The sequence below is a fragment of the Gopherus evgoodei genome, chromosome 7 (assembly GCF_007399415.2).
Source record: "Gopherus evgoodei ecotype Sinaloan lineage chromosome 7, rGopEvg1_v1.p, whole genome shotgun sequence".
NCBI lineage: Eukaryota > Metazoa > Chordata > Testudines > Testudinidae > Gopherus > Gopherus evgoodei.
The window spans coordinates 40642124-40764019 of record NC_044328.1 but is presented as its reverse complement, the minus strand read 5'-3'; the positions used below and the strand labels follow the sequence as shown (position 1 = coordinate 40764019).

Sequence of the window (121896 nt, the reverse complement as noted above, 5' to 3'; positions counted from 1 at the left end):
ATGAACCAACGTGTTATTTGAGTCTCATGCTGTCCAGACTCCTGGCTCATGCTAACAGAGCACTTGGGTAGGGAGGCTGCACAAGAGCCCACGGAGGCCTCAGGTCCCCCATCAGGGGTGCAGCGCCCTCTGTCTAAAATCCTGGTGTTTGCAGGCGCGGGGCACGGGAGCCCGCTTCAGTTTCCATGCGCAGGCGGGAAGCAGCAGGATCCCGTTACCTCGCGGGGTTGACCTGCGCAACTCGCGAGCCTTCCTCCGCGACCCAGCAGCACGGCCCCTTTAAGAGCAAGGCCCGCCGCTGCTCTCGTGTGAGCTCCTGTACGCACGCGCAATTGCGTCTGAGCAGCTTTCGTGCCCTCTAGGCGTTCGGGAGGCTGGTGGCGAGGAGCAATGGGGCTCGGATCGAACTCCTCCGTGCGGGGTAGGCGAGCGGCCGGGCGGGCGCCTGCGGGCAGGGGAGCCGCGGGATGGTGCGCTTCGTTGGGGGTTGTTTCATGTTTGCTCGCCGCCTTCACAGCTCACTTCCAGTTGCTCTGCTCACCCCCCTCCACCTTGGGGCCCTTCCTGCTGGGGCAAGGAGTGTGTCTGAACAGGGAAGGCTACTGTTCCACCAATCCACCCCTGTTTTTAGGAGGATCCTATCTCGAATCCCTTATCCCTCTATCTTGCAGGTCATTGTAATAGCCGTGCAATAGCTGGGTGGCTGTGTCGTGGTGCAGTATCACGATGCAGAGGAAGCGCTGACTGATCCATAGGAAAGGCACCCATTTGCAAAAGGGTCTTGATGCTTTGCAGAGGATGGGGCTCCCCTGGGAAATGCAGTGACCTTCACAGGCTCTCTTGTGCGACTGACGCCGTCGTACAAGAGTTTATGCCCCAAGCTTCTGATAACTACTAGTAAATCATTAATCCAGCAAAATGGTTACGTCCACTAAGGACTGGTATTGTGTGTTTTTAATAGTATCTAGAAGCCCCAGGATTGGTCATTCATGGTCGTAGGTGCTGTGCAAGCGTAGCAAACGCCTTCTCTCTTGCACACCTGCTTTTGCTTCCGAGCAGCCCTTTTGGTGGGAGTTCTCTTACTAAAGAATCCTTTTAAGGACTTTTTTTTTTTTCTTCTTCTGACCATGTTCCTTGTAGTGGATGCTTGGCTTCTCTGCTGAAGACTAAGAAACTAGTGGCTGGCTGATCTTCTCTTGAAAATCCCAGACTGCCTAGTTTTAAATTTTAATTTTTAAACTAAAAATGTTGGTGGCATTTCTCTAGCTTGTAGGATTTAAGAGCAGCATTTCTATTAGTGGCTATTAACCTCACAATGTTATTACCTACCTAGTGTCATATTCTAGAGCAGGGATTCTCAAACTGGGGGTCAGGACCACTCAGGGAGTTGTGAGATTATTACATGGGGGGTGGTGGTCACGAGCTGTCAACCTCCACCCCAAACCCTGCTTTGCATCCAGCATTTATAATGGTGGTAAATATATTAAAAAGTGTTTTTAATTTATAAGAGGGTTGCACTCAAGAAGCTTGCCATGTGAAAGAGGTCACCAGTACAAAAGTTTGAGAGCCACTGTTCTAGAATAACTCAACAGAAAGGTGAGGGAACTTTCTTAGAGCTACAGACTTAGTCAGTAACCAGTGCTTACTATTGTTGGTTGTTGACTCATACTGCAAAATAACAAGAACCTTCCCAAAAGTAAATAACTCAGTAGTAAAGCTATAGTAAAATTATAATTCTTGTACAACCTTGGCCATAGGGGATCATGTGACTGGGTAGTGTTGATGAGCGGCCAAGTGAAGGTACTTCATGGAGAGATATAAACCAGTTACGTAATAGGTCTAAAATTTGGGATTAACATGAAAAGCTTTTGGAAATCCTTAAACTACTGCATAGTCTAGTCTGTGATTTAGAACAGTTTTAAAAGCAGCGAAGGGTCCTGTGTCACCTTATAGACTAACAGACGTTTTGGAGCATGAGCTTTCCTGGGTGAATACCCACTTTGTCAGATGCAGTCGATGAAGTGGGTATTCACCCACGAAAGCTCATGCTCCAGTACGTCTGTTAGTCTATAAGGTGCCACAGGACTCTTTGCTGCTTTTACAGGTCCAGACTAACATGGCTACCCCTCTGATACTTAACAGTTTTAAAATCATTTTAAATAATAACATAGGTGTCTACAGGCATTTAAAATTAAATGTGATGAAGTGTTCTTGTGTTCCTCTGGTCTTTGTAATCCTGCTTGAGTCTTCCATGTAATACAGTTAAACTTTAAAAACTTTTCTTTCAATAGTCTGACTTGTTTCTTAAAGTACCTTTCACAAGTAAGCTTTGTTCTTGTTCAACCTTCAGACATCTAGCATAGGATCTGTTAAGTAGGTTGGTGCAAACTCTTAAAATGAGTAAATCTGGCTACTCACTTTGATTCTTCCGCTCTGCAAATACCCATGAAAACAAACTAGTAGGTATTAGTGGTGATGAGAACTGGTATAATGATTCTAAGAATAAAGTGGTGAAATTCATGGGAGTTTAAGCATTTTGGTTAGCATTTAAAACTAACTATTTTTGACATGGAGGGAGGTATGGAGAATGGCTTTGGGTAGGTGAGGGGAGTATATGAGACTAAATTCCTTTCATTTGGAAAGGTGAACAGTGCTAAATGTGACTAAGGCATCTAATCTTTGTGTTTTTCCTGGTCTTTAAGGGGCTTTAATTAGTTATAACTTGTTGGATACAGCTCTTTTTCATAGGATCAAAGAGTCCTGTGGCACCTTATAGACTAACAGACGTTTTGGAGCATGAGCTTTCCTGGGTGAATACCCACTTTGTCAGATGCAGTCGATGAAGTGGGTATTCACCCACAAAAGCTCATGCTCCAGTACGTCTGTTAGTCTATAAGGTGCCACAGGACTCTTTTTGCTGCTTTTACAGATCCAGACTAAACACGGCTACCCCTCTGATACTGTTCCTAGGATGTAGCTGAAAAATTAATCTGTGATGAAGATAACAATGACAAGCTGCAGAATCTGTTCTTGATTTTCTTTGTAATGAGTATAATAAGCAATTACACTTATTTGTGCACAGTCAAACCAATCTATGACCATTGTGTGGGATGCCATGTGAGTGTGGAAAAAGTACATTTAATGATATTAACATGAGGTCATAAACTAATTCAGGAATGTCCAGTGTGGCTCTTGAGGGCAAATATGGGTTTGATTACACTAGCACTTTTTTCAGTAAAACTTTTGTTGGTCAGGAGTGTGTGGTGGGGTGTGTGTGTGTTTTTGTTTTTTTTTTAAAAGCAAAAGCACCAGTGTGGACAGCCATGTGCTGGTGGGAGATGCTCTCCTGCCAACATAGCTGTGGCTGCTCATTAGGGATGACTTAATTATGCCTGCAGGAGAGCTCTTTTTAAAGAAGAAAAGTTGTCCTTGTAAAAGCTTTCTCCTCCTCCCCTCCCCCTGCCGGGGAAGTGCAGAGCTGTTTACGAGCCGTTGCTCCTTTAAATCTGGACCAGATACTGCAGAAGCAAAGGACTAGGTCCATGTAGCCTTCTCAGGAGTGGGTAGGAAAAGGGAGAGAGCAGGCTGTCCAAAGCAAATGGTGCAAGAGGAACTGGGCTCATGGCAAGAGCACTGGGAAGAGGGTAAGTAAAAGTCTCATAATAGAGGTAGGGATGTCAGGAATATGTTAAGTGTTAGCATGTTTTATTCTCTAGGATTAGAATGAGGGTATCATGTGATTGACGTCTCTTCTAAACCATAAACAATGCAGGCTGACTAAGGCTGAAATTCTTAGTCTGAGATGGCTTTGGTGGTTATAGAATAGTCACATGAGTGTCTTTTTAAATCTGTGGAGAGAACCTTGTAGATCTCAGATGCCCATCTGATTTATGGATGAACAGTTGAGTCAGACTGTGTTTACATATGCAGTAGGAGAACATCTGAGTGGGACCAAGCCCTCAAATTGTCCTCTTGCCATTTCTAGAGCTGGGTGTTATGGCAACCAGGCAGGAGAATTCTGTGACAGTTGGGCAGAAATTCAGGGCACTTTCAAGTGGAAGACACAAAACAAAAACCTGAAAACAGGACTTTTATTTTTTTTTTAAGTGGATTAATTGCAGAGAAGGAAAATGATATCAAGTGAGACAAAGAGTGCAAAGATGTAGAGATGAGCATAAGATAACAGAAAAGTGAGAAATGGGGAGAAAACAACATCTATAAACAGTGTATTTGAGAAACTCAAGACTTTAGTACAGATAAGACAGGTAGAACTTGTTTTTTTTTTTGTTTTTTTTACACCCTGTGAGAAAATGCAGGTTCAGACTAGTAATGTTTATATGAGGATTTAATCTTTTAGCTTTTTTCAGTTCCCTTAAAAAAGGTAAATTAAAAGTATCGCAATTTTATATTTATAGTGTAAAATCAGTTCCTCTTGTGCCCAGTGCCTAGCATTCACTATCTTTAATGAAATATATTTAAGGGAATACTGTAAACCAGTTATGAACAAAATTTGGCTGATTTTGTTTGTAGAGCTGTGTTGTCGTCATCAGTGATAAAGATGCGTGAGCAAAAAATAAATGCAAAGCCATATTAGTTCAATTGTCCTAGAGACTTCTCTTTTTAATAGAAAGGGACAAATTAATTGGGTGGGTGTGGGAAGAAAGGAATTTTATTTTCAAAACACTCTATCAAAGTAGTAGAACTGTCCTTGAAGCACAAATAAGACTCTGGGAGCTAAATTGGCAAAAACTTAAATGGAATATTTCATTCAATCTTTCTCTTTTATCTCTTGCTCTAGTTGAATGGGTTGCTGCAATCTCGTTAGCTGCAGGAGCAGCTGCTGTTGGATATTTAGCATACACAAGATTCCTCTCTAAAGACAAATGCTGCAAGGCAATGGTAAATCTCCATATACAGAAAGATAACCCAAAGGTAGTCCATGCATTTGATATGGAAGATCTGGGAGACAAAGCTGTGTATTGTCGTTGCTGGAGATCTAAGAAGGTGAGAGGGGGGAAAAAATTAACAAATATTTACAATGTGCAAGAATCCTCTTAAGCTCTTCTCAGTTGTATTATTTGATACTTGCTTGTTTTCTTCAACAGATCTATTATTTTGAAGAATCTACTGTAGGAGTGAAATGTAGCAATTATGTAATCTACAAACTAAAATGTAAAATGCATGCAGTTGTAAAGCTTCAGGTTTTCTTGAATGCTGCATAAATGGTTTTAATAAAGGAGGGTGTTCAGGCCCTTGATTCTGCAAAATGACCATGTAATTCTAGAGATCCTCATAGCTGGCAAGATCTAGTAATCACTCTACTAGCATAGGAACCCAACACTTACTAGTTGACAATACCACTGTCCGTGAATCAGTGAGATCTGTCTGTAGGCCTAAATTATTGTCAGCATCTCCTGTAGATGACATTGGAATAAGTGGGAACTCCAGGTTTTTGTTGTTGAGGTCAAGCTATTCATATAGCTCTCTAATTTCATGTTATGCTCAAAGAGTTCATTCACCCCCATTTCAACATAAGGATGGGGAGTGGGAGGAATTATATATGTGTAGAGACAATTTCATTATTAATGTAGCATTCTGGGGAATATAAAGACTAAGGAAGTTTCTGATTTGGCTCACTGTGCTACTGGTTCTCCTACAGTTCTAAAATCCATAATGAGTGGCATAACAAGGAACCAGGGTAAAACCACCAAAATCAAGTTGTAGACCATCAAACCATTATTGAATAATCACTTTGTTAATACCAGTCTGGGAAGGAAGCATGAGGGGTATTCTACAGCTAGTGCCCCAATTTTCTGTCAAATAGCTATCTCTCTCTCGGTCTGTATAGACTTCATGAACTTCAGTGTATCCATGCATTGAATCAAATCTTCTGAGTTGTAAAATGAGCTCATTCTTACTCTGCTTTAATATTGAACAGTTCTAATGTGCATTCCTCACAAGTCTTAAATTTTACCTGAGATGTGACACATCTTTTTAATGTAATGTTGATGTTCTTAGAGTAAAACCAACCTAACATTGTTTAGACAGGAATTCAGTTTTACCTAGCTCTTTTTTCCTCTTAACATTTAAGAGAATGTACAGCAAAAAAAAAGTGCCAGGTTGTCACCAGCACCACTGACGTCCAAAGTCGTGTGTGTGAATCAATCAAGAAGAAACAGCAGGATTCCATGGCTGCCCCACCACTGTGATTTAAAAAAAAAAAAAATAGTGTTGGATTAAAAACAGCTTGTACCTAAATTCCTAGGAACCCTGTCTGGTGTTTAAACAGAACACAAATACAGCGCACATGTGAAGACACTTTTTGCTACTCCTGGGGGAATTCTGCACTACTGCATGTGTGTAATTAATAAGCCATGTATATTTTTAATTTTTTGCGCAGAAAAAGCTTCTGCTGAAATGTTGCTGCAGTTCCCCCTTTTGCCCACGACAGGGCGCTGTGGTGCAAGAACAGTAGCAGCTCCTAGCAGAAAATAGCTTCTGCAGTTCCACCTTTTCCCCACCAGAGGGCGCGGTGGCGACAGAACACAGCAGCTCCCAGCCAGTTAGGGAAGATAAAGAGCCTGCCTTTTTCACAGCGATGGCCAGGTCAAGAGACAGGGGCTATGGGGAGACAGACAGTGTGAGGTGCTGGGGCATTCAGACAGGAGCTCATATGGGCTAGTGGGGGAGGACAGACTGGGACAGGGGCTGAATGGGATTGGAGCCACAGTGGGAGGGAGGTGCAGAGCCACATGGGGATGGGCAGATGTGCTGGACTGAGTGGGAGAGGCTAGGGGTCAGCCTGGGTCTGCATGAGGGAAGCTCCTGAACAATCCCTCCCTGTTCTTCTCCCCCCCCCAAAAAAAAAAAACCAAAAAAACCCCAAAGCTAAAAACCCAGTTCCATACTTTTCCCACCCGTACCCAGCAAGTTCACACCCAGGCTCCTTCCCAGATATTTACTTCCGTCTCCTTCAGCTCCTCCCTTACCCCTGACTCTCCCCTAGCCTTTGCACTGCTTCTCGGGGATGTGGAAAATACAGTTCTCTATTGTTTGTTTTTTGACAAATAGATTCCTTAGTAGATATATTAATACTGAACTCTGAGTAATTCATTTAAACATGTCCTGAATTTTTTTGTTGTCTGTCTTGTTACAGACATACTTGCTGACAAGTATTTTGAAACAAATGACCAAAAATAATTGAAACTGGTGTGATTATATTGTGGTGTTCTGACAAGTAAAATATGCAGAATTTTAAAATATTGTGTGCAGGATCTTATATTTTTTGGTTGTAGAATTAATTTTTTTGGTGCGGAATTCCCTGAGGACTGTGTTTTTTGCATGTATTTTGGCTTGGACTAATTTGCTACTTCAGTTTGTCATGAGCAAGTGAAAATGAAGCTGTAGTATCCTGATGCTTGCAAACACTATAGGACAAGGTTATGTTCATGAACATTTCTGTGGACTTGAGGTTTTGTAAGGATAGCCTTTTGCAAATCTTAACTTGTGCCAAACTTGGACAAAGCAAGGAGGACAGTCTGTTCTATAGACTCAACTTCTACTGTCACTGGATAGTTGTCTCTCTACCTGCTCAATTATCTCTTTCTGCTGAGGGCAGTTAGCTAAGATGACATGTGATGGTGGATTTTGCGATGTGGAGACTCCTCTGCTGGGCATGGTATTAAGATGACAAAACCAAGGTCACTGAACAACCATTAATTGTCAACAACTTCCAATCACAGCCCATTTGAACCAGATTAAAAGCAATGACCTAGAAGTAAAAGGCCTGTTGTTCCTTTAGCAGTCTTCTGAAATCATCTGGTCTCCATCTACCAGTTCTGTTTTAGGAGATAGTCAAGATAAACAGTTTTGGGGATAGGAGATTTAAGTTGCACTGTTCCTGCCTGGCAATTTTGTCGTCCTGCTCCCAGCACAAGATAACACAAAGGAAAAGTCATAAAACACAGGCGGGGGGATAGATCCCACTCCATCTGTCTATTTCTAGTTCTGTTACTGACACCTCAGAAGTCTTGACCCAGTTTTAAAAAAGCCATTTTTTACATCGCCACCTACAAATCTGTCAGCAAAGCTTATCTTTGCATCATGGTACTAGAGTCTGAAGCCCATTACAGTTAGTCAACTCAATAATTCTTTGCAATCTAAAGTGTCAGTTATTTTGCTAGAGGATGTGAAGTCTGTGTCCTGGTTAGCTTACTCATTCTTCAATGTTCTTTCACTTCCATTCTAGCAAAATGATGATCTGTGGTACAGTCAAGCTGCATATTAAAGTTTGTGGGGAGGAAAAAAATTCAAAGCAGCTCTATATAACGCAGGGAATTCTTGGGTTTCTGGTGCAGCTTGAAAACTTCATACTATTTTTCCTCATATGGATAGACACATACCTCATTCAGGCTAATTTTACAATGTCAAATTACACTGAGTATCTAAGAAGATATATCCGGTTGAAATGGAGTTTGTTTTAAAAAATGAATTGGGAGAAGTTCCTGGAACTGGTCCTACCCTCTTGTTACAGTCCCATCATTCTGGGACTGTAACTTTCCACAGCGAAGCATGCAGGAAGGGGGCAAGTTACAGAATAGTATCCCTCAGCTACGCAGAGGGAGACTTGGAGGGAATAAGATGAGTGGAAATAGTTTCTAGGAGAAGGGGAAACCTGAACTCTCAAGCGACTTAACACAGGGAGAACTTGTGCCCCTGGGAGAATCTGGTGGGTGGGGGGAATCCCCAACTAGGATTACAAGGGAAGTTCTTGGTGGCCTTAAAGGACTCCAAAGACATTTTTCTTAAATCAACTTCAGCCTTCCACAGTTTTCCCCTTAGCATATTTAAGAGACCAAATATTTTTATTAGAAGATTTAATTCAAAAATTATCCTGTTATAAATGAATCTATAACAAAATACTCAATCTTCTCAACTAGTAATTGGCGGTAGATTGATTTATATTGCTCTTGTGGATGATAAATTAGATAACCGGTGAAGTATATTGGAATATATTTATCCTCCGTAATTGATTTTCTTGACCCCAAAATATTTTGGGGTCTCATCTCTTTACATACACCTCTACCCCAATATAACGCTGTCTTCTGGAGTCAAAAAATCTTACTGTGTTGTAGGTGAAACTGCATTATATCGAACTTGCTTTGATTCGCCAGAGTCTGCTGCCCTGCCCCACCCGGGCACTGCTTTACCATGTTATATCTGAAAATTCATGTTATATCAGGTCGCATTATATCTGGGTAGAGGTGTACTTCATATTAACTTTCTACACTTGAGATAGATCACATGCAAGGTTCCCATTAGCTCTTTAATTTGAGGCTATTAGTACCTTTCCATGACCGAAACTTGCAAAGTAACAGCAAGTATCCACTTGTGCAAGGATTTCTCATCTAATGTTAGCCTGCCACCCAAGCCAAACCCTGTGAGCTCACAATATGTAGTTAGGGGTTTGGCACTGGCTTCATTTGAGCTCATCTGAAAATACAACTTTCATTCAGTAAATAAATGTAGTAGAACTTATAGCATAGCACATACACTTCCAGTAATTTAATATTTTCTACTTTTTTGTTCAAGTATTTAATTTTTTTTTAAACTAAACTTCAAAAGGACTAAACAAACATTTGGTATTCACTCTAGAATTTAGTGTTATATCATTACAGCTTGAAATTTTTTTGTCCTTCCTCCTTTGTTTTCACCTTTCCTCTTTACCAGCCTGCCCCCACAAACATCAGACACTTTGTTTGCATTCCTCTCCTGATGTGGATGATGCTTCTGACTTCAGATTAGTTAACGGGTGGAAGTTCCTTAGCTGTTGTGCACACGCCCCATTCAAGATTTCTTCTCCCTCCCACCCCCCTTCTGCTGTTGTACTTGTAGTGCATGTGGATAACTCTCCACCAGAGGTTGGCCCTGGCAGAAGCTACCAGGGTTGGAGACCTCCTGGACTACGACTAGGGAGGCTGGCTGGATCCCCTGACGCTCGCTCAACGCACGGGGCTCTCCAGACCTTGTACTCCCCGGCACGTACTACAGGAGGTGGAGGCAGCTTTGCTGCCCGCTTCTCGGGCCTCCCTCAACCGGGTCCTGCGGGAGGGCATGCTCCGCACACCCCAGGCCCTCCGGACCTTTTCATCGGGCCCCTACCCCGTAGATCCGACCGACCCCCCCCCCCCCCCGCCTGTTCTCCGCAAGCTGGCTGCATGATCTGCAGCCGGTCGGTTTTCAAACCGCGCCAAGGAAACCACTCTACACACTCGTGCTCCACACCCTTCACTTCCTCACTCTCGTGTCCCGCCCCGATACAAAGTGGCAGGACCTCCTGCCACCTCTGGAGGGTGAGGAGCCCCAGTGGGCCAGCCTATACTCATCCCCGGCTGGCCTCGGGACCAGGGTAATCAGTTGGCAGCTCCTTCATGGGGCCGTAAGCACGAGTGTGTACTTGGTGCGGTTTACCTCTGTCCCGGACACCTGCCCTTTCTGCAGCGTGAGGGAGACCCTCGTGCACGTTTACTTAGAGTGCGCCAGGTTGCAGCCCCTACACCAGCTCCTCATTAACATCCTATTACGTTTCTGGCTGCACTTTTCCCCTTACCTCCTTCTCTACGCACTGCCTATCCGTGGCCCCACAAAGTCCCGGGACCTCCTGGTCAACCTCCTCCTCACCCTGGCTAAAAAGGCCATCTACACGACCAGGGAGAGGAGGTTGGCTGATGGAGACTCCGGTGACTGTGGGGCTTGTTTCCGCTCCATGGTCCGTTCACGAATCCGGGCGGAGTTCCTTTGGGCGGCGTCCGCTAGCTCCCTTGACGCCTTCGAGGAGCAGTGGGCGCTGTCCAGGGTTCTCTGCTCGGTGTCCCTGTCAGGTTCCCTTCTTATGACCCTTTGACTGCACTCCTGTCCCTATTCTTTTATTAGTTGTCCCCCGTAATCAGTGGGTTCTGTGGTCCTGTGGGTCCTCCCCTTAGGCTGGGGGAGGATTCTTTAGCAGTGAGCGGGCTTCGCCCGCCCACTTCCCGGAAACCCAATAGATACAATGCCCTAAATTAAATCAGCCATCCCAAGCTTCATAGTTAATGCAGCAATTTCAGTGGGAAGGAGCATCTCAGCACTGGACAATACTTCACACACCCCCAATCCATCCATTGGAGCCTAAAAACTCTAATATGGTCTGCTTAATTCACAAGGCATAGAACAAGTGCTGTGTGGTGTAGGGGTTTACTGTCTACAGTATTTCATAATATCAGTGGTGATAGAGGATAAAGGAGGGGATTTTTTAGGGTGTGTTTTTTTGTTCTCTCTCTCTTGGGTCTTTTAGTGCAGTTGCTCTTCACTACCAAAGAACTGTGAGGGAAAACTTAAGGGATGTTAAACAAACTGGATATACTGTAATCGAGCTTTATGGTTGAAAGTATTCCTAAGCTGTACATGTCGGTGACAGATATATTTAAGTTAGTATGTCGCTGTGATATTTATAGTGTTTAAGTGCTTAAATATCCTTGTGGTTTACTAAGGGGATGTTTACATTAGCCTCTCTTCTCTTCCCCCCCCCCCTTTAAAATACCCTGTCACTGGTGCAGTTTGATCAGTGGTATAACTTTCTGAGCACTGGTGCTGGCTGGCTGCTGGTGTCTTCACCACCATCTTAGCTAATGGATATGTTAGCTAAAATGTCAATGGCTGCCAGTACCTTGTTCAAACTGGGGCTCCTACTGATAGCAGCCACAGTGGGGAAACTCTCTCCCCCTCCCCCGCCCTCAAGTCAGAGCCTTTACACTGATAACACTTAAAACTAAAAGCAGCTCTTTCATGCATCCAGAAATAAGTTAATCAGGATGCCCTCAAACACCAGTGCTGCTTATAACGTAATCTTGTTGAAACAACTTTAAAGTGTGCAACAGGGAAGTCCAGTCTAAATCAGTGTTGGTAACATTTGTCTAAGGGGAACCTTACTGAATGTCTGGATTAAAGGGATAGCCGTATTGTCAAGGCTGGTTATTCTTACAATATCAATTGCAAAGCAAGCTTATTTTCCTGATTCTGAAAAATGCCAGCCCTCTCAAATAATGACCACAACACAGGTTGTGAGTGTGTGGGAGCATCTAACTTCTAAGAACATTATTCTGCCAAAAGTGTCTTGTGTAACTTGCAGATACTTCCTTGGTTATAATTTCAAAAAGAGGAATGATAAAATACAGATTTGGAGTCGTCTCTCTTCTCTTCCATCCCCCCTCCCCCATGCTGTGTTGTCAAATCTAGGTTTTTAATCCTTCTGGTTGAATAAGGGGTGAGGCAGGAATTATTCTTACATAAGACATACCATAGTGTTAGATGAAATTTGTTTTTTCATTTCACCAGTAGCTTTGGGTGAATTAATCAGCATTTAATCAAACACTCTCGTTGCCTTGAAGTTTTTTGCTGAGTATTCAAGTCAGTCAAAGTGACTGATCTGGTGGTAAAGAATTTACGTGGAAACTACCATTTGCCACTTGCAGCATTGGTTATTGTGATTCTGTAACTATCTCCTTATCAACTGTTTAACAGTGTCTACAAACCATCGCAGAGCAGTTAAAGAAGGTCTGGCCTAACTTCCCTTGACTTTGATGGATATTTGCTCGGGCACAAAAGACAGCTGTTGGGAGGTGGTTAAACAGCCAAGTTGCTACACCTAGCTAACTGAGTTCTGCTGTGGGTTTTGCTTTAGGTGGAGTGTGCCTTATTTCCCTGAAATAGCAAGAAAGAATTTAAAGATGGCTACTTACAGAAGTGGGGATCTAAAGGTTTTTACCAGATCTACACTAGAAACTGTTGCCAGTATAGCAATGTCCAGATGTCCTGATTTTATAGGGACAGTCTCAATATTTGGGACTCTTATGTAGATGCCAATTACCCCTCCATGATTTTTCACACTTGCTATCTGGGCACCCTAGCAATGTCAGTGATCTCTTAAACAACGAAACACTTTATGGTGGCAAAACCCTAGTGTAGATACAGTTATACCAACAGAAGGACTTTTTTGGGGTGGGGGGAGGGGAACGGTATGGCTTAGATCATTTGGGGAACTGACTAGCTATACGGGCAAAAGACTTCTGTCAGTATAAGCTGTCTCCCCACTAGGAGGGTTTGCTGGTAGTGATGCTGACAAACTTGTTCTAGTGTAGGCAAGGACCTACTTTCCTTCCTTAAAAGAGAGGATCCAGAAACAGAGACTCTTGTGCAAACCTTTGGTAATCTTCACTGCACTCCAGAGCCCCCCCTATGGAATAGGGAGTGATGTGGCGGAGCTGAAAAGGAATTTTTGAGGCTGGCCTAGACTGCTTGTTTCTGACTAGGGTCTGAGATTGGAGCTCCAAAGTGCATTGTGAGTTGGGGTTCTTCCCTAGTTACAGTGCTCCTGTACATTACACTCACAGGTAATTATGAACACTTACACATGTCTAAAATATTAAGTTATTGCAATAACACATTTGAGGTATCACTTGCATTGTAAATGTATCTTTACCATGTGAAGCCATCTTCATAATTTAGGGATTATATTTCCTTCTCACTTAGTTTTTAAATGCGCCCATTCTTTAATACTGTACTTCTCTTCTTTTTCAGTTTCCAATGTGCGACGGTTCTCACACAAAGCACAATGATGAAACTGGGGACAATGTTGGGCCTCTGATCATCAAGAGAAAGGAAGCATAAACTGGATGGTTTGAGGCTATGATTTGTCACGTTATCCGCTTATTTGTAATTGGAGTAAAGATAAGTTCTTAGTCATGTCACTGAAGATTTTTGGGTGTGGTACAAAGCAGGCTCCAGCATGTATATTTCATGGTACTTGCCTTGTTTTAAACACTACATATGTATGTTAAATACTCATGTCTTAAGGCTATTTCTGTCTCAATGAAAATGTACACACAGTTCATAAGTATGAAATTAAAGTGACAATTGTGCTCAGAACTGTATGAAGATAATATATTAAATTATTTTCAAATACTTTTGTTCTATTGGAAGATTATCTTTAAGTAGAATAACTTCCTTAGTGAATAATCTTTTTAATCTGAAACTACAGAAAAGGTGACTGACATTCAGATGCAAATGAGATTCTGTTAAAGGCATTAATGGCAGAAAAGAAATCATGGTGCCAAGTGCATGAAATGTAACTTACCATATCCACAAAGTGTAGTGCATACAGTGATTAAGAATAACATGCTGTTTAAGACAGTTGTACGTTATGTCAATAAAAATCCATTATAAGAACAAAAAGGCTTACTGTAAGAATGTACCAAAAAGTAAGTAGGTAGGGTCGTATTTACAGCAAACAGGCCATTACTCTACTAAAATCAATGGAGTTACACCAGAGTTAAATTTAAAACCTTTTGTGTGTGGTATTTAGAGTTGTAGAACTGTCTTTTTGGGGGTGGGATAGGGATTAGGAAGGGGTGTGTGTACATGAGACTGGGTTCTTTTTTAAAGCACAACTTTATATGCCAGAGAGTGCTTTATTAAATCTTCCCTATTAGAGCATGTTCATATAAGTCTTTCAAAATTCAGCTGCTGGTCGTGGTTTGGCACACCTTCTGTCATGAAAATTTGCTTCCCATTACACACATGGGACAGATGAACCATAAATTCAGTTAACTGCATGTTCGTCCCCACTTACAGATAAACACAAAGCATTGTCGAAAAGAAAAGCCCATGATTTGGATTAGAGGAGGGAGTCGGGGGCAACTTCATATCAGACCCAGCTCTCATAACTCAGTGAAGAGTGGTGTGTACCCAGTAGCTTTACATGTTTTGCAAACCTGACTTATAGTGTCCAGAAAGGGGGTGACTATCAGAGCTAAGGAAATCTGCCTAGCATTGTTCAATAGGACAGAATTTTAACCAAGGTCCTGTACGTGCCCTCTATCTTGTCACTGAAGTGGATCTTTGAGGGTGGGGGTGATGATTGCTTATCTTCTGAGACACAAAGTAGCAACTTTGGGGACAAGGTGTCAGAGAAAAACAGCAATAGCCAGTGGGCCAAATCCTGCACTCAGAGATTGAAAGGAAAGAACTTGACCCAGAGTGAGAGGTGTTAAGACTTCAGCAGAGGTGGAGTTGAAGCTGTCATGGTATAATTCCCCACTCTGAACCTTAGTGTCCAAAAGATGGGGTACCAGCATGAATTCCTCTAAGCTTAATTACCAGCTTAGAATCTGTAGCGCTGCCACCAACCAGGAATTCCAGTGCCTGGTACACTCTGGTCCTCCCAAAACCTTGCCCGGGGACCCCCAAGACCCAGTCCCTCCGGATCTTAACACAAGGAAAGTAAACCCTTTCCCTCACCATTGCCTCTCCCAGGTTTCCCCTCTCTGGGTTACCCTGGAAGATCACTGTGATTCAAACTCCTTGAATCTTAAAACAGAGAGGAAAATCCACCTTTTTCCCCCCCTCCTTCTCTCTCCCCCTCCCAGACTGTCCTTGAGAGAGAGAGTAATCCTAACACAGAGAAATTAACCCCTCTCCCCCCCTTCCCTCCTTTCTCCCCACCAATTCCCTGGTGAATCCAGACCCCGTCCCCTGGGGGCTCACACCAGAATAAAAAAACAATCAGGTTCTTAAACAAGAAATTTAATTAAAAGATAGAAAAAACAGTAAAAATTATCTTTGTAGATTTAAAAAATGGAATAGATACAGGGTCTTTCAGCTATAGACACTGGGAATACCTTCCCAGCCTAAATATATAAGTACAAATTAAAATCTTTTCAGCAAAATACCAATTTGAACTCCTTTCAACCAAATACACATTTGCAAATAAAGAAAACAACCATCAGCCTAACTCGCTTTATCTACCTAGTACTCACTATTCTGAACTTATAAGAGCCTGTATCGGAGAGATTGGAGAGAAACCTGGTCGCACGTCTGATCCTTCTGAGCCCCCAGAGTGAACAACAACCAAAAAACAGCACACACAAAACTTCCCTTCCCTCAAGATTTGAAAGTATCCTGTCCGCTGGTCAGGTGACAGCCAGGCTCACTGTTCTTGTTAACCCTTTCCAGGCAAAACAGATATGAAGCACTTTTGTTCTATTAACTTATCTGTTTATGACACACACCCCCCAAATCACTGCCAGTGTGGTTCCACACTGTCAGCGATTTCTCTCTAGAATAAACAGATTAATAAAACACATGCACCCTTACATATGCTACTAATTATGTACAACTATAAAATTCTTCACATTGTAAGGACAATTTTTAACCAGTTGATTCTGGGAAACTTTCACATGAGAGTGCATCAACTCCTTGATCTGTTGCCGCTGCAGACGTTCCAGGGTTGTGGAGAGGGTCACCTCTTCCACGCCACTGGTCACTTTTCCCTTCATTGTACACACCGACAGGCCACTCAGCATCATCTCCTCCCTGGGCTGTAAACTGACAAACTTGTAAGTCTTTGGAATAAAAGGGCTGAGAGAATTAACGTGGTACACTCCGGGCTTTAGGGAGGAATTGAGAAATGCTATGAGGTGGTTAACACCTCCCATGCGCTCTTGGACCGTGAATGGCCCTTCCCATGATGCTTCCATTTTATGGGCCTGTTGCGCCTTCAAGACCATAACCTGGTCTCCTACCTTGAAGGAACGCTCCCTGGTATGTCTATCATACCAGGCCTTTTGCTCTTTTTGAGCATCCTTTAGGTTTTCTTTAGCAAGGGCTAAAGAGTGTTGGAGGGTGTTTTGTAGATTGCTTACAAAATCCAGAATGTTAGTTCCTGCAGAGGGTGTAAACCCCTCCCATTGCTGCTTCACCAACTGTAATGCCCTTTAAGCTCGTGGCCATACACAAGCTCAAATGGTGAAAACCCTAAACTGGGATGTGGTACAGCCCTGTAGGAAAAGAGCAACTGCTGCAACACTAGGTCCCAGTCATTGGAGTGTTCATTTATGAATGTATGTGTCATGGCCCCCAAAGTTCCATTAAACCTTTCCACCAGGCCATTGGTTTGACGGTGGTACAGGGTGGCAACTAAGTGATTCACCCCATGAGTCTCCCACAGTTCTTTCATGGTCCCGGCCAGGAAATTAGTCTCTGAATCCGTAAGGATGTCGGAGGACCAACCTACCCTGGCAAAAGTGTCCGTTAGGGCCTGGCACACAGTTTTAGCCCTGGTGTTGCCTAGAGCTACTGCTTCTGGCCATCGGGTAGCAAAGTCCACAAAAGTCAGTATGTACTGCTTTCCTATGGGTGTCTGTTTTGGGAAAGGACCCAGAATATCCACAGCTACTCGCTGAAATGGGACCTCAGTTATGGCGAATGGCTGGAGAGGGGCCTTGACCCGGTCTTGGGGCTTTCCCAGTCTTTGGCACACCTCACAAGACCGGACATACTTAGCAACATCCTTGCCCATCCCCTCCCAGTGGAAGGACTTCCCCAACCTGTCTTTGGTTCTGTTCACCCCAGCATGGCCACTGGGATGATCATGGGCTAAGCTTAAGAGCTTCCGCCGGTACGTAGTTGGAATCACCAACTGTTTTTGTGGATGCCAGTCTTCCCAGTGTCCACCAGAAAGAGTCTCCTTATATAAAAGCCTTTGTTCTATAACAAACTGGGATCGGTTAGAAAAGCTGAGAGGCGGTGGGGTACTCCATGCCACCGCCCAAGCTTTCTGAAGGCTGTCATCTGCTTCCTGCTCAGTCTGGAACTGTTTCCTGGAGGCTGGAGACACCAGTTCTCCCTTAGACTGTGGACTTGGGCTTGGTCCCTTGGGAAATGATGTGGGTGCTGGGGTTGTTTTCGTGGCTGGTGAACTGCTCTCCGCTGGTGCACCAGGTGGTATTTCAGGCTTTGGCTGAGCCTCTTGGGTATGGTTGTCTGCTGCTTCTGCCAGTTCTGGCTCGCTGGCGCCCTCTGGCGTTGGGGTTGAAGATGCATTTGCAAGTGCTGGCATCAGTGCTGGCAATGGTTCTGGTGTTGGTTGCGTGTCCAGGTCCAGGTCTGGGACTGGAGGTACTGTGGCTGTTTCAGTCGTTGGCAGGGGATCCGGGTCCACTACCTCTGTCTGGGTCTCTGGTAACACAGACAGGGCCCCTGTGGATGGCTCAGGAACAGGGATGGGTCTGGAAGCTTGGCTGTGTGTAACCATTCCCACCCTCTTGGCCCACTTTACCTGGATGGCCAAGTCTTCCTCCAGAAGCATGGGGATAGAATAATTGTCATAGACTGCAAAAGTCCACATTCCTGACCAGCCTTTGTACTGGACAGGCAGTTCAGCTACAGGTAAGTCTACAGCTTGTGACATGAAGGGGTAAATTGTTACTTGGACCTTTGGGTTGATGAATTTGGGGTCCACTAAGGATTGGTGGATAGCTGACACTTGTGCCCCCATGTCTCTCCACGCAGTAAACTTCTTTCCACCCACTCTCAAAATTTCCCTTCGCTCCGAAGTATTTGAGAGGCATCTGGGCCTGGGGATCTTTGGTGTGATGGTGGTGTAACAAACTGCACTTGGTTGGGGTTCTTGGGGCAGTTGGCCTTTATATGTCCAAGTTCGTTACACTTAAAGCATCGCCCAGCTGACTGGTCACTGGGCCGAGGTGGGTTACTGGAGATTGGTGAGGTGAGAGAATAGGGAGTCTGGGGCTTTCCTTGGGTTGTAGGTGGGGTCCTGGGTTGCCCTTGGGTATAGGGTTTATTGTCAGTGTGACCCCTGTGATATTCACTCCCCTTGATAATAGCTTTTTTCTTTTCTGCCACTTCCACCCGTCTGGCTCCAATCTCCCCCCCCCCCTCAGTTACAGTTTTGGGCTTCCCATTTAGGATGTACCTTTCTATTTCTTCAGGAACACCCTCTAAGAACTGCTCCAATTGTATTAGGAGGTGCATGTCGTCCAGAGATTTAACATTGGCTCCTGATATCCAGGCATTATAATTCTTTCCAATGTGGTAGGCGTGTCGGGTGAATGATACATCTGGTTTCCACCTTAGGGCTCTGTACCTCCGACGGGCACGCTCAGGTGTTAGCCCCATTCGGATTCTGGCCTTGGTTTGAAAAAGTTTATAATCATTCATGTTCTCCTTAGGCATTTCAGCCGCCACCTCTGCTAAGGGTCCACTGAGCAGTGGCCTCAGCTCTATCATGTACTGGTCTTCAGAGATGCTGTACCCATGGCAGGTCCTTTCAAAATTTTCTAGGAAGGCTTCAGTGTCATCACCTGCCTTGTAGGTGGGAAATTTCCTGGGATGTGGAACAATAACTGGAGAAGGGTTGTTACGGTTGGCTGGAGCATGCTGCCTAGCCTGCGGTAATTCCAGTTCATGCTTTCTCTCTCTTCCCTCTCTCTTTCTTTTATCTCCAGCTCTCTCCTGTGGGCAGCCTCTTTGTCTTCTTGTTCTCTTTTGTGGGCCACCTCTCTTTCTCTCAGCTCCATCTCTTTTTATTTTATTTCTGATTCTTGTAGGTTCTTTTCCATGTCTTGCTTGTGGTCTGCATTTTTGATTTGTTCCTCTGCCTCCAGTTTTGCCCGTTCCTGTTTCAGGGTGTCCTTGGTAGTCATGGTTTCTGCTTTCTTGTGTTGGGGCACCCTCTGCTGTTTACTGCCTGAAATGCGGCTTCTCTGTTGCCTCCTTAGGGTTGCTTAGCAACAGTGTCTTTTTTTAACTCCTTCTACCTAGCTATTCCCAACAGAGTTAGAAAGAAAAAAAAACTCACTCATTTGCAAATGTGTTTTGCTGGTGTATGGTGACTCACAACTGGAGTCCCTTTGTTTAACAAAGATCCTTGTTAAACCCTAATGCCTTTGCCTTCAGAGTACTCAGAAGGGAGAGACCAAAAAACTTGCAGACCTTTGCTTTTAAAGACAATCTCCTCTAGCCTGCTTTACCACAGCTAGCAGGGAAAGAGAAAGAAAAAATCCTACTGGCTTTTGCTCCTAAACCCAAACCTTTCTGCAGGTTTTTATTTCTCTCCCTGCAGCTAGCTAGCAGGGAGAGAAATAAAAACCTCACTGGCTTTTGGATTCTATCTTATCTATCTATCCCACAGCTGCCACCATGTCATGGTATAATTCCCCACTCTGAACCTTAGCGTCCAAAAGATGGAGTACTAGCATGAATTCCTCTAAGCTTAATTACCAGCTTAGAACCTGTAGCGCTGCCACCAACCAGGAATTCCAGTGCCTGGTACACTCTGGTCCCTCCAAAACCTTGCCCGGGGACCCCCAAGACCCAGTCCCTCTTGATCTTAACACAAGGAAAGTAAACCCTTTCCCTCACCGTTGCCTCTCCCAGGCTTCCCCTCTCTGGGTTACCCTGGAAGATCACTGTGATTCAAACTCCTTGAATCTTAAAACAGAGAGGAAAATCCACCTTCCCCCCTCCTTCTCTCTCCCCCTCCCAGACTGTCCCTGAGAGAGAAAGTAATCCTAACACAGAGAGAAATTAGCCTCTCTCTCCCCCTTCCCTCCTTTCTCCCCACCAATTCCCTGGTGAATCCAGACCCCGTCCCCTGGGGTCTCACACCAGAATAAAAAAAACAATCAGGTTCTTAAACAAGAAACTTTTAATTAAAGAAAAAAAACAGTAAAAATTATCTTTGTAAATTTAAAAAATGGAATAGGTACAGGGTCTTTAAGCTATAGGCACTGGGAATACCCTCCCAGCCTAAGTATACAAGTACAAATTAAAATCTTTTCAGCAAAACACCAATTTGAACTCCTTCCAACCAAATACACATTTGCAAATAAAGAAAACAACCATCAGCCTAACTCGCTTTATCTACCTAGTACTCATTATTCTGAACTTATCAGAGCCTGTATCAGAGAGATTGGAGAGAAACCTGGTCGCACGTCTGATCCCTCTGAGCCCCCAGAGTGAACAACAACCAAAAAAACTAACAGCACACACAAAACTTCCCTCCCTCAAGATTTGAAAGTATCCTGTCCTCTGATTGGTCCTCTGGTCAGGTGACAGCCAGGCTCACTGTTCTTGTTAACCCTTTCCAGGCAAAAGAGATATGAAGCACTTTTGTTCTATTAACTCTTACTTACCTGTTTATGACAGAAGCAAATTAACTAATTTCTATCTGAGACTACTAGGTGAAGCTGTGATCAATAATGTTGTTTCCACCTTTTCCTGTTTTGCCAAGTAAAAGTGTCAGATACATGCATAGTAAAAGTACCAGCATCAGATAGATGAGTAAAAAAAATTCCACAAATCAGCGATTTTCACCCAAAACAGGAGTTGTTAGCTTTATTGAAAGTACGTCACTGCAGAATTAAATTTCTTTATTTCTCAAATACACAGTAGGACTGACATAGTGATTATCAGCCTGGTAGAAAATACAGGTGTTGCACTGAGTACTTTTTTCTAAAGGAAAGTTACGTATAGGTACACTGTACCCAAAAGATTACTATAGCTAAAAACTTGTGTTCATCTCAGGTAGTGTGGAAAGAAATAACAGAATTAAAACTTATATTTGACTGCTACTGAATGAACAAAACTCCATTGTATGTTTTATAGACAGTTTCAATAATTGAATTTCAGATATTGCAAGATGAGTCCCCTAGTTGTAAAATTACTTCCTGGAGTTTATCAGTAAAATATTTCCTTTATTTTAGGATAAGGGGAGTTAATTTAGTAAAAAGCTTTTTGGGAAGATTGGCTAAGCCAAATTCTATACTGCCTTACATCCTGTGCATTTGTATGAAAATAGAGCAGTCCGAAGAAATGCCATGTTTATTAACTTTGCCATAAAATGATTAGATTAATAATTCTGTAGTTTGATGGAAATACAGCTAACTTCTTAATGTGCTTGCCACCAGATGTTACCTCTGTGGTTCTTTTGAACTTGGTAATGAAAAGAAATTCTAAGTGAACTTATTTGCTGGCTATCCTGACAAACAGAAGTGAACAACACTATATGGTAACTTTCTTTTTAATCAGGAAACTGTCTGAATGTTTCCCTCCTTTGTACTGTATTTGCTTTTGAGTCTGTTTTTGACATTCTGCTTACATAACTGAGGATGAAAAGTGAACTGTGGCTCTAAAAACTGTTTAGTGGCCATAAAGAATGTAAACGGTGCTACTGTAAAGTTTTTAGAAATTATATTGTAAAAGTAGTTTTCATACCCAGTCAAAAGTCAGGTCTGTCATGTATAACTTTCAGACTTGTGACATGGAGAACACGTCTTTTGAGGTTAAATTTGGTTTAATTTCCATATTTGATAACTTTCTACATCTTTCCCTTTTTGGAAAGAAATCACCACAATTCAAGTACCAATCCTGTAACAATTTATATGCATGAGGACCCATTCACCAAAATAATTGTCACATATTTAAGTGCTTACAGGATCAAGATCTTAGGGAAATGTGACTTCACTACAGTCCTCTTGCTAACACTGTCTCTAGTACTCATCAATTGAAATAAATATCTTAGTTTTCTAAATTAAGATACCTGATGATACTGTAGTTCAGAATCTCAACTACAGTCGTTTTAAAAGAGGACAATGAAACTTATTTTTTTCAAGGGTTTACAACTGCATTATTTAAAAGTTCATTGATTTAAAAAAACTTAGCTATACTTCTTGTGGTTATCAAACCTAAAGTCAGTTTTAGACAGGAAATGTGGAGGGGGATCCTGGATCTCAATATTTCCCTTGAGATATTGTGCTTATCACAATCTGCCCTTGCAAACTTCTTGAGTATGTAAATAGTCAGTCACTGCTGTTTTGACCTCTATTGCTCAAAATATGCAGTTAATGTATGATAAAGCTTGGAACAAAGATACAGAACATGTCAGTTTGTGTAAATGGAAATTAAATGAAGAATACTCCTGTACCAGAGTGAAATAAGAGGAAACCAGAAAAAGGAGTGACCGAGTAAAAATTATACAGCACGATCTACAAAAGGTTGTCAGCTGTGTCTGAGGTCCATACTTGGGCAAATTCTAAAGGAATTCTGTCAAAAGGACAGAATAAGAATTTGATCCTTCGTTACTTTTTGTTTAATTTCAGGCAGCTGGTAGAGGAGTTTAGAGCTCCATAGAAGCCTGCCATCGCTACAATGTTTATATAAAACTATACACATCAATTTTGGGTGAATGAGATGACATATTCAAAGTCATGAATACATTTTCAGGTGATGGAATCCTTCCAGACAGTTTTTTTTTAGTTTTACAACCTATATAGGGTTCAAAATGTTAGCTTCCTCTAAGAACTGCATGTATATGGTAGAGGAAAGTGATAAGTCACTTTTTAGAGCAGTGAATTCTCATTGTTCTAGTGTTCCATACTAGCCCTGGATGTAAGGTTTTCAGTATATGATTTAAGCATTAGTGCAGATTAGAATTTCATAGCTCTTGTGAATTCAGAGTTGAAAGAAAAACCAATAATTGGTGGTACTGTAATTAATTATAATTTACTAGATAAGAAAATTGTTTTAAAATGAACAAATCATTATTTAGAAATAACCTAACTGGGCATTCTCACAGAGCTATTGATAAAAATGGCATCTTCTACTATTTGAATAGAGGGGAAAATTGAGACTTTAACCATTGGGAAAAAGTGGGGAGGAAGGAAGCAAGGCTCCCTCCCATCTATAGGGCCCTGATCTCAGGTAAATAGCTGGGAAAAGAGCCTGTACACTGCAAGATAAGTAAGTTTATATGAATTTAATGTGCTTAAAATTAATGGATTTGTTTAAAATAGGAGAGAACATCTGTGCGATAGTAGTCTATTTCTGGGATGGGGTCCTTAGCATTGGTACTGGCAGAGTCTCATGGGGGTTTTATGGACAAGGGGGCACTCTTTGTCTGTTCAGGCTGATGTACTGAGGGTAAGGGGGGGGGGAGTTCCCCAGCCAGGATCTAATGTTGATCCCATGGCAGCCTCCATATGATGTTTCCTGAGGTGGAGAGTCTGGTTCTCCCAATTATGGGCAGGAAAGGAGAGGCAAATACTGCATCTAAACGTGATGTGGGCTTCCTCCAAGCTGTACAAACAGCGCTGGTGCTCATCACTGCTGGAAAATGAGCAAGGGAAGGAAGCACAGGTTTTGAACCCCAGTGTCTTCTGCATAATCCAGTACCCAGGCCTGGGTACTGGAGGTGGGGTGGGATCTATGTGTAAAGTTTAGCCAGAAACACCACCGAAGCAGCACCCCAACTGCTAAATCTGGTATGAAAGGATGTAGTGAACAGAAAACAAAAAAGTAAATGCAGATCTAAACTATGAACAATAATAAGGATTTTTTTGAAAAATGTATCACAAGGATGATAGGAGAGTAGAAGTCCTGACTCTCATCATGCTGCAGTGAGAAGGAACTGGAGATACCTATGGTTCGCCGTGCCCTTTATCGCCTTGGGCAAGACTATGCTGTGACCCAGGGAGTATGTGCAGACTGCCGAACACTACTACTTTCTAAAGCTCCAGTTCTGGCCACATGGTGCATGTGCATAACCCTCAGTGGAATGCAGGTAGGGACCACACATCTTGAAGAACCTTCTGTTACAGGTAAGTAACCTCATTTTCTCCTCATGAGGAAGCACTAGTATGGTAACTAAAGCACCATTACGTGACCACTGCAATGCCTGTGTAATGCTTTCTGATGAGCAAAAAGAAGAGAAGGAAGAGGAAAAGAAAGAAACAATAGGAGGGGGGAAAAAGTACAGAAGATTTTACACATTGTACCATTTTTAGGGGGTTGCAGGAATGATTAAGCTAAAGTGCAAGAAATTATTTCTGTTCTGTATACGTTCTATTTCATTCTGTATAGCATGTAGCATAATTTGTATAAAATATTAACTTGCGGCTCTTCCTTCAGCGCTTGAGTCTTGGTCACTTAAAATTATATTTAGCAGCCCAGGGTCTTATCTCAGTAGTGTCATTGTAAATTTCTATAACTCCCATTAAAGTTGGTGAAATTAGTCCAGATTTACATCACTGTGCTGAAAGCAGCATCTGACGCGTCTTTCTCATACACTGTATATGACAGACTATTGAAAAGATTGATTCATCCAGAGTATCAAGGAAATCTGCACTTCAATATAGAAAGGAAAAATATGAAAAACACTGAAGGTTATTTCTGAGATTAGCCCTTTTTAATACCTTGAATAATTAACTATACCATCTTTCTGATAAAGCGACAGAGTTCTGTGGCACCTCATAGACTCGTATTGAAGCATGAGCTTTTGTGGGTGAATACCCATTTCGTTGGATGCAAGTAGTGGAAATTTCCAGAGGCAGGTATAAATATGCAAGCAAGAATCAGGCTAGAGATAACCTTGTTCTGATGTGACGTTGGACTGTTCTTGGTCTGGTATTTTTCATTTTTGTCATGCAGACTACAGCTTTCTTTCTGCAACTCTAATGAATTATAAAAAGATAATCCCTCCTCTTCAGCCATCACAGAAAAGAAAACAGAAGTTTCATGAAAGCTGCAGAAGTGATACCATAAATGTGCAAAGTTTTAAAAACTCAGCATATTGCAAGAATCAGTACAGTAGCTGGAATGTTTTTGCACTTCAGTAAGCTGGCAAAAGAAGCTGAATATGAATAATAAATTCACTTACTACATGACTTTTTTCAAATAGTTTTCTGTATCTGGCAAATATTACCTTACATGGATAAAACTCACTAAAACACACTGTCTGTTTGCTCCTGCAAAGCTTGCAAAAAGCTCCAGTCTTTGGGCCCAATCTGACTTTCACTGCAATCACTGTTAAAACTCCTATTGTTTTCAAAGGGAGCAGGATTATGCCCTGTGAGTCTTAATCTTGACTCTAACAGCTGTGTAAAGTTAGTTCCCTGAAAGTTAAATGGTATTTTAAGGATTAACATATCACTTTATATGCAAAAGCACCTGTATAAAATCCTGAGTACTTTCAGCTTTGTTATACCAGGTATCAGCCTTTTCAGACAGCTGAACTTGCTATTTAGTTTTACTCTGAATTGACCCAATGAAACTGACCTTTGCAAACAGACAGCTAGAGAGCTTCTTTCACAACTTCTTGATATAGTTGGCCTAGATCACTTTAAGCAGGGGTGGCTCCAGGCACCAACATGCCAAGCGCGTACCTGGGGCAGCAAGCCACGGGGGGCGCTCTGCTGGTTGCCGCGAGGGCGGCAGGCAGGTTGCCTTCTGCGGCATGCCTCCGGAGGGTCCGCTGGTCCCGTGGCTTAGTTAGACCTCCCAAAGGCATGTCGCCGAATCCGCGGGACTGGGGACCTCCCGCAGGCAGGCCGCCGAAGGCAGCCTGCCTGTCGTGCTTGGAGTGGCAAAATACCTAGAGCCGCCCCGATTTTAAGTCAGTGGTGGGTTGCTGGTGATTATTACCTTAGGTAATTCTAAAGCAGCAGGATATGACTTTGAAAATATAGTCATACAAATGTAAACACAAAACTATTACACCTGCCACAGTGAATGCCTTTAGCACTCATTGCAAGGCAGTGGTAGAGATATGAGGCTATACTTCAGAGATAAATGGGTTAAGAACTTCATTTAGAAATTCAAAGGAACATCTTGGAGTAGTTTTGTAGCTAGCTGTAATATTTCAACATGGAAGTCAAGATGAGTGGCTTAAAGTCATTATCATGTACATGTTTGAAAAAGAAATATAGAATAGTGAAAATATCTTTCATTAGGGTATCAGTGTTACAAAACTTTTATTGCCATGTTTTGGAGTTTGAGACAATTTAAAAAAAATAAAAGATTAAAGAATTTGGACATATATTTGTAGAAGGGTTTAATTTTGAGGCATTTGGATTCTACACTAGACAAATTATGGCTTAATTCCTTAAAATGGACTAATAAATCAGTGCTATTTGCTGACATTTGCCTTTTAGGCCTAAATCCTGCTAACACTTACACATATGCTTAACTCTACTCCCTTGAGTTAGAGTGGACAACTCACAATAGTAAAGTTAAATGTGTATGTTTGTAGGATTGCCTGGGGCCTTACTCAAACACCAAAAGTGTCCAAAGAATTTGAAGAGCAGAATAATGTTCTAAAAATGTTTTCTATTGCTCTAATGTTCATGAGTTTTTAAATACAAATTTCAAAATACTGATAGCGGCTATTAAATTACTAGGGAAAAATGGGGATAGAAAATAACACTGGGGAGATCCAGGATTGGCTGTAGAGAACATCCCTTTATGAATCTGGCCAGCAAAACTCAGGTATACTGGAGACAGAAGATAAGATCCTCAAAGGTATTTAGGCAATGAATTCCCATTGATTTCAATGGAGTTAAGTGACTAAATACCTTTGAGGATCTGTGCCAGAGTTCTCAGTCCGAAAAAGAGTGTGGGGAGTGGGAAAGGAAACCTGTTATCCTTGCCACAGCTCTCTCAGACAGCATTTGGAGGAGTGTTGGAAGGTTCAGGGGGAAATCATATCCAGTGTTTCTTAGTCAGAAGGAAGGTCCTCTTTGAGACTCTATGTTGATGTGAAAGCACAACAGATAGGGAGAATATGGGATGTTATTAATTATGTAGCAACACAATGGTCCGGTGCTTTCCCACACAGAACCTCCAGATTTTCCTTCACTGAAAACCTTAAGGAAGCATGGAGTTAATGCCTCACCTTAACAAAAGATGTTTAACAATCATTTTGAGAGGGTGAGATGGATAGATACATAGTATAAAAATACAACATATCTATAATAGTCATACCAGTGTAAAGTATATATAGTGTACATCATGTTAGCTTTATATAGGTCTTTTCACAACAGTGGATCCTCATGCCTCTGCAGAATACCATTGATTTCAATGATATGTGTCAGTTACCAGAAACAGGTCTATAGTTTACAGTCAATACCACCTTCTGCTGTGATATACTCAGATGCCACAAGGTAGGCAGGATTGGACTAAATCACTACTTACATGGAATTATCTTGAAGAAATATTTAGGTGGTGCAGGAAATGGTACTGCAGTCAGTAGGATGCATTCTTTCATTTGAGTCTGTGCTGAACCAATGAATCAGCATTGTGGGGGCATGATGTTGGTGAAGGTGCCATATTTTTATGAGATATAAAACAAATGGCTCTTAACCACTTGTGGCCATTAAAGATGCTATGACACTTCTCATAAGAGTATATTTGCAACACCAGTGTCTTGTTCAAAATCCAACTCAGATAATATCCCTATTGCTACTCAGGTACGTACTTCTTTGCTTCCTATGCTAAATTATCATGTAATCTTAGACTTGGTGTTTATTTACGTCACTTGAAAGTGAGAACAAGCATTAACATGGCACTGTTGTTGCATTGCAATGTATTTATGTGCCAGATAAGCTAAACATTTGTGTGCCCCTTCATTCTTTGACCACCATTCCAGAGATCATGCTTCCATGCTAATGATGGGTCCTGATCAATATTGATTGAAAGCAGTGCAGACTGGCACACATTCATTTTCATCATCTGAATCAGATGCCACCAATAGAAGGTTGATTTTCTTTTTTGTTGGGTCTGGTTCTGTAGTTTCTGCATCTGAGTGTTGCTCTTTTAAGACTTCTGAAAACATGCTCCACACCTCATCCCTCTCAGGTTTTAAAGGCACTTAAGCCTTCTTGTCCAGTGCTGTAGCTATCTTTAGAAATCTCACATTGATGGTACCTTCTTTGTATTTTGTCAAATCTGCAGTGAAAGTGTTCTTAAATTGAACAACATGTGGTGGGTCATCACCTGAGACTGCTGTAACACGAAATATATGGCAGAATGCAGGTAAAACTACAGAGCAGGAAATAATTCTTGCCCCAGGAGTTCAGTCACAGTTTTAATTAATGCATTATTTTCTTAAACAATCATCATCAGCATGGAAGCACGTCCTTTGGAATGGTGGCTGAAGTATGAAGGGGCATATGAATGTTTAGCCCAATGGTTCTCAAACTTTTTTCTTTGTGGACTACTTGAAAATTGCTGAGGGTCTTGGCGGACCACTTAATGATCTTTCCAAATGTTGTTTGTACTGTTAGCTAACTACTGTAAAGTGCTTTGAATAAAAGTGCTATATAAAAAACAATAACTTTTTTTGCTCTACAAATAAAAACACACAACTCAAATTTTCATATCAGTAGTCTTACCTTTCTAATGTGATGGATGTGACCCCTCTCCCCTGCTGCAGCATCCCGAGCTGAGGCTGGGAAGGAGTAGGGTGGGTGTGTCTCCCCAGCAGCTGCAGCTCTGGGGCTGGGGAAAGTTGCCTCTTTCTCTGGCTGCTGCAGCCCTGCACATTCCAAATTACCCCCTCCCTCTCTTCTCACCCCACTGTTCCCTCCCACCTACCCCCTACTCTCTCCAAGGCCACCACCTTACCTTACATGAGCATCTTTTCCAGGGTCCAGGCACCTAATTAGTGGAGCCACGCCTGCACAGCTTCACTAATTAGGTGAGTGGCCCTTCATTCTCTTGTGTGCAGCCACCCAGGTGCACACCTTAGAGAGAACTATCCACAGACCACCTGAATGGAGCTCGTGGACCACTAGTGTCCACGGACCACAGTTGAAGAATCTCTGGTTTAGCCTATCTGGCATGTAAATATCTTGCAATGCTGGCTACAAAAGCGCTCTGCAAACACCTGTTCTCATTTTCAGGTGACAATGTAAATAAGAAGTGGGCAGCATTATCTCTTGTAAATGTAAATAAACCTGTTTGTCTTAGCTATTGGCTGAACAAGAAGTAGGAATGAGTGGACCTGTAGGCTCTACAGTTTTACATTGTTTTGTTTTTGAGTGGTTATGTAACAACAACAAAAATATCTACATTTGTAAGTTGCAATTCCATGATAAAGAGATTGCACTACAGTACTTGCATGAGGTGAATTGAAAAATACTATGTATTTTGTTTCTTTTTTACAGTGCAAATATTTGTAATCAAAATAATAATCTAAAGTGTGAACTGTACACTTTGTATTGTTGTAATTGAAATCAATATATTTGAAAATATAGAAAATATCCAAAAATATTTATAGTATGGTATTCTAGTATTTTTTAACAGTGCAATTATTTTTTAAATCAGGTTAATTAGTTTTGAGTTAATTGATTGAGTTAACTGCGATTAATTGACAGCCTTAGATCCTAGTCTTAAAATTCCTTATCAGCATCACTCTGGAAAAAATCTAGATGGCTTTATTGTGCTTGGAGGAAGGGAGCAGCTAACTTTTCACAACTATCTTGCTGCCCAAAATCTTGAAGTTGAGGAAAGGAGATTGACTGACTGGATGCACAGTGGGAAGGGATGAACCTTTTCAGGGGAGATGAGCAGTCTTTTCAGTCTAGGATTGGTCCTGCTGAACTTTTATTGCTATACTCTCTATACTAACCAACTAGGGATCTAAAAAGAAAAAAAAAGGACCTTAATCAAGGTTCAAACTGAGCTGCTACATCCCATTACTTTTCACTGGAATAAGGTATTGTCACTATGCCCTAGTAGGTATTGTATCCCTGTCTCTTGCACTGTTCGAATTCCCCTGGGCAGTGGGCTTCCTGCCTTTTCTACTCTCTTACTGTCGGTTCTGGGAACAGTCCTATTCGATATATTCATAAATGATCTAGAAAAAGGGGTAAACAGTGAACTGGTAAAATTTGCAGATGCTACAAAACTACTAAAGATAGTTAAGACCCAGACAGACCATGAAGAGCTACAGAAGGATCTCTCAAAATGGGCTAACAAAAAGGCAGATGAAATTTAATGTTGAATTAGAAAGCATAATCCCAACTATACATATAAAATGATGGGGTCTAAATTAGCTGTTACCACTTAAGAAAGAGATCTTGGAGTTATTGTGGATAGTTCTCTGAAAACATCTGCCCAATTTTGGGGGGAGGGATAGCTCAGCAGTCTGAGCACTGGCCTGCTAAACCTAGGGTTGGGAGTTCAATCCTTGAGGGGGCCATTTGGGGATTGGTCCTGCTTTGAGCAGGGGGTTGGACTAGATGATCTCCTGAGTTCCCTTCCAACCATAATAATCTATGATATGCATCAGCAGTCAAAAAAGCAAACAGAATGCTGGGAATAATTAAGAAAGGAAAAGATAAGACAGAGAATATCATGTTGTCTCTATATAAATCCTTAGTATGCCCACATATTGAATACTGCATGCAGATGTGGTTGCTCCAGCTCAAAAACAATATATTGGAATTGGAAAAGGTTTCAGAAAAGGGCAACAAAAATGATTAGGGGTATGGAATGGAGATATTAATAAGACTGGGACTTTTCAGCTTGGAAAAGAGACAAATAAGGGGAGATATGATTGAGGTCTATAAAATGGGTGTAGAGAAGGTAGATAAGAAAGTGTTTATTGCTTCTCATAACACAAGAACTAGGGATCACCAAATGAAATTAATAAGCAGCAGATTTAAAACAAAGTATTTCTTCATACAACATATAGTCAGTCTGTGGAACTCTTTGCCAGAGACGATTGTGAAGGTCAAGGCCATAATAGGGTCAAAAAAGAACTAGATAAATGCATGGAGGATAGGTCCCTCAATGGCTATTAGCCAGGATGAGTAGGGATGGTGTCCCTAGCCTGCCAAAAGCTGGGAATGAGCAATAGGATGGATCTCTTGATGATTACCTGTTCTATTCATGCCCTCTGGGGCACCGGGCATTGGCCACTGTCAGAAGACAGGATACTGGGCTAGATCAGGACCGGTGCTAGTATTTTTAGCGCCCTAGCGTACAGCCATTCCGCCACCCTGGGCGCTGGTCCCGTGGCTCCAGTGGACCTGCCGCAGTCGTGCCTGCGGCGAGTCCGCTGGTCCGCGGTTCTGGTGGAGCTGCCGCAGGCATGTCTGCGGGAGGTCCACCGGAGCCGAGGAGGGCAGCAGACTGTCTGCAGGAATGCCTGCAGCAGCTCCACTGGAGCCACGGGACCAGGGGACCATCCGCAGGCACGACTGCGGCAGGTTCACCGGAGTCACCTGCCGTTCCTCCCCCCCCCCCCATAATCCTGGCGCCCTAGGCGATTGCCTAGGCCGCCTACATGGAAGCACCAGCCTTGGCCTAGATGGACCTTTGGCCTGACCCAGTAGGGCCGTTCTTATGCTTAACTTTGGGAGCACAAGCCCCTCCATCATAAAGCTCAGCTCAGACGTGTTTCCAGGATGCCACCCCTGCAGCCTTCGCCTTGGCGCCGGGGGAGATTTACTCTTCAATCCGGAAAGCTCGAAAGGCTTTTGCAGAAGGTGGGTGCTGGGTAGCACCTGGCTTGGAGCGAGCAACTCCGCTGCAGGACCTGGGTCCGTCCAGCCTATGAGCCGCAAGGGAGCTGGCTCCATCCCAGGAGAAGGAGCCGGCAGAAAATGCCTCTCTTGGAGAAGGGCTGCAGGAGGCTGCGTTGTGTCCGTAGGCTGCAACGCGTGGATCCCCTACAGCCTGCGGACAGGCAACGCGAAACAACGCCAGGCTCCGCCGTCGCTCCCTGCCCCGGAGCTTGCACGCAGGGGGCCGGGCCAGCCCCGAGCGGGGGCGCTGGAGGAGGAGGAGCCGGGCCGGAGCAGGGAAGTATCGCGGTGCTGCCGCCGCCAGTAGCTCTCCGAGCGCGGAGGGAGGGAGGGAGCTGGGCTCCTGAGCGGGGCGATGGGGTCGCGGGCCCGCCCCGCTCCTGCCTGGGCGGCCGGCAGCTGCTGAAGCCCGCAGGGCGCACACCCGGTGCCCGCGCTCTCCCCCCCGGGACATGGCAACCGAGCCCCCGCGCCGAGCGCCCCCTCCACCTCCGCCTGCGGGGCGCGGGCAGCGCCGCGCTGGGGACGGGAAGGAGGCCGAGCCGCTGCGGGGCTCCGCGCTCGAAGCGTCCAGCCCCTCAGTCGCGGTAGGCGGGGGCAGGCAGGGGCTGCTGAACGGCTGCGTCCCGCTCTCCCACCAAGTGGCCGGGCACATGTACGGCAAGGATAAAGGGGGTGAGTGCGGCCGAGGGCAGCGAGCAGGGCGTGGAGCCCGCCCCTGCCTAGTCGGGGAGCTGCCCCTGGGGTGAGGGGGACACACCGGGCCCTAGCTGGCTTCCTTCCCCTGGGAAGAGTGGGGGTCTGGTTTCCTCTCCTACGCTATCCCTTGGTGTGATTTGAACCTGGGTCCGGTGCCCGTTACGTTTAATTCTCCTTTTAATTTCCTTTAGGAGTGGATGTGCTGTTCTTTGCTTTGCTATGATCTGAGCCTCTCCTGTGTGGTGTCTCTGTGTTCCCCTTTTGCCTGCTGGGGTGTGTGAACCCTATGTGGGGTATAGATCTGTTTCTTAGCCATATATAGGGCTTCCTACTAAGGAAGAAGTTGTGTGAAGGGGGTGAAACCTGCATTACCACCCAAGGGGCCTTTTTAACTAGAGGCTGTACAAAATTACAGGAGCGATTGCATTGGGATTCTCTAGAGCGAAGGGCTTGAGTGTTGGAGATTGTTTCACTGGGACGGCTGAGTAAGAGTTATAAGGAAAACATCAGAGTGAGGTATAGTTGAATGTAATGATGGTATTCATTATGAACGACTGAAGAGAGGTTTTGTTACCATGCAAAAAGTTTCTTTGTCGTTTGGAAAAATCTGTTTGGGAGAGGGAGGAGGAGAAGCACCCATACTCTGAGTAAAAGAGAAAATTGTCAAATCTCAGCAACCAAGGTTTTAATCACATTCGTCACCATACTTTAAACAAGTGTCTTTAAACAAGTCACCCTTTTGGTGATATGTTGGGAAAAGTTCTGGGTTAGGCAATACAACTGAGATAATATTAACAGACCCAGCTCAGTAGGTACAAAAGGGTCTGTGGGAAATGTCAGTTGTATTTCCATTTATATAATCGTGTACATGGACTGCAGAACCTTCCAGATATTAATTCTTTTAGCTGTTAACTGAGAGGAAATGCCCATTTTCTTTTCTTTTTTTTCTTTGGGCTGGATGTGTGTTTTAATGGATCCCTAATGTTCTGATATCCTCTTTTTAATTGTCCTTCTCCTTCTGGTTTCTGAGATACTTTTGGTGAATACTTTCGTCCCACAGTATGTGTAGTGCTACAGCACTGAAGTTTTAGGTTGCTGGTTAGAAAAAGATATTAACTGATTTTTTTGGTTCAACTAACTGTCTCATAAACTAGATATTAATCTGTTCAGGGAAATTGCTCGTTCAACTGAAGATGTTTTGACTGTCCACTTAAAAGTAGGTTTCATTTAAATAAAATCTGTTTCTCTGCAGTGAGCCTCTGTGTAATACATTTAAATACTTTGTCCGTCATAGAAAGGTGTATTTTTGCAGGGTCCCTCCCCCAAAATATGCAAGCATATAAAAACAGTAGCTACTAGAGAGAAATTTGATAACTATAAAAAGGTTTTTTTCCTCATATTTACATATAGAAGCCGCCTACAAATTTATGTTTGATAAATAAACGGACATCTGGACCACAGATCTTACCCATTAGACACACTACTACAGACAGTCCATGTCTAATAACTTAACCACAGTCTTTCTAAATAACAACATTGCATAAGCAACTGCAATATTATGTGATATGGTTCTTCTCCAGTTTAAAATACTCATAATTTCTTTTTGTCCTCTGAATACCTGTCCTTCCTCTTTCAGAGGAAACAGTTCCCCAAAAAGACACTTAGCTCAAGTTCACAAAAGTATTGAGGAACCTAGCTTTTATTAGTATCAAGTATTAATAATGTCGTGCTTGTAAAGAACACAGAGAATATTTTATAACTATTTTCTGATGTGTATGTTTGAAGAGAAAATTAGGGGCATGGCCTTTTTTTATTGAACACTTTCTGTATGATAGATGGGAGTGGTTGTGCTCACTACCAGATAAGACTTGCCAAAGTTATGAACAAACTGTAATGGCATTATGACTCTAAATATGAAATTAAATTTATATATTAATTTTGCAGCTTCTCAGCATAAGTCTTTCTTTTCCATGGATGCAGTGAGCATTATATTGACTTTGTGAGTCTGTCTGAAATTGTCCCTACTAAAAATGTTTTGTATGGTAAGAAAAAGTATGTCCCACGATCCAGCACATATGATTGTTTTCTGTAACATCTGGCAATAAAAACATCTGGCATTTCTGTTTGAGTGTAAGGGTGTGAGTGATTGCTTGATATCAGAGGGAACATATTAGTGATCTACCAGTCAGGATGAAAATGTAGTCCTCAAGCTCCTTGTTGGAATCCAGGGAGATTGTAGTTTGAAGAATGTTTGTAGATATGTTTGTCTTCCTTATTCATGGCAGTTTGATCGGACTAATCTGTTGACAAGTTTGAAAGTGGGAAAAGAATTTGTCACCCTATTTCCAGCAGTGATAGTGGGCCATGTTCTTGGCCCATCTTTGTAAAGTACTTCGAGATTCTTTCAATGGATCATGTCTTTGTTTTTTCTACTTAAGAAATAAGCAAAAGGGGGGTCTTCAAAATAAATGTTCAGACTATTTATGTGAAAAATTGGTTTAGTTATAATCCCATCAAGAGTCTGTATTGGATGTAAAGTGAGAATATTTGTGCAGTAACCAAATAAAGTAACTTTCTTGTTTTGGTCATCCGAGAAAGCATAAAGGTGCACACACAGAGAGAAAGTTCCATTGTGTTTTCTGTTGGTGAAAGTCAGCTTTTTGACTGCCAACTTGCTTTACTAATTGCTTATAAATGCATTGAACTGTAGATCTTTATTGTGCATGAAACTAAACTAAACCAAACCAAAACCACTATGACGTTTCCCTCTGGTGTTACGTGGACCGGTGAGCTGCTAGGTCACTCCAATCCTTGACTTGGGGAGCCAACCTTACCCTGCTCTGCTGTGAGAACCCCCACTCCTGGGCTATTTATGCACAGCCTCTGGCATGTAAGCTGCTCCTTGGATTGTGCAAGCGAAGGACACTAGCCAATATTTCCGGTCCCAGACACAACCCTAAGAACCTCTGCCTTGCAGTATCCAGTTATGCCCGCTGGACACTGCATGCTTATATGAGTTTGTCAATTTAACAAAGAAATTGATATGTGCCAGGCTTGTTATCCCAAGGGGAGTCTCGGACATGCTTTAAACCAAATGCACTGCTTCAGGTATAATAAAAAAACATATTTATTAACTACAAAGATAAATTTTAAGTGATTATAAGTCAAAGCATAACAAGTCAGATTTGGTCACATGAAATAAAAGCAAAACGCATTCTAAGCTGATCTTAACACTTTTAGTGCCCTTACAAACTTAGATGCTTCTCACCACAGGTTGTCTGGTTGCTCTTCAGCCAGGCTCTCCCCTTTGATCAGTGCTTCAGTCGCTTGGTGTAGTGTCTGTAGATGTAGGTGGAAGAGAGCGGAAAAGCATGGCAAAGTCTCTCTGTTTTATCATGTTCTTTCTTCCCTCTTGGCTCCCCCCACCCCCCCTTGCAGTCAGGTGAGCATTGCTTCATCGCCGCCCCAAACTGACCAAAGGAAGGGGGGTGACTCACTTGAGAGTCCAACAGATCGTTTGTTGTTGCGTAGGCCAGTGTCCTTTGTTCCTGTGAGGCTGGGCTGGGTTTGTCCTATATGTGCCCTGATGAAGTGTGAACTGCCTCTTTGCTTCTGGAGAGTTTTTGCCTGGGCTTGGTTTGAGCTATGAGGACAAATTTTCAGCCTCATAACAGTATACATGAAATTACAACCTGTGACATTACTATAACATTACCATAAGAACAGTGCTCAATACATCATGAGCCTTCCAAAGACACCCTACATGACAAACTTTGCATTAGATATCACACAATCCTATAAGGATGAACATGGGGGTGCTGGGTGTTTCTCCCGAGGTACAGAATGTCCCACCCACATACTCCCAAACTACATTAATATGATTCTCAATTAGTGTTGTTGGTTTTAGTTTTAGGTAGGTGGGAAGAAAGAATCTTGTCCTTGTGAAAAGTGCAAGGTCTGGAAACTACCTAGATCTCGCTTTACCATTTGTTAGTAGGTTTTAACACTTGGAGTGTTCTGTGTAGTTAAGAACGATTGTACTAAATTCTTCAACTAATAAACTTTATCGTAATCCAAAGTGCCACGTATAATCTGTTTTAAAAAAAACAAACAAAACCCCAAAGCAAACCAGCCAAACACTTGTATAACAGTTTGTCCTCAAAGTTCAATATTCATCACACTTCATTTTGTTAATTCAGTATTGCATGGGTTTTATTTTGACAAGTATTGGCCTGGCCTTATGTGTTATCTAACCTTGATGATGCAATGGCATAATGTGAGCTTTAGGTTAACTGAAGTTCTGTATGTGGCCTTTAACACTGAGATCGTTAATAATTCATACATTTGTCTGTAGAGTACCATGTGCACTTGAGGGTGTGCTTTCCACCATGTCTACACACAAAAAAAGGCTGTTTCTCAACGATTTTATGTTGGTCCTAGTGAGTTATGAGGCCCGTATTCACTTTGTGTCTGAGAGTTCATAATTGTGGAATATGTTCAAAACCCAGTCTTAGCAAACAGCTTGATTTCAGTCTTAAATTTATACTACTTAAAAAAAGCCTGTTACTAATGATGCAGCCAACATATAGACTGTGAACTACTTTTTGACTGAATGTCCTTGTAGCCGTGTCTTTTAGAGAGAGGGGAACATAATTCATATGCCTATGTCTAAATAAAGGACAAAAATTAAGGAATCTAGAAAACTGTATTCAGCTCTTAGCACACATTTTAAACTATTGTTAATTGCCTGCCAAGACTTCTTTACTTACTTAAAAAATCAACCACTACCTGATACATTGCATAGGCCACATAAGTAACTCCATTCCCTATATAGTTGCTTGTATAAATAGAAATGACAAAAAAATATAAAACCAGGCTTATTTAAAAAAAAAAAAAAGCAACCATTTCCAAGACTGTCCAGAGAAACGCAATCAAATACAACTCTTCCCAGAAAATCACCAATTTTAGTAGCCATAAGAATACTACCATCCCCTGAGATGTCGGGGCAACCCAGCTTTGTTTGTTTACTGTGTCTCATAAACTTTGAAAGGCTAAACGTCAGAGTCAGGACTTATTCTAGGTACACTTTTTTTTAAACCAACAGCATATTGGTACATCTAATAATTGCCACTCTATATTTTCTCATGTTTTGTATAGAAGAATTTAGCTGAAAAGTTAGGAATGAATAAATCCTAGAAAGAAGCTTGTCACCCCAAAGTGGAATTTTTCTTTTTGATCAGAATGAAAGTCTTCAGTTTCTGTTCTCTATTAAAAAAAATTTAGTAGTGGAGGGGTAGAAATCTCTTTAAAGGCAAAACGTTGTCCTGCCCTGACATTGTGATGAGGACAGTTTAATGCTGGCGGTGGGTGTAAGCTCTTGGTGAGCTGCAGTCACTTTGAATCTCTCCCTTTTTTTTCCCATCTTCTGCCCAACCCATATCTCTTGATTGTGTGCCAAAACAATTAATTTAAGTAAATGTAAGATGACTGAGCTGAGAGATTCAGTTAATTTCTTACACTGTTACTTTGCAACATTGCTGTCAGCTAAGCCATAAGGCTGATCTTAGCAAAATAACACACATGCAGGAAAAAGTGACACAGCCTTTTAAAACCTACATTGCCTAATAAATTTTGTTGTTATGGGCATTTGTTGGATCTTGTTATAGTCAAGTTAAATAGCATGGAAACTTTTTCAAGCATAACCCCCATCCTCCATTTGTTATGTGTTCATAACTTCCTGAAACCTGAACGTACTCTCCACTAAAGAAAATAGAATTATTTTTGTCTGGCTTAACTCTTAGCAGGAATTGACTGGTTTTGAAGAATAACATACCAGTCGGCCTATAAAAAGGAGAGTAGCTTTGTTCTTGTTTATATGCTGTTCTATTCTATATAGGTTTTTACACCATGCTGTTCACCATTGTATCTGAGTGTGGTGTTCTTTCTCTCATCCTCTGCTCAGAGGGAGAAGTGAGTGGATGTTATGTTTTGCTAGCAGTTTTATTAAATATACCTCTTGCTATGTTCATGTTAGAGAAGCGATGTCAAAGAAATGCACCTTGACCTTAGAATGGAAAAAGATGACGTTTGTGGTAGTTCTTAGTTCCTGAGGGAGTTCAGGCCGCAGTCTTGGTCCACCACTCGAGAAGGTAGTCTCTTGCGCTGATGAGACTTACTCTTGTTGTTCAAGAGTTCCATTGTGCCAAAGGAATGAATGCTGCTCGTAGAAGCAATGTTATCTAATGGACAAGTAGGTTTCTGACCAGGCCACAGCTGAACGGACCAAGCATGAGTCTTTAAACAACACAGAATGAAGTGAGAGTCCAGCGAAAACTCAAAGATTTGGGCAGCTTTCTTAGACTGATCTGCTGCCTGTGACACCATATGGGTGAAGTCTTCTGAAAGCCAGCAAAATTATCCCATGCAATACAATGATAAAATTTGTCCGAGAAGTTCTGTCCAATCGCAGGTTTTTCATTTTCCTTGGTGACTAGGTCAGCAGGGTATGCTCTCTGGACAATTGCCTATCACAGGGTTCAGTCCTAGGACCGCTCTTGTTTAATATGTATACCAGTGACCTTCCCCAAACATCCTAATGGAAATCTGTCTTTGCTCTGACTACACAAGCACAGGATTTACTTGCTGTAGAACAAGTCGTAACCAAGGACCTTAAAAGCACGGAAGAATATTTCATATATTGGCAGCTGAAACCAAAACCCATTAAGAGTGTTGTGTCAGCGTTTCATCTAAACAGTCAAGAGGCTAGGATGAAATTGCGTGTGGACTTCTGTGGCCAGCAGATAAGAAATGACCCCACCCTGAATTATCTTGGAGTGACATTTGACTGAATTATCACATACCACCAGTACCTGAAAAATACTCATGACAAAGTAAAGCTGCATGTAAATCTAATTTAGAAACTCAGGAATGATCGGGGAAGTGGATGCAAAACCTCTGTGGGCCTCTTCACTAGCCCTTGTCTGCTCTACTGCTCTACTGCAGAATACTGCTCGTCTGTCTGGATTGATTGCTCTCACACATCACTTGTTAACACTCAACATCACTATGGACACAGTATAATCAATTCCATAACCATGGCTTCCTGTACTGGTACACATGACAAATTTGCGTTGGGCTCACAACATGAGAATCCTTCTGGAGTCCCATCATGTTTGAGGGAGCAAGGATCTTCCAATATATGAAGACTTAAAAAACATACTGAGATTTCCAATTCAATCCCAATTTCAGTTCAAGCCACTGGATTCCCCAGTTGGATCCTAGATGAGATGTTTGTTCGGGAGACTGGTGTCCTTCCACCTTGTTTGTCATTAATATTTGACAGCAAAATGCTGAGCCACCCCAAGCAAAAAAAACCAAAACCAAACTGTGGAGCAGCTGGAGCTCCGAACCAGCCCCCCCCCCCCCCCCCAAAAAAAAAGACAAACCTGCGGGGTGGCCGGAGTGGCAGAGTGAAAAAAACACTGTGCAGGAGTGCGAGTGCAGGGAGACTCCCGGCACTGCAAATGTGCCCTGGGCCGTGGGGGGAGGGAGAGGGAGCGGGGAGGTGGAGAGAAGAATGGAGGGGGCTAGGCCTGCTGCACCGCCTGCTGGGAGGGCTTGCTACAGGCCTGGCACCAGCTGGGGCAGATGGAGGGCACAGCCCGCTCCCAGCAGGGCACTCCTCTCTTCTGCGCCGCTGCCCCCTACAGGGCGGCCAGAATGGTGAACCAAAAAGAAAAAAACCTGTGGGGCAGCCGAAGCGGCGAAGCGGGGAAAAAAATAAAAGGATTTGAGGGAATGCTGCCCCTTAGAATCTGCCGCCCCAAGCACTAGCTTGCTCAGCTGGTGCCTGGAGCCAGCCCTGTAAACAATATTACCTCACCCACCTTGTCTCTCAAACCAGTATACTGCATTAACACTGGATTTCTGCCTCCAATCTCAGATGACCACAGTATCTCATGATCAACAGGGTCAAATGCTGCACAGAGGTCAGGAGGATAAGAATGGATGTCTGTATTCTATCCATTGACAGCTGGAGAACATCCATCAGTGTCACTAACACAGTTTTAGGTCAAGTCTACACTACAGACCTATACTGGTGTATAAGTATTCCTCGGTGTTATGAAAATTAACCATCCCAGAATAACATAGTTTTACGACCTAGTCCCGCCGTGAAGATAATGCTATGTCGATGAGGGAGCTGCTTTTTCCTCTTGAGGAGGTAGATTAACTATGCCGATGGGAGAAGTCCATAGTTTTGTGTCCTGGCTTACAACCCAGTTGTGCTGGGTCTAGAATGTTGGCTTCCATTTAGATGAGCTTGTAGTTGGCCTTTTGGTTAGCTTGCTCAGGAGTGACAGGTTTGACAGTGGATGATAATTTGGTAGGACTGAAGTATCTAGGGTGAGGTTCTTTATTATTGTTTGGACAATTACATATTTGAAAGAAAAAGGCAAGTTTTTTCCTTTTTTGGATGGGGCAGTGGTTATTTTGGTCAGGAGTAGCGCTTGTTATTAATTTCTCTCTTTCAGAAGCCAAGAAAGGCCTGGGCTGGATTTATGTCTTGGGTTGGGTCTCCTTTTAAGGTATCTGGCACCACTTGATGAGTGAATACATTGAACTCAGGGAATGCAAGTGGGCTGTTGGTTGGGGGATACAGGCATAGTGGATCCATGTTGTTTGAGAAGACATCCTGAGTGTGCATGATCTTTTCAGTAAAGTAGGATGATAGCTCTTTGATGCAGTTGTAGACACTCAGGCCATGTCTACACTATCAGCTAAATCGGCACCGTTGTGATCAATGCGGCAATGTCGATTTAGCAGGTCTGGTGAAGATGTGCTAAGTCAGTGGCAGAGTGCTCTCCCATCGATGTTTTTACTCCACCTTCCTGAGAGGTAGAAGCTATGTTGATGGGAGAACATATCCTGTCAACATAGTGCGGTGTAGACACCGCTGTAAGTCAACTTAAGTTACATCAACTTCAGTTACTAGAGTAACTTAGATCAACTTAGAGCGTTAGTATAGACCAGCCCACAGAATTAAATGATTTACCACTTTGGATAGCTTCTTGGGGTGGGATTTGGCAACCTCAATGGAGGCTGATAGGAAGGTTCTCTTGACCAGTAATACAGCCTCAACATAGGCTTTGAGGAATTTTTGTTTCACTCTGTCTGAATCAGCCTTTATTTTCTGCCCTCTGCACTTAAGTTTCTGCTCATCTCTCTCCATCCAACAGAGGGTGTCAGAAAACCAAGGAGATCTGTGTGGGCAACAGGAAGGAAGGAGCCGTTTTTGTTGGAGTAGCATGCCAGTGGCTGAGGCCAGTATAAAATGGTAATGATTCACCAGATCTTCGACTTCTTGCCCTGTGGGTAGGGTACTGTTGTCCTTTAGTAGGCTTTGGAATTTGTTGAACACAAAATTCAAGAGAGAGACATACACTGCTTATGTAGTGTTTTGTTTTTTGTTTTTGATTTTTAACTAGTATTTTAACTTGTCAAGCCACAGTCCTTACTCCACCTTCCTGGCAAAATAGAACCAACCTCTTTCCCCCCCCCCAATTGCTAAAAATAGGTAGAAATTATGGAAAAATTTAAGGCTTTTGAGAAGAAAATACTAGATAACGTTTTAGAGGGAGCTGGGATAAACAATTACATTTGTGAATACATCATTCCAGCATGATGCATCAATATGTACTGCTGTAACAAATCTCTTTGATCTAAAGTGTGCTCTTGTTTTCTTGTGTTTTAGTGACAAAATATATGTTTGAGATTTAGTTCAGAAATCATAAAGTCAGAAATTTGAGAACTGTTAACTTGTTAAAGACCTATTCAGATAATGGAAAAATGAAGTTAGATTTCTTTTGATTAATAAAGGTGAGAGGGTTAAAAGAGAACTTGAAAGGGCTTTATAACTCTCCTCAGATTGTCTGTTTTCAACATTAAGCCTATTGCAGGATTCATATCTTTTTAGCTTGGCTTCCAGTTGCATAACAATAATTAGTGCAAAATGTTGATGTCTTATATGTCATTAAACAAAAATCCATTTATAAATTTGAAAACTATTTTGATTAGCAAATATATAGCACTGCATTCTTATTAGTCCTGTATGGTTATCAAAATGTCCCATAATTGAATGTAATTTCTGCTTTAGTTGATACATTTTTTTTTTTTTTTTTTTTAGAAAGCAGTTTAGATGATACACTGATACTTGTAAGCATATGTCAAAATATATTGTACAAGCTAGAATGCCTTTAGTGAAAACTTTCTAGATAGTGGAAGAAACATGTTCTTGAAACTCATTACAGTGAGCAAATACTTCTTGTACTGCCATAAAGGGCCCAATCTGGTCGCGTTCCACATGCACAATAATCATTGTCTTTAGATTTTCCTGTGCAGAACAGCTATGGGATCAGTAGGTTCTATAAAACTGACAAGAACAACAAAACTATTTGGTTTCAGAAATATTTTGTCTACAAAAGGACCAGTACTCCTGGCGTGCTGTTTTTAAAAAAAAGTCACTTTCTAAAGAAACATTTTTTACGATTAATGCTCAAACACTACATAGTGTATTAGTTAAAGTTTCTACACACACATTATACCTAATGTGACAGGGTCGGGCCAGATGGCTACAAGAGAGTGTTAGAAGGCAGATATATTAGTCCCAGATTAAGTAGATACCATTTCTCTGGGTAAGGTAGCAGGGGCAGTTCCAGAACAAGCAGGAACTTGCTGGAACCAACTAAGGAAGGCAGGCTAATCAGGACACCTGGAGCCAATTAAGAAGAAACTGCTAGAATCAATTAGGACAGGCTGGCTAATCAGGGCACCTGAGTTAAAAAGGACCTCACTTCAGTTTGTAGCATGCATGCGAGGAGCTGGAAGCAAGAGGCACTAGGAGCTGAGAGTGCGAAGGCATATTGCTGGAGGACTGAGGAGTTACAAGCATTATCAGACACCAGGAGACAAGTCCTGTGGTGAGGATAAAGAAGGTGTTTGGAGGAGGCCATGGGGAAGTAGCCCAGGGAATTGTAGCTGTCATGCAGCTGTACCAGGAGGCACTCTAGACAGCTGCAGTTCACAGGGCCCTGGGCTGGAACCCAGAGTAGAGAGCGAGCCTGGGTTCCCCACAAACCTCCCAACTCCTGATCAGACACAGGAGGAATTGACCTGAACGGTGGCTTCTATCGGAGGGGAAGGTCTCTGGGCTGTTTCCTGACCCACACAGTGAATCTCTGAGGTGAGCAAATCCACCAATAAGCACAGGACCCACTAAGGTATAGGAGGAACTTTGTCAGACTAACAAAACTTCACAAGAAAGGAAATGGAAAAAAAATAAGGCATTACTACCCTCAGCACATTAGCACTAGTGCAATTTAGTGCAGTCAATGCAGTACAACCTCAACGTTTCCCTCATCTTCCAGACCCTTTTTCTCAAGCTTCTTCTCACTGGACCACCTTCTTCTGACCAGACCTTTCTGCCTCTCTCCTTCCAGCACAGTACTATAAAATCACTTGCACTGGGAGTTGTGGAAGGAAAGAGGCAGAAAGGTCTTCCATCCCTACTTGTGTAGAATTAAGATTTCAATTTTTTTCCTATAAAAATAATTTTGTAACTTAACACACTTTCTAGAAGAACTCTTCTCCTCTCCTTTTCCCTAATCCCTGCTAAGAGCTTGGTGATCGGGGCTGTTTGCGCAAGTTTCCGCTGTTCTTTGTAAAGAACAGTAGGAGTAGTTTACACTGAACAGTTGGGCTACCTCTTGTTTAATATTAATTAGCTTTAAAAGACCGGATAGTTGCATTCTTTACAATTAAACTATAAATGAACTGTTTTGTTTTTCTAGGTATACTGCAGCATCCAGATGGCACAGTCTTGAAGCAATTGCAGCCACCGCCTCGGGGTCCCAGAGAACAAGAGTTCTACAACAAGGTAAGAGTTCTTCAGTAAGGAAGTGGCCTATCTTATTGAAGGGGGAATGTTATCTGATTCACTAAATGTTCCCTACTCATCACTGCCTGAAAAAGTTACAGTGCAGTGTCCAAGTTTAAGTGGTAAGTAATGCACAGTCCATGGCACACCTACTTGTTCGCATGCAACATTGAGAAATCAGGAGATTCAAATTGTGCTTTCCCAATGTTGCAGGTTTGAGTGATGATGCATTTGCAGAGTTGTCAGGACATTTGTGTGTTTCCTGGATCTTGCTGTTAGTAGAGATTCTGCTCTTTGAGTCCCAAATGCACTGTCCAGATAGGGCTTTGGGATCATGTACCTGTTCCATGGACTAACATATAACACTCGAAAAACAAACCAAAAAACCTACCGCCCCACACACCTATTTTCTCCCATTGCAAAACCATTATGTGTACTTCAGCTTCTTATTCCACCCCAGTTTCTATATAATGTCTCAAAATCCTATGTTTAGAAATGTAGTGTATATGGCCCATCCCTCCAGTTTTGGTTCATTGTTGAGAGAATAATTCCATTCTCCACTGTATTAACAACCAGATCCATTATCTTAAAACAAACAAAATTTCCCTTCTAACTGGGTGAAATTCCCACTCTGTTCTGAGTGGACTATGATGAAATTTATATACAGTCCAAATTTATTGCCTTTTTGGGTTTGCTTTATTGGTACCTCAGATAATTGTAACAAACATAGGCCAATGTTTAAGTCTCCTGGCCAAAGTTTTGCTGTGTCTAGGGTTTTCCCTGGAGGACTTCCTTTTCACCTTCTCTCTATCTCGGTGAGTTGCTCCAGTCCTACTAACATGCATAGATTGGAGCAAATCAGACAAGAGAACATGGAAATCGTCATATGGGATCAAACCAGTAGTCCATCTAGTCCAGTATCCTGTTTTTCAAAGTGTCCAATACCATAAATTTCAGGAGAAGGTTCAAGAAACCCTGTAGTAGACATCATGTTGTTAACCTTTTCCATGTTGAAATAAACCATTTAGTCCTAGTGTGACAGGTTGGACCCCCCCTTTCTGGGTGCCATCTGATGTGCTGGGGTTCCACTGAGCCCACCTGTGCCACCACCTGGCTCCCCACCCCCAATACACTCTGTACGTCAGGCTCTCAAGCCCCTGTCCAGCACACACACAGTTAGCAACGCTCCCAGATGCGGAATCATACAGTCTGAGATTAGCTTTCTGTGGGAGGGCTGAGCTCGGGGAATGCCCAGCTCTCCTGTGCGCACACCCTCTGGAGTGTAAACCCAAAATTATATTGTCTTGCACTGTATAAAGAGCTCTGTTCAGCATAAGCTCATAAAAATTGCCCCCTCCCTGAATGTGGAGGGATGTATGCACAGCTTTTGGCCCCAAGATATGAATTGCACAAACTGGGTATTAAAATAAAAAATAAGTTTATTAACTACAAAAGGTAAATTTTAAGTGATTATAAGGGATAGCAAACAGAACAAAGCAGATTACTGAGCAAATAAAACAAAACACTCAACCTAAGCTTACCTCACTAAAGAAACATGTTACAAATAGTAATTTCTCACCCTAAATGTTGTTGTTTTAGGCAGGTTACAGAGTTTCTTCAGCTTAGAGTTTCAGTTATTTCTCTTCACAGGCTAGACTCCTGTCTCAACCTGGACTCAGTCCCTGCTTTTCCCCAGTTTAGTTCCTTTGTTTCTTCTGGTGCTTTCAGCAGTCTTCCTTTTTGGGCAGGGAGGCAGTGGAGAAGAGACTTGATTGACTCACTTCCTAGCCTTAAGTAGGATTTACATAAGGCGGGAATCCTTTGTTTCCAGTGGAAAAATACCAGCAGTGTTCAAGGTGGTACTCCGTATCAGCTGACATCCTCACATGACCCTGCAGTGTCAAGCAACATCCCAGGAATCTTCTCAGGAAGGTGGGCAATTAGTATCTTCAAAGTTCTTATTGTCCTTCTTAAATGGCCCATTCAGGCTTATTATCTACTGTCTAGTGGGCTTTCCCCCAAGTACATGCACAGTTGTACAGTAACTCCTCACTTAATGTTGTAGTTATGTTCCTCATAAATGCAACTTTAAGTGAAACAATGTTAAGTGAATCCAATTTCCCCATAAAAATTAATGTAAAGTGGGGGTTGGTTAGGTTCCAGGGCAGCTTCCCTTACTCTGCAAGCACCAGGGGTGGGGGGCTCAACCCTCAGCCTGCCCACCCCACCCCTTCCCCCAAGCCTCCACTCTTGACCTGCCTCTTCTCCTCACCCCACCTCCTCCCCCTTTACTTTCCACGCTGCATCCTGGCTCTCCCCCCTCCCTTCTAAACACCTTGCTGCGTTCGAGAGGCAGGGGAGGGAGAGGGCAGGTGTGCCGAGTCCTCACTCCTCCCTTCTGCCCGGGGCAATCAGCTGGCTTGCTGCGTTCGGGAGGCAGGGGAGGGGGATCCTGCGTGCTGAGTCCTCGCTTCTCCCTCCTGCCTCCAAAAGACTGCAAGCCAGCTGACTGCCGCTGGCAGGAGGCATGGGCAGGAGCGGGGAGGCGTGCCCCTCCTTCTGCCCGGGGCAATCAGCTGGTTTGCGGCGTTTTAACTCTTTCTATGTTTTGGACTTTATAAAGTTAAAGATTTTTCTAAACTAGTGAGGTCTCCAGAATATTTTCTGTTTTGGGCTTGTGTGGGTTGATACAAAATTGACTGCAACAAAAAACACACTGGAAGTGAAAACAATATTTACATATTAGTTTAACTTGATAATTGACATTTGAGACTAAGTTAAACAAAATCACAACAACTCTTGAGTTACAAGAGGCTCAGCAGGAGCCATCTAAACCTGAATGTAAATATTTCCCTGAAGCTTCACAATGGCTACGAAGGACATAATCCAGGCTAAGTAGTAATTCCCCAGCAAGAATAGGAGGCTGAATCCAGGTGTCTTGAACAATAAAATACCAAAGGATAATGTCTGCTGGGCAAGTTCCTAGACCCTGATAGAGATGTGCCATCACCACGCAAACCCTCAATTGTTCCTTGAAAATCCAGGGGACGGAAACATTCAGATATCTGAGGAAAAACTTCCAAGCATTAACTTCCATCATGCAGGATTTGTTTGTCTTCTGTTTTCATAAACCTATGTGAAAGAAGCTTGAGGACAAAACTAAGGACAAAAAGAGATCCTGAGTAGCATCACTTCTTTGTGATGCCACCACAGATCTAGTCGCTCTTTCAGGGCATTCCATGGCTACTAATATGGTGGCCAGAAGTCAGTTTTAATTATGAACATGAGGAAAAGGGTTCACCTGCTTAACAAATCCTGGTATTGACCAAGAGTTGGAGGAGCAAGCTATTTGGGAGAAACTCTGGAAGAAGCACTAATTGAAAAGGAAAAGCATGTGTTACTAGTCTCCAACTACTCAAGCTAAAAGTAGAGAGTGGATGGTGTTCTAGATAGAATACATTCTTTTGTTTGTGTGGGCAGAGTCACTATAAGAGAGGTCAAGAATATAGCAAGAACAGACAATGGAGAGGGAGGAAGTAGAGGATGCATTTCCAGATACAATGACTTGAATGCCACCTTATCTTAATTTGTCCATTAATATACCACCAGGTGTGTTCTGCTCCCTGTTCCTCCAAATCAAATCATCTGGCTCTCCTGAAATTGAAGGACTTCATTTCTGGGCAGTTGTCTGAAAATGACAGAGAATATGGTAACTGCTCAGTGTTTTCCCCAGGAATTGAAATGGAAGGGTTTTTTTTCCTCAAATTTACAGGGGGTAGGGTCATGGCTGATGAGAGGTGAGACTGTCAGGGTAAAGGTGGGCTGTATGGCACTCTAGTAAAAACTGAAAAATGTTTCATAACTATTATGTTAGATTTAACTCATGTTTTAAAAACATCACAAATTAAAGTTGGCCAATCAAGCCTTCTATGAAGCACTACATCTACATCTACATCTTGGTTTCTTGTTATAATTTTGCACAACTCTGTTAATGAACTTGAGTGCAATGCGTTTATCTTTGATGGCTTCTTGTGTATCCATTCCTTCAATTGATATGATCAGTAGTTCATTCATGTTATCAAGCAGAAGGTGACTTCTTTCAGAACACAAAATTCTATTCAATGATGAAAAAGAATACTCAACTGTAGCTGTTGTGACTGGGAGTTGCAAGAGTTGAATTCCTACTTCTTTCATCACAGGAAACCATAGCACAAAGATCTGGTTGAGCCACTAGTGAGGATAAAAAAAATAAGTTGAAGTCAAATCTTCATTCATTCATCCATCCATCCTATGATATCCACTCTATGTTCAAATTCTCTATTCTGTCCTGAGCACATGGCAGCCCCATTGCTGGTAGTGCCTCACTCCACTCAACTGTCAGTGTTTTATAGGACAGGGATCTGTAAAAGCTACATAGAGATTGAGTAGAATCTGGAAGTCACTGTTGTAGATTTTTAAGAATCTAGTCTATGTACTTTTTCATTTGTCTTAACAAACACTTCTTGTCCTCTTCACTTATTAAGGCATTTATACTGAATCTTTTAGTCAACTTCTGAACTGAAGTCTTTGCTTCTTCCAGTACTTTTTCAATGGATAGGTCTCTGATTCAAATGTAGCTTCTATTGCTGGACAAAGATCTACTACTGTTGTAGCAGATGCCTGGATGGCACTGTTTAATGACCCAAGTGGTTTCAACAGTAGACTTACAAGAGAGAGAATGGCAATAGTCTTCTCTGAACATAGTAGCAAAAGTAATCCATCAGCCTCACTACTTAGATCCATCCCATCTTGGTAGATGCTTCCCAAAGCCAGTAATAATGGCTGGAGTAATTTTAAGACAAGAGCCAAGGATCACTTGAGAGAGAGCCAGCGGGTTTTCACAGGTTGGACTAATTTGAACTTCAGTCCCAGTATATCTTCTATATTTTCCAAGATATTCAGTCTTTTTGGACCCTTGCTGAAAAGAGAATATAATGAAGACATTACATTTATAGCTTTTTTTAACATCTTTTGAAGTCTGCAGATGGACTCTGCAGTGTGTATAGGAGAGATTAGAGTTACACTTTTCTCCGAGCAAAGCTTGTACTCCACCATGTCTTCCAGAAAAGTTTGCAGCTCAATCAAACGCACAAGCAGCCATCTGTTTGGGGTCCAACTGACAAGCATTTAGCTCTTCTAAGATGTGGGTTGTCACAGATGCAGTTGATGTGTCCTCTATAACGTGAACATCTAGAAATGCATCTACTGGCCTACCACTGACATCAGGATAACGTACATAATGACTTAAATGCACCAATGCAAATGGACATCAAGTATTATCAGCCATGTGTGCAAGTTTTTTGAATCTGGTGAGAGAGTTCTTCACTTTTTCGACTGTTGAGTCTTTCACTGTTGTACCACATGCTTCTAGACAGTCAGTTGAGTTTCTTGCCAAAAGATGGTGACCATTTGCCAGTCTTATCTGGAAACAGTGTTCAACTTCAGGATGAACAAGTGACAATGCACTTACCATTGGCCTCCAGTTTGTAGTGTGTGGTATCTCTTGCTTAAATAGAAAGTGTGATGCCACAGCCATGTTTGTTTGCATGAACTGTGTTGTCTCCCCAGCATTCTTAACAGCCTCATTAAGTACTTCTAAAATTGGCTTTGAAAATGGGCTAATAAGGCTTTCTGCGTGTTGATGCACTCCAGAGGCATGATGTTTTGCAGCCGTTTCACATAGTTTGTCAACACTAGCTTTGCTGATCTGTCTGACAAACCAAGCTCCTCCACTTTTACCAATTGTAGCATTGGAAAGCTTTCCTTCTTCATAAATTCTTTTGCAAGAGGTGCACCAGTAGCCGTCTTTTGTAACTTCAATAAATGGGAACACTTTGACTGACAAACATCGGGAACTGCCCTTAAGTTTTGGAGGCACTGTTTCTTCACTAGGTAGCTGTATTTGTGCTTTGGGCTGGTTGGATATTGATACACCACTTGAACCTTCGAATGACGTTTTCTTCACCTTGTTTGGTTTTTGAGGCCTTTGAGTGGAAAAATTGTTGCATTGTGTTTTCGTCTTTTTTTCACTTTGACATGCAGCGTATAAAAGAGAGATGAATAAATTAAATGTTTTGTTAGGATAATGCAAATTTAACGTAAAAATAATGCAAATTACGCTAAAACACATAACCGTTCTAGATTTCTAAAACAAATATAATTTAAAAAGAAATAATTTAAATTGACTTTTGAAAAGTAAGCCATCATGGGATAAGAGGGAAACTTCTCTCATCGATCAGTAACTGGTTAAAAGACGGGGAAACAAAGGGTAGGAATGAATTATCAGTTTTCAGAATGGAGAGAGATATAAATAGTGCTATCCCTGAGGGGTCGGTACGGGGTTCAATATATTCATAAATGATCTGGAAAAATGGGTAAATAGCAAGGTGGCAAAATTTGCAAATGATACCAAACTATTCAAGATCGTTAAGTCCAAAGCAGACTGCGAAGAGTTACAAAGGGATCTCACAAAACTAGGTGACTGAGCAACAAAATGGTAGATGAAATTCAGTGTTGATAAATGCAAAGTAATGCACATTGGAAAACATAATTTCAACTATACATACAAAACGATGGGGTCTAAATTAGCTGTTAACACTCAAGAAAGAGATGTTGTAGTCATTGTGGATGGTTCTCTGAAAATATCCACTCAGTGTGCAGTGGCAATCAAAAAAGCAAACAACTTTGAGAATCATTAAGAAAAGGGCTAGATAATAAGACAGAAGATATCATATTGCCTTTATATAAATCCATGGTACGTGCACACCTTGAATACTGTGTGCAGATCTGGTCACCCGATCCCAAAAAAGATATATTGGAATTGGAAAAGGTACGGAGATGAGCAACTAAAATTATTAGAGGTATGAAGCAGGAGAAGAGATTGAAGTGACTGGGAATTTTCAGCTTAGAAAACTGACTACGGGGGGGATATGATAGGGGTCTATAAAATCTTGACTGGTGTGAAGAAATTGAATAAAGAAATGTTATTTAATCCTTGACAAAACACACAGAACTAGCAGTCACCTAATGAAATTAATAGGCAACAAGTTTAAAAAGGAAAAACAAAAGGAAGTACTTCTTCACAAAACATAAAGTCTACCCATGGAACTCTTTGCCAGGGGATGCTGTGAAGACCAAAATTATAACAGGATTAAAAAAAGAACTAGATACGTTCCTGGAGAATAGGTCCATCAGTGGTTATTAGCCAGGATGAACGGGTATACAACACCATGCTCTGAGTGTCCCTAGCCTGTTTTCCAGAAGCTGGGAATGGGATGAATCACTTGATTACCTGTTCTGTTCATTCCTTCTGAAGCATGTGACTTTGACTGCTGTTGGAAGACAGGATACTGGGCTAGATAAACCATTGGTCTGACCCAGTGTGGCCATTTGAATGTAAAAATAAATTAATTATAATAAAAATGTTTAGTACAGAAACTCCCCAACATAATGACCTCTCAAGATAGCAATGATGTGAGTTAACCTTGTCAAATAATGCATTTTAAAAATCCTGGCCTACTAGGAAATATATTTATATAAATTTCCATTCCCAGTCACAAATCTAGCATTCAGGAGCAAAGTCACTAAAATGTAGTCCAACAAACAAATGTTTATTTAACATGCCCTTCACTTTTCCCTCCACCACACCCTGCTCCCCAATGTTGTCATTGGTCAGTGGAGACTCAGAGTTCAGAGGTTCTTTCACGTGAGTTCACCTCCCAGTTGAGGGGCAAGAAGGCCTCTTGCTCGTTCCTCCAGCTGCTCACTGTTTGCTCTTGCTACTGTTGTTCATTGTCATACCGTTCACTCCATCGCTCTGTTGCCAATGGCCCTGTACCATCACCTTCTGCTGCCACCTGCCACTGTGACCTTTGTGAGTTGGTCTCTTGAGGTTCCACCCAGCTCCCAGTGAGGGAACCTCGCTGCTAGTGCAGGCTGGGCTATCTCTTCCACAGAAACATTGTCCCACAGCAGGTCTAAGCACTTTGGCCTGCTTATTAGTGCTTCAGCTGTAATGGTTACTTAACAAAACAAAAGACTCTCTATGGAGCTTAATCAGCTCTGTCTTTAAACAATGGAGAGGGGCAGGTCACATAGTACTTGTGACTCAGGCAGACCATCAAGCAAAACACCTGTCCTCACCCTCTCTCTTGATGCCCTCAATCAGCACAGGCTAAGTACAGTTCTACTGCCCTTTACTCGTACAATAAGAATAACAACATTTCATTACTCCCCACATTCAAGTGATTTGTAATCCAACTGTTGTCAGTAGCTACCGGTGTGGTGCTCTGCTCTTGTTCGATAAGTCAGCTGCGTGTGTGTTCCCTCTGTGTGCTGCCCTTGCTCTGCGCAGATAGCTGACACAGCAGACCCTGAGAGAACCCCAAAGACCACAGACTCTAGTAAGGTATGAAGGAACCCAAGCCATGTTTATTGTCAAACAAAACACAGTAATAGTTTGTCAGTGGTGGGACTTTCCACTGCCTCCTAGACCAGACAAAGATGCGCACTCCGGGACCTACTTTTATACATTTACAGGACAGATTCTCATCCCTAGTGAGGTACAGCCCCTTGGCTCATTAGGGTGCTGTCGCTCCTTTGGTCATGTTGTTTCAGACAAACAGATCTATCCATCATGCTGTTCTGTCTTTAAGATGCACCTGCCTGTTCCTTGATATGTCTATGGAGTGTCCTTGCGTTGGGCTGTCCAGGTGCCATCTTGGCACAAGTTCCTCTTATTAGCACTTATATGTGAATGCACCTGCTTCTAACAACCCTCTTCTCGCCAACTCCTGTGAGTGAGGCCTGCCTCTGGCTCACAGCTCAGCTTTGCTTAGCAGTGTCCGGAAGTACTTTGGTTCAGGTTTCAGGCTTCAGACTGGCCCTCTGATACAAAAGTTTGTTTCAAGGCCTCATCTTACTACACCAACCCCAGCCAAAATGTATCACTTTGGCAGCACAGCTCTATTTGCTGGATATCTAGGTGGATTAGATGTGAATGTAAATACAATCTGGTCCTGAAGCCTTTCCCCCTAGCTCATCACTAGCTATCAGGGAGAGCTCATTTAGACTTCGCTTATAAATCATAATTTGAAATTATTAGGTTGGCCAACATCACCGAAATGAATGCACTAACATAGTCATAAAAAACAGCTGTATAAGGAAGCTAGTCTATGTTCATATTTTTCAAATCTATTATTTTTTCAGATACACATATTTTATCATACACTGTATATGCTTTTAAAGTATGTATTAGTGTTTTCAGTTTCAATTTAAATTTCCAAACAGTCACTAAATAGGCAACACTGCATGTAACTAGTTCACAAAACTGGGGAGAGGGTATTGGGGAAATTCGGGGATGTGTGTGTAAGAAAATCCCTGCAACTGTTGTCTGTTTCAGAAGGACAGCAGAAGCTCCCTGCCCCCTGAGTGGTAATGGCTAATCTCCATTGAGCAGAGAGCCAGAAGTGCAACTGATACGAGGTAATCACAAAATAGGAGTCTTACAGTATACAGCAAGGTAGACTGCTTAGTGGGATAATATTAGATCAATTAAAGTGGAACCTGCACCAAACAACAAATTTAATAGCAATAATGGCCCAGAAGGGGAAACCACAATTGAATCTCTTCAGAAGCAGATGATAAATCTGAAGTGCCAAGATAATTTTCAGGAATCAGTGAAAATGTAAGACCTCTTTAGTCCTCTCTATTCAACTTCTGCCTAAATATGGATAACTAGGTTGAATTTTTTTCTTTAATTGTTTTCCTGGAAGACCTAAATTTGGCCAGGGAGAGAGACCTTTTCAGTCCAACAATCTTCTAGTTAACAAAAAGAACAGGAGTACTTGTGGCATCAACTAACAAATATATTTGAGCATAAACTTTCGTGGACTACATGCATCCGATGAAGTGGGCTGTAGCCCACGAAAGCTTATGCTCAAATAAATTTGTGTTAGTCTCTAAGGTGCCACAAGTACTTCTTCTGTTCTTTTTGCAGATACAGACTAACACAGCTGCTACTCTGAAACTAGTTAATAAAGTAAAACTTGGCTTGCTTGATTATTTGTTTTCTATGAAATTATTTCATTGGGTATTTTACTTTACTCTCTACAAGACCATTTGTCAATCTACACTGATTAGAAATGACAAATAGTGATTATCTCTGTTACTAGGGAGGGGAAAAAATAAACAGTAACAGGAGACTACAAGAAAAATACTGCAACTGTCCCCTGTAAAAGGCAATTTACTAACAGATTAATTATCAGTAATTTTAGTTAATGGCTTACTAGACATTGCTTAAATTGATAGCTTTAAAGAATGTGTATACCAATGTTAAAATAGTAGTGTAAGCTTTGTCATGTGGTGTTAATATGTGGCTAGTATCTGCTGTGAAAACTGCAGAGATCCCTTTCCTCTTCCAAATAATTTATTTCCCCTCAGGCTCTTGTCCCCATTTTCAGGCACATACTCTGGAGGCTGCATACAAAAGTGGCCCATATCTTACTGCATAGGGGTGCAGAACTATCCAGATAGTGGTACCACTTCATTTCTAATGGCTCTGCCTAGTTAAAAAGCTGAGATTCTCTTGCTGTTCATTGGTTGCAGCACATTTCAGCAGACTTCCAAATAATGAGCAGGGAGAAGAGGAAAACATGTCCTTAGTGGGGTTTTCCTTCTTGAGAATTTCTTGTACTGCAACAGATTCTGACAACTCACTTGAGCATTGCAGCCTAATGGAAACGTGTAGTTGGAGCCAGTAGGGAAACTACAGAGAAATTGCAAGACAAGAGGGAGATTAGTGTTTTTGGGGGGTGTGATTGTAACTCTGATATGGCACCCTTTCTGTCTTTCTCACTTGTGATATTTTTTTTTTTTTGGTTCTGAGAAAACCGCTTTCTCCTGCTGCCAGCTAATGTTAGTCTTGTAGCTCAAATAGTAGCAGTCAGTATTGCAGGTTTATGGTTCAAACCCTGTTGATTGATGTGGTGGGAGGAAGCTATTTGTTTCTCATACTAGAAGTTGGCTTTTACTTTTTTCTTTAAAATTAAAACTCATAAACTAAGACAGTGCTTACATGCAATCTAATATTCTTAAATGGGTTAGGCTGCCAAGTCAAGCACGTGTGCACTAGGAAACAAGATTTATAGTTTATCATGCAACCTCAGGGTTAGGTTGAATGTAGCTGCATTAGGTCGATTTTATAACAAATGTGTCTACACAAGCAACCCTGTTCCGTCAACCTAAAGATCTCTTAAAATCAACTTGGGTACTCCTCCCCAGCGAGGGAGTAGCACTAAAATCGACTTTGCTGGGTTGAATTTGGGGTAGTGCGCATGCAAATCGACTTTATTGGCCTCCGGAAGCTATCCCAGCATGCTCCAATGTGACCACTCTGGTCAGCACTTTCAACTCCGATGCACTAGCCAGGTACACATGAAAAGCCCTGGGAACTTTGGAATTTGATTTCCTGTTTGGTCAGTGTGGCAAGCTCAGCAGCACAGGTGATCATGCAGTCCCCCCAGAATAGCAAATGAGCTCCAGCATGGAGTGAACAGGAGACACTGGATCTGATTGCTTTATGGGGAGAAGAAACTGTGCAGGCAGAACTCTGATCAAAAAGAAGAAATGCTAATATATATATAATTGCCAAAATCGCACAGGGCATGATGAACAGAGGCTACAACAGGGACACACAGCAGTGCTGCATGAAAGTCAAGGAGCCTACCAAAAGACAAAGGAAGCAAACAGACACTCCTGGTCAGAGCCCCAGATACACTGCTTCTGTGATCAGTTGCATGGGATTCTGGGGGAGGACCTTACCACTACCCAACCACTGTCCATGGACACCTGCAACGGGGGAGTCTCAAGCAATATAGAGGAGGATTTTGTGGAGGAGGAAGGAGGAGAATGCACAGCAAGCAAGCAGTGAATCCGTTCTCCCCGGCAGCCAGGACCTTTTCATCATCCTGGAGCCAATACCCTCCGAAGGCAGGATCCCTGATCCTGAAGGTGGAGAAACTACAGTACAGGGTTTAAAAGCAATAGTATTTAATGTTTAATTTGCTCTGAAGACTTGGGATGCATTTGTGACCAGTACAGCTACTGGAAAAGTCTGTTAACGTGTCTGGGTTGGAGCGGGAATCCTCCAGGGACATCTCCATGAAGCTCCCTTGGAGGTGCTCTGAAAGCCTTTGCAGAAGGTTTCTGGGGAGGGCTGCCTTATTTCATCCCCCGTGGTAGGACACTTTTACCACACCAAGCTAATAGCAAATAGTCTGGAATCATTGCAGGACAAAGCATGGCAGCGAATGGTTCTGGGTGCTGCACATCCACCCAAAAACCGCAGACCCTCCTTTTTAAATGGCAAACACGATCAGCACTGGTTGCTATGGGAAAGGAGAGCGCTGCAGTTTGAAACCATTCCCGCATTATGAAGGTGTTAGAAGCCAAAGCTGCATACCTTTTGGCTTATCATGGGTGCCTGGAAACCAAATTCTGTTGCCCAACCATGTGTGATGTGTCACCATACTGGCAGGCGCTCAATATAAAAGGCAAAATGCAACCTTGTACCTAAAGCACATGTGCTATCTGCTGTGAATTGCTTGATTCGCTGTGAAAGAGTCTCACATTTCTGAGAACAAAAGGATCATCTTAAATTTTACTCTCCCCTTTTTATCCACCCCCAGGTGCAAATGTTTCTATGCTCCCCCTGCAATCTCCATCCTTGAGGTTTAGCAGATTAGGAGGTAGAAAAAAATGCACTTGCAATTACATGTTTTCCAAGCTCATGCAGTCCTCCCGCACTGATAGGACACAGCTGAATGTATGGAGGCATTCAGTGGCAGAGTCCAGGAAAGCATTAAGTGAGCATGATGAGGAGAGGCAGGATGCAATGCTGAGGCTAATAGGGGAGCAAACGGACATGCTCGGGCATCTGGAGCTGTAGGAAAGCCAACAAGAAGACAGACCACCGCTGCATCCACTTTACAACTGCCCTCATCCCCAAGTTCCATATCCTCCTCACCCAGATGCCCAAGAATGCGTGGGGAGGCTCCGGGCACCCTACTCCTCCACTCCAAAGGATGGCCCAGGCAACAGAAGGCTGTCGTTGAAACAGTTTTGATTTGTAGTGTGGCTACAATAAGCAATGTGGCCTTGTCCTTCTCTCCTCCCCCACCCTACCCCACCCAGGCTACTTTATCAGTTATCTCCTATTTTTTTTCTTAAATTAAAAAAAAAAGAATGCATAGTTTCGAAACAGTAGTGACTTTATTTCCTTTGCCAGCTGTGATTGAAGGGGGGAGGGTGATTGGCTTACAGGGAATTAAAATCAACAAAAGAGGTGAGTTTGCATCAAGCAGAAACACGCACAACTGTCGCATCCTAGCCTGGCCAGTCACAAACTGGTTTTCAAAGCCTCTCTGATGCCCAGCATGCCTACCTGTGCTCTTCTAATCGCCCTAGTGTCTGGCTGTTCAAAATTGGCAGCCAGGTGATTTGCCTCAACCTCCTACCCTGCCCTAAATGTCTTCCCCCTTACTCTCACAGATATTATGGAGCACACAGCAAGCACTAATAACAATGGGAATATTGGTTATGCTGAGATCTAAACTAGTCAGCAAACAGCGCAAGTGAACTTTTAAATGTCCACCGTTCTGCACTTGTTCAGCTTATAGTTGAACTGCTCCTTTCTACTGTCCAGGCTGCCTGTGTATGGCTTCATGAGCCATGGGAGCAAGGGGTAGGCTGGGTCTCCAAGGATTACTATAGGCATTTCAATGTCCACAACAGTAATTTTCTGGTCTGGGAAGAAAGTCCCTAAAGATGAGAGCGTCATGCACCTTTCCTCGCCATCCCACGTTGATGTCGGTGAAATGTCCCTTGTGATCCACCAGTGCTTGCAGCACATTGAGAAGTACCCCTTGTGGTTTAAGTACAGGTTAGCAAGGTGGTTCAGTGCCAAGATAGGATATGCATTCCTTCTATCACCCCATGACAGTTAGGGAAATCCATTGCAGCAAAGCCATCCACTAGGACCTGCACATTTCCCAGAGTCACTACCTTTGTTAGCAGAAGGTCAGTGATTGCATTGGCTACTTGAATCACAGCAGTGCCCACAGTAGATTTGCTCACTCCAAATTGATTCCTGACTGACCAGTAGCTGTCTGGCGTTGCAAGTTTCCACAGAGCTATCGCCACTTGCTTCTCAACTGTCAGGGCAGCTCTCATCTTGGTATTCCTGTGCTTCAGGGCAGCGGAAAGCGACTCAGAGTTCCATGAAAGGGCCCTTACTCATGCGTAAGTTTCGCAGCCACTGGGAATCATCCCACACCCGCAACACTATGTGGTCCCCCCAGTCTGTGCTAGTTTGCCAGGCCCAGAATCGGAGTTCCTCTGTATCAACCAGCCCCACTGCTGCTGTGATGTCCCAATTGCCACATCCCATGCTTTCAGGAACATCTCTGTCCATGTCATCATCATAATCGTCCTCGTGCTGCCATCTCTTAGCCAGGTTCTGCACATACCGCAGTATAATGCGTGAGGTCTTTACAATGGTCGCAACAGCAGCAGTGAGCTGAGTGGGCTCCATGCTTGCTCTGCTATGGCGTCTGCATGGGTAACCCAGGAAAAAAGGCGCAAAATGATTGTCTGCAGTTGCTTTCATGGAGGGAGGAAGGATACATGACGACATGTACCCAAAACCACCCATGACAATGTTTTTGCCTCATCAGGCATTAGGAGCTTAACCCAGAATTCCAATGGGCAGTGGAGACCTGGGATAGCTTCCCATAGTGCACTGCTCCGTGAGTCGATGCTAGCCATAGTAGTGAGGGCGCACTCCACCTACTTAATGCGCTTACTGGAGACATACCCAATCGACTGTATAAAATTGATTTCTAAAAATCAACTTCTATAAAATCAACCTAGTTTTGTTGTGCAGACATACCCTTAAAGATGTAACTTAGTGTTTTTCCCCCAAAGGACACTTGTTTAATTCACTGTACAGGCTGGCTGCACAAGAAAGCAGAATTGACTTTTGCCCAGGCAACCCTAATATGCCATTCTTTTCTTTAGAGTGCTTGTATTTGAAATTAATATAGGTATATTAGTACAGGTGCAACAGGTACATTTTTCACCTGAAGCCTGATCCTGAATTCCTTGTGCTCCCATCTGTTCTATGGAGCCATTGTGACTTTGAGTGTATGGGCAACATTGGATAGGGATCATGGGCATTGAACCGGGGGGCCATGGCCCCATCACTTTTTACTGGCCGTAAGGACAAGTGATGGGGAAGGGAGGGAGTGGAAAGGAGCAAGCGAGGGCGGGGTTTTGGGGGAAGGGATGGCATGGGGATGAAGCCTTGGGGGAAGGGGTGGCATGGGAGCGGAGCCTCAGGAAGAAGTGGCATGGGGGTATGGTTCAGGTGCTGGTGGGGGGACCCTCTCCACACTTTTTGGGAGCTTCTGCCACTCCTGCTTGCAGTCCTAAGTGATCATCTTCCCTCTCTTTCTCCTACCCCTCCACCCTAGTAAAGCAGCAGCTTGCTTCAGAGGATTTTTTGCTTTGCTTCTTCCAATTATAATTAGGATTCCAGTGACTTGAGGCAGCTCAAAAGAATTCTGATGGTTCATCTGCTCCCTCAGTTGCAAAAAGTCAGCCAGCCATTTGATGGAGGTGTCTGGGTTGGAAGATTTCTGATAGAACTGTAACAACTAAAATGCTCAGCCCTTTTTCAGCTTATGTAGGGCAAAGAATGATAAGGCAGCCTGTGTTCCATAAACTATTCTTTGCTGCTTACAGAAAATGAAGTAGATCAGGGAGGCAAGGCATCTTTTGCTGCAGGTTGAATTACAGTATTTAATAAACCCAGTTAATCATTTTTACAGTCTTAGTTCACATAACTATGCTTTCCTAAAAAAGAAATGAACAGGAGCTCTGTCACTCCATCACTGTACTAATGTACTTTTGCCCCTCTGCAATGTTTTATATAGAAGAAACAGTTTCAAATAATAGAATTCAAAGAATTTTCTTATCCCTTAGGGTTTTATCTGGGGCATCTTGTGTCTTGCATAAGTGGTTTTTTTTTTCTTTTCTTTTGGGGGTGGAGGTGTCTTTTCTGCTGATTTGTGGTTTGATACCCTGAAGTATAATTTGTGCAGGATGTTTCTGAGACATATTGAGATTTACCTATTCATGATCATGAATGTGGTGCTGTAGCCCAAAATGGGATGGAGAGTGAGGTCAAAATGGGAGAAGTGGCACAAACGAATAAGCTGCAGTAACTTGAAAATACTAAGGGTTGTGGGGTTTTTTTACTTTTGTTTTTTGGACCTTTTTTGGCCGCAGAACTTAAAGGTGTCCATGTAGTTCCTCTAACAGAGGCTGTTGATCATCACTCATTAGTTTCTTCTGCACTCCACACAGTCATATGTGAACATCATTTCTTTTATATAGTTTTCCGCTGAAGTGGAGGATTCCTACAAATCCCAAATCTAATGAAGAATAAAACACAAACCTCCAAAAGGAAAAACAATTAAATTAAATGAAAAGGAAGATTACATTGAATATCCCTGTATTAAGCATACCTTAAAAAGACATGTCAACTTAAAACAAATTTCTAACAGAATTTGTTTATTTACTATAATTAAGCAGTTAAAAGTAACTGTGATTATAAACTTAATTAGAATATTTATTCTGTGTTCAGATTGATTACTTTGCATTTGTATGCTGAGAGTTTCATTGCTTCTTCTGAATATTCTTTTTCTTTTTGTGTGGGTCTTTCACGCGGTAACGGGATAGAAAAAGACTTAACAAAAAGGAAATGTAACTTGCCACACCTTAAAAATTTAACATAGGGAAACAAGGGCATGTATTTCCTTAAACTATTTTTTGTAAATGACTGTATTTCAAGTTGGCAATATCTGTATAAGGTCCCTTCTTTCTTAGTGTATCCCAAAAGCAGTGGCTAGAAAACTAACAGATCTCTGGCAGCATCTATGTCACTGAACCTAAAATGTATATTTTGAGAGAAGCTGTAACAGAACACAAATTAAAGAAAATGATCTATCAAGCTCCAGTCCAGGCAAAAGACTGAGTAAACTAATGATTTTTCAGGGCACAATGCAAAATTAGAAGTTGGGGAAAGCCAACTTTATTTGCATATTTTCAGTAGCGGGTGTCTTGCCACCAGTTCTTCAACCTCATTGCGTTATGAGGTTTTGCACAGATAAACCTGAAGGCAGCATTTGAACCTGCAGGTGGAAAAAGGAGTGTATTTTGTACCTATCATCTACTGAGGCAGTATGTAAAGCTACTACTTAAAGCTTTTATAAATAGGCTATAAACTGATATTAAAAAGTATTGTCTAAAATACTTGAAAACACAATCTCATCCATACTCTAAAGCAGTGGTCCCCAACCTTTTCGTCTGGCGGGCGCCAGACGAAGGACCGTGGTGGCGGTGAAGCACTCGCCGAAATGCCACTGAATTTCTGCGGCATTTCGGCGGTGACGCCTCTTGATGACGTTGCTTGTCGGCGGCAAGTGGCATCATCGAGAGGCATCGCCACCGAACGCTGCAGAAATTCGGCGGCATTTTGGCAGATGCTCCACTGCTGGCCAGGATGCGGGTGCATTTGGGTGCGCCCGCGGACACCGCATTGAGGACCCCTTCTCTAAAGAGTCATTTCAGCCTGTTGTTTTCAGAATTCAGTCATCTGTCCAGATCATCTTCTTGATCTGTGTATAACCAGAGCTGCTCTTAAGGGATATGAATGTGATTGGTTAAGTAAGAAAGCTATAATTTGAATTTGGGCTATTTGATTCTTAATGCTCATGAACTTCTTTTCTTGTCTGGCTTGTTAGAGGTAGCCCTTTGTAGAATTTCATTGTCTAGTCTTCATGTTCAATGCTGTGTTTAGAAAGAGACTATATTTTTCCAGTTTCAGAGGAGCCCCAAGTTGACCTCCACTCCCTCCCTTTTTTTTTTTTTTTTGGCATGCTCAAACATGCGTCCCAACACCTGCATACTACTGTGTGTGTGCAGTGGTGTTAGTGCTTGAAAAGTATGTGCAGAATCACCCACGCATGGATGCCACTTCTTGAAAATTTGGCCCATGGTCCTTTATTCTCCAAACGGTACAAAATATTTGTTTGAAAACATGGTAAATGAATTTTAAAACAGTCCACTCATGCTGTTGGTGCCATCACATTTTACTGATGACAATTTAACTTTCTCCACTTATTGTATAGAATTGCCTGAGCTATCTAGTTAGAACCATCAGACCAAACAGCAGTACTGAAAATACAATAAGAAAACCCTATACACCGCAGTGTAAGAGAAGAAACTGATTTTTCAGTTCGTTTACTAGATAACTTAAAATGGCATGAGTGAGAATAAGTAGCAGGTAAAATAGTTCTCTAAAGAGGAAAATAGATCCATACAAGCTGTTGTTAATCAAACTATTTACATTATTATTAATGTGGGCCCAACAGTGTGCAGTGCCCTTATATCCATGATATAGTTGTACAAACATGCTCAAATTACAACTCAGATCACTGCTAATTTATTCCCTCAGTACAGTAGGCTTTGTTTAATCTTGCAACGTCGGGAGTTTTATTTTGGCAACAGAACACTGGAGCTCAGGCTGAAATACAGATTTTGATGGATAATTTTCTGTGCTGTATTAGCTTGGATTATAATATGAGTATAGCTATAGTAAGACAATTACACTGTACTTAATTTTTCTGCATCATTTTAGAATGTAAACATAAGAATACATGATCCATCGTTAGAATAAAGTGTTAGTACTAAACACTAATATGCCATAGTTCAGTTAAGGCAGCTCTTCATTTCCTGTTGCTTTATTTATCACATGCTCTCAGTACACTGTTAATAGATTATTGAGAAAAATGTGGGTTGACTTAACACCACCCCTCCTTCGAATCTGATTTCACTATTGAAAACATGAGGCTTCAGTGGTTTGTTTATTAAATATGTAAAACATTAAAATACATCTAGGTTTGATCTATGCTTCCTGTAGTATAATGAATTCTTTTTTGTTTAATGCGGGAGCTCTATTCTGTACTGAGCATCTTACTGACAAATGTTTTGGTGATTGCATATTTAGTATGACTTGCTTTTTAACTCATGTAACTTCAATAAGTAGCTGAATTTTGGAAGCAATTTGCTAATAATTAGATGTAAAATCATTGTTTACAAACATAGGTCTGTTAGATGACATGATAAAGCAAATAGTTTGCTAACTTGATCAGCTTGAGTGTAACTAAATCCAGTTACACCTCTACCCCAATATAATGCTGTCCTCGGGAGCCAAAGAATCTTACCGTGTTATAGGTGAAACCTGCATTATGTTGAACTTGCTTTGATCAGCCGGAGTGCGCAGCCCCACCTCCCCGGAGCTCTGCTTTACCATGTTATATCTGAATTAGTATTCTATTGGGTTGTGTTATATCGGGGTAGAGGTGTACCTCAATTTTTTTTTCTGTGTTGCATTAGACTTTGACCAAAGTCTTGGTACTATTTTTTTCTTTATTCCTTCCAATGCTTTCCAACAGGATAGCAGTTTTCTTCGTCACCTGCAGAAGATGCCCCCACCATGCCTATGTTGGTAAAAGCCCTATTGTAGCTGTAGTTATATTGTCAAAAGTGTTTATATTGGTATAGCTTATGATGGTAAAGTTAAACTGGCAAATCCCACCTAGGATATACTAGTCCTAATGCAAAACGCACATTGTGATCCACCTAAAATGCTTTGACAAAGCTACATCTAACGCTAAAATGACTATGGTGTAACCAGTTCTATATATTAGAGCATGGATCGGCAGCCTATCAGAAATTGTGTGCTGAGTTTTCACTTATTCACTTTAACTTAAGATTTCGCATGCTGTTAATAGATTTTAATGTTTTTTTGAAGGTCTCTCTATAAATCTATATTATACAACTAAACTATTGTTATATGTAAAGTAAACAAGGTTTTCAAAATGTTTCTCGGCCACAGAGTGCATCATGACCTCATACAGAAAGTCCTCTTTAGTTCTTTGTGGCTGCTTTCTGATTCTGCGCAGCTGTTCAGCCGGCTATAACAAAGAGGGAAGCTGGGCTTCCAAAGTCATATCTGTGAAGCCAAAATGCAACATTTTACAGAAGCAGTGTTAAGTATCAGAGGGTTAGCCGTGTTAGTCTGGATCTGTAAAAGCAGCAAAGAATCCTGTGGCACCTTATAGACTAACAGACGTTTTGGAGCATGAACTTTCGTAGGTGAATACCCAGTTCGTCGGATGCATGTGTTGGTTTGCAACAGAGAGACCACTGATTTAAAACACAGCCACAATTCACATACCTGTTACTAAGCACACATGAGCCCCAAGACCCCGAAAATGGTGAGTAACTGCCGGGGCAGGGGAAATCAGTGTTCCAGTACTGTACTGTACACTTGGGGAGAGCCAGCACTGTAGCGGGGGCTTTTAATCATTCCTGTCCCCACATTTTTCACAGGCTATGTTCATTATGGAAGATATCTTGCTGCTGAGGGTGAGCAGGGAATCAAGGAAGGGTCTTCTCCAAGACTGTGGCTTCCGCCCTGTATTTATGTGGCTTGCCTTTGTGCAGCAGTGGTACCCCCCCATCCCCTCCAGGGATGGCAGAGTGGCATGGGAAAGTTACCCTTAATGGGGCAAGAAACAAAGCAGCTGTGCCAAAGAACCTGCTGCAGCGGATTGCCCAGTATCTCCATGAGAGTTTCCTGGAGATCTGAGGCAGATTCCCATGAAGTGAAGGAGTCAATGAACACCCTGTTCCGTCGCTCAGACTAGGCGTGTGGTAGTACATGTATCACACAGACACAACCTTGCTTTCTGCAACCCTCCTGCCCCCAACAACTTGCTTTAGTGTTTCCCAAAGCCACTTATTGGGGGCCTCCCCTCCTGTTCATGCTTTGCCAAGATCTGACAGGTGTGACTGACTAGCTTCTTCCAGGATAGAGAAGAGCTCCTGGCTGCATGCTTCTCTGACCTCTGAGTTGTCCTCTGCCTCTGGGTCCCTCTCCTCCTCCACATCCTCGCCCAAGATTTCCTCCTCCTGACTCGGTCCACTCTTGACTGGCATGTCAGGCACCAGAATATCCACAGTGGCCTTCGCAGTGGGGGTGGGGTCGTCACCGAGTATCACATCCACCTGTTCGTAGAACCGGCAGCTCATGGTCGCAGCACCGGAGCAGCGGTTTGCCTCCTGCGCCTTGGGATAGGCTTTCTGCAGCTCCTTCACTTTGAGCCTGCACTGCAGTGTGTTCCGGTCATGGCCCCTTTCTGTCACGCATCGTGAAATCTTTCCATAGGTATAATAATCCCTATGGCTGGAGCGCAGCTGGGACTGGACAGTCTCCTCTCCCCAAATGCTCATGAGCTCCAGCAGCTCGGTATTGCTCCAAGTGGGGGATAGCTTGGTGCATGGAGCAGGCATGATCACCTGGAAAGATGCGCTGAGACCACTGAATGCATCACCAAGCAAACAGGAAGAGGACTTTCAAAATTCCAAAGGAATTTACGGGGTGGGGATGACGGTTGGTCACCTCAAACCAATGACCAGAGAGTCGAGAACAGTATTGTGGGACACCTTCCAGGGGCCAATCACAGCGCTGTAATTGACCAGAGTATCTACACTGGAACCACGGTGCTGTACCCCCAGCGCAGAAAGCTGTACGTCTCTTGTTGGGATGGGTTGTTTTTTTTACAGCGCTGCAACTGCACGGTTTTTGCCACTAATTGGTTTGATAGTATGTACACCTCGGGAGTTACAACACAGAAGGCTCCTTTACTGCGCAGAAACTTGACAGTGTAGCCAAAGCCTTGGTGTTTTGTTGGTTAGAAAATTGACAGAAATGTCTTTATATAAAATCATGTTCTTCCTGTCTGATATCAAACCGAAACTTCTATCTAGTTTAATAGGCACCACCAAAGCAATACATCTTTAAAAAAAATGAGTTTGAAAGTATTAGAGACTTTCTGAAATCCACTTCCATAAGATGTTTTACCAAGTAAACTATGGAAATGTCAAATAGCAGCTGTTGAATTTAGTGCAATAAAGCAATAGTTTTTCTAACTTATAGTATAGCTGTCTTTGTCAGAAGAGTAATTTTACAATGTTTACAAGGCCCTGTTTTGCCCAGCAAAAACATATCCTGAGAAATTAAGTGCAATTTCCCTTTAGTCTCAGACAAAGGTATCTTTTGCTCGAATCTGAGAGTTTACATACAACTATATTTTTGATATTTAAAATAATTGTTTCATAGTTCTTTATAAATATTCATGAACTCAAAGTTTTGTAATTGTTAACCTCCTCAGTAGCTGAATGACTATTCTGATATTTGTTTACTGAGATATGTTGAGAAGTATTAGAATACTTGGCTAAAGGGAAACCTCATCTGACTTTTGACTTGTGACATGAATATATTTCCACATTCTTTTGATGGTCACATGATACTACTTAAGAAGTTGTGAAGTCAAACAGTTAAGTTAGGAAATTTTAGATTTACTGTTGCTGTTACAACCTTAATTCTCCCCCACCCCACTCGTTTGTGCTTACATCTAATGCACTGCATGAGACTGTGGTGCTGTGGGAAATATAAAGCATGATGATTATATAACTAAAGGCTTTATCATAATGCATTTCCATAAAGAGGCAGAATTAAAGCTGCATATGCAATCATAAATCTGGCATTTCCTAGCTTTTAAATGCTTGACTTAACAACCTAATATTCTTTAATTTTTTTTTTAATTTAGCACTATAACAACATCCTATCATTCATTATCAGAAGTGTCTGAACCCTGAACCTTCAGCACTGTAGGACAGATCTCAACCACTTAATTTATAGGACAAGCTACAATAGCTGGCAGCAGAGAAGTTTGAGGGGAGTGGTCTTTGTGAGCCTCGTCTTTTTCTTTTGCCTTGTCTCATTCCCTGCACATTTATCTTTGTTCTCAGTGTTGCTAAAAAGTACTTTAAAAACCATATCAATTGCACTGCACATGTTCATAATGCAATTTCAAAACATATGAGATTGTCAAATGACTAGTTTCACCAAAACCATTTAAAGACTGTTATAGTAAAAACTAGTTTCCTTCTAAAAGTCAGTGTTTTCTCTGCCCCAAGTCACTTAGATGCAATAATCTGTTTATAAAAATTCTTGCAACTTTTAATAGGAGCTAGTATTTCCTGCCCCACCCACACCTTCTCTTAGTCAAAAACCAATGAGTTGTTTGGGCCCATACTCCCTCCCCACCATTTCCCTCCAAAAAGGTACTTTGGGGCAGAGACCAAACATCCAATTTATAGTTTTAAACCTGGACTATCATTCGATTCGATAGCTTCCATTTGTGCTATCTGAAAATATAGCTCATGGTATGTGACATCCATACCTACGCCAGTATGAACTGGCATCAGTTTATTGTGCAATTTTTGATTGATTATATGAAGATTTTACAAAAATGTGTGTGTTTGACTTTGTACTACTAATGGGCGTATTTTCGAAATTTACAAACGTGTGTTACACACAATGGTGATAACTTGAAAAAATTAAAAATGATTCCTTTAAAAATTAAATTTTATTAATGTGACATTACCCAGGGTACAATCTGGACTAAACAACTGTGTCCCCTCAATTCTCCAACCTGGGGTGCCTTTTTTACACTGCTTTACTTTGAGAGCACCACTCCTGGTCTGCGCATACACCGCCTCCAGCATGTAAATTACTTCCAGTTATATTGCATGAACGCTATGGCCAGGTGCTCTTAAATTACACTGCAGAGGAACACCACCAAATTCCCAGTCTGAGACTTTTCCCCGGAAATGTATATCTTGTACTGCCAAGCCCCTCTAAGACAACACAAGCTCATATAAAGTCCATCATTTTATTAATAGAAAATAATATGCACAAATCCTGTTATCTCTAATGGAGTTTCCCAAAAACTTCAATGCAAGCACAATGGCTTAGATAAAATAATAAAACAAGTTTATTAACTACAGAAAGAGAGAGTTTTTTTTTTTAAGGGACTACAAGTAGTGAGGTATAATTGGTTACATGTAAATAAAAGGTAAAGCGCAACTAATATCTAACTTAACAAGCTAGAGTAAATTCAAAGCAAAAGTATTTCTCATCATATGTTCTGCAGTCTTACTGGTTGAATTCCTTTCTGCCAGGATCTCTTCTTTAGTCCAACGATGATTCCTTTGTCTATCGAGTGTTTTGAATGCCGTGAGTAGAGATGAAGGGAAAGAGATTATTCAGGGGTCTGTTTCCCTTTCTTATGGCTTTTTTTTTTCTCTCCCACTTTGAAAATGCTCGCCAGCTGAGCTTCAGGAGACTGAAAGTCTGCTTCTACAGGAACCTCCAGCTCTTTCTTTGCCAAGATGCAAAATTCTCACTCACCCTTTTTTTTTCCTGCCAAAGATTGGCCACTTGGCCAGGTGATAATCCACTGATCTTGTAGACACCTGGTTGTGGGGTCTGTTTGCCTGTTGTTTCTGAGGAACTGGTTTGTGGCTGTTTTTGCAAACTTGGAACATGTCTCTCTAATATTGTACAATAGAATCTTTATGTAGCATGTTGCCACACACATTTTACCAAGATAGTAATGATCAGCCAGTTATGAGTTTTCAAATGATAGCTCACAAGGCATGCTTTGTACAACATTTATCATAGTCTTGTAAAAGGAGTGAATATAAGGTGCAGACTGTCACCATGAATGAGTGATGTACATGCTGAAGATTGTGTGTTTGGAATAAGCAGTAACCTTTGGTTCCAGGCAAGGCTTACTGATGGTCAATGTTTCCAACTTTTGTAGTTGTTGTGCACAGAGCATGTATTGCTTAATGTAGCATTAACTATAATGCTGTTGTATGTGCTCAAGGGTAGACCGACCTGTCCTCATTTACAGACAGCCCCACAACCTGAAGCAAATACTCACCAGCAACTACACACCACAGAGAAAAAATACTAACCCAGGAACCTATTCTTGCAACAAAGCCCGATGCCAAGTCTGTCCACATATCTATTCAAGTGACATCATCATAGGACCTAATCACTTGTTCGCCTGCACATCTGCCAATGTGATATATGCTGTCTTGTGCCTGCAATACCCCTCTGCTATGTACATTTTCCAAACCGGACAGTCTCTACGCAAAAGAATAAATGGACACAAATCTGACATCAGGAATCCTAACATTAAAAAACCAGTAGAAGAACACTTCAGCCTCTCTGGTCACTCAGTAACAGACTTGAAGGTGGCAATTTTGCAACAGAAAAGCTTCAGCAACAGACTCCAATGAGAAACTGCTGAACTTGAATTAATATGCAAACTAGATACCATCAATTTTAGGCTTGAATAGAGACAGGGAATGGCTGAGCCATTACACACATTGAATCTGTTTCCCCATATTAAGTATCCTTACACCCTCTTGTCAAACTGTCTAAAATGTTCTATCTTGATCATAACTACGAAAGTTTTTTCTCTCCTGCTGATAATAGCTTATCAATTAATTAGCCTCATAGAGTTGGTATGGAAACTCCCACCTTTTCGTGTGTGTGTGTGTGTGTGTGTGTGTGTATATATATATATATATATATGTGTATATATATAAAAAATATCCTTACTGTGTGTTCCATTCTATGCATCCAGTGAAGTGGGCTGTACCCACGAAAGCTTATGGTCAGATAAATTTGTTAGTCTCTATGGTGCCTCAAGTACTCCTGTTCAAGTTAGCATCGTTGTAGGTATCGTAACTGAATTTGTTGACTCCTGTACTTTTGAAATTTAGTTGCATGTACTTGGCTGACTTAAAACAAAGTAGACAATGCAATTTCACATTAATATGCAAGATCCCCTATTCAGTTCGTATTCAGCATTCTGGACTTTGTGTCTGATTACAGTGTGCTTACTGGAGTGCATGCAATCAAAGGAGAAGATGTCCATTAGCTGCTGATTATGACTACTGGGCTCTTTATTATGAACAGGCATTGCTCTCTTTTATGCATGAGAATGAGCAATGCTTCCTGATCAGCTTTTTGCAGTTACTGCTTAATTGAGTGGCTTTCCCAGATCTTCCTCCATTATGAACCAAATACATGTACTTAATTGACATAGTTCTTCCCTCCATCCACCAAAAAAAAGTTATCATGAAAACTGATACTGAGATCTGTATTTAAAGAAAAATAAGGGATATGGATATTTTAAGTGAAATTAGTTAAGTTTAAGAAAAATCTCTCTCTTGCTTTTGGAATCGAGACAACTTTGTAGGAGGCTGATTAACATAATGCTCTTAATTCCATTTGTGACAGTGTACCCCATAAGGCTTCATGGGGGGGTACTTTATAAATGTATGTATAACTGGAATAGGGTTTTGCTACATACACCATGTAAGACATCTATGTAAAGGTTATGATCTACTGGTTATGTTCATCCCAGTTGTATGCAGGTACCATTTGTGTGTTCAAAGTTATAAACATTGGCCGTAATACTTGCTAGATTTCTAAGTAGCCTTAGTTAGAAGATTTGGTCACTTATTGGGAAAGGAATGTTCAAGTTAAGTGCTCAGCCAGGAAGCACTTAACAGACAAAAAAGCTTGGAAGAATCCAATCCACGTAAGAAGTCAACCTGGAAGTCTTTCAAAGTAGCATATGAGTAATAGCTGCTACCTGCAAGTCCTGAGTCATGCATGGGCATATGACTTGCCCATGTGATTCTGAATCTCCATTTTGTGACTGGATTCTACACGGGGAGAGAGGGGTGTCTACCCAGAAGAGAGAGTGTATTTAAACCATTGAGAGACCCCTCCATTTTGTGCTCAGCTGGCTAAAGAGGGAGCCTCTCCACCCCCCAGGATACGTGAAAGAAACTGGAACAAAGGACAGTAACTACAGGGGCTGTGAGTGATTGCTGGACCCAGGCTAAAAGGAGATTGACCTGGAAAAGGGAGCATTCTGGAACTGGGAGGATCTTATTTCTATTCAGTTTGATTAGACATAGATTGCGCATTTTATTTTATTTTGCTTGGTGACTTACTTTGTTCTGTCTGTTACTACTTGGAACCACTTAAATCCTACTTTCTGTATTTAATAATCACTTTTTACTTATTAATTGACTCAGAGTATATATTAATACATGAGGGGAGCAAACAGCCATGTATCTCTCTCTATCAGTGTTATAGAGGGGGAACAATTTGAGTTTACCCTGTATAAGCTTTATACAGTGTAAAACAGATTTATTTGGGTTTAGACTCCTTTGGGAGTTGGGTGTTAAAAACAAGCACGCTTCTGTTAGCTACTTTCAGGTAAACTTGTATCTTTGGGGCAAGTAATTCAGACCCCAGGTCTTTGTTGGAGCAGACGGGAGTGTCTGGCTAAGCAAGATGGGATGCTGGAGTCTTGAACTGGCAGGGAAAACCGGAACAGAGGTAGGCTTGGGACATCAGTTGGCAGCTCCCAGCGGGGTTTCTGTGATCCAGCCCGTCACACCATTACATTGGTGTTGAAGCAGTAACTCATTCTTTAGCATGACAGTAAGATATTTTTTCCATTTTAAAATACAGCTGTTATACGTCTGCTCTTCTTCATAGGATAGTAGACTATTTAAGAAACCTTCTTTATTCTTAGAGATTAAGCCTTGTTTTTTATTTGATATTGAAGTTGGGATATCCTACTGCATTAGTGTTCTAAATCTACAGAAGTGTTTTTGGTACCTTCCCAAGTCCGTGGACACTAATATTACTATCATAAAAGTAAGTCAAACTATGATTCTGATCTTAAAAATTGTAGAAATGGCATCTTTTTAACTCAGCGTGCTGTTCCCTTGTCTGTTCAGAATCATATCTGCATATTTTATTGGCTAAAATAAATCTTTATTAGTACCATAAAATCAAAGCAGGACAGGTAGCTGAACTCCCTCCCTCTCCTCCCCCCCCCCCCCCGTTCACGTGTCAACAGAACTGTCGACTCAGTTTGATTTGTAGAATATTTACCATCAATGTGAGCTAAGAGAACCCAGATCCAGGTTGACAATGAGGAAAGCAGTCTCCTTACTTGTAAACTGAGCAGATTTGTTTTGGAAGTCACTAAGGCAACAAACATGAAACTTCCCAATGCTGTTATGTAGGAGTTTTGTTTTTCAGAGTAGAACCCCATTTAAAGACTTGTTTGCATGGTGTGGCAAAGCGCATATGTTAACATTAAAAAGTACCTAGTTTGAAGTCTACCCTGGGCAGTTAAAGTGCAACACGTTAGGGTGCTTTACAAATTACACCCCCCTGGCACAGATTGCTGCACAGTATAAACAAGCCCTTTGTCTTCATTAGTGATTTCACTCGTAAATTAGGGGTTTTCTTGTTAATGTGCTCAATCATTAACATCCTCATCAACACCCTCAATGACACCATACTGTGAAGCAGCCATCATGCCTCAAGAGGTAGAGCAAACCATGAGTGAACTTGTCTTGCTTTTTTACCAACTCACGGTATCTGCAAGGAGAATATGTTGCTGGAGTTGCATAAGGAGTTCACCAGATGATCAGAACAACAGTATGGAACAGCTTGGGTGCTGGTAGGAGGACCTAGGGAAGGCTGAAAAGCAAAGAGAGAAGCAATTCTGAGCTGAAAGGTAAATGCTGGTGGAGTGTTTTCTTTATGATCGGAGATAAAAAAGTGAGACGTGGCATTTCAGAGGGATGTGATTGAGACGTCTGAGGATCATGAGTCATTCAGCTCAAAGCTGTCCTGCCCAATTATCTGTTTACCCATGTCCAATCCCATAATTTTGTCTCCATTGTACTATGACCTCCAACCTATGGACAGTTCTCGCTGTGGGCGGAGCCAGTCAGCAGTTATCTGCTGCACTCTGTTCCAGTTTGAATATGGATGAAGTGATTACATCCTGATGTGCAGTTCATTTCATATATAACAAGGCACAACATTTTCAGTTTATTTTGATGTCAGATGTTTGGAGTGTGTTGCACTGTTACACTCTTGCGTGCCACTGTTGCCGTTTTGCACTTGTTTTTTTCACTTTGTACATCCTTTCAACTTTATCATTGCATCTGGATGCCTAAATATGCTGATCTTTAATAAAGCTTTGCTTAGTCACATACTGAGTTCTGGAGTTGCAGTGGATAAATAAAGAGAAATAATAGGTCCTCCGGGTTTATTTCATACAAAAATATTGCAACACATTTCATTTCACTCCCCTGGCCCGCATTCTGGCATCAGCATGGGTATACTTCCCACAGCTCAACTGGGGGTGCACAAGGCATCCCATGTGGCTGTTGTTGTAATGGACCCTGTGCCAGCCTCAAGAGGTGCCCAAGGTGCCAGTCTGTAAGCAGACTCCAAATCATGGGTGTCCCCAATCCATTCTGCCCCCAGATATTCCCCCTTGTATTTGTGAAGCTCATGTGTATCTGTGCCATGTTTGGCATTATATATACTACAGTCCAAATGAGTCTGTAAGTAGCACCATCTTCCTTGCAGTCAAAAGCATATTCTGCCACCATCCCTTACCTGCGTGGTGTGTAATTGTACTCTGTCTTGCTAGGGCAGGGAAATCATAAGTCTTCATCACCCAGGGCATCAGAGGGTAGGCAGGGTTGGCTGAAATGAGAATGGACAGGGACATCCTACTGATCACTGTCACTTGGTCAGAATCCAGTATCCGCTTACCTTCACTGAAACAGACCAGACCTCCAGAATACCCTCATCTTGTGTACTCTACCATGTGTATCCTATATAGGTGTCTGTGACTCTGACACAGTAGCCCTGCATAATGCCAAAGTAGTAGCCCTTCCTGTTAATGTACTTGCTTACGTTGGCAGGCATATGGTAAGTATAGGCGTGCCATCAAGAGCACCTGCACAATTTGGGAATGCCATCTGTTCAAACCCCACAGTTATTCCTGAATAACCTCCCTATGTTGCTGTAGAGCAATAATTGCTTTCAGATTTCTGTGACTACGGTGCTGAATATGGATTTGCCAATCCCAAAGTTATTACAATAGATCAGTGTGGAGTTGCTGGGTTCCATAGTTCAGTAGCAACATGCTTCTGGACCATTATTACTTCTCTTGTCCGAGTGTTTTGTTGCTCCAGGCCCCAGGCAAATTCCCCCCTTCCCCCACATCTCCAGGGATCTTGCTTTCCTCATACAAAAGTTCTGGGCCTACTGCTGATTGTATGTTTCCATCACAATGTATAGTCCCACCACTCTGTGCTCTGGTCCTGGAAGTAGGGTGATGGTGTGTTTGCTGTGAAAGAACATCAGTTGGGTCCAGGCCTCCATATCTGCATGGTGCTGATCTCTTCTTGGTGTGCTTTTAACAGTAAGCACCGCTGCTGCCTTCTCTGGGGAAACCGACTCTTTAAGTGTCTGCCGGTGTCTCTTAGTGGCAGCTTTCGCAGAGGCAGGCCAAAGGAAACGTTGCCTTCATAAAAAATAGTAGTTGTTGGTCCTAGTTGTTGGAATGAGCAGGTTGCATGTCTTAGAGTCCAAGCAGGTAAAAGCACAGCAGCTTGTGTCCTGGCAGGCAATGGATTTCCTGGGCCTAGATCATTTCTACCCACAATTCCCAGAGGGGACAGACGCTTTTCCTCTGTGAACACACACGTAAAGTGGTGCATTGAGCCATGGTGATACGGACTATGGGATATACCCCCAGAAATCTCTCTCAACTGGAAACAGTGCTAGTGCAGACATTAGGCATGATAGCAGCTATATGGAATTTGACTGCTATTCTGCAGTGTGACTGTGCTCTGTCAAATAAGGCTAAATCAAGATGACTAACTTGTGAGTGCTCAACTCAAGATTAGACTGAAGGTAAGACGACGCCTGCGATAAAAATGCTTAGATCAGTGTTAACATTCTGCTGCTGCTTGATTCTCCAATGTACTTGAATTGACATAAATGGTCACAATTGAGGTTTGTCTTGATGTTTGTGGAATTGTAACTAGACTATTTTGTTCACCTTTGTCCTAAAGCCATTGTGGTATCATTTAGTTCAGTTTACCATGTAACATCTTCAGTTTTGAGGAGGAGATTCGATTATAAGAAGGAAATCTCCTGCCATGGCTATATGGGTTAGTTTTGTAACATAAATGGGCCCTGTTTGTTTGGGAGTTGCATTTAAGTTTTGGATTTAAGAAGCTTTGTAAACAGTTTGGAAATGCAGTTAAAACATTGCAGTATGGTCTGTTGCAGAAAGCAAATGTGTTAGTATTTCTAGGTAACTACTACACTGTGCATGGGGGATCTTCCGGCACAGTTGCTACAGTATGGACAGGAATTGACCCACGTCTGCAATGGCTTTGGAGCTTTCCTGTCTACAAGTGTTTAGACTTGATGTGTAACAGTGGTCTGTATGCTTTATCAGTGTGGACATGCTTTTTTTTTTTCTTCTAAAAACCATGCTAGTAAAACTGTGCTCTAAGTTATCTGCTGTGCTACCTGCAGCTACGTTCTCTGACAAAAAATTCCATTCCACGGTCGCCAGGGAAATGTTTTTTAGAAGCCTACTAGGAACAACATCATTTAAAAGTGGTTATAGTTATAGGACAGTCTCTAAATTCCAGTTTACGTGAATGAGAAATTAATACTGCAGAAATGTAATAAAGAGCAGCTAATATTCCCAAACAATTTTTTCCAACCGTTTCTTGCCAAATTCAAGAAAAAACAAAAAGCAGAGGAAAACAGATGTATCTGAATAGCATGTTACGGCTGTGTAATTATTCAAAGGATGTACTGAGGGTTTTTTTGGCGGGGGTGGGGGAGTGAGGAAAAAAGAATCCAAACTGGATTGGTATTCTAAGCTTGATACAATTTGAAATGGCTAAAATCTATAGTAATCCTTCAAAATCCAGGATTTAGGATATAAGAATGAACTCAGTCTGTACTATCTGAGTTTTTAATACCAACAATTACAACTTAAATTTTGATAAGAAAAGATGAACTAATTTTTTTTTGTTCAAGTTACCTAATACAGTATTCCATGGATAGTAAAAATTAATGTATGTTCTGCATGTTGGAAGATTACAAATATCTTGAATTTCTCATATGTACTTTATCATCTCTTGTAGGTTTTTACATGTAAAGTGGTTTTAAACATTCTAGAATACAGGTAGCTGTTGGCTCTTGAAAATATAAAATGCATAATTTAAATTTATATTTCCCTTCTTTTGTTTCAGGTTTACGCTGCTGACTGTTGTGACAGTGTTCTTCTAGAGCTGCGGAAATACTTGCCAAAATATTTTGGCAGCTGGTCACCACCTACTGCACCTAATGGTATTGTTTTAATTTTGTGCGAGCTGCCCAAACTGGATGGGAAATTTTCTGGGAAATTAGTTTGGCAATACCAACCTTTTTGTAGCATAATCCTATTCCCTATAACATCACATACAGTATAACAGTCATTTAAATAGGTACCCTGTTTAAGAAGAAATTTTAATGTAGGAAAAATGTTTTGTTCTACAGATATTCCTGAGTCTGAATGAGACCAAGATCTGACACCTTTAAAACTTTATTTGTATTATGCTGTAAATGTTATACTTTTTTCCCTGATCTTTCTGGTGAGTAACTGGAAACAAAGATACAAATTTCTGCTTTATATTTAAGAAATAAACTAATGTCCCCACTTTCTTATCTATTATCCATATGGGAAGATAGAACCTATGGATAGGGAGACCAGATATCCTGATTTTATAGGGACAGTCCCGATTTTGGGGGCCTTTTCTTATATAGGCTCCTATTACCTCCCATCCTCTGTCCCGATTTTTTACACTTCCTATCTGGTCACCCTACCTTTGGAACGGGACACTATAAAGCCCGTCTAAATCTTTGGCCACCTTTTAATTAGCAGTTGAACTCTTTTTGTATAATTCTATTACGTGTTGCTTATGCTCCCTTGGATAACTTGTTTTCCATTAACAAGTCTGAGTTATTCTGTGTAAAGAAATTCTACTAGAATTTCTTTAGTGCCTGGTATCTCCTTGGTTCGCATTAATGCCTTCATGTGTTTGTATTTGGCAGTATCTCAAAGAGCTTTTTTTATAGTACCTAACCTTTTTATCCTTCATTCTTTGGTTTGGAGTCAGCCCCTCTGGGGCTATCCAGGGTCCTTCTGCTGCAGCACATGACTTGTCTGCTCAGTCATGGAGCCCCCTGCTCCCCTTTTTCAGCATGTCTCTTTTCCTCACTCCTGCTGAAATGTTCATGTGAGTCCCTCAAGTTTATAGGTCTTATTATTAACACCTGGTTCTCTTTTCCTGCTGCTAATAACTTTCCACTCTCCAAACACCAGCCCCTTTGTGGAGAACGCAGGCTCTCCTAGGCTTGAGCTAGCTTATTGTCCTTTGGTGTTTCCAACTGAATAGCTGATTGTAAAAATCTAACAGCTGAGTATTGTTCCTGCTCTGGCTGAAATGTGAGAACCCTGTCAGCCCCAGGTGGAATCCATATACATGCAGCGATATTCAATAATGCAGAAATTTTCATAAGAACTTGATAATATCAACCAGAATTTGTAAACTGTACAGAGAGCCTGCCAAAATCATCACTACTTCTGGGAATGTTCTGTTGGGAAAGGAGTGGGGGTTGGAGAGAAGATTGATCTAGACCAGAGTTTGGCAACCTATGGCATGTGAGCTGATTTTTAATGGCACACTGCTGCCTGCCAGGGTCGGGGTCCCGGCCGCTGGCCCCGCTCAGCCCACTGCTGAGCCCAGACCGGCGGCAGGCTGGGCAGGGCTGGCAGCTGGGACCCCGGCAGGCAGCAGCGTGCCATTAAAAATCCTGCCTGGCCCAGCCTGCTCTTCTCCACCCCCCGGCCACTGCTCTCTCCTGCGGGATTAGGGGGCAGAAGCTTGGTCCTGCCAGCTGCTGCTGCAGGGCAGCCTCCAGTGGCAGCCAAGCTCCCTCTTCCCCACCTCTTCCCCCAGCGTGCTGGGTTCCTGCCTTTCCTCCTCTCCCTCCCTGCTGCCGAACAGCTGATGGCCCTGGAGAGGGAGGGGGAGCCGGAACGACAGCCGCAGCATGCTTGCTGCTCTGGAGAAGAGTGGGGATGGGGCCTTGGGGAAGGAGGGTGGAGTCAGGGCATATCCCCTCCAGGAATATGGGAGAATCCTCACGAATCCAGCCCACACCCCCATAACCCCTCTGCTCTGACTCCTGAAGCCTCCCATAACCCCTCTGCCCTGGGCCCTGCACTCCCACACCCCTCAGGCCCCTGCCCTGACTCCAGCCCTCTGCCCTGACTTCTGCACCTCCCAATGCCCTGACTCTTGTACCCCCCACATCCCCACCCTGAGCACCAAACAGAAGCTTCTGCAATCCCCTCACACCAAATGGAAGCTGCGCAGGTAAGAGCTCCACATCCAAACCTCCTGCCCCAACCCTGAGCCCCCTCCCTCATTCTAGCTCCTGGCCATACCCTACACCCCAACCCCCAGCCTGCTCCTTCACCTCCAGCCCCTGTGCTCAGTGCACTCCCACCCTCACCTCAGTGCAGAGAGAGAGGAAGAGAATGGGCTAAAACCAGGGAGAAGGTAAGTACCCACTCTGTGGGCAGGTCCAGGATCCCAGACCGGCAGTGGGCTGAGCGGGGCCGGCAGCTGGGACCCTGGCTGTCAGGAACTGGTGGATGGAACCTCAGACTGGCAGTGGGCTGAGCCGCTCATTCCACTGCCGGTCTGGGGTCCTGGTCGCCGGTCTTGCTCAGCCCACTGCCGGTCTGGGGTTTTGGCTACCAGCCCCATGCCAGCCGGGGTCCCCGCCGCATGCCCCACTCAGCCCACTGCCGGCCTAGATGAATGGAACCTCAGGCCGGCAGTGGGCTGAGCATGCCGGCAGCATAAGATCAGCATTTTAATTTAATTTTAAACGAAGCTTTTTAAACATTTTGAAAACCTTATTTACTTTACATATGACAATAGTTCAGTTATATAATATATAGACTTATACAGAGACACCTTCTAAAAATGTTAAAATGTATTACTGGCACGCAAACCTTAAATTAAAGTGAATAAATGAAGACTTGGCACACTACTTCTGAAACATTGCTGATCCCTGATCTAGACACACTGCTGGGAATGGTAGACTTGCAATGGGAAAGAGAAAGACTGTTCAGAGTTGAGAATGTTCAAGATACCTGGAAGGGGACAAATGAATGTTATTGTGAGGGCCATGAATTAAGCAGGAACAGTTGATAGCCAAGATGGAGGATGGTGTAACTTATTTCACAGGGAAAGGTTGGAAACGAGAAGTCCAAGACTAGGTCATTAATATTTGGGTGAAATGGGAAAAGATGCCAGCTAGATTAGATAAAATAATACTAGGAAACATTGATGTTCATAAACATACTTGTTAACATTCATATATCCTCATACATGTGGAGCAGGTGTTCTGCTCTATTTAAATATAATGTTCAATCAAAGAATGAAGGGAAAGTCTGTTTAGGCTTTCATGTTCACGATTTAACATTAGTCAACAAGCTGTTGTGTGCGAGCCACAGAGTTTTATAGGGTATAGACAAGTTGTCTTCTCTCAATCCCTACCCCCAATAAATTGGTAGTTGGTAGAAATAGATGTGTGAAGAATATTGGAATTATCTGTTAATTTTGTGAATGTGAGATAGATACAGAAGTGTGTGTGTGTTTGTGGACTTGGCGGTTGTTGTGTGGTTACTCTCTGGAACACAGAGGGTTAATTCCCGCTGGAGCTCTCCCCAGGCATCCAGGACCCTGACAATGACTCTAATTCAGTTGCCTGCTGCTCATATGGAGATGTTTGGAAGATGAGTTCCTACCTTCTCTGGAGAAATACATAAACCAGTTTGTCCTTATTCAGGAGCCCTGCTCAAAACCTCAGGAGCCCTTTGTGTGGGAACTTCTTAATAAAGGACCTTTGAAATGGGTAAAAGAAAGCTTATGACTGTCATAGGTTGCGCCCCTGCAACTTCTGCTTCTGTCTTACTCAGCCCCAGTTGCTGTGTGTATCTGCATCAAATAGGACCTACTTAAGCTAGGAAGGAAAGACTTAATTTAGAGAAGATAATATGCATTTGGGCTATTGTTACTTTAACCTTATCTCTGCTTGTGATGTTCCTATGGATAAATAAATCATACTTGGTTTTGAGCAAGCTGTTTCCTGTCACTGCGCTTACTAGCTGGTCATAGCTCCTGGAGAGAGTCTAAAGCAGGCTTCTCATTTGTACCTGAGGTAATAAGATTGGTACGTGGGAGGATGCTGTAACTTGCTGATCCAGTCAAAAGTGGGATGAATTTCAGGGTTCCACCCTGAGAGAAGTGCAGATATAGGCCTGTCACTTGAAGGAAGTGCCCCATAAAGGAAGTGAGAGAGAGGCCAAAGATGAAGTTCATCCTGGAACTGGAACAGGATGTTTCTTCTTTTATTCACTGAGTGCAAATAGTGGGCTCAAACCTGTTCCTACACAGAACACATAGTCCCTGCTTCAGTTCAGACAGTTGCTACTGTAGAGAGATCTGCTGTGATACACAGATGAAAGCGTACGCTCAAAGTAGTGGAGATGACTAGAAGATATTTTTGTTGAAAGACTTTGCTGTAGAAGTGTGTGTCAAGATGAGATTTGAAGGAAGAGAAGAAGATGGTTTGATTGGTGTGGAAAACAGGAGAAAGATGAAGAAGAAGGGAGTAATGAGTGTAAAATGACAAGAGGATAAATGAGAGCAGAAATGTAGATTGCACAAAGTTTTGTGCAGGATCTTGAAGGAGATGGTGAGAAATTTGAATTTGATGCAGTAGTAGTAGTATTAGGACTTACAAAATTCTTCTTTTTAAAAGGAAATCTTTAAACAAACCCTTGTATTCTTGAAACTTGTGCATTTTGGCATGGCTACTTGTAAAGGAGTCATAAAATGAATGAAATGATGGTCTGTAAAGATGAGGAATTTTTTTTTCTCATGATCATGTATGGCTTATAAGTTCAAAATTGGCTAAACAGGGGATCTGTGTCCAGCATATGAGAGAGAATACAAATCTGATGACTGCCGGGAGAAAAGAATATGCATGCATTTGTTCACAGGGTGCTAAATGTGGCCCTAAAGTGTTTTAGTTTCAGCAGTAGATATGCCAAAAACCTGTACAATGAGTGTCCTGTTGTCTGAAAGTTAGATTTGTGACTAGTGCTAATGTTTCTGCACTCTTTTCCTCCACTCCTTTTCTGTATAGCCTGGTCATCTCCCCATCTTGTATGGAGTACTGCCATGTATTAAGGCTAAGCAAATGTGTGGAATGGGGAGCATAGTTGTTTGGGAGCCAAGGGGTGGGAAATAAGCTGATAAAATGTACCCTTATCTCTTGCAGGCTCTTTCTGCTTCAGGGAAGGAATTGTAATAGTTTGAATTGCATTTCCTTCTCTGCACTCCTCGTGGGGTGACACAGGAAATACACTGCTCCATACTCAAACTCACCCTAAAGGCTTTCTAACCTACAATATAGTACCTGGTACCTGTGAAAAGAGGAGACATGATCGCACATAAGCATGTCTGAAAATGCCAACAGAGAGCATTTTTTGCTTGGATAGACATACAGACTTGATACAACATCTTGAATGTGTTTCTATCCAAAAGATTTATGCGATTGTAAACAGTTTGGAAGTTTCTGTTCTGTTTCAGTTAAAGATTTTATTGCACGCACTAGGCCAAAATGCTTTGTTGCTGAGTACAAATGGAAACTTCTGTCTTGAACTAGGATGGTTAAAATGGATGAGAGAGGTGGGTGGAGAGAGAGGTGGGTGGAGAATTTTTATCTTGCTGTGTGCCTTTTCCCCCTAAAACAACAATTCCCATTGATTTTTTAATTCTACTTGTCTCATGTTTTAAAAATAATACTTACCGGTAATTTAGTCATTGGTATTTATTTTAAATTTATTAAAGACTCATGTGAATCAGACTCCTGAATTCCTTTTCAGCAATAAATTGGAATCTGATTCACTACCGGTTAGGCTGTTGTAATTAATGTGTTTTCCTGAGACAGGCAGATTGGTGGCTACCTTTTGAGACTTAATTGCAACAGAATTTGTAGGTGTACCGTGCTTATGAGGTTTTGGGTTTTTTTTTGTTTTTGTTTTTTATTCACTGGTACAGATTTGTGCTCCCTATTCTAACACTTAACACTTAAACTTAACATCTAAAGTGTGCTTTCCCCCCGCCCCCACACTGATTCAGGCATAACTTATATAATAAAATACTTTGTGTTATCCTGTTGTTAACAGAGTTGTCTTTTTTAACAGATCTATACCTAAAACTGGAAGATGTGACCCGTAAGTTTAATAAGCCATGTATAATGGATGTGAAAATAGGCCAGAAAAGTTATGATCCATATGCGTCAGCTGAGAAGATTCAGCAACAGGTCAGCAAGTACCCACTAATGGAAGAAATTGGGTTCTTGGTGCTAGGCATGAGGGTAAGACCTAATCTTTTGTTGTATTCAAATTCAGTTTATGCTCTGGTCTATTGCTAAGAGTTAACAAGATTTAACTAATAGTTTTCTAGTAAATAACACACTTCTGTCCCTCCTATGTCACTAAAATGTTATCTGAGTAAATTCACAAATATTGATGTCACATAAAATATATTTAAAAACACAGCTCTTGTTTAAAAAATTTCTTTTAACTGTGCAACGTCCCTTCCAAGATCCTAATCATAAATTGAACATGTAAATAAGTATGATACAAAAATGTGTCAAGTTAGAAATTGGATCTTTTAAAACCGAATTTAGTTTTGTCCCAAAGATTTATTTTCACTTGTCATCATCTAAACTTTGGGGATTATCAAAGCAAATTTTCCTTGTTTTTTTTTTTAAATTATAAAGAATATATTAGTTACTTCGTATAGTAATAATCCCACATTTTAATGTGTTGGTTTGTATTATTTTGGTATATTAAAAATATTTACAAATAGAATGATTTTATGGGACATCTTGTCAGCAATACATATTAAGGCAGCTTTTGGCTTTGCTTTCAAGACAAGGGCTCTGATCTTGCAAATACCTGCATTTGCTTAACTCTGTTTATGTGAGTAGCCCAGTTAATGTTGTATGGGGTCTACTCGTGTACAGTTAAGCACATGCCTAAGTGTTTGCAAGCATCAGGGCCTAAGATATTAAATAGAAATAGATGTTATATTTTTCTCAGATGAAAAGAAATTTGATGTTTGAAGTTTCAAAGAAATTTGTGGTATGTGGAGACAGATGCACACATACATTTACAGGCTATTCTGTTTTTTTTTTTAAAGTTTTTATTTATAGTCACGCTACTTTCTGACTTCAGTGTTTACCACTAACAGTGCATAAAGTTAAGGGTTTTTGGCATCATTGGACTTTAGTTCATGAAGATATTGATCACATAATGCGAAGAGACACATATTGTGCATTTCTCCAGTAAAGGCAGTGCTCAACAACATCATGATTGACCTTTTCTTGCACTCAGCCTGTCCAGCATAATCTTCATGATTGTTTCAAATACAAAATTTCTTTTCCCCATCTCTTCCACGATTTCTTTTTTCCCTCCCTTTCTAGAAGTAATATTTCTTTATATTGCTAAAGGACTTTCCAACCACTTTTGCACTAATTATTGAGCAGTGGCAGAGATTCATAAAGTTAAAATAATTGACAAGGATTTTGCTTACGAATATTTTTGCCAATATGGGGTCATTTTGAATAGCTAGATGCTTCTTTCCTGCATTATCATCTTTTTGTGTTGATCTAGATTTTGCTTGAGAGTAGGACAGGATTTTGTTTCAGTGAACTGACACTTGGAGTAAAATCAAAGATTTACTCTTGGGTGCAGGAAGCAATAAAGACCATGCTGCAGCTCCTTTATTAATTATGTTGGGGACCAAGAAGCTCTTTGAGACTTGTTCTTGGATAACCTAATCATGAGCTATACGGTCTGCTAATCTGAAATTTTGATTTTGTTTGTTTCTGGTGTATGCATATGCTTATGCTTTAATGGGCTGAAGGAAACAATATATCTAAAGGAGAGAAGGTAAAATGCAAATACAAAAAATTTGGCTAGTTTCTTGAGCACCACACTGAGTGTGTTCTCCATCCGAAGCAGACTTCTCAAACATCAACTTCTCAAGCATTTGTACGCTTGTATCTAAATAGACATTCAAGGTAATGCACATTTGAGACCTGAGAGGGGCAGGCAGAGAAGATTACAGACTTTTAGAACATCTGAACTGAATGATTGCGTCTTTTTTTTTTTGTCCTTGTCTGTCTTACTCCAGGTCTAAAACAAGACTTTTTACTTGTATTATTACTAACTCTGGAAAATGTGTTTGTAACAATCTTGCATAACTTCCCTTTATACTGAAGTGTTAAGCAGCTTGTGCTGGATCATTAAGCACATAAAGATTTTGCTCTCAAATCTATAAACCAGATCATGATGTCTGAGTGCATTAAAACTAAGCTTTATAGCCTTGAGGGAAATAGAGAGCTCCTTTTCATTAGAAGAACTATCCCATGGACTACTTAGATCATCTCTAATCTTCTGTAAACAGTAATTTTGTACATCGATTGACACGTTTTGTAGAAGCCTGTCAACCAGATTATCCTTTTCAGAAAGACTTTATTTTGTTATCAATTTACTACACACTTCAATTTGGGATGCATTTTCTATCTGTATTTATAGTAGATGAAGAGTGTTACTCATGTTTCCTTCATTTTGTTTTTTCATTGTGATATCCTGTTACTATTTTAAGAGGGAGATCTTTTGAAATAGTTTTTCTGGGATCTGTTGGGGAAAAATATTTGATCTGAGATTTCTGCTGTCTCAGCTAATACTGTGCTGGTATAGAATGTAAAAATGAAAATTTAATATAAATGTTTGTTCTGGAGTCTTAATAAAGTCACAGTATGTAAATAGATAATGGGTTTTTCTATATATAGGTATTTAATTGAATGGGAGCAGCAAATTTAGATGTTAAGCCAAAAAAATGAATGTTACGTTGAAGTTAGTCACAAGTTCAGAAGTGAATGCATTTAATTTGTGCATGAAGTGTCCTCCTAGGACATAGTGCATGAAGCCATGGTTAGAACAAAGACCATCTGCATTCCTAGTATTGTGCCTCAGAATTCTGAGACAATGTGCTAGGGTTAATTTAAAGAGGGCTGATTTTCTTATCCAATGAAACACCAGAAGCTTACATAGTTAGTCCATGAAGATGTAGACCTGATATGGCATGAAAGTGAAGCTGACTTCTGATACAAGTGAGATGGTAGCAAGAGCTGCTTCGTCTGGGATGGAGTCATCTGGGTTCCACCAAGAAGTCTAGAGAGAGAGAGAGAGGGAGGGAGGGAGCTTGAGGACCTGCCTTAAGCCTGAGATCTTTTGTATGGGGAGATTGTGCAGGGGTCACTGCAGAAGGCAATGGGGATAGAGGCTGCTTTGTTCTCTTCAGCCTGTGTATCGCTCTTCAGGTCCCTGTGATAAGGGAAAGCAAGGAGAGGCTGTGCTTTGTAAGGTGGGTTTCATGTTGAGAACTGGCCTCAAAGCAGCCCTGTACCATCTGCCCAGAGCTGTCTGCTTAAGCAGCATCAAAAGCCAAAGGGTCCAAAGCCCTTCATCTGCAAGCATCAAAAACTGAAGGGCTTTTGAAGGTTTTCAGGTTGCTTAAGTATCTTAACTGAATCTTTTCATACCTTTAACGTGTTTGTGCTTCATTAAAGTTTAACCTTAATGCTGAAATTCCTGGGTATATAACGATTGTTTTGAAGATAATTCCCACATCTCATTCCCTAAACTACTGGTATGTGCCCTCAACTTTAACTCTTTTTTAAGGTACTGTTTGTTTGTTTGTTTTTGTTTAGGAATTATAACATGGACACGTAGTACTGACGTAAGATTTTATTCTCCTCCCATATTCTCTTATACAATGACTAATCAGGAACAATTGGATTCCAGTCCCATAAGGAAGGATAGAGATTATAGCTCTGCGGAAATGTGGCTGATTTTAATTTATTGTTCTCTTTATATAACCTCTGTTCTGTGACCTGTAAAACACTTTATTTTATTTTTTTATAGTTCACTGACAATGTAAGCACAATGCTTATTTTTACATTATTTTGTAATTGTGACAACTATTAGTGTTTACATTCTCTGACATTAATTGTGATGGTCTTGTTCACGTGGAAAATTCATTCAGCTTCATAGCAACAGTTATCTTCTCAGCCGTAGTTCATCTGGACACCATGCTGTCCTATCTAGTGCCATTGCGGTTTCCATTGTGGTATCTGGATTTCGTACATCTTATACAAAAGCTGCAAAAATAGTATTTCTATTGTTTTGTACGTATAAAGAGTTTTGCTTCTTGGAGTACACATTTTTTGTATAATGCTCTGCTAATAATGGATTCCCAAGACTTTCCCTTATACCCAAATCTCTTCTGTTGGTTAACTTTTTCCTGTGTTCCTGTTTATTTTTGGTAAAGATATGATTTTAATTGATTACTTCTGTATGCAATCATCTGTTACTCAATATGCCAGCTGTCATGTGCAAGGGATGTTGCCTTCTGATGGAGAAGATGATAAACTAAGGGCATTATAATAAAGAAAGTAGGCATTTCCCTGTTCTTCAGTCTCTCCTCTTGATACAGTTTATTATTAGAGATGATGATCTGTAATAATAAAAATTGTTGACTAATTCAGTAGACTGCAGAGAATTGCTTTCAAGAATCACGTATTTAGTTTCATCAGTTGCCAACAGTGCTAAATATTTCTTAGCTTTCATATGCTTGAAAGGGTAGTATGTAGAAAGATCTACAGAAATTGAATTTGTATGATTGTGAACCATTCAACCTTCCATGCCATACAGAATTTGTTTTGCAGAGTGAAACATAGCCATGAGGTAGAGAATGGGAAGTAGGGAATCCATGGTGGATCTTTCTCTTATAGAGTGGTCTGCATAAAAAGAGAGCTGGAGAGGCACTTATTTAGAGCAGGGGTTCCCAAACTGTGGACCTCCGTCCAAAGGTGAGCCATGACAGTTCCAGGTAGTCCACCAGTGCAACTGCATTATCCAGTCAAGCTCTTAATACTTCACGTGACTTGTGTAATCTAAGTAAAAGCTATATAAATGTAATGATTTAAGCTGTATATGTTGGACAAAGTATAGAAAAAAACTTGTATTTTTTAAATAAGCTGCAATATGTTTAATTATTGCAAGTACAATGGTGCATTTCACTACAAGGTAACCTAGCAACCTGTACGCAGTCCAGCATTTACAACTGTAAAAAAAAAAAATGGCAAAACAGTATTTCAGTCTGACATGGAATAAATTAATTTTTGAAAATGAGAAGTGTGCCCTGTTGGAGAAAATAATGAAAGTTCTGGACCGACTACAGCTACACAAAATGAGCCAGTCGAAGGAATAAATAAAGTGATAAGAAAATATGATAAGTACTTGAAGTTTGGATTCTCCTTTAGCGGATCGGATGAGTGCCTGTTGCCTCACTGTGTTGTGTTAACTTACTTTATATTTTTAATTACAAATATTTGATTCTTTTCCAATTAGTAGAGAGTAGAGTTGGGTCTTTACTTCCACAGCACAGAAATCCAGATTTTACCATAAAAAAAATGTGAAACACAATATAGTGTTCAAAGTTGGACGACTATTTTGTTTTAAAATAAAAAAAACACAATATATTTTTTAACAATTTTTTTAACGTGTTGCTTATTCAGTTTCATACATTATACATTTATACAATGTTTTTTCCCTGTGTGAACGTGACATTTTGCTCTCAACCTTTTTTTTTTTTTCAACAGTAGTATTAGTAAAACTGTTTGGTTTCAAAGAATCTTGAAGCTTTTCTTTGAGTGCATATTGCTAGGGATTTCTATCATTATAATTGTTTACATTAAAATGAAAAGGAAACATATACATTGTTTTTTTACAGTTTATATGTATGTAATTCAAATAATTTTCCTCAAGAAGTGTTAATAGTGGGCCGCAGTGCCTATTGCAACTGTACACCTGGGCCTCAGGGAAAAAAGTTTGGGAACCCTTGCCTTAGAGCATGTTGTATAGCAGAGGTTTTTACAGCGTAGTCTGCAGTTCACTTGCTGGTAGCCTGTGAGAGATCAGACTGCCCTCACGTTACTAGGTCTCCTTGTTTCCAGCAGCGAGAACAGACGAGTGAACAAATAAAATAAAAAATAAAAGTAGAAATTTGGATTAACCATTGTTCAAAAAGCACTAACCGCTTACAATAACATAAGGGCAACTAAAAATACATATTTACCTATTATTACTCTTTCCATCTAAGACATTGCTCTAGTTGATACAGGGTTGTTATGAATTGGAGGATGGGTGGAGAGAGTCCATGAGACAACCTCTCTGTTTTAATAAGGTTTATCCTAAAACACACTTGTGAAAAGAAGCAAGTGCTTTGTAAAGTAAACCCATTGTTCTATCGGAATATTTCTGGCAGTGTTTTCAATATACTAAACACGGGTGCATTTTATTTCAATGAATAGGCATTCCGCTAAATATGCACTCATGTTAATGTCTGAGGTGTGTAAAGAATAGATTTGGAACATGCATTCACTTATGCGAACCTAAAGATTGTGCTCCAGATAGATTCATAGTCTCATATTGAACATAGATAAAATTGTGTGTTGTTCAGCGTGGGATTAGATTTTTTCGTTTTTAAAAAAGGAAATTGATTGCAAAACAACCAGCTTTATAGCAAAGAGAATTTAACACACAAGTTGAGAAATGTAAATTATGGTGTAGGAAACAAAATTTGGCACCCATATATGCGGTATGAGAGGTTTTAACAGCATATGCAACAGTGCAAAATACGTACTGCATAAATGCAGGTAGAATGGGGGTGTAACAAAGCAGGCCACGTATAGCTTGCAAAGACATATTAACACACCAACAGTCTCTCTTTTATTTGCCCCAAACTTAAGCAAAACAAACAAACAGTTCTTCAGCTCACCCTGGTCTATAACTCTCAAGGGATTTTTCCCTTTTCTTCTCAGGCTGTCACTGACTCCCCTCCCAGGGGACTCTGGTCGTCCTGCTTCCTAGCTCTGAGTCACTGAATCTTCCTCACTCTAAACCCAGGTTCCTTCTTCTAAAGCTCAGCTGATGTTAGCAGACTTGTCCCAGGTACACTGGCTTTGCTCCCTCTTAAAGAGCCAGTGTCACCTTGTGACAGGGGAAGTGTTTGATTTTAGGATCCATAACTTGAATTTCTTGACTTCAGTAGAATTAAATTTTCATCCATAATATTGCACTCAAAACATGTAGTCCTTAATGCTAATGAAATTGTCTTTAAAGCATAGGGCAGTAAATTAATCTTCATGAGTATAATCTCTGTTAATAGAAAGTTAATACAGTTAGCACAAGTTAAAACAGGCACATATCATTAGAGCTATTTTCATGGCTTTTCTTTCTAGCGCATGGAAAGTTTCCATGACCCAGATATCCTTGTTAATTATCTTGACTGACTTCAACTGAGACCATTTCTTTTATTGTTGAAAGCTCTCTCCAGAGGTGATTGTAGACCTCATTGCGTCTAATTCACTGTAGCAAGATCTGAGAGACAATTAAAGGAGACTATTAATAGAGTTGTTGAAAAATCTTGCACTCATTTTTCATACTCTTTTGACATTGTAAATGTGGTGAAAACCATAACATGTTACATTATTCTACATATTCATGAGTCTAAATTTCTGAGACTAAAACACAGAGAAAGTTACTGGAAGTCAAATCCAAGATGCTTGATTATGGCAAGCAACAAGCCAAGACTTTGATTTTCTGCAAAACTGTTTAGTTAGTTACCTTGTCCTCCCATCTTCCCCCTATTTGTCTATGTTGATCACCTGTCATTTCCTATCTGACATCTAGACTGTAAGTCAAAGATTTTAAGGTCTGAAGGACCACTATGATCATTTGTTTAGTCTGATCTCTGGCAGAATGTAGGCTACAGAATTTGATAGAGTAATTCCAAGAAGTCAATCCAATAAGTTGTGGTTGAACTAAAAGATATCTTTTTAGAAAGACATCTCTTCTTGATTAAAGGGTCCTCGTGTTGGATAATCCACTACATTGCCTGTTAAAAGTTCCAAAGGTTAATTATCCTGGCTGCTAAAAATATATACTTTTAGTTTCTTTAGGTCAGGGACTGTTGTCATCATTGTCTGTCCAACAGGGCTTTGATCATTGAGTGGGATTCCTATGTGCTACGATAATATAAATAATAATAAATGAGGCAGAGACTGTCCACCACTGCAGTCCCCCTTCCCTATTTATTGAAAAGTTACGGTGCAGCACAAATGTCTTAATTGCTCTTGAAAGCTTACCTACTCTGTGGAATAATGTTTTGGTCTGCAGATCTTTTATATTTCAGAAAACATTTTGAGATAGTTCATAATTTGGAATGTTTTTCATAGGAATCCTCAGTTATATTCTGCTTTTTCACTGAACTAATTTAAATCAGTTCTGAGTCCATAACTTGGTACTGAAGTGTTCTTTGCTACTTATTCAAGGAATGAGTTAAAACTGTATATTCAAACTGTACGTCTTCACTTAATTGTATGCTTACTCAGAACTGTTCTCCTAAACCAGTGTGCACATAAACCAGAACTGTTGTTTATAAACCAGAGAACAAACTGTACGCTTTGTATCTTTGTGACTTTCTCACTCAGCAGCAGTGAGATTTTGTACCTTCATCGTGTCAGTGCAAAAAAGAGAACATATCTCAACATTTCTAAGTGAATTTACCGTCCTTGTCAATAACAATACAATACCAGCCATTACTTGAGATTAAGGGTATTAGAATGAGAGAATAAAAAAGAGTTCCTAGAGGTTTTTCAGATCTTTAATCCCTCTCTTTCCCCCCCTCCCCCCCCCCCCAAAAAAAAGTTTATCAAAATTTAATGGGCCAGGTCCTCTGCTGGTATAATGGAACTATAATGATTTGCATCAAAATGTCTCAATATTTGTTTGCTTGCTGTGTTTCATCACCTCATGCACTCCTTTCTGCCTGGATCTTCCAATCTTGTGAGCAGGCAGGCTATTGATATTAAAGATTCTTGCTGTAAGAGCAGAGATACCTTTATGTAAACAGAACACTGTATGTATAATTTTAATTATAATAAATATATTTATATGTAAAAATAAATGAAACCAAATGAATAAATAAAAGCACTCCTGAATAATAAGTGATCATCCTTTAAATGTTTTCAGAATCAGTAATGAAGCTTAATTTGCACATTTATAAAACTGATTTTTGACAGATGTTCAAGAAGTCTGAAAAATATTTAGATATTTATTTATGAAACCAGAATAGTACTTCATTTGATAAATATTCAGATGAAGGTCTGTAGAGGATCGGGGGCTGGGGGTGGGGAGTTAACCATAGATTATGATTTTTAACAGTTTGTATATTTCTCTGTCTTGCCCTGAAAATCAGTACTGGATTAGTATAACTAATATAATGTAATATTTGCCTTGATTTCTGTAAATCATCTTACAACTTCAGATATTAAGTTGGAGCTGCAAATTTTCAACCCAATCATTTTATTAATGTATTAAACATTTTAAAAGGAGAATATTGGTTCCACCTTTTCTTTTGAATTTGAGGTTTACATTAAACCAAATATGTAATGTTAACTAAAACTGTACTTAAGAGATCTCTCTCACACAAGGATCTGTTGGAATTAAACAGAAATAAGATAACACATTGACACGCCTGGAAACAAGAACAAAGTCCTGGTTAAGTTCATATGAGGAGGGTTTTCTTTTAAAGTTAATCATTATTTGAATTTCTTCGCCGCCTTCTCTTGTAGAATCTACATTAACATCTGTTTAAAAAGAAACTGGTGTGCTGGGCCCCAGTTCTGCATCTGGGTCCGCCCATGTGGAAACCCATTAACTTGGGGCTCCTCATTGGTGCACAGATCTGCCCACAAAGAACCAGATGCTTGTTCTTTGTTTGGCGTCTAGTGGGATTAGAAACGTGCAGCAATTGTTGGTCACATGCATAGTGCAGAAATGACAGCTAACTTTAAAGGAGAGAATTTTTATTTTAGGTGATTTTGGCAGGGACCTTGAGATTTTTACCTTCTCCTGGGATGTTGAATGGTGATCAAGTGGGCATACTCCTTGCAATCAGTGAACTATATAGTTGCAAAAGGGAGAGTAGATAGAGATCTTTCCTGTCTAATCACTATTTGCATTATGAAGAAGGTTACAGGTTTGGCTGGTCACGTGCTTAACTTATGTATTTGACAGAAATGAGCTAGTGCTGTTGGTTGCAACACCTGGGTTGAAACAGTTTTTGGTCCAGAGGCAAATGCATTTGGGGAAGTGAGTTGTGTTGTTAACAGCATCTGAGTGGGAAGAAAATATGGTCAAACAAGAAGTCAGGTTATTTTTAATTAATTGTGCTGGGTATGGAGAAGGAGTTGGTTACAGAGAGGAATGCAGCTGTAACTATGCAACTATTACTGTTGTTTGGCACAACGTAATGATCGAGTAAGGTTAGGTAAGGGGTATAATGGAGTATTCCTATCAGATCCTGGGTTTCAACTCCACTGATGATCAGAAAAGGAATTGTTGTATTTGAGATGTCAGACTTGTTTAGAACCCTCCAATAGGTCATTTCTATTGAATCCAGAAAAGATGTTTTTGAACATAATTGAATACCATCTTTATGGTTAACTGTCCTTAGATATTGGAAACAAAATTCCTAACTATAATTTATATATATTTCTTTTGATGGACATTCTTTAAAAGTAGTTATTAAAAAATATATTGGAGGAATTGCAGCTAAATCCATTTGTAATTTGGGTAGCCTCACAATATTTATATTAATGCACAGGAAGATTGAGAAATATATTCATAACCATAACACTCTGGAATATTAAAATGCTAAAATATCCATTCACTGGACCTGATGGTTATCTTCTTTTCTTTTGAACTGTAGGAATACTATGTAAATCAATACTCTAAATAGTTGCCAGGTAACTCTTTGACTTGTGTTGGACAGTAACTGTGTGGTGACTCTCTTGTCTGTTAGAACCCCTGGAATGATTGCATCAAAACAAGTTGTCATAGGCATAGTGGAATACACAGTTTGCACCCAGCTCCAGTGAGTGAGATTTTTTGTAATGCTTTTGCAATACATATACATAGACCATCTACATAACTGTTACCCAAAGCACCCCTGTATTCACACCATGCATGCTGTTGTAATATTTGTACAACATATGCGTTGTGAGGTATCATTTGAAAACAACTAATTTACTGGTCAATAATATCATGGTGAAATATATGTAGCAACGTATGCAAAATTATGTTCCCCCCCCCCTTGTATGATGCCCTTAGCACATGTTGAAAACCAGACAGCCCTGCCTAGGCAAAAGTTGTTAACTTGTCTATTCTAAACAAAGGAATGTGTGTTTACCCCCAGTTTACATATAAGTGGTAAACAGGATCATCAAGAGAGCCGGGAAGGAGATAGCAGGGAACAAACCAATTCACATTCCAGCAAACACAACCACGGGGGAAAAAAGGGACCATTGCACCTTCTTCACCATCAGACTCCATGTTGCCTTCCTCACTGCTTGAATAAATGTTGCTTTGAGGGGTAACCTTGAGAATAATCTATTTCAAAGGTTTGCTGGACTATAAAAGAAAGGAGCAGAAAACCCAAAGTTATCTCTTTCTCTTAAGAAGACAAAGGCACCAGCACCTCTGGAAGGGCTCCTGACTGAGGAGAGTGCCAGTCACCATCTTGCTGGAAGACTGTGGGTGAGAGAGAGGCCAGCTTGAACCAAGTCTTGAATCAGAACTTGATAGATTAAAATTTTAAACTTTTAGATATGGTTTTTTACTATTATTTGCTGGTAATAATTTCTAACTTTCTTCTACTTGAACTCACTTTAAAGTCGTTTCTTCTTTTGTTAATAAAATTGTTTTACTGTTAATCTAAATCAACAGTACTGTATTTGTACAAGAGTGAATGTTAACTCCAGTTAATGTGGCAAACTGGTGTATGTTGTCTCCTTAAAGGAGGAAATGGATCTTCTTATTCTTCTGTACGTTGCAGGAGAGGGCTGGTCATATCAGAGCACAGAGGTCTGGGGAAGTTCAGAACTAGAGTGTGTTGGGGTCATCTTGTTGCTTATAACTAAAGGTGGTGGAATCCAGTGTGGGGCTGATATGGTGTGGTGGTGGTAGGTGCTAGACTAGGGCTGCAGTTCTACACAGATATTCAGGGTAGGATGGTTGTGAGTGGCCCAGATTGGGAGCTACAATAACAAAGCATTTTGCGGCACCAGGATTACAGGGCAGGTGGTGACACAAACCATCACTATTCTGAATTGCACCCCAGAATGTGACAATAACTTGGTACTTTTTCTTCCAAAGAACACATCTTACCATTGTTGTGAAACAGCAGCAGCTTTCCTTAATTTTTCAGCTGTCCATTTTGGAGTCTTGTCATTAAAATAGTAAAACAAACAAAATTATTAGCAAGTACGCAACATCCTGAGATGAATAATTTGTGAGTTAGAGATGGAATGACTCTCAGAATGTCAATGATATATGTATGTTTTGGAGGTGATGTATAGGATCCAGTAGGAGATAATCTCCTGTTTCATGGACTGTGTTGTGGATGGGTGCACAGTTAATGTGTTGAAGAATATATAACTATTAAAAACCAAAAATGATAAAGGGAAAGGACACTGTGTAAAGAGGAGACATTGGTTGCCCAAATTAAAATATAATGGGTCTTGTTAAAGCAAAATGCTGAGGTCATTTGGCATTTTGCTGGAGTAAGGGCTGAAAGAGGCATGATAACTTTAAAACAAAACTTCTTCAAAATATTTTAATGCTTTCCCATTAGGGGTCATTGCATTCAGATTAATTAAGGAGACGAAGTTTAATGCACTAGCCTTTAGTCACGTAGGGTGTTCGTGTTACCAGTGTGGTGTTACATGCAGAAGGTACGGGTTCTACTCTCCCTAATTAGCAGGACCAAGGCTTTTTATGAAAGCAGTGTTTGTTTTTTGTGCCTCTTCTCAAGCTGCTGCCAGGGAACTTTGGCAGGGGTTTCAGAATCTGTCTTGGAACAGAGAAGACACTTCTAATTTGCTATTAGAAGTAGCACAACAGCCGCCACTGAATGGAACAATGTGAACTGAGCTGATGCAGTCTTTAATGGAAGATGACCCCTATGCAGATTGCCACTTCTGAGCCAAGAACAGAAGCACACACTGAGGGGACTGCATTGTGATGGAAACATAGGATGACCAGCAGTGGGCCCAGCAGTTTCTCATGAAGACACATTCGTGGAGCTTTGTGGGGACCTTGCTCTGGTACTTGCCTCGCCAAGCAATCGGATGAGAGAATAAGTAAAGGTTCAAAAGTGTGTTGCCACCACCCTAGGGAAACTGGCAACCCCAGAGTGCTATATATATATCTGTTTTGTGATCAGTTTTGGATTAGGAAATCTACAATTAGTGCTGTAGTTATGGAGGTTTGCAAGGCAACTAATGCTGTACTGGCCCCCATTCAAATAATGGTGGGGTTTGAATAGAGGGGCTTCCCAAACTGGGTAGGTGCAATTGATGGGATACACGTACCATTTCAAGCAAGCCAGTATATTAACAGGAAAGGGTATTACTTCATCGTTCTGTAGGCCCTTGTGGACCACATGACTATTGATGTACACCTTCACTGCATGCACTGACCAGGTGTGCATGATGCCAGGATGTTCCGTAAGTCTGGCCTGTTTTAACATGGCTAAGCTGCCATGTCATCTTGCTACCAGCACAGTCATCAAGGGGTGTCTATGCCAACATGATTTTAGGCAACGCGGCATATCCGTTGCTGCCCTGGTGCTTACAGCCTTACCCTGATGTGTGCCAGTACTACAAGAGGCACTTCAGCAACATGCTGAGCAAGTGCAGAATAGTGGTTGAATGTGGCTTTGGCTGACTATTGGCGAGAACTCTCTAGAACACACCCACACTAGCATCAACTTTCTGTACACCGCAGTCTACTTCAGCAATGGAACTCTATAGATAAGTGTCTACCAGTAATCATGCCAAACACACCAAGAGATCTGTTAACTACAGCTGGGCATTCAGATACCACAGAATATGCTCAGAGAAGAAAGTCCGGGATACACACCTTAACACACTTAAAGTCATGTTCACCAAATGAGGACATTCCACCAGAGAACTAGGTCATGTCATGGAATGGACTGCTCAAATACCCCCAGAGAGCCTATCTCAATATGGGGCGAGGGAGTCTTCAAACTACATGTCCTTAGTTGTCACCTACCACACCACAGTGGAACCCATGCAGGCGATCATTAAACAGTTACAGAAATTGGTCCAATAAAAGATACTGCCAGCTCACCTTCTCTCTCTAAAGGCATGATGGTGCTGCTGACTGACTTGTTTGGACTGTAGCATCTTTAATGCTATATGTATGTTTAGAGCGTGTTGTATGCCTCACAATATACTTGAGCATGAGGGAAAATACTTTTGAATGGACAGGGTTGCTGACAATTGCGAATTGAGGTGTATTTAGAGAGAACCAACAAATGAGTGCCACAGGATCTGCTGTAGCAAAGGCCATAAGGGATATCATTTGTGATTGCATATTCAAGCTGCATGGAGAGAACACAGGCTGACTAATGAGGTTGCATAGCACATTTGAATTGTTGTATGGTGCATTGAGGCTTTTGCCTTGTATTCAGATTTAATGTTTATGCATACTGTGACAAAGTTCCTCCTCTACCTTGGTGGATCCTGTGCTTATTTGGCAGATTTGCTCACCTCAGTGATCTTCCCGACAGTCTGGGTCAACTTCTCCTGTGTCAGATCAGGAGTTGGGAGGTTTGGGGGGAACCCTGGTCTGCCCTCTACTCCGGGTTCCATCCCAGGACCCTGTGGATTGCAGCTGTCTATAGTGCCTCCTGTAACAGCTGCATGACAGCTACAACTCCCTGGGCTCCTTCCCCATGGCCTCCTCCAAACACCTTCTTTATCCTCACCACAGGGCCTTCCTCCTGGTGTCTAACGCTTGTACTCCTTAGTCCTCCAGCAGCACACCCTCTCGCTCTCAGCTCCTTGTGCCTCTTGCTCCCAGCTTCTCACACGCACTTCCTCTCCTCTGGCTCCCCCCTCCCTGACTGGAGTGAGCTCCTTTTTAAACCCAGGTGCCCTGATTAGCCTGCCTTGTTTGGCTGCAGGTGTTCTAATTAGCCTATCTGCCTTAATTGGTTCTAGCAGGTTCCTGATTACTCTAATGCAGCCCCTGCTCTGATCACTCAGGGAACAGAAAACTACTCACCTAGTGACCAGTATATTTGCCCTCTTCCAGACTCCTGTACCCCACTGGCCTGGGTCTGTCACAATATATTAAAGAATACAGATCAATGTATAAATCATTAGTGTTGTATCTGGGTTCTTTCTGGTGCTCTGGAGCAGATAGAGAGTGACAAAGCTTGCGTGTGTTTGAGTAAAATGGACCAAAATCAGAATAGTAATAAACCAGATGCTGCAGTACTGGTTTGGTCTCTTACCATGCAGGTGCTTGGGATGTTAGGTTATGAAAATTTACATTTTAGTTGAGATGTGGCCACAAATTTCCTAACTTTTTTATATTAAAGCATTTTCATTAAATAAGCTGCTGCATTCATCAGCTGTAAGTTCTGGTTAGATTTTTGTCTCTGCTTGTCCACCATTTTGAACAGTGTGATTTGGGAATTGAGAATGTGGTAGGGGAGAGAGGGAATTGGGAGGTGAGCATAATTGTGTTACAGCCTTCCTCAATTGAAGCCAAAGCTAGAATTACAGGCTAAGAAACCACTCTATTATTTCATAGAATTCTTTATAGTAAAAAAGATAAGCAGCCTCCATCTTACTGACCTGAGATGCTAAGTCCTCCCCTGCTTTTTAAGTTTGGGAAACCACCACCACTTAGCGGTCTTCCTGGGATACATGAAGGAACATGTCCTGTGATTCAGAGCTTCTGGGTTCTGAGTCTTCACCCATCCCAACTCTACAGATGATTCTGTGGTGAAATGGGCCTTCATGCTCACATGGGTGGTTGGAATATGGTCCAATTCTTTGTAAAGCAGGTGGATGTAGGGATATCACTGATTTCTTCTTATCCCTGGCCTTCCAGTTGCTCAGTTTGTCAGCCCCTTTTTTTTGTTGCCCTGCTGTCTTGTCTACTTGATCCCATGTTCTTCTCACAGCTTCTTAGATATACCTTTGTTTGATTTTCCTCTTTGTACTGTTCAAGTCATGGGTTTTACTCACTTCAGCTCAAAGCTGCGTCAAGATTCTGGTGTGTTCATATGACCAGGTGGCTGCATGCTGATGTGCAACCTTATCGGGGCCATTGTACTGTTGTTTGAAACATGGGATGGGGAATCCTGGAGCAGCAGCAATCGATTGGATCATGGGCACTGAGCAGAGGGATATGAACGTGGACAGGCACAGGCAGATTGCAAGGTAGTACACAGGAATGGATGCCCAGTGGGATTATATGAAGGGATTGGAGGACTAGGATACCTCGGTATATTGTGGATGCCGATGGCTGCACCTATTAACTGCATTAACCCTGTACCAACACATAACTACCTCGTCTGCCTTACAGTTCAGAACACGGTGGCTGCCTTGCCATGTGGTACTGATAGCAGTGTGGATGTGTGAATGTATACAGCATTTGGGGGGAAAAGGGGAGTGAGCATGAGGTTAGCATGCAGTGAAGACAAGGCCAGTGTATTAAGTAGGCAGTTTTGGCTACAAGTTTGTTTAGATCTCTTAGCACTGTTTGGAGAGAACATGAGAGCATTGTTTCTTGGAACAGGGCATAGGTGCCAGGCATGAGGTTTCTGCAAGAGACAACTCCCTGTTTGACATGTTGTTAAACATCCCTGCTTCTGAAAGCCAGGCTTTGTGTAAATGTTGTAAATAAAACAATTGTACATAGATCTTTTTTGACCAGCAAATTTTGTCCTGGTATATCTAACTGTCAAGGTTGGAATTTAAAAAAAACACCCTGAAATAGTTACACCAGTGCAAACTCTACTGTGGCTCAGTTATGTGGTACAGCATATTCCCCTATCCGTATGTACTGCTTATTCTTCTTGTATGAGAATAACTATACAATATTAAACACCATTATACTGCTATAACTGCATCTATACTAGAAGGCTTGTACTGCTTTTGCTAAAACATACAGGTTTGTAGTGCAGACAATGCCTAAAAAAAATCTAATTGACACCAATTTCAGTTCCAAATGAAACACTCGTCAGGCCTTGAAAATCTGCTACCGTTTGGCATGGAACCACATTACTCCTTATCTTAGTAAACTTGTTGAAATAGTTCATACTTTGAAAATTATGAAACTTTAAAATTAAGCTTGATTTTTATAATCTTGTTGAGTTTAATTGTTTTACACTTAGGGTGACCAGATGTCCTGATTTTGGGGTCTTTTTCTTATACAGGCTCCTATTACCCCCCACCCCATCCCGATTTTTCACACTTGCTGTCTGGTCACCCTATTTACACCAAAGTATTTTACTGTGGAAATAATTTTCTCCAAATAGTTAAACCTGTAGTGGAATGTTATTTTCTGGTTTGCCAAATAAATCCACATTAGACAGCACTATAAAATGTTTGCTTCCAAGATGCCAATAAGTTGTTGATAATGATAGTTGTGGGTATTTCATCACGACAAAAGTCTGTGTTCTTAAAAAGTAAAATTGGATCAGATTGATAATTGGCATAGTAGAGCACAAGAGGGCAGTGTTGACCTCTTAAAATCTGGTATTATGACTCCCTGGGACAAATTTATCAAAGTTTTCTTAGAATGTCTGTTACATGACTCATAGCTATACAGGAATATCAGCTGCTCTGGATGAATTCGGAATTCCTTTGTTTTTTGCAGGTTTACCATATTCATTCCGACAGTTATGAGACACAAAACCAGCACTATGGAAGAAGCTTAACAAAAGAAACAATAAAAGACGGTAAGTGAATTAAAGTGTATGTGGATGGATGTGCACGTGCACATAGGACTGAGTGAATAGGAAATTTCAGACTCTAAATATTTTCTATTTTCTTGTGGACCCTTATGCACTAGATAACCTGCTGGATCTGCAACAGGCTTGGGTGGCATTTGAATTAATCAGTGACAGTCCAAGTAAACTTAGGTATTTGGCCTAAATAGCTCTGCAGATTACTATAAATGTCTCAGAACATGTGTTTCTTGTAAATAAGGAGGTAATTTGTGGTAGAATACAAGTAAATTGTTCTGTGCCAAGATGACTTATTAGAATAAATTCACAGGAGTGTTAAATACACAACATCAGATGATAAAAATTTACCTTTGAAAGATCATATAACAGAGCATGCATTATGCCCTTTTATGATAAGGCTGCTGTAAATGTATGTTTACTTACATCAGTTTTCCTCAATTTAAGCCTATCCTTACCTTCTGAATATGCATCTTAAAATGAACCTGACCAACTTCCTAAATAACTGCAACAGAATGGGTGGTGCAGTGGCCTTTGTATGTTTCAGAATAAAATTATTTCTCTCTAAAACCAGCCTGTTTAAAGCTGGGCCAGGTCTGTACACAACAAAGGTTTCTACCATATGGCTGTTTGATCTTTATGATGTTTATTTCAAACCAATTCCTAATTGACACGTCCATTTAACAAAAATTCCTCCACATCTGCACTAATTTGTCACCTTGTTGATTGTTTTAGTAAAGAAACAAAGGACTAATTGAGCATGGAGACCAGAGTGCTTGCTGCTCCTGGGAGCGTTGGTCTCCCTGCGAAAAGATTGATGCAAATTGATAGTGTGACATGGTTGACAACTTATTTGGTTGGTGTCCTTGGTGCACTTGTTCTGTGAATAAATTTGTCAATTTTCAATATTCTCCGTTTTATACTTATAATGAATGCTATATATACTGCTAGATATGCAATATAGTTCTAATTTATTTGAATTTTAAGTGTGTATAGAAAGGAACATATTGTATGCATCTTGATTTTGAGCCACTGAAATCAGAACAGATTTGGACCCAAAAACTTACCACTGTAATAGAAGGAAAAAAATCCTTTTTAATGTTGATTTTTAAAAGCAATACATATACTATAACATTACTTATCCTGAAAGTTTGTTTCCTTTTTTCAGGAATGTCTAGGTTTTTTCATAATGGGTACTGCTTGAGAAAAGATGCTGTTGCTGCCAGTATTCAAAAGATTGAAAAAATCTTGCAGTGGTTTGAGAGCCAGGAGCAGCTTAACTTCTATGCAAGTTCGTTACTGTTTGTTTATGAAGGTTCCTGTCAGCTGACAGCCACAAGGTTGAGTGATGGCACTTTAGCAGAGAAGAGAATAGCGCCTAAAGGATTGTTACAAGATGGAGACTTACTGGAGTATAATAATAATATTCATGTAATAAATTCTACAGAGAATGGAAAAATAGAGGCTTCTGTAGGTAAAAGCTTGCCTAAAATTTATGCATTTCACAAAAAGGCATATTCAAAGAGGCACCACAGTCAGATCTCACTAAAAGCCGAAAACCTGGAGCAAGACAATGTATGGAAAAGCAGCACTTGCGTTTCCCAAGAACATCTAAATGGAAATGTTATACCCCAACTGGAAAAGGTTTTCTGCCATATGCCCAAAGAGATGAAGGAAAATGCAGATGTAGAAGTCAGAATGATAGATTTTGCTCATGTGTTTCCTAGTAACACAAAGGACAAGGGCTACATTTATGGTCTGAAGAATTTAATTACTGTACTTCAAAATATTTTGGATAACTAAATTCTTTGTTATGGATTTTAGTGGGGGCCAGTGATAATGAAAAGCAACAACATAAAAGAACTTCTGCTCTTGTAATGCTGTATAACTGGGTTTGTATTGTTCTACATTTTATTTGTCTTTGTACTTTTGGTAGAAGGGTTTAACTTTTTATACTCTTACTCAGGAAAATTAATTGGTAGTTGATTAGTAAAGTATGAAAGGATAAAATTTTTAGAAAGTTCAAGAAGTGATGATAGTGGATATATGAATTAATGTAATGAAACATGCTTTGCCCAAATCAAAGGAAAAGTGCTATCTCAGAATTAATTATTGAGGTAGCTCCCCATAACTGCTTTTGGTTAGATGATGTCTGTCCACCTAGCCTTGACACTGAGCCTTATCTAAATTAACAGGTTGTTGGAAGATAGGCAGAAAACTAGAAAGCCTAGGCTGATGTCCTCAGTATTGCTCTCCGTGATTACTACATTGTTAAAACTGGAGTAACCCTACTTTGAGAGAGATCCTATTTACATGCTGAATTCTAATTTAGCAACCAGCATATCAAGTGGTGCTTCTTAAAGAAATGGCATGATATTGCTGCATTCTAAAAACTGGTAGGAGCTTCCCCTTTCTCATGGGTAGCCCTTAATGTAAGTTCATAGTCGACAGGCTGCAATGTAATTAATGTGTAAGTGCTATTGAAATGCTGGACTAAAGAATCATAAATGAAAATAACTTTAATTGCATATTTGTGTGGTAAGTCTTTATTTATGTTTTAAAAGGAAAAAGAAAAATCTAGAAATCCCGTCTTGTATTTGATGTAAAATTTCTAAGCCTGTTCAGTTTGTCTTCTGAAACATACTTTTACTTACATTTTATCCGTGGAATATCTGCCATTGTGATTAAATGGAGAACTTCCATCAGACTCCTTTCTTCTAAAAATGACATTATAGCAAAAAAAGCAAAACAAAATATGGCATTTTAAAAAGGAACATTTATTGCATATTGTCTCTGCTTGTTGGTTTTATTTATTTATTTTATTAAACGTTCAGAGTTCCACTGTAGGGTAGTGCCTAATAGAAGCCATGAGTGCTACATGCAGAGGAGCCCCTGTAACTGAAAGACCAAATTTAACCCATGTGTAATCTGGCACGGTTTCATTCACTTTGCTGGAGTTGTACCTTACTTACACCAGGGCTAAATTTGATCCTTATTACTGACACACAAGCAAGCTATGTAATTTGAAAGCAAATCTGTTTTTGTGTACAGACAAAATAAAGAGTCATATGCATTAGTTTTGTGATGGAATGTCCCAAGTATATTTTGCGTGCCCCTTTAGGTGCTGTTTATGCTGCTGTCCTAATTTGCATACATAGTCAGCCTTATGAGATGCTTAAAATGTTTTAGTACATGCTGTGAAAGGTGCTTTATGCTGAAGATAAACCCAAAATAAAATGGCTAGAATGAACTCTGCTCTTGGAATTACATATTTATTAATTCTGAACATGGATTTAATGTGGCCTTGCTTCTCAATATAGTGTTATGCACTGTGCACTGATTCGTACAACTCCCTTTGCAAATTTTGTTAGAAACAATTTTGTATTTTGGAAAGAGATAATTGCCTTTTGAATCTAACTAGTTTTTATATCAGGCTGTCTCAGCATTTAGATGCTGAAATACTTATTTAATTAGAAGCAAAATAAAAGTACAATATAATAGGTTGTAAACTAAATTGATAATACCTTAGTGTTAAAGCAAGCAATTTGCAAGGCAAAGTGTATTCAAATCATGGAAAAATAATTGCTCCAAAGTAGGAACATAGTCATTTTAATGGAAATTTTATGCAAAATGTAGCGAAGGCTAAAGGAAAATAATAAAAGATATTTTATGTTTTGGTGGCATTTCCTTTACAAGCTTAAATTTAGACTCTCTGATGCTCACCAGAAGTTAGGTGTATTGATTTGCATCATGTTCCTGGGAAGTTTCATTTTGTTGCAGTTGTGCTCTTGTTTCTGTATGTTGCTGTTTTGTTCTATCCTACAAATAGTTAACACTATTCTAGCCTGTTTATGGCAATTAGAATAGTTAAGCTTGTTAATGACAATTTTCCCAAGTATATTCAAAATGCTTTATAGAAAAAGCAGTAGAAAACCCACTTTATAACTGTATTTGAGTTCTCACCTGTAATTCATCTCTGTTGCATATTACTACAGTTGTGCGAGGGAAATCAAGCTTTTGATTCCATGGAGCCTGTTGCTGGAAAATGATCTGTCTTCTCCCAGTCAGAAATGTGTGTGCACTCCTGTCTGTACTATAATATATATGTCTTAAGTATTTGAATGCCCTTTTAGTGTTGCTTATGGCAGGCAATGCACCTGGAATATTGTTAAATGTCAGATTATTTTGAATAAAATAATCTAAATAGTTATATCCTTTTTTAACAGAAATTACAGATATATTTTCTGTTAATTAAAACTGCAACTCAGAAGATAGAACTAGTATTTTTTACCTGAAATTAGATATAGCTGAATGCTTATTGTGGAAGTGCTTCAATATAGTATCTCCTGTGAGTTTAAGCCTGCAAAATTACTACAATCAGACTATATTTTTACACATTTTAGGTTAATATATTAGTGTCTTGTACAGTTCAAATAAACATTTTCAGTTTTAGTTGGAAATGTAGTTAGATCACTGAAACTAGTACCTTGACTTTCATTGGTAAACTGATTACAAAAATCAACAGTAAACAAAAGGAAGGCACACTGACCAGTTTGCATGTGTTTTAGCATTGATTCTTTTGGGCCTAATTTTTCATATGGTCTGTGTCCCCTCTTTACAATCCCCATATTATACATGTATGAAATGTACAATATAGAGAACAGTTACTCAATAGTCTTCACTTAAATATTAGTGAGACTTATGGGTATTTCTGCTAAATAAAAACAAATAATAACTGACTGAAGTAATGCCTGATCACTATTATCTATTGATTAAATCTGACTAAATGAGTGTTTTGATGTAAGCAATAAGCATGAAAGACATTAGATCTAACAGAATAATCAGTTGTCAAAAGGGAAAATTCATGAAAATGTGGCTTTAAATGTATTTTTGTGAATATAGTCTAAAGACTTTCTAGCTATGTAATTGTGGGACTTGTGTACAGGTTTACCTAATAGGAATTTACATTGTATACATTTTTATAACAAAGCATATACATTCTTGATATTTTTGCATATTGGAATTTGTTGCATAGATTCAAATGAAGTTGGAAATTATGCCATTATGAATTGTTGAATAATTTATTCAACTAGTTTCACAAGTTAAAGCTATAAAATCTTCACTATGAACAGTGTTTAACGTGGAGCTTGTAATATTCTCAAAATGTTAATTTTTTCTCTAGTGTGCAGTTGGGCTTTATTTTTGCTTCTACATAACACTACATTTCTGTGTGGGGTTTATAGACTGTTGAGTAGGAAATATGACTTGATTTGGATTAACAGAGTAATCAAGTTATTGGCATAAATCAATATGCCTAAGTTGCCAGTCATGCATTTACTGTGTACAGAGAATTCCTGTAGACTTCAGTGGGAGTTCTGGATAAGAAAGTACGCAAGATCAGGCCCTTAGTCCATGACAACAAAAAAGAATGAACTACATAAGGATGTGAGCATTTGTTACCTGCAACCTAAAAACTTTTGAACACCATTGAAAACTATTTTACATTCTGTTTAAACTGGAAGTAATATGAAGTCTAGGAAGAGGAAGAAAGGGTAGAACCACTAACATGTCTGGTAGGGGCTAACAATTTTAGGTTTACTGCGTTTTTTAAGACTTGGACTACTTTAATAGCCTTCTATATAAACATGTCCACATCTGCTATTTAAACTATTATTTGCTTATTTAATTGTGTTTACTTTTTGGCAATAATCTTCCCTGCTGAGTGCCTTCAGCTCCTGCTTTGATACCTTTAGTGACCTCACATATGTAGCATTTAAAGCATCATAATGGAATGCTTTAAAGAGGATTTTGATGTTGTCATTAATTTTTTTTTAAGTCCCATATCTGTATAACCTACTGGAGAACATTGCCCAAATGCTTTAAATAATATGGAAAGTGCAATTGTACATTAACATTTGTCACCATCAAAAAAGTAATGTAATCTGGTTGGAAACTAGTTATCTTAGGTTTTATGAAACTAGCTGTGTCTGTGTTTAAAAGAGAATCTTTCAAAGCATGATGCATGAAAACAAGGCTTGTTTTAATGTAATCAATATTCAGTGCCAGGCTTGGGAGGGGTTAAATTAGTACAGCTGAAAGCAGTAAAGGATCATCGTATAAAATGAGTGGGACATCTGCTTAATTCTGCAATGCAAGTAACTATTACAGATACTGTCCAAAGACTTTAAGCTTTCATGTATCTCATTCCTATGGTACTTGCTCATGCTGTCCATTAAATTACAAACATATTGTAGTAAAAGTCTTACTGTGAAGTTCATTCCAGTTACATATCCACAGGCTAAATACTGCACATTTGCCATTGTACATAAATTGTTAATTGAAGCACCAGTGAACATTACAACTTCCAAATTGCAAATGTTTGTCATAATTGACACAGTAAAATAAAAAAAATCCATTTTAGGAAAAGTGAATTTCAGGAAATATTTTGCCATAATTTTATTTCATAAAGATGGGCCCGACATATTTGGAGTTAATTCTTGTTGGAAATCATTTTGATTATATGAAATCCAACAGAAATAAGGAGATTATGCAGAAGAGTGATAACCAGGAACAAATGTACTTTTAAAACACCTTGTTTTAAATTGTATAAACATTGGGACTTGATACTAATCTGTTTAATGAGATATTAATAAATCTGCTATGAAGTATCGCTTTCCAAGTGTGATGTATATTGCACCTGAATATAAGTGAAACTAGAGTGAACAAAGGCACTTTATTACTCTGGGATCTGTACTGGAAGTTATTTGAAAGCATGTGAAAGTGCACCTAAAGCTGTGTTATTAACTGGTGACTTTAAAAACTACAGTGCTAAATTTATTGTACTTGATGAATGTACCTAGTCTGGTTTCAGTTTCTTTGGTTCAAATGTCTAAATTATATCACTCTATCTCCTTTAATTTGTATATGTTTGACTGTGGTTCATACTTTGTTTTTTGCCATTATTGGACTGCCGGGGGTATTGTGGATGTATAACCTGTCCATTATTTTATAGACCAATATAATATGCTATATACCAACTTTTTGTAATTTGAGTGATATTTAGGTAATTCTAATAGCTGTATATTTCGCAAACTATTAAAATGTTCAGCAAGTGATTTTGTATGTGTAATTGCTTCCTTTATTAATATGGACTATTGCCGACAAACAAAAATCTATGTATCTATATTCTTAACCCCACTCTTTGCACTGTTTTATCTCCCAGTTCAATCTCATTCTGTTCACCTTTATATACCAGATAATATCAACAAGCAGGAGGTCAGATATTCCCTTGGATTTAGCACCACTGCTGGGAAAGTTGTTTCTCTCTCAATGGGGCATCCACTCCTGGTAGAGCCTGCCTGTCAGCACAAGGGGGGCTCCTCTGCTGAAACTAGGCTTTTTCTGCAGAAGTCTGTTTCTCTATTGGATAGAATGCTGTACTACAGAGGAGCTACAGTTGTCTGCTTCCATCCATTAGCGTTGCACTCAGTTGCTGCTACTATCCGCTGAGAGCGTCTTCCCTGTAGAAGAGCTTTTTTCTGCTTTCCTGCTAAGAAGCAGCTTTCTGAGGGACAAGACAAAGGAAACCTCCAGGCTGGGGAAGAGCAGAAAGCCAGGCTTCTAACAAGTTCTTGACCTTTCAGGCCTAAATCTAATGATATTTGCAAAGTATCAATTTCCTTACTGGTCTTGTGTTTCAGAAGACTTGCCCCTGAAGAGCTATGTATTCAGTAGACCTCAAGAACGCTTGTTTCTGTATCGCAGTTCTCCCCTGCCACCACCAGTTCCCAATATTTGCAATTGCAGGTAAACATTTAAAATAGATAGCCATGCTTTTAGCCTTTCCTAGACTTGGAGGTCATTTATCAAGCTAATGAACAGTTGTTAATAAAGTTGAGAAGGGTATCCAGGTTTACCATTATCTGTCTGACTGGCTAATCTTTGTTTGAAAGAAACAGCCTTCCACCCGCTACAGATGGCTCAGCCTTCCAGATATCATAAGTTCACTGCAGAAAAGCTATTCTGCCGTAGGAAATTGTTTGAGATGTTATTTCTCAGCCATTTTGGAAACAGTTTGCCTTTTTGAAGTTACAGAAGGTATGAATCCCTGTTCTTTCTCACACTTCCTACTTTATAACAGTCATCTATAACATATGGAGTCCTATTTCTAATAGGTGAAGCTTTGGAAGTCTATCCTGGAACATGAGTACAGGGCAGCAGTTTATCCAGTAGATGGAGATAGGACTTCCTGTAATAAGGAAAAATTTTAACAAAATGGCTTTGGCAGAAGTGCTTCCTTACGGAAAGACATGAAACTAATTACAGGTAAGATTAAATTTTAAGTACTGTAGAGACTAATACTTAGGAAACTTACTTTGAAGGTTAGATGCAAAATTGCAACCTTTTGTATGCAAAAGATGTAGGAATCTGAAGTCACACGTGCTCTGTCTCTATGGCAGGCAATTCTAGAGACCCTGTCACAGTATATTAGAAATCAAAAGCATCTTGCACCCAATGGAGTCCAAAACTATAATTTCTTTTTCTGTGCATCTGTTCATTTGGGGTTTCAAATTTGGTGTGTGATGATTGAAGTTGGCTTTTATGGTGTGGATAAGAGTCTCAGTGGCAGTCAGGACAATCAAATACATTAACATTTAATTAATAATAAACATTATTTGAATTGGGTTAAATTTCTGTGCCACACATTTCCCCCTCATCCCTATATTGAGCTTTGATATTTAACATTTTAAAATGTTTGTTCTCCTAGACCAACTGTTTCAAAAATCATTTTGCATACTTTTCGATCATGTAGGCAGAATGCATCTAAGGTAAACGGCTGAGTTTTCAGATCACTATCCTCTTATGTATATTTCACAGTCAAAACTTCACTACAGCCATGGCCATCTTTTAATTTCATTGAAATCTCAAAAGTGAGGAAAATTGACATCAATTATACAGCACCTTTCAATGCAGCAAGTACCTATTACTTTAAGGATAATGAAAAGAGCCATCTATCTTCCAACGCACATGAGGTATTGGAGCGAAGCAAGTACTCCAAAACTAAAGTTACAGTAATTCGTGCATGCAGTGGTGGTGTAGCCATGTGGGTCCCAGGATAGTAGAGAGACAAGGTAAGTGAGGCAATATCTTTTTGTTGCACCAACTTCTATTGGTGAGAGAGACAAGCGTCATCACAGAGCTCTGTTTAGCTCGAAAACATCTCTCTCTCTCCCCCCAACAAAAGTTGGTCCAATAAAACATATTACCTCGCCTATCTTGTGTCTCTAGTAATTCTTGCAGGCTGCTGGGACCTAGTCCAAGGAGAAAGGCAGAGCAGTGCTGACGACCAAGGAAAGTGCTTTACACAACCTTTCCTTTCATAGGGAATTCCTTGCCACCATAAATTTTTATATTTGTATTTTGTTTGAGTTTTTGTTTTTGTTCCATGCATGAAGCTTGTAGGACTCAAAGCTGCTAATACATTCTGTTGGGTTAGATATTTTATTTATATCTGGGTTAACTCAAGAGTTTCTGAAAGACTTTCTTCAAAACCTGCAGACTGGATAGAATTATGCTCAGACAAAGTATAGTGAGAATTTTAGAAACTAGGAATTCTCAGCTGTGAAAATTACAGTTTAAGTGAGGTAGTTTTTTCTGCATTTGTTCTTTTGGAAGATACTGCATGAGCAGCAGCATAATGAAAATAAAGACAAAGCTGTAAATGATAAAACTTTATAATCCAAGAAGGAGAAACAGAAGGCTCCAAACACGCTTATATGGCAACCCAAGAAGAGACTAGCGCTGATAACTTACGATCTAAACTATATATATAATTTAAATGAGGCAACAGTTTTAAGATGAATATGCAGATCAGAAAGATGAGGACAGGAAAGTTTATGTACTCTATGGTCTTAAACCTCTTTAAATTATTTGAAAGGATGATACAATTGTTAGCTTTTCTTGTGAATTTTGTGATCAAGGAAGGAATTTACTATATACCTGGAAAACTGTTAGTTTGCAGATGCAAGGGCTAAATGAAATGAGTCTGCTGACAGGCGTTATGGTTATAATTCTATTGGAACAGTTGGTGCCATTTAAAGACATTTTCAGGCTAAGATATATTTACAGAAAGCATATGCCAATTATTTTGGAATATAGTACACCGCAGTTGTAAGTGTTGTATCATAGCTTATTCAAAATGTGATGGATGATAATTCTCAGGCTAAGTTGGCAATGTAGTGGGCTTTGCATAAAATACTGGGGTGTGGTTTACGTAGTCATCAGGCTTGGGGCAGTCTTTGCTAAAGGTTGTAACCCTTTGAGATATATTAAAGGGACAGATACAGCTCTACAGAGAATGGAAAAACAGTCTGCTGTAGGTAAAAGCCACAGAAGAATGGCCCTACTGGGTTAGACTAATGGTCTACCTAGCTCAGTATCATGTCTCTAAAAGGCCAGTGCCAGATACTTCTAGCAGCTGGATGTTTAGGGACACGTGGAGCATGGGCTTGCATCCCTGACCATCTTGGCTAATAGTCATTGATGGGCCTATTTTCCAGGAACTTGATACTTTTTTGAACACAGTTACTTTTGGCCTTCACAAAATCCCAGGGCAACAAGTTCCACAGGATAACTGCATTTTGTAAAGAAGTACTTCCTTTTGTTTGTTTTATATCTGTTCCCTATTAATTTAATTGAGTGACCTCCTAGTTCTTGTGTTATGCAAGGTGTAAACACCTCCCAATTCACTTTCTCCATACCATTCATTATTTTATAGACCTTTATCATATCCCCCTTTACTAGTCTCTTTTCTAAGCTGAACAGTCCTAGTTTTTTAATCTCTCCTCCTATGGAAGATGTTCCATACCCTTAATCATTTTGTTGTCCTTCTTTGTATGTTTTCCATTTCTAATACAATTTTTTTGAGATGTGGCAACCAGAACAGCATGCAGTATTTAAGGTGTTGATGTATCATGGATTTATATAGTGACATTGATAGTTACTGTTGTATTATCAATCCCTTTCCTAAGGGTTCCTAGCATTATCTTTTTTGACTGCCCCCAGACATTGACTGAATGTTTTCAGAGAACTATCCACGATGACTTCAAGAGCTCTTTTTTGAGTGGTAACAGCTAGTTTAGACCCCATCATTTTGTATGTACAGTTGGAATTATGTTTTCCACTGTGTATTACTTTGCACTTATTAACATTGAATTTCATTTGCCATTTTCTTGTCCAGTCACCCAGTTTAGTGAGATCCTTTTGTAACTCTTCGCAGTCAGCTTTGGACTTAACTATCTTGAATAATTTTTTATAGTCTGCAAACATTGTCACCTCACTGTTTGCCACTTTTTCCAGATCATTTTTTGAATATGTTGAACAATATAGGCTCCAGTACATATCCTTGGGGGAACCCGGCTATTCACCTCTCTCCATTGTGAAAACTGAATTTTTTATTCGTACCCTTTGTTTCCTATTTTTTCCAAAAGTTTTCTGAAAGTTCAAGTACACTGTATGCACTGGATCACCCATCTCCACATATTTGTTGATTCCTTCAAAGGCATGATTTCTCTTGACAAAAGCCACATTGAGTCTTCTCCAACATATCATGTTTAGCTATGTATCTGATATTTTTGTTCTATGCTATAGTTTCAACCAATTTACTTGATACTGAAATTAGGCCTGTAATTGCCAGGATTGCCTCTGAAGCTTTTTTTAAAATCGGTGTTACATTTGCTGTCCTCCAGTTATCTGGTACAGAGGTTAATTTAAGTGATAGGTTACACACCAAAGTTAGTAGTTCTGCAATTACCCAAAATGTCTGAAGAAATTCAAATGTGAGACTACCATTTGATGTTGGTGTCTTATTACTATTTAATTTATCAATTTGTTCTAAAACCTTCTCTACTAACACCCAGGTCTGAGAGAGTTCCTCAGATTTGTCGTCTAAAAAAGAATGGCTAGGATCTGAGGATCTCCCCCACATCTTCTGAAGTGAAGACCAGTTTGAAGAATTTATAGCATCTCGATCATCCAGTGGCCCCACTGATTATTTGGCAGACTTCCTGCTTCTGATCAGGAGCTGCTCTAGCCATTTCGCTGCCTCAAGCATGGCGGCATGCCGCGAGGGGCGCTCTGCCGGTCGCTGGTCCCGCGGCTCTGGTGGACCTCCCACAGACATGCCTGCAGAGGGTCTGCTGGTCCCATGGCTCTGGTGGACCTCCCGCAGGTGTGCCTGCAGATGCTCCACTGAAGCCGCAGGACCAGCGGACCCTGCGGGAGGTCCACCGGAGCCACCTGCCGCCCTCCCGGCAACCGGCAGAGCGCCCCCCGCGGCATGCTGCCCCAAGCACAGTCTTGGCATGCTGGGGCCTGGAGCCGCCCTTGCTTCTGATGTATTTACTTATCATATTCTTCTTCGAGTGCTTGCTCATAACGATTCCAATTAGGTGTGCGCATGCCACGTGCATGATCGTTGGAAGATTTTTACCCTAGCAATACTCGTTGGATCGACTGAGGCGCCCCTCAGAGTGATGCCCTTATGGCGCCAGAGATATACCCCTGCTAACCCAGCGCCCCCTCAGTTCCTTCTTACCGCCCGTGACGGTCGTTGGAGCTGTTGAGCGTGGCATAACTGATCTCCACCTCCCTAGCTTTACTTGTTGTACTGTAGATAGTTGTTTAGTGTAGTTGTTAATAGTTTCTAGCAGTTATAATTTAGTAATAGTAAGTTTGTACATAGTGTAGATAGTACTTGAAGGGAACGAGGTCCCTGGGTTTCAAACCTTGCTTGGCCTGTCTCAAGCTGATGTCTACGGGAGACCCCATCACCCAGATAAGTATCACATTTGTAAGGCTTTCAAGCCTTGAACAAAAAAGGAGTGGGACTTCCTTTTAAAACAGCTCCTAACAGAAGCGACACTTAGCCCAGCACCTTCGGTACCGCGCATAGACCAGACGCCATCGGTCTGAAGCGCACCTCCGGCACTGGAACAACACGGCACCAGCAAAGACTCTCGGCACCGGACATCTCTAGCACCGGTACAGTCGCGACATCGTTCACTGTCCCCATGGCCCAAGAAGCAGCACAAACCACCTGCTGCTCCTATACAGTTGCAGACACCGCCTGTGGCCCCATTGGAGCAACAACCCAGACCGGACCATCCTACTAAGGCTCCAACTCCGGCACCGTTGACTTCAGCATCGTCAATTCCAGTGCCACAAGGGCTGTTGAGGCCAGTGCACACAGGGTCCCCCGTGCGCACCGTGGTTGAGCTCGTCCTGCCGTCCACTCAGGAGACCACCTCCACCGCTCGCGACCTGATCGTGCTGACAAAGAAGCCTGGACCGCCTCAGCCCCCGACATCGCCGGTGTGGACGGTTCAATCTATAGGGAAACCTGCCTTCATGCGACCCTCCTTGCAGAGTGAGACAGCTTGGCACCGATCTCAGTCCTGGACACGGCACCATTCACAGTCCCGGCACCGATCTCCATCTTGGCACCGGTTGTACTCGTAGCACTGCTCCGCCTCATGCAGGTCTCCCTCCTGGTATGATCAGTACCGATCCGGGTCCTGCACCAGTCCCGGCACTGGTCGCCTCGCAGCCGATCCCGACACCGTAGATCCTTGTCGAGATCTAGATCAGCCTCCCGGCACCGTTATGACCGTTGGTCCCGATCTCAATCGCGGTACCGCCGAAGATCCTGGCACCGGTCTCCAGCTCCCAGGCACGAACTGACAGAGCGGGATGGTGCAACGCCACATGGGCGTTCGGCCCTTCCTTTGCCTTCGTGACCGAATTTGTCGTCATTCCAGGTGGGGAGTGGCTACCACACTCAAGGCCATGATGCTAAATGTGCTAGTCAGGGACAATATGAGGGACAGGATGTTGATCAGGGACACCCACAATGGTCCTTCTGGACTCCTTGGGCATACCACCAAGCCCGAGGTGTCCCCTCAGGCGCTTCTCGATCCGCTCATTCAGAGCATCGGATGCCTGAGGCCACTGTGAGCTGCCCTTCCCCAGTAGACTCAGAGGCGACTGTCCTACCACCAGATCAAGATCATGCCACCACCATAGTGGACATAGGGCAGCAGGACCCTCCCCAACCAGAACTTACCCCCAGGACAAGTGGATCCTGGGGGTATCCTCTTCCTCCTTGCTGGACGAGGCAGTGGCAGGCATGTCCTCCTCTGGCCCACCGCCTATAGATCTTCAGGCACAACGGGATCTTCTGCGCAAGGTGGCACGGAACATGAACCTGCAGGTGGAGGAGGTGGTGGAAGTGGAGGATCTGGTGGTGGACATTTTATCGGCCGATGCCCCCACACGTGTCGCCCTACCTTTCATTAGGACCATCTAGGCTAATGCAGATATGATCTGGCAGTGCCCAGTGTCTCTTCCTCCCACGGTCAGAAGGGTGGAGAGGAAATACATGGTGCCCTCCAAGGGATATGAATATCTGTATGTTCACCCTCACACTTGCTCCCTCATGGTGCAGTCGGTGCATGAGAGGGAGAGACATGGCCACCAAGCACCCACCCCTAAGTCCAAGGACACTAGGTGCCTGGATCTATTAGAGCGCAAGATTTATTCCGCTGGTGGTCTACAGCTCAGGGTAGCTAACCAGCAGGCCCTCCTGATTCGTTATAACTATAGCACCTGGACCTTGATGGGGAAGTTCAAAGAGTTGGCCCTCCCAGGAGTCCAGACAGGAGTTTGTGGCCTTGCTCGAGGAGAGCAAGAAAGTGGTGAGGACATCCGTGCAGGTATCTTTAGATGCGGCGCCAGCAGACTCAACAGCTAGAACTCTAGCCTTGGGCGTGGCTATGCGCCACATCTCATGGCTACAAGTGTCCGGTCTTCCACTGGAGCTGCAGCAGACCATTCAAGACCTGCCCTTTGATGGCCAAGGGCTGTTCTCTGATAAAACTTGACCCCAGGCTTCAGAGTTTAAAGGACAACCGGGCCATCGTGCGCTCACCAGGCATGCATACCCCGGTGACACAACGCAGACCCTTCTGGGCCCAGCCTCAGCGCACCTACCCTAACCCTCAACCAAGGCAAGACTTCACCAGAAGGCGTGGCCGTGGTAATAGGAGGAGACAATCTGGTCATCAACCAGGCCAGAATCAGGGCCCCCCAAAGCCATCAGCGGGGCCCAAACAAAACTTTTGAAGGTGCACTCGAGGACGGAGCACCAGTCTCCTTGCCGGATCCTTTCCCGCCTTTCTTCAACTGCCTTTCCTATTTCCTCCCTGTGTGGTCCTGCATAATGTCAGACTGCTGGGTCCTGTGCACGGTGGAAACTGGATACCATCTTCAGTTTTATTTCGCCCCTCCCATCCCACCCTCTGTCCCTGTCCCTCTTCAGGGACCCCTCTCTTGAGCAACTCCTCATACAGTAGATATAGGCGCTCCTGACTATCGGAGCGGTAGAAGAGGTCTTAAAGGGTTTGAGGGGTAGGAGGTTTTACTCCTGTTACTTCCTAATCCCCAAGGTAAAGGGGGGGCCCATCCTGGACCTGCATGGAATCAACAAATTCATGGTAAAGTTGAAGTTCTGCATGGTTTCCCTGGGGACCATTATCCCTTCCTTGGATCATGGAGACTGGTACTCCACCCTTGACATGAAGGACATGTACTTCCACATAGCGATTTACCCACTGCACAGGCGATTCCTTCGCTTTGTGGTCAACCAGCAGCATTTCCAATTTACTGTCCTTCCCTTTGGCCTGTCCACAGAGCCAAGAGTCTTCACAAAATGTATGGCTGTCGTAGTGGCCTTACTCTGCTGACGTTGGATACAAGTGTTTCCATACCTCGACGACAGGCTCATTTGAGGTCCCTCCAAGATGCAGGTGCACTCTCATGTCCGTTTTGTCATGGGCTTGTTCAAGAACTCAGCCTGCTGCTCAACACCAAAAAGTCCTCTCTGGAATCTACACAGAGAATAGACTTCATTGGGGCAATCCTAGACTTGAATCTCGCCAGGGCGTGCTTTCTGCAGGCGCGCTTCTAGTCCATGATGACCATTATTCATGGCCTTCAAAACTTCCTGATCTTGACAGTATGCACATGCTTCGCTCTTCTGGGCCACATGGCCTCGTGCACTTTCATGACCAGACATGCCAGACTATGCCTCTGTCCACTTTAGACTTGGCTCTCGTCAGTGTACTGTCCAGGACGAGACAGCTTGGACATATTTCTCACTGCTGGCGGAGGTATTAGCATCTCTGGGTTGGTGGCTAAACCCCACATTGGTTTGTGGGGGAATGCCATTCCATGCCTCACAGCCCTCTCTAGCCCTGACCACAGACACATCATCTCTGGGCTGGGATGCTCATCTTGCGGGACTTCGCACACAAGGTCTTTGGTCCGCACAAGAAATAACCCTGCACATCAACATAAGGGAACTGAGAGCAGTACGCCTCGCATGTCAGGCATTCCGCAAACACCTTCAAGGTCGTTGTGTTGTCTGTGAAGACTGTGACACAATGGCCATGTTTTACATCAGCAAGCAAGGTGGACCGCGGTTGTCCCTCCTCTGTCAGGAAGCCATACATCTCTGGGAATTTTGCATAGCCCACTCAATTGACCTGGTGGTGTCGTTTCTCCCAGGAGTCCAGAACACCTTGGCAGATCGCCTCAGCAGGTCCTTCCTAGCTCATGAGTGGTCGATTCACCCAGACGTTATCCATTCTGTTTTCTGGAAGTGGGGGTTTCTCCACATAGACCTTTTCACCTCTCGCGAGAATCAGAAGTGCCAGCTGTTCTGCTCTCTCCAGGGATGCTGCCCGGACTCCCTGTTGGACACCTTCCTGATAACATGGAAAGACCACCTGCTCTATACCTTTCCTCTGTTCCCACTGGTCCATAAGGTCCTTCTCAAGTTACGCAGGGACAAGACCCGTTTAATCTTGATCGCTCCGGCGTGGCCCAGGTACACCACACTCCTCGATCTGTGGGTGACCAAACCAATTCTGCTACCATTGGCCCACATGGCATGCTACGCCATCCAGACCTACAGTTCCTCCATCTCACAGCATGGATGCTGCATCGTTAACTCAATCTGAGCTGCATTGCTCCAGTTCAGTGCAGCAAGTACTCTCCACTAGATCCACATACCTGGCCAAATGGAAGCGCTTCTCCTGCTGGTGTGCCCAGAACAATACTGTCCCTCTGGAGGTGCCAGTGCCTACCATCCTAGAGTATCTCTGGTTCCTGAAACAGCAAGGCCTAGCTGTCTCATCCATCAGGGTACACCTAGCAGCAGTTTCAGCCTTCCACCCTGGCTGAACGGGTGCTCAGTCTTCTCTAATCCTATGGTCAGCAGGTTCCTCAAGGGTTTGGAATGTCTGTACCTGCAAGTTTGTCATCCGGCCCCTACGTGGGACCTCAGTCTGGTCCTATCTAGGCTCCTGGGTGCCCCCTTTGAACCGATGGCCACCTGCTCGTTTCTGTACCTTTCCTGGAAAACAGCTTTCCTCATCGCTTTTACGTCGGCGAGGCGTGTGTCAGAACTTCAGGTCCTCACAGTGGACCCACCAAATACAATGTTCCATAAGCATAAGGTACAGCTGTGACCACACCCCACCTTCCTCCCTAGGATAGTGTCTGCTTTCCATGTCAACCAAGATATCGTCCTCCTGGTCTTCTTTCCGAAGCAGCACACTTCATGACAGGAGCAACAGCTGCGTTCTCTAGATGTTTGTAAGGCTCTCGCCTTTTACATCAAGCGAACAAAACCTTTTAGAAAGACATCCCAGCTGTTCATAGTGGTGGCAGACCAGATGAAGGGCCTCCCGGTCGTCTCACAGCGACTCTTATCTCATCTGTGCATGCTATGACTTGACTCATGTCTCAACTACCTGCCTCACTGCCCATTCTACTCGAGCTCAAGCTTCGTCCGCCGCCTTTCTGGCCCATGTGCCCATACAGGAGATCTGTAGGGTAGTGACTTGGTCATCCGTGCACACCTTCGCTTCCTACTATGCCATAGTGCAGCAGTCCAGGGATGATGCGGCATTTGGTTCAGCGGTCCTTCACTCCACGACATCTCACTCCGACCCCACGGCGTAGGTAAGGCTTGGGAGTCACCTAATTGGAATTGATATGAGCAAGCACTCGAAGAAGAAAAGATGGTTACTCACCTTTGTAACTGTTGTTCTTCAAGATGTGTTGCTCATATCCATTCCAAACCCGCCCTCCTTCCCCGCTGTTGGAGTAACCGGCAAGAAGGAACTGAGGGGGTGCTGGGTCGGCAGGGGCACATATCTGGTGCCATAAGGGCACCACTCCAGGGGGCGCCTCAGCCGACCCACTGACTGTTGCTAGGGTAAAAATCTTCCGACGATTGTGCATGCAGCACGCGTGCGCACCTAATTGGAATGGATATGAGCAACATCTCGAAGAACAACAGTTACAAAGGTGAGTAACCGTCTTTTCTCCCCCCTCCTCCCAAAAGTAATTTCCACTTGACAGAAAAATCTAATAGTACCATCTAGTAGTAGTTGATCATATCAGCCAATGCTCTTGTGCAAGGAAGAGTGTAGTCATGATTCCTAAAGAACTGTGACAATGTATCCAGGTAGCAAACATTTTTCTATTGTAAACAACCAGAAATGGAAGTAGCATGTGAGTGCAGTGGGCTTTGTTTTGAAATGATCACAAAGCAAAATGGATATGGCCTTTCAGATTGTATTTTCCGCAAACTTGAAAAAAATCAGCCTGATTTCCTCTGAATTACTTAATGTAGGAACTGTTTAATTTTTGCTTTAAGCATGACACCCTGCTGCTCCATTTAAAAAATGTGTTGCACAAAGGATTTTTCATTAAAATCCCCTTTTTTCCTCTTTAAATTCTTAGTTCATTATTTCATTAGTTTATTTTTTCACCATTTCTCTTCTGTAGCTTTACTTCTCTTTTTTATGCAATGTATCTCCTCTTTCTTCCCCCTTACTATTACTTATCGAGCTTTGACAATATGCTTACTGTTGGACAGGCCATAAAGGAATAATAACCCCCCGTCGTAAGGAACTTACTAAATCCCTGATCCTGCAAAGGGGTTCATGTGTGGCCCCTTACATTCATGCTGCATCCCACTGATTTCAGCAGGATTTCTCTGTGTTGGTATCAGGTATGGTGCAACCTGCTAAAGTAAATTGAACTGTTGACAAGCCTGGGTCACTTTACTGTTGAGGACCTAAGTCTCTTCTTCCTTTCTTTGCTTCTCAAACCCCTTGCTACCTTTCTCTCCTTCCATTTTCCATTCCTCCTGTCTCCCATTCCCAAATTCATGTTTCTGGTTATGCTACAAAATACTTTAGTTCAAATGCTTTCTTGGAATCAAGTTTTGTATGTAGTTATAGTCAGTGTTTTTATTACATATTTATTTTCCTTCTGTGGTTTCTATCTCTAATCTGCCATTTGAGTTAAAAATAAAATATTTCTAATGGTCAGTTCCTCATGGCATCTGACACTCCAGCAATGTTCTTTCACAGAGCATCACCGCCACCAGCAGCAATAAAGATTCTGGAATCGAAATCAGCTGACAATTTTGTTGATGATACATAAGGAGGAATTGGGTGCAGTCCATTTTCCCTCAGCTGTATTAGCTTTGAAATGTGGATAGTAGTAAAAACTTGATTTTGTTAGTAACTTCAGCAGATATAATTGGGCAGACAGATGGGAAGTGATCAAATAGATGCTGTGACAAAGTACCAGTTTTATAGAGTCACTTTTTCTAAAACCATCCTTCAAAGTTATGACTTGAGCTAGAATTTCCTGGATTTAGAATAACTTGACTTGTTGGATTACATGGTTCTCAAAACAGAGTAGTGTATATTCTCCACAATCCTGCGCTCACTACCTTTTTTCACATACAAAAAACCCACCTCCCCATCCCTACTAGCCTTAAACATCTCCATTAAATCCTCTTTCATTTTAGGATTCAATTCAAAATTTCCCTTTAAATTGCTCAGCTCCAGCCTACCTCATAGACTTTGTAACTCTCTGCACCCTTGTCCATTCACATTGTCAAGTACTTTTCTTCCTTTGTTTAGTTTCACCAATGCTTATTGAAAAACCTTCTTTGCAGTTTCTGCCACTAGGAACATCCTTCCTGTGTATCTGTACCTCATGGACACTCCATTTCACTTCAAATCTCATCTGAAAACCTCTTGCCTGTACCTTTTAATTTCTATTTCCTTCTGTTATTGACTTTGATTGGACATTTTAATTTATTACCACACCGTGTCTTTACACCATTGCTTCTAATCATACATTTTGTTGTATTATTTCAATCTAAAGCATTTTGGGACAGTATGTATGAAAAATTATGCAAAACGAAGCTGAATTGTTTACCAGAGACATTTTCTGGAAATTTCCTGCTTTTCTTTATCCATTAACACATTCTGAAACCACATAATCCATAAAAGTACATTATTGTATGTCATATTTTTTCATACCATGTTGTGCTTTCATGATATGATAAGACACAGAGCATCTGTAAGTAAGCTTTTTTACTTAGTACATGTATTTAGAACCTGCTAATGGTACCATGTAACCCAGTACAACCTGTTGCTGGTCAGCTGCTCGGCAACTAAATTGGTAACCTTGCCATGCATTGAGTGGTGGTGGTGGTGGTGGGGGGAACGTTAGATACTCCTTTGTGGATATTGTTTTTCATTCCAAGGGATAACTCCATCTGGCACTGCTGTCGTGCAGCTAGTTTCTTGAGCAAAGGCTAGGGGAGAAAATACGGAAACAAATCCACTGTGGAGTAAATGTCAAGCAGTGGCACTGCAACTTAGCTCTGCTCTCCAGCATCTTCTGCAGCAGTACTGGCTTCCAAAAGACTTGGCCTCCAAGTCTTTAGGCCCAGTCAGTACTGCCGAAAGGGGCGGGGGGGGGGAGGCT

The 121896-nt window shown here is 41.5% G+C and overlaps 2 protein-coding genes and 1 long non-coding RNA gene across 4 annotated transcripts; all 3 read left to right on the top strand.

The window, feature by feature from the left end:
* Positions 1–261: 261 nt before the first annotated feature.
* Positions 262–14268, top strand: CISD1 (CDGSH iron sulfur domain 1). Its single transcript, XM_030570364.1, has 3 exons — positions 262–421; positions 4799–5004; positions 13615–14268. Exons 1-3 carry the CDS (start codon positions 391–393, stop codon positions 13702–13704), a joined length of 327 nt encoding a protein of 108 aa, XP_030426224.1. The 5' UTR covers positions 262–390; the 3' UTR covers positions 13705–14268.
* An 18242-nt stretch (positions 14269–32510) lies between these two features.
* On the top strand, positions 32511–108089 carry IPMK (inositol polyphosphate multikinase). The gene is made up of 6 exons (XM_030570833.1): positions 32511–32876; positions 44747–44832; positions 77107–77203; positions 83187–83359; positions 100887–100968; positions 102143–108089. The coding sequence occupies exons 1-6, from the start codon at positions 32654–32656 to the stop codon at positions 102775–102777; spliced, it is 1296 nt and encodes a 431-aa protein (XP_030426693.1). The 5' UTR covers positions 32511–32653; the 3' UTR covers positions 102778–108089.
* LOC115655412 lies at positions 32953–43793 on the top strand. Of its 2 annotated transcripts, none has more exons than XR_004001385.1 (3): positions 32953–33416; positions 42137–42234; positions 43756–43793. It is a non-coding gene; the product is annotated as an uncharacterized LOC115655412 (long non-coding RNA). The 2 variants fall into 2 exon arrangements; XR_004001384.1 differs by lacking the exon at positions 43756–43793 and adding an exon at positions 43084–43666.
* Positions 108090–121896: the final 13807 nt, after the last annotated feature.

Bases quoted from the DNA above. Each gene is read 5' to 3' on its own strand.
- CISD1 (XM_030570364.1), top strand. From the start codon at position 391: ATGGGGCTCGGATCGAACTCCTCCGTGCGGG. The intron at 422-4,798 runs GTAGGCGAGCGG...CTCTTGCTCTAG, and splicing joins ATCGAACTCCTCCGTGCGGG to TTGAATGGGTTGCTGCAATC. The intron at 5,005-13,614 runs GTGAGAGGGGGG...CTTCTTTTTCAG, and splicing joins GTTGCTGGAGATCTAAGAAG to TTTCCAATGTGCGACGGTTC.
- IPMK (XM_030570833.1), top strand. From the start codon at position 32,654: ATGGCAACCGAGCCCCCGCGCCGAGCGCCCCCTCCACCTCCGCCTGCG. The intron at 83,360-100,886 runs GTAAGACCTAAT...TGTTTTTTGCAG, and splicing joins TCTTGGTGCTAGGCATGAGG to GTTTACCATATTCATTCCGA. The intron at 100,969-102,142 runs GTAAGTGAATTA...TCCTTTTTTCAG, and splicing joins AAAAGAAACAATAAAAGACG to GAATGTCTAGGTTTTTTCAT.